Genomic DNA, 121,896 nt, shown 5'->3' with positions numbered 1-121,896 from the left:
TAAAATGTGCCATCATGCATCAGATGCTATTAAATCAAGTATGTTGCTGCAGCTTTGAAAATACAAAAAAAAAAAAAAAAAAAATCATTCAACAAGCAATTGTTACATAACTTGCTGACATTGTGGGTTCATCGAGATGCAACAGGATAGCATTTGCAGGTCCAAAGAAATGATAGTGGTGAAAATGGCCAAGACCCGTTGGGAACATGTTTTATTTTTATTTTTAAGCTATAAATGCAGAAGAAATCCCACTATTTATGTATGTATTTTTTGCATAGCATTTGGAGGCTATAAAAGATGAAAATTCTCAAAATTTTGAACTGGAACTCCATCCCCCCATGAAATTCCCACCCTGGACTCAGTCCCAACCCCATTTTTTCATACATACAAAATAGCATAATCAAGGGTGCATATGTTATAGTATCCTGAAAAAAAAAATTATTATGTCCATTAACCTGTATTCATAATGACAGGATAAAGATTGTCTTGTCATGTCACTTTTTAAGGCACCTTTTTGACACGAATGCCAAAAATGTTCAGACCATTAAGGCAACATTAAATGGTCGTTATCACACAACATTAAACACATAATAGACCGTTATCTTGCTCATCAGTGTGATTTCCTCACTGATGATGAGAGAATTACAAAGCTTGGCAAAGCTATTTACTGTACCAGTCATGTGCAACTAACAAAACAATGAAAATTGGAAAAAATAAGACACAATAGAAACATATGTGTGATTTTTGAACATAACAAGAATGTCTTTGGATGTAACAACCATTTTTTACAGCAAGATTTTCAGAGGTTCAGAATGGTTAAACGAGTTAGCCCAAAAGAAAGAAAGAGCAAAGAAAATCTCTCATATCTCAGTTATTTCTCCTAGACAGCATTAAGAAGACATGGAAAGCAAATGAAGACTACAGCTTCTCAGATGTTTCTTCTGAGAAAAAGATCAACCTCACACCAGAGTGTCATAAGATATCTCAAACTAAAGTAAAACGTCCAGGATACCAAAGTCAGCTCTCAAAATTGAGAAATACATATATGAACTCAAAAAACAAAATCTCACAACCTCTGATCAATTAAACTTTTGTCATGAGGAGTGTATTGGTGTGAGATGGGACAGTTTGATTGGACAAAAATCGTGTACACTACCGTTCAAAGGTTTGGGGGTCGGTATTTTGAAATAATATTACAATTTAAGCCCCCTTGTGGTGAAAATCAAGCTTTTCATGTTGTTTATTTGTCTATGTGGTGTTTTTAATATGCTTTAAGATAAACCATGTGCAAATTCATAAGTCAACACCATTGCTGAGTATTTTCTCTTTAAAACTGCAGTGAACCAAAGACAGTCTCAAAATCGCGGTTTGAAATCGCTGGTGTTTCTGACGTCACAAACTACCTTGTAACCGATCACGACAACGCGTGATCGTAAACAAGTGGATCTCTGAACTGGTGTGAGTGAGTGGAGGCGGGGCTAATTTGCATATAAATAGAACCGCATATAATAAATAAGGCAACCCAGCTAACAATTTTTGGTTCCCATAACGTTAGTTTTTGGTACCCAGAACATTCTCAGAATGTTAGTTTATGGTTCCCAGAACGTTATTTTTTATGGTAACCACCCAGCAACGTTCTGGGAACGTTATTTTATTGTTACATAAAAATAAAACCAAAAAAGAACGTTCCCCTAACGTAAGTATTTGGTTCCCAAAAAATTAACCAAAAAATAACATTAGGGTTGGAACGTTCTGTGTTAACTGGGAAGGGTGTAGAGTTACATTCAAGTTATTTTAAGGCATGAAGAAAATTCTTTTCAAGGTAAAAACGCTTAAATATGTAATTTTGGTTATCAAATATGAGTTTTAAGGGATACAATTATTGACTACAGGAGGACTTTAATACATATTAAAAATACATCAGCAAAGCTGAATTTTCAGGAGACATTTCCTTCAGAAATTATTTGTATATATGCTGATTTGCTGCTCAAGAAACATTTCTCATTATCATCTTATTTATTATCAGCTGCTTACTATTTTTGTGGAAAAATCCATTTCCACAATACTTTTTCTTTTTTTTTTTTTAAGATTCTTTGATTAACATAAACTTCAAAAGAAAGTAACTTTACTTTCTTTACTTTACCAGATCAATTTTAATGTATTAGGCATCCTTAATTAAAAAACACTTTTGAATGGTAGTGTACATTATCCAAGAGGCCATCTTAACTTAAAATGTACAAAAGTACATTCTAAAACACTAATAATATTGCACAGAATTGCAATAATACAATCTATCTGTATTTTTCTGTGTGTCAGTGGCTTTGACCTTAGCTGGGGATCAGATATGTTGACGTGGTGATTAACAGCACAACAGAACAAAGGTTTACCGCAAACAAAGTCTCACCACAATGAGAACTAAAGCCAAAAAACCTCCCCATGTAGGGAGGAAACAGCTGAGAGGCAGTGGCTTTGTGACCATCTGTAATAACCAATGGCTAAACTTTGACGTTCAACTAATGCCAAAGGAGCCACCAGGCTTAATCAGTCTATCGCAGTGTCAAAATCCCTACAGTGAAATATGGGCCGGGAGGTAGAAAGAGAGCCAAAACTGAGATGGAATTGGAAAGTGCTTTTTTAAGGCCACATCTGTAGTCCTCCCTGAGTAGCCTGGCGCTATAGTGGGATTTAAAGTTATAGTGACCTTTTCCTTGCTTGATAAATAGTACATAACTCAGTGCTGATGTGAATGGTAACTTAATAGAGTGGAACTCTTTTATGATGAAGACTCCTCATAGCTGATCAACTGCAGCAGCAGAATTGAGGTGACTGCATTTTTTTTTCACCAGTCCCATCAACTCCCATATAAAAACAGTCCAAATGTCAATTATTTGCGGGCAGACTGCTCTTCATCTTGGAGTGATGTGCAGGATAAACATGGACGATACAGTATATGACTGGTTGTGGTCATGTGGAGAATTAATCATTGCCATCTTTACAGGACATAGCAGACTATCAACCCAAGATGGCTCAAAAATTGTCCATCATTGGCTTTTTGTGTGGTTACGATGAACTGCAACTGGTTTCCCTCTGGACCATTACGCATTACCATTCTACTTTCTAAAGTCAAAAACTTTGGGTAAAAACAATATTGCATTTGCAAAATGCTGGCAGCAATAGTAAAGTGATCCTTTAGCAAAATGACTTTGCTGAAAAGGGGCTATCGATCTGTGATAATTAAACAGAACAAATCCATCTGTTTTTCTTGTTTGCAATGCAATCATACGTGATAAATCAGTTGTCCATTATATATTTATGGTATACCCTCATGCTGTTCCACTGATACAGTTAGGTAATTAAAGTTTGGTAATAAAATCATTCATCAGCAACTGGTTTTGACTCAAAGGGTCAGGTTTAAATATCTAACATTAATCTGCTGCTTAAAATATGGATTTTTGTGTGCAACTATGCAAGTAACAATCATTTAAGTGCTCTAAAATGAAAAAGGACCACAAATGGTTGACAAATGAGCTAGCAGTTTGAATTCAGTTTCTAGCAGATGCATTTGGCACATGCGTTTCCAAGCAATTTCATTGCACTAAGAGCATATTGGCTCTCACAAAAGCTAGCAAAAAGACAAATACTATAAAAATAACAAAGTGAAAGGTTGAAAGATTCATTTGTCAGGTTGTAGTGAATATGTAGACTGGATTAGTTAAATGTTTGTTTTTTAAAGTTTAAGAAGTTCAGCAGGTTCATTTAAGGCCTGTTCACTCTTCTTTGAACAGACTTGTTGTTTGGTAAGACGTGAAATAACTTGAAAAGAGAGAGAAAAAAACCTGAACTCTTATGAAAAATAGAATAAATATAAATATAAATATGCAGTGGGGTTTAAAAGACTGAGGCCAAAATGAAAATCTGGGATCCAAAATCAAAATTAAAGCTAGAAATATATATATATATATATACTAATACAATACAACTAATACAAAACAATAAAAAAATGTGCTCTATTTATAGGCCACTATTTATGACAAAAGGTCAGATTTATTTATTTAAAATTAACATTTTTCAATTGAACTTTTTACTTTAATTGTCATGCTATTATAAAGCATTTTTAATAAGTAATTAAAATGATAGATAAATATATGATTTAATATCATTGTGGCGAGCAGGACGAGGACGAGGGCCGGTGGCGTGATTACTGATGAGCGACACCTGCGTGACGCACTGGTCTCGTATCTCTCACGGAGGAGCGGAAGCATAAAGGAGGAGCGACGACAGTGAAGAGCGAGAGAGGCCAGGCCTGGACTTATGTTGTGGTTTTTATGTTTTATTATGTGACAGCAGTTGTCCGTGAGGGGCTGCTGTCTTTTACTTTCGTTTTGTTGTTGATTTATTTTATGTCATTAAAGGTGAACTAAGTAACTTTTTTTACCTTAACTGAACAGCTTCAGAGTCATTGGAATGGTTATATTACTTATTTCAGGTTGACTGGTGGTCGTTTCACACCCCCCTGTGCCCGTGAGCGGAAAATACGCACTTGCAACTTTGGGGCGGCGGGCCGCCGGCCGCCGCGTCAGGAAGTCTCGCGTGATATCAGGTCTCGCGATGTAAACAACTGCTTTACGGCCAAAAGAAATCTGCTCAAATACTGTCATTATTGCGCTCCCTCACACTGTTCGAACCCGAATGAAGAAGACATTTTAAAGAATATCCCATCTGCTTTGATGTCGTTGATCTACTAGCCTCTGGTGTCTGAGAATAGCCAACGACTTTTTACAACAGTGTTGTCAAATATCTATTCCGAAGCTGTGGGGGGAGCTCTAGAGAGAAACCTGCGAGCAAAAAGCGAGAATACAGCGAAGAAATCCCGAAATTACTGAATGCAGCTTTAAAGTCTTCATGAATGTTCGCCGGTTCCCGCCTCCTTCTTCCCATAACAACGAACTGCGTTACAATCATTATTAATTTAGTAAGTTATATTAAATAAAAAAACTACAGAATAGAAAGATTTTCATAGTACCGGTAGTCTCAGACTTTTGAACCCCACTGTGTATTTGTACAAAAGAAATACTGAAAAAGTAAGAGCGTGTAGTTTTGTAGGTATGCAGCATGTAGAGTGTTGATGACCATTGGTTATTGTAGACCATGAGTTCAGCCCAGTTTGATTCTCGTGTCCTGGCCGTAGAAGCCCACCTGGAGCAGAATGGCAATGTCAATTAAGATCTGTACCGCACCACAGACCAAGAACTGAGTGGGGCTTTCATTGATCACAAAATACGTGGTCTTAAAGATGTCACCAGCGGTCCACAGGATCACCATCTTTATGCTGAAAAAGAGGGAGAGAGACAAAGAAAGAGAACATTTTACTGAAGCATTCAGAAATATAAAAAGTCCCAGCAGCTGGAAAGATTCCCACTCAGCTATAAAGTTCTGATAAATTAACCTCATTCGAAACCTTTTAAAGGCGTCACCAATACATCAAACTAATGCATCGTACAATGTCCTGTCCTCCCACTTGATAAAGTCGTACATCTGTATATCTCACACATTTGCAAGTCTCTGAAGTCTTGTGCAATTGAGTCCAATGGGACTACAGTTAAAGGAGAACTCCGGTCAATTTTAACATTGAGCTCATTTTTTTGTACATTTGGAGTGCTGTCAATACAGAGAACAACGACAAAAATCGGTGTTGCCTATACCGAGTTATTCTATTTTTAAAATTTGCACTCTGTTGACTTCAATGGGGCAAGGTCGAAGGCCATAGTAATCGATTGTCGAGTTCACGCGCGTGATCATAGGTAACTAAACCTATGCGCGTGAACTCGACAATCGACTACTTTGGACTTCAACCGAAAACAGGATGAAAACACAGGTTTGTGCGCTGGCTGAATTAACTTCATTTTTATTAATATCTCTCACATCTACTGCAGTCAGATTCAACCGTGTTCACTCGGAAGGAATCACTCACATTGGCTGGGCACTTGTAATAACACATTAAGGATGTTAAGAGGCTAAAAGCAGGTTTAGTACTTGCCCCATTGAAGTCAACAGAGTGCAAATTTTAAAAATAGAATAACTCGGTATAGGCAACACCGATTTTTGTCGTTGTTCTCTGTATTGACAGCACTCCAAATGTACAAAAAAATGAGCTCAATGTTAAAATTGACCGGAGTTCTCCTTTAAGACTCTGAGGACGCAATTATTTCACATAAAATATAAAATTGTGAAGAGGCGATAACACGTAAAGTCCAATGGTCTAACTTCTGGTACATAACAGCTCATAAAATCTAAAAATAGATCCATTTGTGCAATTTATGCTGAAGAATTTACATTCTACAAATGTCAATTTGACTGTGTGAGGTTAATCGACAGGAGGAACAGTGCATCCTGGGACATAACCTGCTCTTTATTAGTCAGAGAAGGACCGAACCACCTGCAGGAAGCTTGGGGGACCGCAAAAGCACAATGTTTTGTAAATGCCTCCAAGTTAATCTTTGAAAACTTCCAGGAATCAGCTAAAGTGTTCTCGGGCAAAGAGGGATGCTGCGTTCTCAGCGGTATTTATGCTGAATGAGTTCATTCTTTTCATTCAAGCTTAAAGAGAGAAAAGTGGTCTAAAGATGAGCACAGACTATACATCAGCTGATGGAGAGGGATGAGAATTTGAACTTCTTGTGCTCCTTTCGGTCATCCCCACAATAGAAATGTGTCTTTTTCACAATGTGAGGCAGCAGAAGCAGACAACTAATGAAATGGAACATTCTTCCAACTTACTTGATGATACAAACCCACCCATCTAGACATGATATTAACTATGACTATGTTCTTCCTTATTTTTTGTGTGCACTGTTTTGGTATCACAGGAAGATTGTGAATGAGGATGAAGGAACATTTGCTAGCAGGAAGTGCAATGTTTGCTAACATAAGTGTGAAATCCAGTGCTAAAACGTTTATTTCATAGTTTATTTCAACTCATAGTTGGTGCGAACTAAAAAGTACTATGTGATGTGGTTGTGAAAATGATGATGAACTGGAAAAGGCTATGTATCCTGAAAGTTATACTAATACTTTACATGAAATGGAACTTTTCATCTCCATTAAAATGTCCTGTTTAAAGTGCTTTGAGAGAATCTTCTGTATCCGATCTCAAAGTTACACCTCCTTCATTTGTCTTCTACATTAGTTTACTCTAGAGACCATTCTCAAACATCATTAATGGGGATGAAACATTAATGAGGTAATTAAGTAAGGTTGGGTCATCTGTACAAGAGCACTGATGACAGTGGTGCCGCACAATAAAAACTAGAAAAAGCAATAGAAACTCATCTAATTGTTCCCAAACATTCATTCTAAGACAAACATGCTCTTTCTCGTTCACAAAAACAAACCGCTATCTGTCCCCCCGCTCTCCTTCCCCTCCGAGCACTTTGCAGATTGACAGCAGATGAAAGAAATGCTCTGCAAACAGCGAGCAGTGCTTCAGGGCCTGTGAGAGAGGTAGAAGTGATTATTGCATTGATTAGGAGAACTGAGGCCACGGTTACAGCACTCCCGTCCACACTGAACAGCCCTGCACTCAACCCTGACAAGCCTTCAATTGATCCTCTTCAACTTGACACTCTCATCCCTACGCCGAAAGGAAGGAAGGAAAGAAAGAAAGATCCAAATAGTAGACAATGTTAAATTCATAGATTGACAGATAGAATTAAAGAAGATCAGACAGACAGGGAAAGGGAAAGAATGTTAAATAGAACAACAGAATAGGATGATAGAATAAAATGACAGATAGAATGATATAATTTTTTTTAGCTAGAACAACAGATGGACAGAATGATAGAACAATGGAAAGAAAGACAGAATGATATAGAAACAGAATGATACAACTATAGAAATGATACATGGAATGATAGACATGCAGAATGACAATTATAGAACAATATTTAGAACAAAAGATAGAACTATATGACAGAACTACAGTATATATAGAATGATAGACAGATCGAGTGATAGAACAATACAATAGGGTTAGGGTTAGGATACAATACAATACAATTAGGGTTGTTGGTTTAGGGTTGGTTGCATGTAATTATGCATAATTCATAGTTAATTCATAAAAATTTAAATGATATGACATTAGAATGATAGATAAAACTATAGAAAAAAGAATGGTAAAACTATATAGATAGAACAATAGAAAAACAGAACAACAGCTAGAACGCCAGAATGATACATAGAACGATAGAAAGACAGAACAGCAGCAATAGAGACAAAATGATAGAATGATACATAGAATGAACGACATAGATATAGACAGACAGATAGATGAATAGATAGAATGGCAGAGAGAATGTTAGACAGACGATATACAGATAGATCCTTCCTCTTCCTTCTGCAGTCTCTCCGGTTTCTCTCTACTGAGTTTACATCGATGGAGGGATAAACCGTGACCAGCGAGGAGCCTCTGAAAGAGAGAAGGGCACCAAAGCTCCCACATAAAAACCCTCACTCAGTACAAATGTTCACAATTGGAGTGAAGAGAGCTGATTAAACCAGTCCTGCTCTTCACCTATGGAAAGAAAAAGACAAGCGAAAAACAAAACCTTGAGAATCCGTCAGAGAAAGGAAAAGCGGGCTCGTCAAAACTTTGGCCGGTGAATTCAAAAGGCTGCTGAGAGAGAAAAAAAAAAAGAAGAAGAAAGAAAATGAAATATGTATGTATCGATCCATCCGCCTCAAACACAGGAGGGTTTGCACATTTTCTAAAAGAGATCAGTCTCCACCACACAAAAGGAAAAAAAAAAAGACCTCCAAGAGAAAGATAAAGAGATGGGAGACATTAAAACCCTAGAATTGAATTATGTTTCTCTACCATATGGCTAACAAACAAACAAGCTCACACAGATCACTGTCTTACAAACAAAACAATCTAGAAATACATACAGCACAGCTGCGATGTGCTCTGGATGGTGTTCCAGCAGCCTTTAAATCAATTCAGTTGGACATTATAATGTCCCCTGTGATATATTTATATTTCTGTATACACAAACCCATTAAGAGCAATGCTAATGTCATAGAAAGATACATGTCAACTGGAAAAACTGATGGTTTCCTCTTTCCCTTGTTTGTCTTTCCCTCCAGAATGCCGGCACTCTGCTCTCTTTAATTTTGCTTTTTCTTCTCCTCCCTTACTCCGCTGTGCTTTGCCCTGGAGGGAATGTGAATTATTCTGTTGCGGTACTGGTCCTGGCAAGCCGTGGCTGCTAGCGGCTCATCTAATTCAATCACACGGCTCAGTCTGATCAATGGGGACTGTGCTGGAAGCCGGCGTACCTCCGCTCATCTTGGGTCGGGTGGGGATTCACTCCACTGGCTTTTTCTTCTCTAATTAACCCAGACATGACAGCCAACAACTGTGAGGGCAACAACTGTACTGACAGAGGTCTGTATGTTTGCGTGCCTCTAAGCGATGGCAACTCAAAGATCGAAGTGTGTCAAAACATACCTTGTTAATATGTGCTGAGGTGAAACATCACTTTCAGGTTTCAGAAAGTCAATCACGATTTATTTATTTAATTAAGATTTATTAAGATACATTCTGACATCATAAAGACATTCATAAATTTGGTAAATTTCTTTTCAAATAATTGCAGCTTCCTATTCATTAAAGAATCCTGATTTTTTTTTAAAGTTTCCACAAAAATATTGAGCAGCAAAAACTGTTTTCGACATTAATAATAAGAAGAAATGTTTCTCGAGCAGCAAATCAACATCAGAATGATTTCTGAAGGATCATGTGACACTGAAGATTGGATTAATGATACTGAAAATCCAGCTTTGCCATCACAGAAATAAATGACATTTTAAAATGTATAAAATAGAAAATAGCTATTTAAATTGTAATACTATTTCACAATTATGGGGTTTACTGTATTTTTAATCAAATAAATGCAGCCTTGGTGAACATAAGAGACCTCTTTGAAAAACCTTACTGACAAAAAATAAATAAAAAAATTATATGTAATTTAATTAATCACATTTTTTTTTTTGCAGTAAAATGCTCAAAATAAATTCTAAAACAATCCTAAATATACTTGCAAAGCGAAACTGTGTAAGATAATAATATTTTTTTTCAGAGATTATACATTGAATGCTTAAAATAATTGAAAAGATGGGTAAAGAAAAATACGCCAATGTGGGTAATTAAATTAAATTCAAATATGTACAAGAAAAAAAGCATTATTATACAGTGTTATACGCATTACCAGAACAACCATGATTTTATAACATCTCCATCTTGACTAATTTTATCGGATTACCAAAAATTATGACACTTTGCACCAAAAAGGATTAAAAGTCAATTAATTATTCAATAAATTATTAGAAAAATGATGCACACTCTGCTTCGTGGCTGCATTACCACCTCAGGTATGCATTATTTTTCTAATAATTCAATGGCCCGTCGTCAATTATTCCTTACATAATGCAAACTGTTTCACATATTTTTTAACAACAGTAAGTAGGCTACAAATATACAAATGTATACTTTGTAGCAGTACTCTCCATTCAAACAACAGTATAGGTCATGTTCTTGTTGGCAAATAAGAAAAAGAAACAGGTTCCCTCAGTATTGTTGACTTGTTTAAGGTTAATAAAGCATTTCTTCCACTCTGCTTGTGTCCATTTTCATGGATGTTGCTTCACTACCTTTGATAAATGAATTTTTGCCACCTGGGTGTTTTGCTGAGCACCATTTGAAGCATATAGATCACATGCACAAACAGACCACAGAAAGACAAATAGCTCCCACCAGTTGTCATAACAGTAGCCACAACAGAACTGCATCTATGCTAGCGAGGACAATTTCCATTCCCCAGATACCCAGTACAGCTAAGTTAAATCCATTGCTTCCTTATTTTTATAAACACGGGAAACGTTTCCTATGAGCTTGAAACTCCCAGGGGTAATCAGGGCCGATCAGGACTCTGTGTGAGCAGCGAGGCCCATGGCGAAGCTCGGTCTCATGGGAGAATCTGGCTGCGTGTCCCTGCTTGTTAGGGAGACAGATTACAGTGCACTTGGCTTCATCAACACAGCAGGGTCCTGATGCTAACTACGCTCTCGACTTAGCATGGAGCCCAAACCCCAGAAACTGGTTTCAGCCGACATTAGAGCTGAGTGGCTCAAACTTTTTTGGTTAACTTTTTAAAAAATGTTTTAGAGCTTGTTTGGAGGCGTCTGAACTGGGAGAAGTGAGAGACAGCAGGTGAAAGACAGTGGCAGCAGTGTGATTCTTGTTTGTGATCTGAGTATAGACAATGAAACTCTAAACAAGATATCTATGTTAGCGTCCATATGAAAGATGATAATGTTTTGTTTATTAGGTCATCTACTACTTTAAATGCTCAAGCTCTTTAAAGTCGGCATGGAATGAAAGTTTTGATAGTCTTTTCTTCCCTATTATGATGTATATGCGAGTGAAACGGCTTCTCAAACAAGAAAAAATGTAGGGCGGGACTTTATTCTTGTCTGGAATTGACTGGATTGTTGGATCATTGTTGTTTGCTATTGCTGTGATCTCGTGTGAGTGATAGCTCGCCCCATAAACACGTCATCGGAGAAAAGATGAGATGTAGTTGCAAGAGGGCGGGAATACAATTTTGATTAAAGATTACGAGGGCACATGCATTTAAAGAATGATGTGCACGGATAAATAATTTATAATAAACACTGCAAAATTCCATTAAAAAAACAACAACAATAAAAAACAGAACTGTGTTTGATTTCATTGTAAAGTTGTATGGATTCCGATTGGCTATCAATGTTTTTATCAGCATGAAACAATTGTTCTGAAAATGATTCCAGTGATATCATTCCTCTGTATTTGTTATAGTTGTGCACTTCCCCTTTCTCTTAAAATTAGAATGATTATTAAAACTTTATAGTTATCGTTCACATCCCTTTACAACCTGTATCTGAGGTCTTTGCTTGCATCAGACGAGATGTTTTAAAACAAGGATAATGAGTGTTAGTCTTTAAGAGATAAGAGGATTCGCAAGGTGAGAGTCAGTGTCCACTGGGTCATTATCTCAATAATTAAAACCATTATCAAACAGTCCATCCCAAAGCTAAAGAAGATATAATACAATTCACACTGAATATGGTTGTCAAACACACGAGGGATAACAATAGGATGAACTCTTTTTTCTCAAATAAACAGTTCCCTCAGGGTCCAAAATCTAAAATGAAAAAGATTAGTAATCAATTTCAGTAAACATACAAGTGTGAACTCAAAAAAAGCCACTGTCAAGATTTCTGAGGGCCTTTTAGTTGTAAAATGGGGCAAAGGCTCATGGGAGAGGGGAGTCAGCGTGCCGCTGTCACAATTCGGCAAGAGATAGGACCCAGACGCAAATGAGCAGACAAGGGTTTTTATTAACAAGACTGAAGAGAGCAGGGAGAGTGAAGCGTGAACCACAGTTCAAGCAGGGCAGATGACAACAGGCAGGATGGATGACCACTGAGACCGTCAGTAAGACGGTGATGACTTGAGTACAATAGAGGCAGCTCCAAAGCAAAGACCAGACAGGAACACAAGTAACTCGTAGCTCGATGTAGATCTTAGATGTTGCACCAGTCTTGCCGCCAAGTAGAGGCTCACAGACCCAGAGGCTTGAAACAGGAGCTAGATAGCTGCACCAGTCAGGCAGTTAAAAGTCAGTGGCCAGGGGACTCAGGATACAGGGCAGGACACACAAGACGACTATAGTAACAGTTAAGAGAACCAAAAAAACCTGATAAGATAATGACTAGAGAAACTAAAGTAGAGAAATAAATATAACAAAAGCAAACTAATGAGAAATGTAAAACAAAAGATCTAAGACCAAAACTGGAATTGCAAAAGAAAAGCAAGTCTTCCACAAACTAAAATTAAAGTTCTAAAACAAGAGAACTCAAACTAGATTATAAAGAACAAAAGCAAAAGCTAAGCAAACCAGAGACAGAGAAAAACAAAAAAGCAACAATTAACCCCCAATTTTCACCGGCTGCGTTACGGCTCCGGCACGGCGGCGGAGTCAATAGGTTTCCATTAAAGTCAATGAGTGTATTTCCACTGAATGCGGTACAGCTGCGTTCCGACTCCGGCGATCCGCAGCCCTCCGGAGCAGATACGCAGAGCTTCTATTTTTGCCGGATGCCAGAGAGCTCCGCAGCAATTCAGCACTTATATCGCGCGATCATATGTGAATTTGCGAGATCTCGTGGGTCCTTGTGACTTCAGCTGTCAGTCATGACCGCAGCCGTTCCGCAACAAATCCGGACCTGGTGGGTATTGACGGACGACGGAACACGGAGCTGTCACGCAGCGGAGCCGTTACGCAGCCGTTACGCATCTGGTGGAAATTGGGGGTAAGGATACTCTGATACCAGAAAGATTAAAGGTACAATATGCAACATTTTCTGCCGCTAGAGGGCGCTACATTCCAAACAACAACAACGGCGTAGCTTGATGACGATGTGAAGGAGCGTGGAATGATGGGAACTGTTGTTTTCAACTCCACCGTGGATGTAAATCAGTCAGACGGGAATTGAAAAATCATGTTCATGGATGAGGTTAAGTTCTATTTTTATAAATGTTGCGTTTAATGACATGCTTTTTGTGGCGAGGGGGGCGTGGTTCAGCGCGGTCTGTAACGGGAGATATAGAAACGAGACGAGAGGGACGTAAGTAGGTCAAGTGCAAATTATATTAGTATTAGTATTAGTATTAGTATTATTGGTCACTCCGACCCCTGTCTTCTTCCTTCCTGACTCTTGAACCTTATCACACTTTTATTTCATTCAAATGAATTAACAGCAAGAAAAGTAAGGTTTAATACTAAATTAGTTATCATAGATGTTACTGTATTTGTCGAATTCATTGTTGTGATAACGCTGCGCAGTTTTACGTGTTCTAAACAATTGTTGTAAAAGTAGATTCGAACATACCCACATCATTTGCCAAAATACTGAATCTTTATGTATAACACGTGCTATATTTATTTACATGGCCATAAACACCAGACGTGATAAACAATGTCAATAAACTAAACACAAACCTAAAGCAATAATACTTTCCTTACATAAACATAACTATTACCGAATGCTACATTTGGAAAATATATAATTAAGCATGCTTTGTCGACAGAACCAGCTGCAATCGGTAAAGAATAATTGTGTTCCATAACGACAGCACGAAACAAGCTAACGTTTGTTGCTTGATAGACGCTACAACTACAACTTCCGCATTTGTCCAGGACTCCACGCAGTACGGGCCGAAACTGAGGGTAACGCGGATATGACGCAATTGACTGGCGACTCCCAGCTCACCCCTGCTCTAACGCCCCGTTTCCTTGGTTAAAATCGCAATTGTCTCATGAATTAAAAATAGTTGGAAACATTTGGGATATTGTAAGTAATCAACTTAACAAAATATATAACACTGGCCTTGAGATTTTGGGATATTTTAATGCAAAATTCTTACATATTGTACCTTATCTTACATAATTTCCAGAACACAAACTAGAAAACACCACAAAGTACATACACAAAACAAACCAGCAAAAACATGATGGAAAGAGGCACAATATAAAGGGACACACAAAGGCACATGAGGATCAGGTGAGCACAATTAGTGAAACGAGGGCAAAACAAGGGGGCGTGGTAACAGGAAACAAGGAGGCGGGACATGAGGAGCACATCGTTAGCCTCATTGCATAATTGCCTAAGTAATATTTTTTTTAAAAATGACTTGGCCAATTATGCTATGAGGCTAACGACATGGCAAACACAGACCAAGACAGAGCCATGTGCTCAAACACAAGACAAACATTTTAGGGACGAACATTGAGAATTAGCTTCGGCTAAAATGTTGTAGTATGTAACATGAGTTTATGTAACATACTTGTCCCTATTCAAATAAACCTAAAATAAAATAAAACATAGAAACATGAAACCACAACACAGACAAGACTGCCTGGGCAGAACCCTGACAGCCGCTGGGTACCTGGTCCATTAATGTCAGTCACAGGCTGACACACACACTGCTACTTTCATCTGTGTTTCCACCAGAAATGAACACATGAATTTAAACAGCAGCAGAAGTGGACACAGGATTCAAACAAGGAGAAAAAAGGTCAACAAGAGAGATGGGCGCTTTCAAAAAATAGCAAGGGGAGATGGCCTATTTAAATCCTTCAGGTTCAATAAATGTCTGGCTCAAGGGCACAGTGTTGGACCCTCCTCGCTTTACTGGCCCATATTAAGGACTGTAGGGGGGTATGGGTGGTTGGTCTTGTTAAAGACAGTACTTCACGTGTCATTGGTGAAGGTACTGATGTGGAGACTGTCACAATACCTCATAAAACTCTCTCTACAAGGGCAAGGCAACACAAACACAAGCTCTGTTCCACAACCTAGAGTTGTATGCTGGCCACAGACATTGTGCTCATTGAAAACAAACTCCCAAAACTTACCTATACATACAATTCACACACTTTTCAGCAAAAATGAACACTAGTGGCAGTTAAACACCAACTATTTTCATCCCTTTTCACGTGTATTTCAGAGACAAAAAGGACTTATTTTTAGTGGTTACTTGTATAATCCTATGTCATGACATCAAAACACGTTTACCATATTGCATGATAGTAAACTAATATACAGTGCCCGGCCAAATTTTTTTTTTGAAAAATTGCTATTTGGATCTAAATAGGGAAATGTTTAAGTGTCGATGACTGGATCATTATTGCAGTGATTATTATGTGTCTAGCATGTTATATGTTTGGCAACAGTTCTTCTAACCCTAATTGATGGAGTGTGTATCTTTTAATTTCTTAAACAACCATGTAAGAAGACACATCATGACCATATTCCAGGACGACAATGCCAAGATTTATCAGGCTCAAATTATGAAAGAATGGATTAAAGAATGGATAAAGAATAATTTTCACACATGAATTGGCACCACTGAGTCCAGACCTTAAATTCATTGAAAGTCTTTCAGATGTGCTGAAGTAGACTTTACAGAGAGCTTGACTCTTGCATTGTCAATACATGAGCTTGACCAAAAATTGATGCACCTCCTGATGGATATAAATGTTTCCATCAAGAGGTGCACTCTGTAAAGAGATCACAAATGCGATTTAATCATTTTAGATAAAATCCCAAAATGTTTGGGTGCAGCCTTCTCGGGTTTAAAGGTTCATTACATATTTATACACTGATATAAATACACAATATACTGTATACACACACAAACACTGACATACTGTCTTGGTATCTTCCACGGATATATGTTGATGGGCAGCTTCAAAAATATACTCTGAACCATGATTCCAAAGGCTTCACCAACAATAAATTCACACATGCATTTGTACAAAAAACACAGATGTCAGTGCAGTGATCGGTCGAGGGCCCTCAACGCCTGCAGACACTGAAATCACATCAAGGGCAAAGGCATTACACACTACACGCGACGGTGGTGACACATTCATTGTGTTCACAAAAAGATGGATTTCCGGAGAAACACCATTTACATTGGCCTCCATTTTCCCTCTCTCAGCCTAAACTGTGCTCACAATGTTTAATTTGGCTCATAAAGAGGAGCCTGGAGCGTGTGTCACATCAGTTTCTGTGGAACAGACCATGAGATGAAGGGCTTTTTCCCTTTATTTAAAAAAAAAAAAAAAAGAAAGAGAGAGAAAGAAAAAAAGTGCTGGCTTCAGCTAAGGTGGAGCTGATATTGTGATTATTATGCTGACTGTAGCTGGAGGCTAAAGATATTAGCTTTACTCTAAATTCTCTCTTGCTCTCATTTTGAGCTTTTTTCAAAAAGTACCAGTAAGGTCAACTTTGTTTCACCAAGGAGTCTTTGGATTTGAGCAGTGTGGGCTGTAACATCAATTAACAAGCTCATTAGCTGTCTAATTTTAATAATCTTCATTATGTGCCTTTAATGAGGGATGTCTCGAGTGAGGCATATCCTGCAAATAATTACTGTGTGTGATTTTAACCTTCTCTCCTTCCACCTGCCATGGCACAGATGACATTAACACACATTATGGCAACCAATGGGCAAAAACATAATAAAAAAAAACAAACAAGGTTGTGTAGCATAGGCTGTAACATGTTTTGAATGCTACAATGTTTTAAATGCTACATAACATGGAACCATAACATACATGGACAGTAGTGTTGAAGTGATTGTTTTACATGGGCAAAAGGTCTATGCACACAGAAGATTGGATTTCATTATATTCACCAATACTGGGTAAATAGTCAATTTTCCAGTAGCTTGAAATAATTTCAGTAATGAATGAAATATAACTATATATTTATTAGGGATTCACCAATAAAAAAAAATCAGACAGATAAGCTGATAAGTGGCAATATATAAAAAAAAAAAACCTATATTATTTTGTCTAATTAACTCAAATATAAAACACTGAAAACTAAAATCAATTGTTTAAAATAGTACAAGTGAATTTAATCATCACAACATTATAATGTACAGTGTGAAAAATGTATAATCATTTTGAGATTTATTTAGGATAGAGTTGTTAATAAATGATTGGTGTTTTTAAAAATGTACTTTACCAGTGTCATCATCTACACCTACATGGACAATTAAGTATCAAATATCGACCAATACCTCTAATATCAGCTGATAAATTATATGATACTGGTATATTGTGCATCCCTAATATTTCGTCAATATTACTTTAAATGCATTTTTCTTACAATTCATTCTGGGTTTGCATTTTCCACAGGGTGTGTTCACATTTAGCAGGTTTGGTTTGATTAAAATTACCTTCAGTGCAATTTCTCTGTTAGTGCAGTTCATTGAAATACGTGTGAAAGCTGCCATCCAAACCCTAGTGTTCACCAAACAAGCAGACCGAGACCCACCTGCGGTGCGGTTCGACTGAAATATGAACACTACACATACTAAAGACATCTAAACAAACCAAAAACAGGATGTGATGTCAGAAGATGTGATCCTAAAAAGGACAGAATGCTCAAGAAAACCTGGTTCTTCTCATCGCAGGAGCGATGTTACCCATTACAGTTTGGTACAGGCGCCAAAACCGCCATCTCCTTGAAGCAGATCTTTATTTGTGTGCAACGGTGGAATTCCTGGCTCTGTTTTGACTCCTTTTGGCTCTTCGTGAGTTCTCAGCTGGTAAAAAAATACCATCATATGTGCGCACATAAAACAAGCACATACATGGTTTGGATGTTTGGTAAGATCCGTTAAAAAATATACATCATAAAAGTATTTTTTATTTTATCTTCATGTTCAGTGTTAAAAATGACAGTGTGAACCAGGACTAAATGTATCATTTTCTTTTTTGGTTCTAGAACAAAAGAACCAAGAGAACCAAACTACAAGTGTAAAGGTCTTCACAGGTCCACTTGGATCCGAAAACGGGTCCGACCCAAGGTCCTGAGCAGGTTTGGGTCCAAAACTTTTACCTTGGATACGGGTCAGGACTGATATTAGTAGCCTCGGGTCTTTGGTAATAAAAATAAAAAAAGTGCTTTTACCGAATGGACCCAAGAAGATCTGAATTATTTTAAAATATGCCAACTTTCCACTATTAGTTTTTAGGTGTTTTACAATATATTATTATTTAAACCAAATGCATATTAAATAATTGTATGACAATTTATTTTACCCCTTCTCTGTCAATACACACTTCCATGTATAAATGACCAAACCCTCCAGGATACTGGTCCATGTAGCAGCAGCGCTCACTTCGCATAAACCAAATACCCAAGCCATTCCCGAGAATGAGTTTGGGAATTTGCTTCTTAATATTAAAATACATATAAATTTCCTTGACATTTGAGGTGAAACATAATGCTTATGATTATGTTTTATATACTTGGAGGTGCTCGCCCAAGTGGAAAACCAATGTACTGTTGCTAGATAGTTTGCAGAAAACCATCTAAATGCAGTTAAGGCCAAACTTTCGGGTCCAATCGGGTTAGAAAAAAATTGCCGTCGGGTCGGAATCTGGTCTAATTTTACCGGGTTTGCCTCAGGTCGGGTTTTTATTTTTAAAAGACCTATAGAACACTAGCCTGACTACGTCAGACTTCGTGCTTCCGCTCAATTTCAGTTCGCTTCTGTACTCAGTCTGAGATAGCGACCGTTTTCCCCGTTTTCCTCCGGCCTCAAAACAGCCGGCCAATCAACGAACAGAGGGCGGGCTGAGAGCCGTGACGTAGACGCTGATTGTACCGTGGATGTGTAGATTTACTTCACATAATCTGCAAAAGTCGTTCACAGCCATGTTCACTCCGGTATTTCGCTCGATGGTTTTGTTTTCGCATCATACATGTGTTTACAGTGGAAGTTAGATGCGGCTGAGCATGCGCATAACACACGCCATAACCAAACGTTATGTGATTGGCTTACGGGTAACCAATGATTTTAAACTTCAGACAAGCGCCCCCCCGCGAGAAAGAAAACGCTTTTCAATTATGCCATGCCAGACTCTGTCTACGAAGCAAAGCGAAGTAGCAGAGTTTGGTATTACCAGGCTAATAGAACACACCCTTAATGCAACATTTTAAACACAACAATTAAGGGGCCCAAATGAAGCATCTTAAAGAGTGATCAATAATAGTTTGGCCTTTCTTTACCTCATGCCTCTGGTGGAGCGGTTGTTGTAGTTCTGCAGCAGCTGAGGCAGGCCCAACATGGCTTCAAACATCACCGCCAAAGAGCCCAGGGTCTCCACAAATAGGACCCAGTCCAAAAAGAGGAATGTTATGAAAGCACACAGCAACATGAAGGCAAAGCAGAACACCAGATAGTCCTCAAAAGAACTCCAGCTCCAGAAATACCGAAGGTCCAAATCTGGAAGAGAGACAAAGAAAGAAAAAGATATAAAGAATCATAAAAATGCATTAAAAATATTCTCCAAGTATTTCATTTACAGACAAAAAGATATCTCCAAAAATCTTCTCTATAACAACTACCCAAGAAAAAAGGGAAAGGGAAACTTTGAAGCATTTTATCATTAGTATGCATATCACAATGCTCTACACCTCACACAAACTCTCTCACGCTATGAAAAGTTAAATGAGCTTTGAAACCTGTATGCCTCTCTCTGCAATTCTGCATTATATAAAGAAACCCATTTACGACAACTCAACATTTCATGTACAATTTTCCTGAGAGCCATGAAATAAATGACCAGGCTCTACAGGGGAACACAGCCAAATATTCAGCAGTGAAGATTAAGCACTCACATAAAATAAAGACCATGAATGTAATTGAGTCCAAGGCAAAGAAAGCCATATGTATTACATATATACTACTGTTATATTTGCACATGGATATATATACAAAAGTTTAGGGGCAGTACATTTTGTTTAAAATTGTTTTGGAAAGAAACACTGAAGATTGAAGTGATGGCCACTGAAAATGTTGCATCGCCATTGCAATATAACATCTCCATGTACAGTACATAAAGTGAAAGTGACGTAGATGATATAATAGGACATCCGAACGCAAGTGGTCACATGAGACATATTTGAAATGTGTGATAATACCAGGTGAAAATGGTAATGTGTCTTGGCTGATCATCACCATCCAATACCAAGTGGAAACAGTGCTTCTCTCTCGCACGCTCGATTTTGGGGATATGTTTTATAATTTGCAGGCGTCAGGGACTATCAATATGCTGGAGACTCCCAGAACTTTCAGGAGAGGTGGGATGTCTGTGGATAGATACATATACAGAGACTGCAACCTAGACAGACAGACCCTATTTTAACAATCTAAGCACATGATCTAAACCGCACGGCACAAGTGCACTTAGGGCATGTCCGAATCCACTTTTGCTCATTTAATGACGGGAAAAATGGGCGTGTGTTTTGGGCGTAATGTGCAATAAACCTCCCATTCCCTTTAAAAGCCAGTTGCGTTCGCGCCATAGCGGAAAGACTGAACCCTTCTCCAGAGAGGAAACGGATCTGCTCGTGTTAAAGCGTGCAAGCAGAACGGATTCCACCATATTATGTACACAATAATATTTTTTTACATTGTAATCCTTTTATTTTTAATATTTGGTATGTTTGTGTGCTGCTGCCCTAAGCAGAGTGTACATGCATTGTGCACCCGCCTATAGGCTCATATTACCAATGAGCCCTTTAAATAACAAGAAAAATATTGCGCACAAATGTGGGCACACAAATGGGTGCAAATGCATTTGCTATTTGAACGAACGAACGATAGATGGATAGATGGATAGATAGATAGATAGATAGATAGATAGATAGATAGATAGATAGATAGATAGATAGATAGATAGATAGATAGATAGATAGATAGATAGATAGATAGATAGATAGATAGATGTCATTTTAAGAGTGTAGTGATCTTCTCTAATTATTATCAAAATGGAAATATTTTTAGAATGTATGGCAAATGTAGGACATGTTCTGTCCAGTCTCTCAAATACCAGTGAGGAGACAAAAAAGACACAGGATAGTGAAGACAGGCTTCTTCGTCACATTGGTCATCTCTACATTAGTGATCACACACCATGTAAGACATCCTGACATGATCAATGACTACCTGTCTCTCTCCCATACTGATAGCACAGGATCCTTAAATGAGCTGACATCAGCTCCAGAGAATTGATAGCTAAATAATAGCCCTATTTGTTACAGCTCTGACTGGAGTGTCACGTTGAGTGGTAGAGAGCCCACAGACCACACGCTGTCATTTAGTAGGTTTTATGCTCTGATTACTTGTATGCATCTACCTGACAGGCGCCGGTACTGTAGTGTGGTTGCCTAGCCATCCGCTGCTCTGAAATATTTGCATGATTGTGTTGTAAAGGACATTTCAATGTGTTTGCCTAATTAATGCATCATATTATCAGAAAACTCACAGCTTGAAATTAGAGTACAGATAAGATCAGGAATTAGAAAGCCTCGGAAATCACATAAAAGTTAAGTGCTAAGCTAGGAAGGAAAGTATAAGAAAAAGCAAACCCACAATCTTGCTCAAATGTACATAACTAGCAGATCACTGCTTGTTCCTTGAGGAGAGATCTGCTGTTATTTTTCTACACAAATGAACTGACAGACAATATAACAGACAAAAAAATAAATAAAAAATAAGACGAAACACACACACACACACCACAGAATTACACAGAACAGGTCATCCAAACCATAATTTTGGACCAGAATGTCATAGATTCTTGCCTCTTTTTTTTCTCTCTCGACCTGCAAACAACCAGAATACCCTAGAAACCGCTTATAAATGCCATCATCCTTCATCCTGGCTGATGTGCAAGCTATAACCTGTCATGCTCCAGAACGTCTTGTTATCCACTGGTGGCATTCAACGGAACGGTCACACTTCAAAACAGAATATAAAGGTGCAAAAAACAAGAGCAGAGCCTTTTCTTCTCAGATGTCGACAGATCAAACATATCAATTACTATAGCATCTATCATTGTCGGAAGTTTGGCTTAACCTTTGTATTTGCAGTGGCTCTATTCTCTAAAAAAAAAAATAAAAAAAAAAACTCACATCAGTGAAGCTTTCAGGCCACAACATCTGCAGATACAAGAGGTTTTACCGTCCCTACTGCTTTATGAGGCACTTCAATCTCAGCAACAACAATAAGCAACAAGGAACCTTTGGAGAAACCTCTGTTCCCAAGGTCTACAGCCTGATCAAGCCTTTCTTATATTCTGTCCATGCCTGGATGTAGAGGTTTAACCAAGGGCCCTATGTCAAATTTTGCTGGCTCTACCCATAAGCTGCACACTGCACACTAAGGCTATTTTGAAGAAGTAGTCCAGTTTGCAGAATTCCATGAGTGTTTATTTATACACAGATTCATTTTGCATGCATGCATGATCATGCATATTAATTTGCAGATGCACATATCTCTGGTATGCTATGAAAGCTTGATTATGTGCTACCACAAAACAGTAAATGCTAAAGCAATAAATATGTAAGACGTGAATACTGACTGAGAAAACAAAGGAAATTAACATTTAAACTCTCTCTTGTGAAGTTAGCATCACCATTTGAGACGCAAGTCTCACCTCAGAATCATCCTAATTTACATCTCTTTCCCTCTTCCCCCATTCATTCTCTCTCTCATGCTCAGATCACCAAAATTCACCCAAAGATCTATATGGTTTAATGTGAATAATTATCATACAGTATTATACATGTTTGGTATCATTTGAAATGTCTCAGTGCGACTGGTACAAAGGTCTCATTCCCAAAGTAGTAAACCAAAAGGTAATAAAGTTTTTAAGAGTTTAGAGATAATTTGCACACATAGGAGGGTGTGTCTTCCAGGCAAATGGCATCCTGCCCAAAAGGTGTAAACAACTCTGAATGCAAATTCCCATTGTTAGCAAATGTTTCCATGTAAAAGAAGTTTCTGTCTATATAAAGAAATGCAACGAGAGGCTCAGCCCGATTTGTAGCTCAAATTAGCCTGTGATGCGGAGTGTGGGCAATACACTCAGCATCATGCATCTTTTCTATTTATTCCAGAGCATTTGATGTTTTATATTTATTACATTTGAACTGATTATGAAATTGGCATGATACATTTACCTGACATAATAAACTGTAAACATTTGGTTTTATTCTGACTGACTCTGAAATTGTTTTCCCAAGTAGATTAAACAGATTCGTATGTTCGGCATCAGATTAGTGAAGAAAGAAGAAAGAAGTGAATTTCCGTTTAGAACAGCAAAAGTGCTGCTTGACCAATCTAAATTTGGGTGTGTCTTACCTCTGTTTTAATTTAATGTTACTTTAGATAAGTGTACGTGGGAAACCACGGCATGGCCAATCCAAAGCTAGTATAAGAGAAGTAATGTTGGTCTACTTATATCTGTAGTAGTGGCCATACCTCTGCCTGAAGTAAACGTTACTTTAAATTTAAGTGTGTGCAAAACCACGGGGGCTATACCAAAGTATCTTTGATTGTGTAAGCGTGAATACGACCATCTTAGATATATAGCCAATTACCTCTGTTTAATGACCAAAACTGACGAGCTTGTGATTGTGAGACCCGCGTTAAGCAGAAGGCGTGAGGACCTCAAAGCAACATAGCTTCCTAATATGAATGGGTAAAATATAAGTAAAGAGTTGAAAAGAATAATCAAATGTGCTGCTAAACTATTAAAGACCATTGACCAATTGGCATTCTAACCAAAATTCGAGGTTGTGATAAAATGGAGTCAGATAAGTTAAATTGGAACTAAATTACTTTGCCACGCGGAAAAGACAGTAACGCGCAGAGACCTTCACCCGTTCTATCAGATACTGCCATTGGACCAATTTAGACAGACTTACAAATATAAAAAATAATAAATAAATACATGCAGCCCTTGTAAAGATAAGATCATTCACATTATCTTTCATTCTCATATGGTAAATTGTAATAATATTTCACAATATTTCTGAAGGATTGTGACAATGAAGTCTGAGGTAAAGGCTGATTAAAAACGACTTTTCCATCACAGGAATAAATTACATTTTTAAAATGTATTAAATGTATTAAAATAGACAAGTTTTCTTTGAAAAACTGTAATAATATTTAAAAATTCCTGTTTTAAATCCTGGTGAGCATCTGATATAAATACAGTCAAAAGTATGTATGTATGTATGCATGTATGTATATGTGTGTAGTAGTATGTCTACTATATAGTATCGGTTCTGGCTAATCTGGCATCTGCTGGCGGTGTGAACAGGGCCATAAGCATGTCAAGTGATGCGACTCGTGCGACAAAAGTTCCAAAATTTTAATTAGTCACCGTCTCGAGTGCAGCCAAGACAGGACAGAATTCCAGAGTGATTTCACTGTTTTAATATGCATTTTAGAATGACATTTGTTGCAATAATACTTTAGGCCTAATAAAGCAACTTTTCAGAAAGTAAAATTTTTAGGCTTTTAAATGGCACTTGCATTCATGTCATACTAATGAAAAGAGCCTGATGAGATTTATAATGTGTTGGAAATGATTTTTCTATGTCCCTACCAATGTGTGGATGCCATCTATGGTGGTTGCACTAGGTTTCTGGGTTTTGAGAACACTAATTAAAGTAGGCATGCTTAAGAACAGATGCCCAGAACTGTTCAGAAATAGCATGTTTAGTACACACACACACGTCAGTCTATCAATAACCTACATGAGTCTTGACTCCACCTCCATAAACCATAAATATTCAGTACAGCTCTTATTTTCTTAGTGTTTTTGACCGACATAATCACAACTACTCAGAACTGATGCACTTTATGAATATTTATACAACGTGGTGATACTGCTTTGCATTGATGCTTAGTATGCATGTGTTCAACATACTTTCTGTCAAGTGTGACCATTCTATTTATATTAAGCAGTTCTTTCTCTCTCTCTCATGCACACAATTTATCCATGATAAGCAGTATGAGTCCTAATGAACCTTCTCATTCTGTCTTTTTGACTGACACAATCAAAACTACTCTGAGCTGATCCACTCAATGAATATTCATGCAACACAGTGATACATATACACTACTTTGCATAGGATTTCATGCATGTGTGCTCATAGCATGCACTTAATTCCTGCCAAGTGTGACCAGTCTATCTACATTAACATCCATGTGGAGCTCTCTGAATTTTAATTAGCAACCTTGTGGGTTAATTAGCGAAGCTGTTAATCAAGGAAAAGTGCTTTTCACATGCATGTGCCAAATTTGTTGTGAAACAGCTTGATGGGATTATGAGGAAACATCTGGAACAGGCAGAGGTCAAGCACAAAAGTCCCACATCGAACACCCCGACCCAAATGTTTCCACAACCTACAGGTGACCTCAGTGAGCTCTGACAGCCCTGATGCACTGATGCAACTTTACAGCAATATATCATTAAGAAAACTATGATAGTGTGATGGGTCGCCTCAAGGTTTGCCCTTGGCTGGATAACATTTAGTGTTGGAAATAGGTAATCGATCGAGATCCTACCTATAAGTGACTTTAAATTAGATGAAAAAGATAATTAGGTAGGGGATCAGGAGGGGTAATTAAGCATTTGACCCCAAGGGGAATGACTAAAACAGCTTGTGCTGAGAAAATACTTAAGCATCTAGAGGTTGAACATATGTGAAGACCCCAGAGAGATGTCACTAGGGGTTTGACTGCATGACAATACAAAGTCGAATGATTAATTTAACCTAAGTAATTCACAGCACTACAGTGTGACCTTTTGTGATCCATGAAGGTTGATGCTTTTCTCTCACAAAGCACCCTTGGGTTAAAGAGGGTGGCGACTCTTACGGATTAACTTCACTCGTAACATCGCATTGGAACTCTATCGCAACAACCAAAACTAGAACATACTGCAATCACAGCACAGCAAGATTACTCTAGGTAGCCAACAGTGATGCTTGAAATAGGAGAGCTGATAATTCGCTGATTGTGATGTCATGCAATGGCAGTACTGCAACTCATGAATATTAATTTAGGATAGAGGTACTGAAGCAATAAAAAAAGAGTAATTGTACACTATGTAACTGTTTTATGTTTAAAATGAAGTCAATACATCATCAGTCCTTCATCCAAAACATATTTTTGTCTTACTCTAATTCACTATGGTAATCCTATTATAAGTATTTATATTTTAGACCAGTCAAGGTTTTTTACGGGAAATTACGTACAAATGTCACTCGCCTGTGCGTGTCTCATATCTATAAATAGAGAAAAGTTGCTCCGGCTACTTTGGCGCATGTGGTTTAGGTAAGTTTTCACAATGACCAAGAAAGGTTGACATGGAATTTCGAACCTCCAGGGAATCACTTAGATCATCTTTGATAATTCACACTGCGTGATTGTCACTCAAGTGAATGAGCCTACTGTCAGCTAGGCTTAAAATATTTTTTTACACAGTGGGGTTAGTTGTAGAATAGTGTTACAACTAAGCCGCCAAGTGTACAACGATAATGAAATGAAAACGGCAAAATATATTTATTTTGCCACATTTAACTTTGTTGGACTTTCACAAACAATGTTGGAATTTAAATGTCAAAGTATGATTTTCTTTTTCTTCACATTTGTTTACTATGCAATGATCACTTGTTTATTTATTAAGAATATAGCCTGTTTTTCATACAATAAACCCTTTAAAATGTGCTTTTGAGCTCATTTTTATATTACTATTAATAATAATAATTTTGCATGCAGCTTACACACAAATATAATTCAATTGCAATTACAATATTTGATTTTATTTATTGCAAAACTGTGCAGCCCTTTCCTATATCTTTATCCATGATATTGATCCATAAAAGGATGATTGGATGAGGGATGGATGTATGGACATCTATCTATACAGATGTACAAACTATACAGATCAAATAGTACTGAATTATGTGTGTTACAAGTGTTACAACTAACCCCGCTGTCTGTTACAATTAACCCCGCATATGGGGTAAGTTGTAACATTTGCACTTCTGTCACTTTCAGTGCAACTGTATGAAAATGGTTAAATTGTTAAGTGTTCATTTGCAGCAGAGATGTGTATGCTGCTTGTCAAAAAAAAAAGAAAAAAAGAATCTAACTTAAATATGTTTTTAATAATTGAGCCAAAACCAAAATGTGTTAGGTTGTGCCCCGCTCTCCCCTACACCAGGTTTTTAGCTACGAGGTCAGTCATTGTTCATCGCAAACTAAACCTATGGAAGAAGGTCTCCCAACCACATCAGAGAGCACGTACACTAGGGATTATCAGTCATTTAAAGCTGCCTATCTTCCTCTCAGCTCTCTTGTTGATGGTGTATACTGGTCGATATTTGAAGCCATTATTGAACAGAGGCCTAATTTTCTTCAGACCATCTCTGCTTATCACACTTTCTCCCTGTCCAGCTGCTTTGCCACTGATGGTCATACAGATCACCTTCGCGCAATGTGTGTGCATGTGTCTGGATTATCCTACAAAATCTAAATCGTTCTGTGATAAATCTAAGTGGCCATAAAATGAGAGGGGAAAAGAGAGATTAGTAGTTTGAGTGTGAAAGCATTGTCTCAGACTGTAGCCTGCATGTCTATTCTGTTTGAGTTCACTAGTCATCCTTAACCAATCTCTAACCTCAGGAAATGACATCGAGATCGCTTTGCAAAGGCAATTATTTAGGTCCACCTGTGCCTTCAGTCATCTTCCAGCTAAATGCGGTAAGTGCAGGTGGCCATGGAGGGAGGGCTCATGCAGAAAGCTCTATCACTTTTCCCAGCTGTGCTGAGAAAACAGAAGTTTATATACAGTCATGCCCCCTGAGCCTGCAACAAACACACAAATGTTTATAAAGCAAAGAGGTTAACCATTCATAACCGTTAGGACTTCAGCTTTGAATTAAAGATGTACAATATTTGTACTGTAACACGGGTGCACTCAGAGATGAAGGAAAGCAGATAAAGGTATTTAATAGCCGCATTTCCACTGTCGGGCCAGTGCGAACCAGGGCTTTAAACGGGCCGTGCTGGGCTAAAAACCCCGGGCCTGTAGCACCGAGCCCAAAACCATGCTGTGTTTCCACCGTCGGGCTAAAAGCTCTGCAGCGCTTCACTAAAACCCGCCCGTAACACGCCTCTCTACAACGTCACACAAACCCATCATTTCACCAATAAATGGAAGTTTTATCAGAAGACGCATCCAAAAGAAATCTCTGGAAACTAGCGAGATCGCAAAACGAATTCCAGAATGCCAGAATTCTACCGTAAAAAATACGGTAGCAACATTTTAGGTTTTACAGACTTAACTTAAATTTACAGTAAACAACGCATTTCATTATTTGATACAATGTAAATTTACCAACCTATTGAAGTAATATCTGTTTTGTAACATTGTAATACACTGACAACCACCAATCACAGTGATGATGAGAGTCACATAATGAATCAAAGCTCATCACAAGCATCTTTTCCACAAGAAAGTTAATAGTGATAGATAGAAGCTGCACAGTGTCATTCACGCAAACACTAAACACCATCATGGTAACACACATGAAATTTTAAAAATACAATAAACATTAACAACATTAAAGGAGCTGTATGTAATAAATGTATTTCAATTAATCATAAAATGGCCCTGATATGTCACTAGACATTAAGAAATCATGTTCATTTCAAATACTTATATCACTGACAGCAGTAGTCCGGCCAGGATATTGTCATTTAAAAAGTGAAGTTGCAGCCCTCAACTGATGTTGATGTTGTCATCTTGTGTTTTGGCCTGAAGCGCCACCCTCCACCTATCTACCAATCACGAAGTCAGTAGTGTTTCAGCATCCGGGTTGCCAGCTCTGCTCTAGTTACCACAGCTACGTAGCACCATACGTTCCTGCTGGATCCTGCAGCCTATCTGGCAACCTCGAGTCAGGGGGGAGGGGGAGGGGATACACCGCTCTACAGTAATTTGAAAGTGATTGCAGTACCAGTTTGAGTTAATCTTTAAAAACACTTATTATTTATTAACATTTACGTAAATATAAAATATAGAAATTTACTTAATATTTAATATTAAATACTAATGATTGCATATCAGCTATTTAAAGGGCGTCCGCCATAAGGGAAATTTATGGTATGTAGAATTAAACTGGTCAAACCAATATAAGAGGCCACAGTCCACTTTCAAGGGATGTGTGAGGTCACTCAAAACCAATTAAGTAACTCTTAACTCTTGCGTCCACACTACCACATCAGTGTCAAGTGATGGATCCTCTGCTGTATGATGAAATCTTACCCTCATGTCAGCGATTACCCAGCCAAAAAACTCAACGGACAGCTTGTCAGCACTGACCAGTATTTCATCAGGGATTCTGGAGTTATGAGGAAGAATTAGGCATGCAGGAGAGGGAGAGAAAGGCTAGATGAGAGAGAGAGAGGAGAGCACTAAAAGCAACTCAGATACGGGTTACATAAGACTACGCAACACAATGACAGTGAGCCAAGGACACAGCATAGAGAACACACACACACACAGACGCTGCAGGAGGGATTCCCCAAACAACGAAGTTGAGCCAACGCAAGATTTACCTGCTATGACAATGCAGCCGTTTGTGCCGCACCATGACTGCGTAAAGACTGCAGAGATCCAGGATGTGCTGCACAATTCATTCAATTACATAATTCACAGTGAAAGGGAAGGGCGTGAAACTCATGTTAATGAGATAGGGGGAAAAAGTGCCACCAAGACAAAAACGGACAATGTACAGATGGAGGTGAGAGAGTGGGTGTAAAAAAAAAAAAAAAAAGAGAGATTAGAAACTAATTTCAAAGTCAGAGCAGAACAATTCATCAACAACTACAGCAGGATGTGGGGTTTTAATGCCGCAAGGTGAATCTGTCTCTTCATAAATGTGGGTTTCTTCAAATAAGGGAACTTTTGTGCTCCAGGAGGAGTTGATTTTAAGGTTTCAAGAACCCTTTTGGGTAACACTTTATTTTACAGTGTCCTTGTTACATATGTTACATGCACTTACCATAGTAATAACAGTAAATTATGCATAATTACATGCAACTAACCCTCAACCAAATCCTAATCCTACCCTACCCCTATAGTTGATTCATATTACTCAGTACTTAATAATTACACTGTAACAATGATACCTTAAAATAAAGTGTAACCCCTTTGTTACATGAAGGTCACACATTTCTCAACATGACTTTCAACATTTATTTTCATCATTTATATTTTATACTTTCATCATTAATGAAATCATGTAATCAATGCATTTAATTTTTAACTTCAAGCCTTAACTTCAATATTTAGTGTGTGAAAATTAATCAATTTGGTCAACAAATGTTTCTCGGTTGTAGCATCATTTCCACCATGACAACAATTCTGCAAAAAGAAACAAATTCTGCAAAAAGTGTGAAAATACTATTTAACAATGTATATATTTTGATAGATATTATTCCAGCGATGAAATTAGCCATTTTATTCCAAAAATGTTTAAAATGTAATTTCCACCACTGCCATTTCAACACAATAAGTTTAAAAAGTAAATGAATAAAAAAGGGGAAAAAAATGCTAAAAAGTGTGTAAATATTTATTTTTGACCAAATAAGTGTGTCTACAGACTTACCACTAAGTGCTCCAATTTCTGATATTTACGCCAATTAGTTATTCTTCCGCTGCTGTGAATGCCATGACTCAAATATTCAAGAGAGCTGTATAATAAAAAAGCAGGATGTACAGCCACAGGACTTGAATGAATTATTTAGTTTTACCGTCTCTTTTACTGCATCTCTCTCTGAATTAAGAAATGCCGCAGTGCAGCCTGTAGGAGCTAAGATCCCACCACTGTCAGCTATTTGCCCCCACTAGACACAGAAAGAAATGGACAGGACTACAGAGCCATGCAACACGCACACACACGCACACACATGCACGCACACGTTGTGTTTTCATGTTTTATGGGGACTTTCCATACAATGATTTTTATACTGTATATTCTATCCTTTTACACTAAACAGAAACATCACAGAAAACTTTCTGCATTTTAACATTTTCAAAAAATATCACTTAGTATGATTTATAAGCTGTTTTTCTCATGGGGACCAAAACAAATTTCCCAGAAGGACAATGATTTTTCGATATTGCCATCTTTGATTTGGGATATTGCCATCTAATGTAGGGTTTAGTAGGCCACACGCACACGCACTTTCAACAGCCCATCCCATTAACAGGCTGTGACTCTTTTTAGCAAATGCATTTCCGCAAACCTCCTCTTGCTTTCTGTCTGTCATTCATTTTTAATGTTGATGCTTTACTGTCGTCTTCATCTCACCATCTCACCACAAAGTCAAGAGGGTGAAAGGTCATACGTACACTTTCACTTGATGCTTAAGTGTATAAAGGAGGACACAGATGGCCTTGTGTCTTCAAGGATGCTACAATGATGTAGAAAATCAAGTGACACCCAATTATGGGCACTTTTATCCCTGTGGGCTTTAAAAAAAATCTAATATCTTAAAACTCCTTTTTTTTTTTTACACTAGTTTATGTCTCCTAACAATGTCCAATAGTGAATATACAAAACATAAAATATAAATATAAAGAATATATAATCGTTCTTTTTTTTTATAGGAAAGTCATGAAAATTCCTACCAAAAGTGTCACTTCCACCATAAATTTCTGTGGTGGAAACGACATTTTGAACATTTTTGGAATTAAATGGCTTGCTTTGTCTTGCTAAGACTAATTTCAAAGGTGACATTTTGTGCACAGCTCTCACAATTAAATAATATTTTCACCCTTCTTGCATAATTTCATAAAATTAAAGCTTGAGCGGAAACATATTCTGATCACAAGTGAGATTTACCTACCCTGGTAATCCAGAGTTCTCGCGAGAGCACAAGTTGAATTTGCTCAGCGAGTTACTCTGGTGTCGAGTAATGATGCTCATTAAATATGCCCCTCGATCTGAGCTGCACCAATCACATCGGGTTATCTGATATAGGCGGGCCAGAGGCGAGCTAAACAGATGACGACAGCGCTGTGACGTCAAAGTCATTAGTAAACATTGCAAGATGGCTATGGATGAAGACCAGTTGTTTGAAACGGCTTTGGCCACTACAATGAACGAGTTAGACTTGGCTTTTTATCTAAAACAGGAACAGAAGACGCCGCTCGAATTGTTCCTTTGCAAGAAGGACGTTTTTGCTGTTTTGCCGACCGGATACGGTAAGAGTATAATCTACCAGTTAGCTCCGCTGGTAGCTAAGCGTATGGGGTTTATTGTTGTGATTGGTCGTAGTGTTATCCTATTGCGTGCAGTGAGATTTTCAAATGCATGCTTGGTGCCGCCCCTCGAGCTGGCCGATTTTCATTGGTCGACGCCAGACCATTAATCTTTTAGATTTAGGTCTGGATTCCCAGGCTAAGATTTACCTTGACTTCTGTTCAAATAGACAACATTGTTCATTGTGTAATTTTCACGACAGATATATAAAAACACAAAATTGCTTAAAAAGAAGTACCCAGATACAGCTGATCTAGAACACACATTTCATGTGAAGTGGCTGTGACTAGTCAAGACAAGAAGTTGATCCACAGGACAAATGCAGCCTTCACACACGGATGCACAATTAAAACTTTGTTGGTAAACAAACAACTTCTGCTCATGTAGCTCTGTGTAGCACAGAGCAGTGGGCATCTTTTATCTCCTACCTGATGAAATAGGTGGAATCTGTCTGCACGCGTTTGATTGATGATACAGATCCGGTTTTAATGGGCCTTGAGAGAGAAAGCAAAGAAAAGGAGAAAGGGATAGAGCAAGTGAGGAAATGAGAGAAACAGCCGAGAGAGAGAGATAAAGATGGAGAGCTAGAGTCCGAGTGAGAACGAGAGAGTGCAATCAAAGGAAAGAATCTGGGCTCACTGGAGAAAGCAAAAGGAAGAAGTGAAGAATAGTGGGGATCCATTACAAGAAATATGCAGCGACGCTGACAGTAAGGCAGAACTCAACTCCGAGGTCCGAGTGGGCATTGGAGAGATGTATCTGATGCCGGTCATTTTTAATGAGGCAGCGAGGGAACTGAAGTCCAGAAAGCACAGCATGGTACGCATGGTCAGGGCAGAACAAAATCCAAATGAAACCTGGAAAGTGAATTAAGTTACCGTACCATATATGGTAAAACGTTGGGTGTAATTTTACTGTAAAATACTGTCAAATGTATGTTTTTAGGCAGTCCCTCCAGGATTTCACGATTTTTTTGTGTGATTTTGTCAAAATGACTGATTTTGTGGTGGTAATTTCCAGAAATTTGTGAAAATATTTGCGATTTGCGATTGCGATCACATTTACCATAATAGTATTATGTCAGATGCACAATAGTCATACATGACACAAATCACAAACAAAATACATAAAGCTTGTTTATTTTGGTCTAATCAAATTCTCATCAAATTAACTTTTGATGCAATTTTTCTACCTGACCTATGTAAATATTAACAGCAGGTGTAGTAATTTATACTGTAGAACTGTGTGTAAATCCTGAGTTGAGGGGTCCTGAGCTGCAGAAGGCAACCAGTTACTTATAGTGCGGCGTTTTGCATGGCAACGCAATACGAAGTGACCGTTCGAAAGGGAACTACTCGGTTACTATCGTAACCTCAGTTCCCTGAGAGTAGGGAACGAGTATTGCGTAGCCGGCCGCAATAGTAACCTGGCAAGTTGTCGTTTCAGTCGTTAAACCTGCTAAAATGGCGTTTTTTGGGGACTAATATCATAGACAGTAAAAGAATAACTAGAGATATTTCAATTGGGTGATTATAATTTAATGTTTTGTGAGGTCTTTTTCATTTTTGTGATTATTTTGCGGTTAAATTAGGAATTATGCAGGATCGCAAAAAAATGCGATATTTTGTTGATTTCGCGTATTCAGCGATCGCGGAATCGCGAAAAACTGGAGGGACTGAATAGGTAAAAACTATGAATTGCATTTTATTTACAGTTAAAAACAATATTGTATTTAAGTCACAATTAAATTAAAATCAATTCTTGTTTTTTATTGCAGTATTTATTATAAATGATTTATCCGTGCACATCATTATTTTTTTTTATTAATGTCTCTAATCAAAATAACTTCCCCATCCACTTGAAGCAACATCTCTTCTCTGCTCTGATGGGACGACCTGTCAGTCACTCACACAAGGTCACAGCAATAGCAAACAACAACGATCCAAAGATCCAATCAATTCCCGATTGACAAAATCAAGTCCCGCCCCACATTCGTATCTCATTCAAGAAGCTGTTTCACTTCACAATAGCGAAGAAAAGACTATTGCAACATGGTTACAATGAACTCGAATTCATGTGGCTCTTTTTTTTACAGTGAATTTCTGGCTACCACAGCTGCCAGCTTTTTACTGTAAATTGAACAGGATTTTTTTCTTACAGTGCTGGGTCTAAGTGAACTCTCATTAATAATAGAAATGAGGCAGGCAACATGTGGAATAGAGGCTTCTGGGGGTAAGCGGGGGCTAACCAGCACTCTCATCTTTCATCCATCTGGACTCTGTCACCAGAGCTCTCACATCTACAGTGTGAAAAAGAGGGAGAGTTTAGGAGCCATTGTGCCATCTACTGTACATCTGTCAGGGGTTGCGTGTAGCTTAATCCTGGCAAAGCGAGATGCGTGACGCAGAAAGACGATATAAACACTTTTAATGAACACTACACAGTAACATAACTTTACCACAAGACAATGAACAGAGGAGAACTGCGGGCTTAAATACAATGAAGGAAGGCAATCAACAAAACAGGGAACAGGTGAGAACTAATGAGAAACCATGACAACTAATGAATGACTAGAACTCAGACAAAAGGTGACAATGAACACTATGACTATAAACTAAAGACGATGAAGCAGAAATTGATCATGACAAGATCACATGTTGCATACTGAATGGTAGTATGCTCCCAAAAAGCATCTTTGAACTGTGAAACTTGATTGTGGGTGTGAGCTCATGAGTCGCCGTGCAATGTGGGCTGCAAGCCTTGAACAGTAATTTAAGTCAAATGTAAATAAAAAATAGTGGGATGACCCAGATTAGACTTTTATTAGGGATCTTGCATCAGGAATAACCAATGCAGCAGCCCCTATAAAAGCATTAATGAGTGTAAAAACTTACAACAAAGCGAAAGCTAGAGGGGTGAATCTCATTAAAACATGCCCAGGGTCACATTTCACCCCAAAATCAAAAGGAAAAAAATGCATAAAGAAAATGAGGTCTATTTTTTTTTCTTCTTCCATTTTCATGAAATTTAAGCATGGGTTTAGTGAGATTCATCCATCTCGAGATATAAATACAGTTAGAGAAGGATAGAGTAAAAGCCAAAGGTATTATGGGGATAAGGTTTGAGAAAGAGCAGCAAAAGGGCAGCAGGAAAATTAAAGTGCATAGAAGAAGAAAGAGATTTAGACTCACTGAAGAGCTAGAGATGCTGCTGCACTGTTTCAAGGTCTGTAAGACTGTTCACTTACTTAGCTTTCACCTTGTTACATGCCATTGACTGTTCTGTCAGAGCACAGAGTGATTGAGGGATGGGGAGGGGACTTGCCTGTCAGAATACACTGCTGATTCAGTGAGTGAGAATCCCCTGCTGAGACCAGACTCGACAACCGAGGGTCAAAGATGAACTCGTGAATTTATTAAAGGCGGCTCACACATAACCAGCAGATACAGCCACAGTCAGACAACAAAGAAATAAAAAGAGCTTTTTTCAGTAGTGTTATGTATTTGAGTAAATGTAATTAGTTACTTCTTTTTGGCTACTATCAAAGATATTAGCAACCTCTATACTTGATAACATTTTTGAATATGTGCACTCTTTACTCCAATACATTTGTAACGAGAAATGCTATTAATTGTTACATTTTGCATGGCACCTAACTTTTTCTGCAGTTTATTTCTGCTACAAAATAAGTCATATCACCATCTGCAGGGCATTAAAGGTACTACATCTTGTGAGTTTTGCCCTTCCTCATACAAACGTGTCAACAAGGCTATACTTTACACGAATGCGAATGAATTAGCATGTAGTTGTGAATCAGAGGTGTTTATATTTGAGATGAGGACTGGACTGCAGCCGGTGATGAGGCAGAAACCAGTGTCCAGTGCAAGTAGGCTTTGACTATTTCATTTTATTTAACATTGTTTTATTTATCCATTGTATTCAAGGGAACTTTTTGAAGGATATTGTTTTACTTGAACCCTTTTTGAGCTCTTGAGCTTAACTGAGACTTGGGTGTTTGTAGACGTTGTGTCGACCTTAATTTATTGCAATATTGAGATGTTCAGTTTTATTTTGATCTTAGAATTTAAACGTGACTGCTCTCCTCACAAATGAACTGTTTCTTGTTTTTCCCTGGCATGTCTCTTAGGTGTTGAGGAATAGCGTATCTTTGAGCCTACGTTCAGTATGAGTAAATTACTCAAGTACTTAAAAAACTAAAATCAGACACTGTGACTGTGAGTGGTGCAATGCATTCAAAAGTGTGAGGATGTTATATGTGGTTTGCAATGTGTTTCTATGGGGTTTCTGGTTGTAAGGGCAGGACTAATTGGATTATAAGATTTAAATCTTTTTGTTGTCTAAACAAAAAGTCACATAAAAAAGCATGAGTAAATGATTTTAAGTCTCACACGTGGTATACAGTACGTAGGTACTATGACAACCAATAGTTGGGCTATCCCTACATCAGTTACCCGTTTAACATACCCCTTATAGGGGGAAGGTTAAAAATTCTAAATATTTGGCCTGTACCTGTAACATACCTTGACCTAACCATGAAAAGAGAAGGGCTTGAATTCGGAGGGGTTGGGCTATCCCGGTACCTGCACTATAGCCATGGACATAGAGGGACCTGGGGTAAAGTCAGAATAGGGTAAGAGGAATAGAATTGGTGCGATGGAAAGAGTTTGTTCAAAAACAAGAAGACCACAGGGGTGGTGTGTTGAAAGGAAAAAAACAGCGAAAGGGGTGGAGCATCAAAAACATGCGCTGGCCAGTGCACTCCTGCGTCTTCCCTAATCCAAACTGGATAGTGGCGGTCTGGGGTCTATCTCAATAATTTATTTTTACTTTTGTTAGCACATTTATATATATTATTGGCCTGGATAATAGCATGAGTAATAGCACAACTGCATTACAATTTGCCTGACTTAGCAAGAGGATGGAAATGAGAGCAGATTAATTCCTGCCATCTGATATCATACATAGGTATATCACATAATCTGACATTTACACAGGAACCAATATAAAAACATCAAAACGCGTTCAGTGGGAGGGAAAAGAAGAGGCAGAGGTTCTTCCAAGGACCCATGATATATTCCATGTAGTCTTAATTATTCATAAGCGACTTTACAGCAGAAGTGTTAAGCTTTCACCTTAAAGTTATGTCAGGTATACCATATTTACAACACAGTGGGAGCTCCAGCTATGCTTTTCACATAAACATGAGTCAGTTCTCACTGCTGTAAAACTGAAAATGTGCACACAATGAATAAACAATGAAAATGTAATAAAATAAATCAACTGAATTCTGAAAATGTAAACCTTATCCAATTGCATAATTGGCCAAATGGTGTCACTTGGATACATGTACTTTTTAAATTTCAATTGGACACACACCAGGGCGTAATGAAATGAGTATCAGAGCTGACACCCCAGTAAGTGGCCACACTTGATTGGTCACAATTCAGCTCTGCGAGGCACAGATAACGGCACCTGCCACTCCTCTGCCCAGATAATCCAAGAAACTCAGTGAGCATGCTCAAACAACCACTTCTGGTTTAATTCACAGTGACCCAAAAAGTATTTCGACACCTGAGTCACACTTAAAAAAATTAGTTTCCCTGAAAAATATCAAACCAAGTGACATCTGCAAACAAATTACACAAGTGTGTTTCTTCATTTTAACTTCATATATTTCCCATTAAAATAAATACATAAACATTACTGAATACATTTGGGGGCACTGTCCATCAAACTAAAGTCATGTACAACGTGTCTCCACAAGAGGGCTCTGCTGTTCTGGTTTTTAATGTCATATGGTTTAAAAAAAAAAAAAAAGCTTAAAAGTGTTACCATTCACTCAAATAAATTGAAATTAAATGCTACTGAAAACTCAGCTTTGTCATCACAGGAATAAATTACATTTTAAAATATACCACAATAGAAAATATATTTAAATTAAAATTGTAAAATGTAAAATTAAAATATTTTACAATATTACTGTTTCAACTAGGCCTATTTTTATCAAATAAATGCACCCTTGATGAACAGCAAAACTATTAAAAAAAAAAAAATATATATATATATATATATATATGAAGAGTTCAGATGCAAAAGCCTCTAAGTGCCAAAGTGAAATTTTCTTCTAGAATGATCATTTTTATCAAGCTCATAAGCTCATATATTTAAGTTCAGTAATTTCGCTTAAATGGCAATGAAAATTACCTATTAATTGTCATTTAAGTGAAATTACTGAACTTAAATATACAAGTTTTATAAAAATGATCATATATAAATATTGTAATATTTGTAATATTGTACAAATACATACAGTAATATTGTAAAATATTTTAATTTTACATTTTACAATTTTAATTTAAATATATTTTCTATTGTGGTATATTTTAAAATGTAATTTATTCCTGTGATGACAAAGCTGAGTTTTCAGTAGCATTTAATTTCAATTTTAATGAAGATTAGGTATTTGAGTGAATGGTATATATATATATATATATATATATATATATTACAATCCTAAATTGTGTGTAATCGTTAGCTGCAGGGTAAATTTCCTTTTGTCATTATGACGATAATAAAACTGCTAATTATTGTGAAGCCATGACACAGTTGTGCTCAAATATGCAAATATACTCTGAAAAGGCCGCTAGACAGAAAAGTAGACTGTGTGAAATAGAACCGACACAAACTCCAGGGCAAAGCTCACTGGCATTTAAAGCATACTCCAAAACAACAGATGAAACAAATATGGGACATTGGCTTTCTTAATTCAGTCTCCTAAAGGTCATACCATAACACTTCTCTCAACATGAATTTATGTCAAAACAACAACAGTGGGAATCTAATGAACAGCCTGAGGGCAATCATTGTGAGTCAATGCAAAATAATTCATTTCCTGCAGTGTTAAACAGACCTGAGCTTTACACGTAACATAACCTTACGTTACCCATAACTGACAAATGAAACGTGTGAGGGCACGTCATGCAGTAAAGCGTATAGGTTAATTGGTCACTTTGAGCATACCTTCACAAGTGTACACGTGTGTGTGTGTGTGTGTGTGTGTGTGTGTTTTAAAGATCTGTTTTTGTAGCCTCACACTCACAGCTTGTGTGTGTGTGCGCGTGTATAGGTGTGAAGTTATGCAGGGACAGGTGGGCTGTAGGTCACGCATAGCCAGCGGGACAGCCAGTGATTAAAGAGGGTCTCATTTGACGTCTAACATTCAGAGGGAGGACCCGATGTCCGTACTATTCTGGGTCCAGCACACACCCTTCCCTTCTGTTCCTGCTGTAACCGGACACCTTAACTGCCTTTAAGGCAAACCTGCTGACACACACAGTTCTCTGTGAAACTGGATGTTCAGCACTGAACAGTCTGCTTTATTAAACAAAAAAATTATAATGTGAAAATTTCCAAATGTTATTTTTCAGCTAATTGACATAGTGTATCCTTTTCCACACATTATAAAAGTAAAGTTAATTAAATAAAATCACAAATGCATTGTTATACTGGGGTGATATTAGGGCTGTCAAAACATTAAAATCATTCTAGTGTCAATGACACTAATAACATTACTTTTTGGTAGCCTATCCCATCTGATTTTCATTTCTAAATAAATTCACCATTAGGAAAGTCTCTCTCTGAATTTCACCAAAACTTTCAAGAAAGTTTCACCATGGTTTCTCCCACAACTGTCAAAACTCAGGTGTCTCATTAAATAGAGAAGAGAGAAGCAGCTTTTTACAACCTCAGCATTAATGGTTTTATTTCACAAGTTAATCACTGACTCATTCAAAAAACAGTTTGCTGGTTAACCACATTAAAATGTTTTTTTTTTTTTTTTACAAAAGTCCAACAATGTGTGCTGGTCAGCATTCACACACGGCTTCGCACACTTTATAACAAAGTGAAAGAAAGAGCCATCGCCTCCAGCTTAATCAATCAACATGACAGGTAATTTAGGGCTCTGTCTGATTTCACATTCAATTTTCTGAATATTACAACATAGCAAAATGTTATCATATAATCTCCCTCCAAGACAGTGATCTCATAAACTCACTTGAGATTGAGTTTTAAAACCAGAGAAAGCCAATCAACTGAAGCCTAACTTTATCATAAATCAATTCTGCGGAAGAGCAAAAAGGAAATTACACACAGTTTGCACCCTGGTCCACGTGATGCCAATATTCTCAGACACTTAACATGTTCATTATAAATGAATGTGTGACTAGACTGGCGCCCCAGGCAATGAGTAACATTTATGCTCTTTTAATCCCATCTACATGACAGCAAGAGAAAGATCCGATATCTGTTTAGTTATGTTCTTGCATATATATTTCATATATACCATTCACATCACCTCAGGCGTAAATACAACACTTGAATACGGCAAGGCCTTGTAGCAATCAATATAACTGGCACTTAACAAATTTCTACTTTCATCCAAGAGATTATCACTATACTTTTCAATGAGTTACGTCTTAATATGATCCCCAAAAATATTGGACACTTTAACCACACTTAAAAATGTATGAATGGTTTTGCATTGAGATGAGCACAGCTTTCAAGAAAACTGTTTCGCACTACTGCTGGGTACGGGGTGTTGTTTAATGTGATTACCTGTGATGTGGTGCTGTTTGGTACTGACACGGTTGCTGCTCTGGATGGAACAGCACAAATGAAGCATAGCCAACATGGTGAGAATCATCACCACACTCTGCAGGAGCAAAGGCAGCTCAAACTGTTTGCCTATCCTGCAAAACAAAGCAATAAATACTTAATTTAAAGGTTAAGCTTGTAAAAGCCGTGCCTCTAGATAAACCAAACAGAACTGCGAAAATAACGACTGTTTGCAAACAGGTTTCCCAGACTGTGCTGCCATTTTGCATTTGTCAAACAAACTGAAAACCCTGCCCCAAAATCACACCATCGGTTGAGCCATTATGTTGTTAATGGCTGTGCTGTTATGTTGGGCTGGTTCGGATACACAAACAAAGCCATTTTTGAAGCCACAGAGCTGGAAATGTTTATGCTTTTCAGAGAATACAACATATGAATGGCTAACTTATGGCTCTCTTTATATACAGACCCTTTCCAAAAAAATTTGAATATCATGGAAAAGTTTATTTATTTCCATAATTCCATTCAAAACGTTAAACTTCCATAGATTATAGATTCAGGGCCCACAACTTAAACGATTTCAAGTATTTAGTTGTTTATTTGTACATAATTTGGGCTTCCAGCTCATAAAACCCACGAAAACAGGATTTCAAAAAATTTGAATATTACATGAAATCACACAGTAATTACACAGTGATACCATGGTCATTGAACCAGGTTTTGGTTCTTTTGGCAGTGTGGGCAGGTGCAAATCCTGCTGGAAAATGAAGGAAGCATGAAGTGCTCTGAAAATGTCCTGGTAGACGGCTGCGTTGACTCTGGATTTAATAAAGCACAGTGGACCAAAGTCCTCTTTTCTGATGAGAGCAAATTTTGCATCTCATTTGGAAACCAAGGTCCCAGAGTCTGGAGGAAGAATGGAGAGGCACACAATCCAAGATGCTTGAAGTCCAGTGTGAAGTTTCCACAGTCTGTGTTGGTCATCGGCTGGTGTTGGTCCACTGTGCTGTCCACTCAACGCAGCCGTCTACCAGGACATTTTCAGAGCACTTCATCCTTCCTTCAGCAGACAAGCTTTATGGAGATGCTGACTTCATTTTCCAGCAGGATTTGCACCTGCCCACACTGCCAAAAGAACCAAAACCTGGTTCAATGACCATGGTATCACTGTGTAATTACTGTGTGATTTCATGTAATATTCAAATTTTTTGAAATCCTGTTTTCGTGGGTTTTATGAGCTGGAAGCCCAAATTATGTACAAATGAACAACTAAATACTTGAAATCGTTTACTAAATAATCTATGGAAGTTTAACGTTTTGAATGGAATTATGGAAATAAATAAACTTTTCCATGATATTCAAATTTTTTGGAAAGGGTCTGTATTAAAGTCGCAATGTAATCAAAGCAGAGACTTTTCTCCCACATTTTGACGTACATTCGAGTGAAATGGTTTATCAAAAATAAAAATGAGCTTGTAGTCGATTGTACCCTGGTAATCCAGAGTTCTCGCGAGAGCACAAGTTGAATTTGCTCAGCGAGTTACTCTGGTGTCACGTAACGATGCTCATTAAATATGCCCCTCGATCTGAGCTGCACCAATCACATCGGGTTATCTGATATAGGCGGGCCAGAGGCGAGCTAAACAGATGACGACAGCGCTGTGACGTCGAAATCATTAGTAAACATTGCAAGATGGCTATGGATGAACACCAGTTGTTTGAATTCGGCTTTGGCCGCTACAATGAACGAGTTAGACTTGGCTTTTTATCTAAAACAGGAACAGAAGACGCCACTCGAATCGTTCCTTTGCAAGAAGGACGTTTTTGCTGTTTTGCCGACCGGATACGGTAAGAGTATAATCTACCAGTTAGCTCCGCTGGTAGCCAAGCGTATGGGGTTTATTGTTGTGATTGGTCGTAGTGTTATCCAATTGCGTGCAGTGAGATTTTTAAATGCATGCTTGGTACCGCCCCTCGAGCTGGCCGATTTTCATTAGTCGACGCCAGACCATTAATCTTTTAGATTTAGGTCTGGATTTCCAGGCTAAGTCGATTGTAAAAATGCAGATTTAAGTAGACTAAATGAGTGGAGGTGTCTGGCCAACATCATATGCCTTTTCGCCGAAAGATCAATAATGATTTTTTTCAATAAGAATTGTTTGCAATAAGATCAGCAAGATGCATTTGGAACATCCACTCTTAAAACTAAGGGTTCTTTATCGACATCTGTGAATCCATGAAGCTTTACCGGGTTCCATTGCACAAAAGGTTCTTTATAGTGGAACAATTTTATTTAGGTTATTAAAATGTTTTTTTTGATGAAGGTTTCTTTTGGAACTCCAATTCATACTGAGTGTGAACTTGTTCACTTGTGAACTTGTGAAGTGTTGACTTTAAAATAATTTTCATTTTAATGTTTTCTTTTTTATTTAAAAAAAGAAAGACAAAAGGAGCTTGAAACATACATAAAACGGCACAATAAAACTTATATTGAGAAGAAAGTCTATTCTCCAAACAAAAGGGGGAGCAAATAAATAAATAAATAAATAAAAGAACAGGCCTACAAAAAAAAAAAAAATCAACCTTTATTAGTTAAGCTTTGTTCCTGTTTATTTCGCATCGATTTCCACATTCCACATTTCGCCATCAATGAACTCTATCTGATGCTGCTGTAACATTAACTCTCCTCCACTCACCAGAAGAAAATGCGAAGTATATTAGCAACGAGCAGCACCAGACAGACTCTTGTGGAGAATCCCTCAGCATTATTGGTCCTCTGGATCTCCTGGTACTGGGGGACGTAGGGCACCGCACCCCCAAACACCAACACACCAGAAGCCAGCCAGGATAGCAGACTCCACGAGCTCTCCATGTTCTCTTCTGACCCCTGCTCCATCACTTAGTCCTTAACAAAACACTCTCTTTACACTCATATCCCCTGAAAGAAGAGGTTAGGACACTTTAACATTTGATCACATATATAGTAAAGTACAATGCAATGCAAAAAGAGGCATATAGTGCAGCAACATGCCATTACAGCACCAATAAAAGCAACAGTGCCACCTTCAGTATCATTAAAGCTCTCACAGGATCAACAATACTTACAATACACACATTATAAAGGATTAATGTGTGCCTTTCTAGAAATTAAATCCTATGAGGGGCCATTTTCATAGTAGTGAAACAGTTACAGTCGTCTATACACGCTGCCACCCAATCTGACGGTATCTCAGCTAAACAGGACGTTTGTGCACCAAAAGATAAGGCTTCTCTTTGTCTCTGACCTGACAAACATCTCCTCAAAATGATATAGGCTGAGTCACAAGATCTAGAATACACTGCTGAGAAGTTGCAAAATAGTTATGACTGAGCTTATGTTGCAGCATCATTTCCCCTATTCAGCACAAGCCTTGGTGAACATTCTTTAAAGGATGTAGAAAAAGGAAGGATGTGTAATCTATGCTAACACTAAGCCTGGAAGAAGCTCATTTTTAAACCAACACTGTGTTATTGACCCATACATTTCCCCCAGTTTATATTGCATTGGATTATATTTATTTTATTTTTCAACTGTAATTCAGATTTCTACTTGACCTGCCAACATTTTAAATATGAAACCCATAAACAACATTGCTGGAAAAATATGGCATACATGGCAAAACATTACTGATTTTACTAATGTTAGACTGTCAGTTTCATCATAACTTTATATTTGTTAGCCAGTTAGAAAATCTATTACCTTGCTGACAAGTGTTGATGGTTGAAAAGCAGCATTAGCAACTACATTTCACAGCAAACAAAAACCAAGATTAAAATCAAGCTGAAGGGCCCTGCGACATTTTAAAGTGGATTTTATGAGTTTAAGTAGTCAGATTAGTAAGGAATGTATAATCCATATAAATTCAACTGGAACCAAGAACTTTCGCATTGATTGTGTCCTATAGTGGAGGTCTATCAGTAAAGTATATTTTCTGAGAAGTGCTACTGTACATAGATGTGTTGCATAACTTCTGCATTCCGTTGGGGGGGTTGGGCTTTTCTGACATGTCTCCACCTCTCTCTTTTGTGTCTCCTGAATGAACAGATGTTTACATGCACACTTACAGTAAATAGATTTAGGATCAAAAAGAAGAAGAAGAGACAATCATTTTCTGGAATGGCAAACATTGCTATAAAACACGTTTGGTATGCTTGAGGCACTTCATGCAATGTGCACGTCTGTGTTATGGTATTTAGAAACCGGATAGCACATTGGGACAGCAGAGAAATTCCTCATGGGGTTCCAACCTGAAGAGTCGGTTCACACAGAACCCGTTTTTGCCTTCCACCACTGAGCAGCTTTTAAACTGTTTTCTTTTTCTCTGTATGGACATGCGATTTTTGAAAGTAGCTCCAAACTGCACGTTGCAAGTAGTTCCAATAGTCGAGACCTCAATTAAATTCCGTCACGCGCTATCTGTTTAAAGCGCAGCATACGTGATGGGTGGTCTGAATCATTTCCGCGAGTCGATTCTTTTGATAAATTTGTCAATCGATCGGTTCCAAAAACTGATTTAGTGGTTCTTTTACGTCATCGTTGCTGTTTATTACATTTTAAATTAAGTTTTAGTTGTTATTTACAACTTGTAAGAGTTCAATTGTAGCTACATGTCCCAGTCAAGTTCTTCACATAAAATGTAGCCTAAATTAGAAGAACCCAACTATAGGCTGATTTGAATTTACAATAGGCCTTTTAAAATTAATTAATCATCAGGTGTAAAGTTATGTAAAAGTTATTTAAAACAATATGATCCACATGCTGATAAAAAGCGGTCATACAATCGAGTTGTAAACAAACAGTCACTTTTATTTAAGCTATTTTATCTGCCAATTAAAGTAACTTTTCGCCTTACCAGTATATTCTATAATCTCACTCATTGGTTCTCGAGCCATTATGAATAGGGCAGGCTATCCGGATTACGAAAGAATTTCAAATCGAGAACCGCATTTACCGAATTAGTTCGAATCGTGAACAAAATCCGTTTAAACGATTCATCGAAAAAGATCCGACTCAAACGATCACGAAGGAGGATATGGACAAACCACTCAGGGATATGCTGCGTGTACAACTTATCTGCATGTTTTGTCTTGTTCGTGAACCTGATGAATCAGAGTGAACATTAATGCAGTATCGCGTTTTAATAACTCTCAGATCAGCAATTTCAGGCATGCACCGCACCGCGAAAGAAGCTTTAAGCACTACTCAAAACTCTCTGTATATTCTGCAGGTTTCGCTTTACTGTAACAGCTTGATTAACAGAAAGAAGTTGCAAAGAAAAACGTATTAAGTTCAAGCATACCTTATTTCGGGCGAAGACTTGTTTGACAACTTAGCCTTATAATAGCAGCAGCACACTCATGAGCATATGCTGTCTCATCTAGCCATCATCTAGTCTAAATCAGGCTGATGCAGTTTGGAGATGTGGGCTTGGCCGCGCGCAGCTTTCATCGGTTTAATGTTACAGAGCAAGAGGGAAAGTAAATAAACAGGGAGAACACCACTAGATCTTATCAAACCAAATATAGCTACCATTGTACTCATTTTGACAGTAAAGTTTAACGTCACAACAACAACAACAAAACAACGACCCTAAGAGGGTCCTCAACATCTTTTAAAAAATAAATTATCGTCCAATCTATATTTTGTTTTGGCCATTTGAACCTATAGTCTTCTTAAGTGTGACTTTAAAACTACTTAAAGCCCAAAATATCTCTATTAACTAACAAAGACTTTGGTAATCTCTGCCTCTCCTACATCTACAATAATGTAAAAATAAATAAATGAACAAAACAAAACAACCATTTTTGTCATTAAGCAACAAAATCAGCTGAATCATTTAACTATATTCTGGCATATCCTGCTGTAATTTGTCGCTGGTTTTAATAGATGAAATGGATGAGCATCTTTTGGATGAGCAGCACTGCCCTGCTGCTGCGCGTCTGTCTGTCTGATCACGCCTGAAGCAGATTTGCGTGCCTGCAGCTGAGGTAATCTCTCACCGAGAGGTCTCTAAAATCTCGCGATATTTGTCACGACTCCGTGATTTGACCAACAGCTGATTTTTAGAAAGCAAAGAGCTGGGAGGATACACAATTTTAAGAAGAATAAACATATTTTGCAGTTGTACAAATCTATTTATTAAAATAAAAAAATGGCCGAAACAGACCCGAAATCGGTTCAGGATCTCACAGCAGTGGTAGGTTTGAAAAATGAACGAAATTGTTGTGGTTTGCGAAGCTAGGCTAATGCTAGGCCATGTTTATCTGTTCTACTTAAGATGATTTTGATGCGATATAAACTTTGTTTAACGTTTCGAATTAGATATTTTTTTGATAATATTATTATTGTGTTTTAAAGAAGCAGATTTATTTGTTATAATGTTTTATTTGAACATATTTACATATCTTTGTGCATTTATAAACGCTAGATTAAATGCATGTTTTTCCTAACAGGTGCAGACATTGCTGCAGCAGATGCAGGACAAGTTCCAGACAATGTCAGACCAGATCATCGGGAGAAATATCCTTTCTTGTTTTTTTTATAGAGCTATAGATTTTTTCCAAGTAGGCACCAGTCTCCGATATACTGTACCTCAAATTTTAAGATCACAGCAAGCTATTTAGAGGTGTTTAAGTAAGGTTACTTCACATTTAGCTATGCTTTATTATTTAAATAGTATTGGAAGCCAATTTCCGCCACATAAGAAAAGAAAAAGCAAGCTTTTGTAAATCATAATGACAAAAGTCGAAATTTTACCATACTAAGTCATAATTGATATGCAGTTTAAATTACGTCATAATGAATCGAAATGGTGACTTACAAAGTTAGGATTAAAATTGACTTTAGGGTCCAAAGATTAGGGTCCAATTCTCATTATTTACTGACTATTAACTACGACTTTTTCCTCAATAAACTCCTAATTACTGCTTATTGATAGTCAGGTAGTTGCTAAGTTTAGGTATTGGGTAGGGTAAAGGGATGTAGAATATAATCATGCAGAATATGTGATTTATAAGTATTAATAAACAGCCAATATCCTAGTAATATGCATGCTAATAACTTAACTAGTTGATAGTAAGAATTGGACTTTTACTCCCTTAATGACTTGCGTAATTTTTTCGTCTTATAAATAACACTTACTTTGTCTTATGACTTTTAATGTCATAATGAAGATTTACCAAAGCATGATTCTATGTCATAGAATTGAGTCTCTGTCATTAATCATAGATATATTGTAGAATTCAAATAAAGGTTTTAAAATAAAAATGTTGCCATATTCAAATAAAGTGTCACTAATTATTAAACTAGTATGTTCAACTATTTGTCAGCCTCTTACATGTCTGCATCTCAAAGAGATTGCAGAATTCAAGCGACAAATGAGAATATGTTTTATAAACAAAGCTCACTCAGCAAGTTTTCTGCATCCCTCCGCTACCCCCGTTCCTCACTCTCGGCTGGGGATATACAGGGGAGACCAGAGTTTGGGCTAAATTTCAAGCTCAGAGCCCTCGATCCCCTTAGACAGCACGCCAAATACGCTTATTATATTTTATTGCATTTATAAAAAAAAGGTTCAGAACCCAAGGCTCTATCGCTGTTCCCTCAATTGTGTACAGTGTCTTTGGGCGGATTGCCAGCAACAGCCATTAGGATTGTTTGTGATTTTGTCTTAGTGACTTAGGAGTCCTCTTTGACTACTAACGTGTCGTAGATTTAGAGGCTACTTTTAACACTAAAATGCTTTGTGAAATACTCCAAAATTAGGACTGACAAGCACATTATTTTTAAGAGTTTCTCCTAAATCTGCAATTAAGGAGCTACTTTTAGCCTTACAATGTTTTGTGAATACTGCCTCAGGTGTATAAATGTGTCAAACTGTCAATATTGGAGAGATTAATCCAGGTCTTTAACCATTAAAATGCCACAACCACCAATATTGAACTGGACGGTCGGGGATCTTATGCTAATCTCTGCTGAAAGTACGACAAGACAACCACATCATCAAAATCCTATCGCCTAAACTCTACTAAAATACAAATGCATGATTGGTTTAATTCAGTACTATTAGATTGGAAGTTTAGAATGCACACTTTTGTTTACATATCAAAATCATAAGCAAATATTCTTTTAGCCTCTCACTTAATATGTGGGTTATCACCTGTACTAGTTCCCATCTTCCTTAACAAGATTCACTTGATGAAATGAGCACCCGCATCGATGATCTAGAGAAGAACATAGCAGACCTGATGACTCAGGCAGGAGTGGAAGAGAATGAAGGAGAGAACAAGGTCAAAGAGGAAGGAGAGGCCTCCTAGTAGAGGTAGTTTAATTTGATTTCTATTGTTTAAAAGTACTTTAGGTTTGATTCTAAATGGCATTTAATTCTGGCATACTGTAGTAAAACGCACTTATCTTTCACAGGATGCTGAGAAGACACTAGACACACTATTCAGGAGCAGCAAGATTTTCTCTATGGTGACTAACATATTTTGGTTTGATGTGATGCTTTTTTAAAAATATTTAGCAGGAATTCAAGTCAGTCTTAATGCTGTGACTATATGCTACCCTTTTTCCTTTATGGACTGCAAATCACTTTTTAAACATGACATCCAACTGTAGAAACGAACCCTGCATTACTGTAACAACAGCACTAGCCCAAGTGCCAACCTAACACCATTCCTGTTCAAATAAATTTGTTGTTGAATTAAAGTTGTTTCTTAAAACCTGTGCCCTCATCTCTCTATGTTTGTAGATTTATTAAACCATTCACTATTTTACCTCCATTTATTTGCTGGCAGGGGCAAGTTAAACATGTCAAAGAATCATATCTTGACATGCAAATGACAAAATGAAAGTGTATGCCTCAAATACACTAACAGGGTGAATTCTTGGAAATGTAGAATTACTATATGACTGTGTTATAATTGGTCAATATGTAAGCTGGGTAAGTTGATGATTAATGCCTTGACACCTTAGAAATTATAAAGTCAAGTCACACCATTATCAAAGACTGAAGTTTTTTTCTTTTTCTTTCATGAAATGTCTCATTTTAAATCAGAAAAAAAAAAGAGTTGTAGTTATGTATATTGGTGAATTACATTGGGTCTAAACAGATCAGTCTCAAAAAAAATCTGTCAAGAACATGTCTGCATTTTGCCCCAAGATAAATAAAAATATTTTCACAAAAAAAAAAAAAAAAAAACGAATTCAATAATAGTTTAGATTAAATTGAAAAAGTATTCATACATCATGCCAGTATATGTCACATAGAATTTAATTTATGGTGTTTTTAATAATAATAAAAGAAGAACATCTATTAAAATGAATTCTGGACCAGAGGGCTTTCATTACTGTGTTATGTTTCACATTATAATTAGAATAATTGTGATAATGTCACACTGCAACAACAACAAAAAATCCTTATGGTAAAAAAAATAAAAAAATAATTTCTTTCTGATTTTGAGGTGAAATGTAAAACATTTGTCTCCCAAAAAACTTTTGTGGTCATTTACACACACACACACACACACAAAAGGACTTAAAAGGTTTCCCTACAAGGAATGAACATTTATTGAACTCTTAAAATAATTTAGAACAGCTGAATTTGATTAAACAATATATATGTATATATATATAAAAAAACTATATAAAAATTGCCAACAATATCACCAAAGAACATGGCTGCACAATTCAGTTAACAGTTTCGATTACAATATATGTTTGCATAAAACATTGTGTTGAATTGAAAAATGACCAAATCCCACTCAGAACACAAAGTCATGTTCAGTCATGTCGACAGCCCAGGCAAACTTATCCCTTAGGGATTTGTTGTAAATTTTATCCAGTGTCACCTCCATGTTCTTACACCTAGAAGCAGAAAATAAAGTAAAACACTGAAATAATCGTTTTGATATAATATATAACAAAACTATCAGTATAGCATGTTTGTGTGTTTGAGTGTGACATCATCACCAGGCCACGGTGATGCGTGGATCCAGGTAGTTGAGTTTGGAGGTGCCCAGGGCGATCTGTTTGTTCTCCTCTCTGTCTGTAGCCTGAACCTCCATCTTCAGCAGCTGTTCCTCACACCTCTGCACAGCTTTCTTCTTCTTCTCCACCACACTGAACACAAACACAGTATACCATACTCATGTATATAAACGATTCCAAAGGCTGGAAGAGCAAATAAACGCCGTTTTTCTGGAATGAGATACTGACATGAGCAGCTTGTTGTCTGAGCTCCCCTTGGCTTCTTTCTTGGCCTGCTTTAGCTCTTTCTTAGCCAAGTCCAGCTGCTCTTTCCTGCTGTCAATCTAAAAGGAGCAAGAGAAGAGAGAAAAAACAAACCTAATAAAACCGCATCACATTTAAACATTTCTTTCATGTTTTTTAAATGTTTCTTCTTTTACTATTCAGTCTTATCTCCAGTACCTTTGCCTGCAGGTTAGCCATAGATTGATCGAAGGTCTTTGGCGGCGCCCGCTGATGGTTACATAGAATTGCAACCGCATTTGGCGGCGCCCGCTGATGGTTACATAGAATTGCAACCGCACGGTTTGCCCTGTTGTAAGAGAGCAACTTCTCCACCGCATTATCCTTCACTGTAAGAATGACACATTTAACACACACATACAGAACGAGAGAGAGTGAGAAGATATGTTGAGTTACAGATGCATTTAAATGTTAGATTCCTCCTTCAGCAATCATGTCACATCCATTTGAACAAAATAACTATTTAAAACAATTACTTATTAACATTACTAGTACTAAGTACAATGCAACTAAGTCACCTTAAAATAAAGTGTAACCCAAAATTATACAAAAAAGGAAGATATCATATTTCACCCCTGTATAAATAAAATGGTTATTTTTATTACTGTAATACTGTAATCATCCCATTCAAATCAGAGCTATTTTAGTTTTATTATAATATTCTTATAATAGTTATTATTAATTTTTATTAATTTTGTCATTTGCTTTTGTTAGTTGATTATTATTATTTTTTAAATATTGCTATTTAGGTATAATTAATTTTATTTCTATTTCAGTTTTAGTTATAGTTTTTATTAATTTTCATTTAATAAGTGCTTCAACTTTTACATTTCAGTTTATTGCCAAGGCAACATTTCTAATTTTAATTTATTTTTATTATTAGTTTTCAACTAATATTTATATTTTATTTTACATTTATTTCAATAAACAGTAATATTTTAATAGTTTTAGTTAATGATAATAACCCTGATTTGAATACAATGATTTTAAAATTAAAATTGAAATTGAACAAGGCAGTACATAGATAAAGTATTAATTTAAATAGAATAGCCTACATTTATTTTTCCCCCATTAAAATAAGAATGAGATATTCACATTACAGTAATAAATAATTGTAATAAAAATAAATAATTATAATTATAAATTCATTCTTAATAACTATAAAACAAGGTTTCATTCGCTATATTTCTGGGTTGAAATAATCACCTACACATTCATCAAAAAACATTTGAGGTTCATTATAATTAACATTTTCATTCTAATAGAATATTATTAAGTATCATAATGCTTCTAACGTGAAATAAATACAGAGCTGAAAATGTTTCAAATGGATGATTCAAGGACTTTAAACAAGCTTCTCTGTATAAATGTGTAAATTACAAGCCAACATGCGGACCACTTACACGCGCAGCACGTGGCACCTGATGGGCGAGACCCTGCCACACACTGAGCTGATTTAATTAGAGCTTGTAGCGGATGCAGAAAACAGATTCCCTCTCAGCGGCGCTCAGACACCTCAGCAATACACACACATCACACCAACCCCAGCATTGCACACACATCACATGCACAGACTGCAGCACTCACTCCAGAGATACTCAGATAGTTACACCTCAGTAATTAATGATGAGAATCCTATTTACACAGCTAGCGGCACAACAGACAAGAACATGTCCGTCATCCAGCGATCTCTTCCATGTTAATAAACAGTCTTTGTTCTAACTATTTATGACTATGGCAAACAAAGAGAAACAGGTAGTTTTGCCAGACAGTAATATAATAATATAGTAAAAAAAAGTAATATTTTTTACAGTTGTATATACTGTCACTTGTTTTATTAAAAAATATTAATTTGTTTATTAATTTATTAATTAATATATATATATATATATATATATATATATATATATATATATATATATATATATATATATATATATATATATATATATATATATATATATATATATATATATATATATAAACTCATCCATCCTTATTTAACAGTTAGTTTTACAGTTAGTAATCTGGACGAGTTGTTATATATTGTCCAAATCTGATTAGTGGTTCAAGTAATTTGCACTAAACACTTATATATAGTAAGTATTTTGCAATATAGGGTTTTCCTGAACAAACATAAAAGCATTTAAAAACTTTCTAATCTGACTAAGTCTAACTGAATCCAGATGTTTGAGCAGTTTATAGCTTATACTTTGAGGTTTGGGCTCCATACATCTTTATGGGCAGTACCATAGGAAAAACTTGAACAAAACTCAATGTAAAACATTTATTTTTAGTTAAGCTACTGAAACTAAACTAAAATGTAACTGGGATAACTGACATTAAACTATTTTCATGACTCCAAAACTAACTAAAATAAAATAATTCTAAAATAATTCAAATTGTTTTAAATTAAATTTTAAAACTTGAGACAAAGAACAAAAACTCTACACAGCAATAGCACTAGACTGTGCTGAGAAATGGTTAACATTAACTTAAAATATTAAAATTAAAACCTAATTAAAAACTAATCAAATTAAGCTAAACTTTGAAAATAAAAGAAATAAAACCAGTGCAATTAATTAATACAAATAGAAATGTAAAATTAAAAAGACTAAATGAAAAAAGCAGAAATAAAAACTGTATAATAATTAAGTTATACAAAAAATGAAATAATAACCCCGATGGACAATCAGTGACTCAACTCCAGACTCAAACACTGATGTGAAACTGCGGCCAGTCACGCTGCATGCTCGCAGACTAGAAACTTGGTTGATTATAATGTCACTTGCTTGAGTTTAGACACACTGTCATACTAACAATAACCATATGTTCCTGTGGACTCACAGTTGTCAAAATGTACGTTTTGTTTTTCAACACTCTGACAGCAATCCATACTGGCATCATATTTGAGTGATCTTAGCAAATGTTTCTAATTCACATCCATACTGACGGCATGGCTAAACATCTGGAAACTGTACAAGTTGTCTTGAAGCTGAATATATTCACTTGAAGTTTGACTGATAGAATGCTAGAGAGAGAAAGAGAGGCAGAAAAACAAGGCACTCACTGTTGCTGAGTTCTTTCAGCTGTTGCTGCAGGGTTATAGAGGCGTTGTATGTCCTAAAAACCTTTGCAGTCAATCCTGGCATGAGGGAACTCAGATGTTTATTCAGCACTTGAGTCTGTGTAGACAAAAACAAGATATTAAAAGGTAGTATTCACACACAAAAGCAGAACAATCTAAATATTTTACCATCCACCTTCACTGCAAACCCCTAGATGGCGCTTTTGCCTTGATTGTCTAGAAATAAATATACTACACACACACACACACAAAAAAGATGTCTCAAAGAGCAGTTCTCAACAGAGCAAGCTTCGTACCAACTTTAATGGATTTATGAGTGCAGGAGTATGGACTTTATGTTCCAGACATAAAGAAAACATATCCATTAAAATCTGCTACTACATCGCATGTACCGTCATCATCCGCGACCAACAAGTGCATGCACACTTACATCAGACTCAAACGTCTAAATTGAAAAATCCTTTTTCACTTTTCTTTTAAAACCGAAAGTACAAATATTCACTTCAGAAACCGTGGTTTTGTGTGACCCAGGGGAAGGTGTCACACGCATCTGTATTCTAAATGAAGCTAGATGTGATATCTTTAAAGATACTACCGGTAAATGCTAATGATACTGGTTGTGTGCTAGCATGTCAACCACTGCTAATGTTCAGCACTTGTGCTGCCGTCTGATGACGCGCATGGCAAGGTGCTTGAAGCATGTTGAATATGTTGGTCTGTTCAGCTCTGTTCACCAAGGAACACTGTGACATTTGGGTTAGGACACCCTATGGCAAGCCGTTTTGACTTTGAAGCATTAGCAGGATATGAATTTGTAATATCAAAAATGAAAATTTTCTAGGGATGCGCGATATATTGGCCACCATATCGGTATATCGGCCCAATAAGAAAATTTGGCTGATATATTATAGTTGTATGATTGGCTATCTGTGATAAATCTACTGGCATACTGACTGGTGATGAGATGGAATTAGATGCTTGAGCTACAGCAATGATGTTAGGTGAAATGGTGAGGCTTGGAGCTCTGGATAATGCATCAGGTACCACATTACACTGACCTTTTCTGTACTTAACAGTGAAGTGAAATCCTTGTAGTCTTATGGTCCATCTGATGAGACATGATGATGGTTTGGGGTGTTGAAATGCCCATGTCAAAATTAGCTGGTTATCAACAGTCTACACCCATTATTGAACCTGGCTACATGATGGGCATCGATCTCAAGGGGCCTTTTCCAAAAAGTGTCAAACAAAACGAGTATCTACTTGTTATCGTGGATTATTGTTCTAAGTGGGTGGAGATGTTTCCCCTGAGGTCTGCTAAAACCCCTTAGATAGCCCGAATTCTGGTAGAGGAGATATTTACCAGATGGGGAACGCCAGCCTACCTGGTCTCAGATCGTGGTGCACAATTCACCTCTCAACTCCTCGGTCAGGTGTGCAAGCAGTGGGGAGTCATTCAAAAACTGACCACAGCCTACCATCCCCAAACTAATCTTATGGAGAGAGTCAATCGAAACTTGAAGACCATGATTGCCTCTTACGTCGGAGACCACCATAAGCTTTGGGATAGATGGATTGCCAAATTCAGGTTTGCTATTCAGCCTACCACGAAACCACAGGTTTTACACCTGCTGAAGTAGCGCTTGGACGTAAATTAAAAGGTCCAATGGAGAGAGCTCTACATAAACCGCCTGACCCTAATAACCCTGCATATCCCATCCTTGACAGACAACAAGAACTCCTTACTATTGTGAAGGAGAATGTGAACCGAGCCCAAGCTAAGCAAAAGCGATACTGTGATCAGCATCGCAAGCCAGTGCATAATGTCCTTCAGCTGAAACACTTCAGATGCACACTGAATGCATGATGGTTTTGAATTACTTGAAATATGATTGGAATCATTTCAAAAAAGGAAAATATAGTTCAGTGCAATATGTGAAGCGCAAGTCTGTCATACAGGCTAAGGCTACATAAAATTATAATGAGAACATCATTATAATTGTGTGTTTGGGGCATGGATTTAATGGTGAGACTTGTGTTTGTTTAATCAGGCTTTCAAAAAGTATATAAAAATTTGGATTCCGATTTATTAGCGAATATATCGGTTGTCGGCTTTCAAATATAAAGAATTATCGGTTATCGGCATCGACCAAAATTTTCATATCAGTGCATCCCTACAATTTTCAGTGTTAAAATGCTAATTCCTGATATCAGAAATTGGATTTTTACTAGTAACAATGGTAATTTATGATATCAGGAATTACATTTCCACTTGTAAAAATGTGAATTTTTGATATCCGCAATTGTATTTTTACTAGTTAAATGTCACTATAGGCTGCCATTCAAATTCAATTGTTGATATCAAGAACTGATTTCTTACTAGTTGAAATTCCAATTTCACAATGAGAAACTCAGAAAATACAATTCTTACTAGTAAAAATCATATTTTTTTATTTCAATAATTACTTTGTAACTAGTAAAAATATAAATTCCTGATATCAAGAATTAGCATTTTAACACATTTGTTTTGTCACACTGAATTACATTAACTATTGAAAATGTAATTGCTGAGATCACACATTCATATCCTGCGAATGATTAAAAGTCTAAACGGCTTGCCATAGACACCCAGTGACTCAAAGGAATTCAGGCAAAGGTTTAGGTGTGTGTGTTAAGTGTTTACCCAAGCTATACTTCTAGGAACACAACTGCTGCACAATGTCCTCCAATGTTAGGTAAACCTGACAAAGTACTTTTTGGGACATTGGCAAAAAGGCCAAAAATATTGAAAAAAAAGGCACTGTATTGTTGATTTATTTGTATACAAACAGTGAGATACAAAACAATAATAGAAAGATACAGAAATTACAGACTCAAGCCTTTGGCCATGTCTCAAATGAAATGAAAAACAAAACAAAACGTCCCATGTTATGGTATATTTTCTTCCGTTTTATGGTACGCTGGGGGAAAAGATCTTAAGCGGCTCTCCTATGCAAGCCCCCCTCATTAAAAGTTACAATTTATGTAGCTAGAAAAATGAGTCTGAGTGTATGTAATATATAAAACTGGTGATGGTTCAGCCAAGTTCAAGACATTTTTTTAGCAGCATATATAAACACACACACACACACACACACACGTGAGCTTAAAAGCACAGCTGCATGTAATAAGATTTGCAGCACTTTGTGGAAGAGGGCCAGTATTAGAGTCTCTGCCGCATCCTCCCTCGTTCACCCCTTTGCCCGGCCTTTCGCCATATCAATCGGAAGAGCCCAAAGTACAGATTAACTTCCCCCCTCCATGATGGCCCACCATTACCAACCTGACCTCATCGAGGGGGCACATTTCTCTCTCTGTCACTGTATCTCTCTCACACACACACACAGTTTTTCCAATTTTCTCTCACAATCTGTCTCTCTCTCTGTCCTTCAGCGAGGGCAGAATCCTTTGTCTGCAAAAATTAAGACTGAAATATATATTTTTTAAACGAGCTGAAAAGAAAAACTACCATCCTTTAGTGTGAGCCCGTATGACGCAAGCCTCTCGAGAATCGTATCCCTCAGAATGAAAAATCTATGACTGTCTGCCGCTGTTTCAGAACATTACACTCACATTGAGTCGATCAAAGAGGTCGTCTCCTCCTTGCTTGTTTTCCATGAAAAGCTTGAGGTTTTTGAAAACCTAAAACAGAAAACACATGTTTGCTTGTTTATCATATGCATAGAACAGAGGTTGAGAAAGAAAAAGGAAAAGGAAAGAGGGAGAGGCACTCTCAATTATATTTGACATTTCGCAGAAGTCCTGTTTTTCTCCACTCCTACTAAATAAACCAGCTAAAATATGCATGGAACTAATTAACGGTAGCAGATGTGGTGCTTTTAAATCAGTCTCATTTGAATAACAATCCTTGAGCCAAATGCATGAAGAAGAAAGTAAACAGACCGCTCGCCAAGCAATGACAATTTAGATTTCTGGAATATTTTCCCCCAATTTAACACGGCCGTATGTTAGTAATGATTGATTCATATGCTGACCTTCCTGTCTAATAAGCACACAGAGGGGAGATCGACACTTAACATGATCACATATTCAACACACTCTAATATGACCAAATAATGCGGGTCCAGATCACTAGCGAAAATGCTTCTTTTTGCATTTTTCTAATATAGCTCAACATTTTTCATTACAAATTACATTATCGGCAAAATAGCTTGAGTGAAATTAAATTTATGTGAATTACAGAAAGTATCATTCGTACAAAGACCAAACATACAATGGTGATTAAGTGCAAATTCAGTGAATGGTGAGATTTTACTAAATAAAATGACCCTTCCAGAAAAATAACGTGAGAACGTGATTATGTCTGTTCCATCTGTATCATCTCAGTGAGCTTTAAAGAGTTTTTACATATGCGCACTAAGGTGAATTTAGCGTTTTCAGATGTTTCAGTGTTGGCAGAGAAACGAAAGCGCCGTTTTAATATGTATCCGGATTAATGTAAACATAACCTTAATTTTTAAAATGAGGTGTTGAATCATATATTTCATGTGATCTCAGACTTCAGGACATAGATAGATTCATACAAAAAGTTTGCTATTCAAACAAACTTGTTATTCTATAAAAAAGGAAAATGAACAGCAGCGTACTGATGGTAATGCAGCCACAGACGTGGAATCAAGTTCCAAAGGCTTTAATTGTTATTCATTATGTCGTAATGCGGTGATGAGAAAGTGGGGGTCGGTTTTCACAATACCTGCAATTATATCTGACATTTCCGCTAAGTCTGCCTGACGCCAAATAAACTTACAAGATATTCAGAAACTAATTAATTTTCACTTGATGAGCTTCTTTCAAATGTTCTCATTTACATTTTGACACCTATGCAAGCAAACAAGATCTAGCGGCTGAGTACAGCACACGTCTCACGGCCCCTCTAGCCTGACCTGCACGCTAGCGAACAGTGGAGAAACCGTACTTTCTACAGCTACGAGTTGTGTTAAAATAATAACCCACCTGTTATGACTAAAATGATCATACATGAGGTAATTGATAAATGCGATGAATCCAATTTGCACTAGATTTGCATTTCCATTTGGAAGTGTTTTAGTTAAGCTTGTGTCGTTCCATTGTTAATTCATGTAAGAAATGTAAATGTATGCCAGCACAATCTGTCTACTTTTAAAATGTTCTTACCCTTTTGGCCACAGGAACCTTGTTGTAGTAGCGGATGCAATCTTTACCCAGGAAATCGAACTCTACCACACACTTTTGCCCATCTAGTGTGTCGTGTAAAGTGATGTGCTCCACGCGTAGTGAGCAGCAACCCACGGTGTCTGCCGTCTCACCCTCTTCCTTTTCATTACCTGCTCTCAGAGCCAGCTGAAGAGTTTAACACACACAGACACATGCTTCATAAAGTCATGACACTGGATCTTCAGAACATCTTAGAGTCAATGCTCAGCTGCTTGTGAACATGTTTGGACATGACAGTGGACTGAAAGCTGCAGTATGGTATTGAGTGTAATAAGAAAAGACTCTGAACACCTTTGATACTGATGTAACCTTTGATCCAGTATCTCCACACAGAACTAGGATTTGTGTGAGTGTGTGTGTGCGCGCGTGTTTTTATAAACTGATGAAAAGGTGTTTGCCATCCAAAAATATATGTCACACTATAAGATCTAAAAAAAAACTTTTTTTTATTTAAAAAAAGAAATATTTTTTAATTTTGAGATATGAAGTTGAATTTGAATAGTCATATTGTGAAATATAGTTTCATTGTGACAAGTCGCAATTGTGAGATAAGAATTCACAATAATGAAAAAGTCCCATTTGAGACATTTGCTATTATGAAATTATGGAGGGGCGGGACATTTCCAGAACACGCGCTACGCGGTGCCAATCATGCCACACCGGGCCAGCTAACCAATCACAGCACATTTCGTATTTCGGAAGGGGTGGCTTCAATGAAATTGCTGTGTTCGAGACAGACTGGGGAGAGAGGAGATGTAATGATGTAAAATATGTGAACGATAATGCGTTTTTTTAACAATCAAGCATGAAAACATTCTAGTACACCCCAAAAGCCAAATCAAGACTTCGTAAAAAGGCATAATGGACTTTATGACTTAGTACACCTGCAGAAATAGCAAATGCACCATGCCGTCCTCTGTGATATCTCCTCACTCTCTGCTGTTTTTATTCTCACAGGCAGCTTAATTGACGTGAAGTGATTACCAGTACACTCAAACCCTTTGGTCTTTTCCAAAATAAAGCAGTCATGAATGAAAGCCCTCTAATGTGCACAAATTATGTCTGAGCAGCTTGTGTGGCCTGACCTTGTCTATAAAGTAGAGGGCAACGGCTCTCTGGCGTGTGCCCATCTGTTTGGACTTGAGGTCCTCCTGGTACTGGGTTCGGATGGCATCCACACACGACTTCAGTCTACGAGCCACCTCATACTTTTCCCAATCCTTCTCACCCTACGGGAAACAAAATAAATCAAAGTAAAGCAAGGAACTAAATTACATGACATGGGGCAGCTCAGCCTGACACTTCATGAGTGATCTGTCTTCAAGTACCATCTTATTCCAAAGGAACTGACTAAAATCATGAAATGGTGAAAAAATTAAAATCATTTCAAGAGATTTAGAAAAAGTAATCTTAACCCCTTCCCCATCACCCCCAATTTTGGCAAGTGCTGCATACATGAAATGCCCAAAATAAAAAGGTTACTGCTCATAAGTAATTCTGAATAGAAACATAACACACATACATTTAGAAAGCCAACACTTGAGAGTTTATAGTTCAAGACTCAAAATTAACCAGACTGTTATTAATATTGAGATATATAAGCTCAAACATATTTTGAACTAAAATAATCTGGGATCACCAGTGATCCCTGACAGGTAAGGGGTTTTAAAGACTCCACCAAAACAAATGCAAATTTCTTGCCAGCATTTTCAGTGCAATTTTTCTTTCTGCTGAAACAGGAAGTTGGGTCAGAACATCTAAGGGCTTATATTTCAGCTAAAAGTTTAACGTTTACAAGTACATTACTTTAATATAGATTAGGACTGGGTAAAAATAAATAAAAAAAATCTCGATTTGAATTGATTCTCGTTTTTATGAACCGATACCAATTCTTAAATTCCAAGAATCAATATTTTTCTATATGCTGTTTTCAGTTGATGATGAATGAACAGAACATTGTAGCGCCTCGCCACCTCCCATCTAATAAATCCTGAAAACAGGCATTTAAAAAACCTTATTGCATGTTACAGGCAGGTTGTCTGATTCCAGCTACAAGCACTTTAATTTGTACATACAAAAAGTTACTTTGTTGTCACAGCAACAGCATAGTGACCAACATAGTGTAGAATAACTTAACCTTCACACACTAATTCAGTACATAAAAAGCAACAGAAAGCAGACAGATGAATGGACTCGTTTAGGAAAGAAAAGGAAAGCAATGAGGTCGCTGGGAGACGGTGTAGTGAATTTGTTTTGATTTTTAGATTTCTTTAGGTGTCCATCACTAAGTTCTGATGAAATTGATCACTTTTCTTCCTAATTTAATTAGCGAGAGGAAGTGAGTGGAACGAGGGTGAAGATGAGGTGCTGAGCTGAAACTAAGTGAGCGTGATTCGGCAGAACGCGAGAATACACATCAGCTCTGTTTGATTGGCCCAGACTCAGTGCTAAAAGGCAACATCAAATCACATCTATTATTAACAAGGTGACAGAGGCAGACAATCAAGAGGTGAAAAGGACGTGAAGCTGAGTTGTAAATGAAGGGATTTACAGGCAGAGAGAGAAAGGAGAGGGCAATAAGTACATTTTAATCAAGTCAATAGTAAGGAAATATTACCATCACACCACCAGACTTTTTACCAACAGCATGAAGTTGCATCCAGATTGCGGCTTATTCTGACCAAGAATCGCCAATTAATAGAATAAAATAGTTGGGTTGTGGAAGTAAATCTCCATTCATTTTCTCCATAGGGAAATAGATTTTTAATGATAACTTTTAGGCCTTTAAAGACAGACCTACTGCGAGTTCCGAGGTTGTTATTCGATGGTATGCTTTTGTTAAAGCTATCCGTTCACATTATTTCAACTTTAAAAAATCATATTTAACTGCTGTGAATTTGCAGTGAAAACTACATTACCCATGACCCCGTACAGAAAAGTCAACAAGTCTCGGAGAGTAAATCACACCAAAAGAGCTGGCGGGAAATGCCCACTCCCATGAAGCTTCATTTTCAAATGTCATGATTTACCTCATAGCTGGTTGGATTGGTTCAAGGCTTGTAACGCTTTAACAAAGACTAAAAATCCCACCGGGAAAAATGAATTGAAATAAAAATACTTCTGCTAACCAATGCTGCTAAAAAGTGGGCAGGCACTAATGTACTCTATGAAGGAAAAGATTGTCCCATCGACATAAAGTGACGATCTCAGTTTTTGTTTTGTTTTTATGTGTTGTTTAGTGATGGGTTTATCTGAATTAGTTTATGTAGATAGATTATACTGAAGTACGTTTTTCTAGATCAGGGGTTTTCAAATTGGGGTCCAAGGACCTCCAGGGGCCAGAGTTAGTTAATATAATAATAACAACAATAATGGTAGTTACAATCTACCGAATTTGACATTCACACTACAGTCCCTCCAGTTTTTCGCGATTCCACGATCGCTGAATACAACACGAAAAAAACTAAATGTCGCATTTTTTTGCAATCCTGCATAATTCCTAATTTAACCGGAAAATAATCACAAAACTGAAAAAGACCTCACAAAACATTAAAACATAAAAACATTTTTGCGCCATGCAAAACGCCGCACTATGAGTAACTGGTTGCCTTCTGCAGCTCAGGACCCCTCAACTCAGGATTTACACACAGTTCTACAGTATAAATTACTACACCTGCTGTTAATATTTACATAGGTCAGGTAGAAAAATTGCATCAAAAGTTAATTTGATGAGAATTTGATTAGACCAAAATAAACAAGCTTTATGTATTTTGTTTGTGATTTGTGTCATGTATGACTATTGTGCATCTGACATAATACTATTATGGTAAATGTGATGTCCTAATTATGAAATATAAAAATTGCAAATATTTTCACAAATTTCTGGAAATTACCACCACAAAATCAGTCATTTTGATCGCAAAAATCACACAAAAAAATCGTGAAATCCTGGAGGGACTGATTATACTTAAATCATTTTCCATATTTCATGCACATTTATAATAATTTACGGGGTTCCCTGCAAAGTTTGAAAATCCCTGATTTAGATCGTTGGTGGGTTGCAACAAATCTGTTCTGATAGAGAGGCAAAAAGGTAAAAACAACCAAAAAATAAATAAAGATACAATAGTAATAATAGTAAATAGTAAAGTAAAAATATAAAGTAAAAAAGTAAAATGCAATTAGCCATATACATGCAGTAAAATTGTGCAGTTAAATAGCTAAATAAATATATAAAAATAATAAATACACAAGTGCTAAAGCTTTGAATCTGAAGTGGAGACTATATATACCTTAAGTTTGGAGTTGGCATTGAGCATCACATATTTGCAAGATCCTTGTACGTTCTCAGTCCAGCTGGCTAGCCACGTTACAGTGTTGTCATGACGAACTTCCTTCCAGCGGTGACCAGCAGGAGGTTCTGGGATACGAGAGTCTCTGTAGGGTTAAATTTATACCTTATACTTCCTCTGAAAACAAAATACTGATTGATGAAAGAAATATCACTTGAAACTGCATATATATGGTTTTTCAAAAGAGATCTTGAGTAAAAATTGCTTTTACCCATTTGCAAACAACTTTCTATCAAACATATCAGCAATGTGCTTTTGTTAGTCTTCACATTCATGCCACAGTGCTACAGCAACAATCCCACCTCTGAACAAATAATCCAGCTTGATAAAGCTATGCTGACTGAGGAGTGTTACAACATGAAAGTCTCACTTGCTGCAGTTGATAATGACGTCTTCAGGTCGAATCTTCTTCTTCAGCATTCCCTGTTTAGGATGGTCTCCTCTGCCTCGGAAAAGCCCAGGAGGTTCTATCTTAAAGTTCCCAATGCGCTCACGATGGTGGTCCAACACACAGAACCCATACTCCTCAACAATTTTTTGATTGACCTCTTTATTAACCTGGAGAACATTTATCAATTCAGAGGAACATTGGTTACCTAGTGTAAGGGATGAGGCAGTCCATTGAAAGATTGTAAATTTGATTTATATTTCAAACATTTAGATGTTTTGAAGGACACCCACCAACTTCTCCTCTTTACTCATGTTCTTTCTGGATTCCACCTTTTCTTTGTGCATAGTATGGAGATCCCCAAAATCACACTTGTTCAGATCCATGATTAGCTGTCTCTCCTCCAAAGTCATCTCCTGAACACAACATGCATAAACCATCAAAACCATCAAGAAGGAAGTGTCAAACCATCAAAACGAAGCCTAAATTCAATCTGTTCATCAAGTCTCTTCAGAAAGTTTTAACTAAACTGCTCAATTCATATGGATTTGATATGGATTCATAAAGAGATTTTACTATCTCTTTATTAACTTTTTGAGGCGTCAAAGTGTCATATCTGTCCATGGAGGGACAGAAAGCTCTCGGATTTCATCAAAAAGATTAGAAAAAGATACATTTGTTACGAAGATGAATGAAAGTCTAACGGGTTTGGAACGACATGAGGGTGAGTAATTAATGACAGAATTTGAATTTTTGGGTGAACTATCAAATCAGACCACACACTGCTCTACAGTGACCGTGTTCTCAGCTGTCTGTAACTTTCCTTGTTGATTTAAATCGGATGAGATGTCAGCTGTACTTGAACCACCAACTGTTATTTTAACCAAAAAGTTGGCAAAGTCCATATTAAAGGCTCACCAGGCAGTGAAACTTTATATATATATATATATATATATATATATATATATATATATATATATATATATATATATATATACACTTTAGGCCACATTTACAGTGCAGGTCTTGATGCCCACACCCAATTCCAATTTGTATTATATACAAATATACTATATCTGATTTTTTTTTGATGACCAGCTCACTACATCTTTTAAAAGTGACCCATATCCAATATCTGCATTTATACTATACACTTGGCGAAACAACCCAAGGTAGACATACTGACCTGGAAAAGCTTAGGCTGAAAAGGAAGTAAAAAACGACGCGATATGCAATACTGCCGTGCAAAGGCAAAAGACCGTAACTTCGTTTTTGGTCGAAAATTTGTTATTTATATTTTTGGCACATTCAAGACCTTCTTTATCATGTAGATGAGTATCTTGAATCAATTGTTGTTTTTTCGAGAAAATAATGAGTTGTCTTAACAGTAACTTCCAAAAGCCCATGAGAAACCAAGGCAGAACATCGTAACATCAGTTACCGCTCTTTGGCTTTGTTTTGGAACGCTCAAATTGAGTTACTGTGCCGGTGTTCTATCAAATAATGCTACCTACCAGATTGTACGGTTATCTGCCTTTGTTTTACTAAAATTACGGTGTAGCCTGTGAACTTCGTACAGCTGCCATCTGCCCCTCTAACTTCTGATGTCCTCAGAGCTTTGTCCTGCACAAATGCGGTCAAAACATTTAGTATGGTCTGAAACCGCTCCATCGACAAACGTGCGGTATCAATCGTGAAGGATTATGCAGAGTTGACAGAAAAATGTTACACATGCCGTAGCAGATGAATACAACAAAGAACTAAGGCCTCGCCTCACCCAGTTCGGGTAACGGACCTGGTTGAAACACTCATGCATCTAGCTGGCAGAGTGCCAAAACTTCGCCGGCGCCTTCAGCCCTGCCCTAAACGCGGTCGAGCCAATAACGCTGGACTAATTTGTCATGTCAAATGTATTAATAATGCCATCAGAATGCAACCAAAGCATAGGATAGCAATAAGTAGATGGCTATAAATAATTGTAAATCATACAAAATAAATGCCATGATCACTAGATTTTATACAGGTGTTACTATAATGATTTTGTTAATGGTGATCAGCAACCAAATATTGATAATGTGGAAGTTACTGCCTTTTGCCTTGGCATGACTTCTCACTTTTTGCTGACAATACAAAGGCAGAGTACAGTAACTTTAAAATAGTGGTCAAAGGTCAAGTTTGAGCTCAAGATTTTTTTATGTATATAATTTTCATTACTAAAACATCTATTTGCCAGATTTCCAGTGTCCTACCTATAATTAATTTGGCGGGACAACTAAAAATCTTTAAAGTCATTTTTCTCAGTTTCACACTCTAGCGAGTTAAGGTCTTTTGCCTTTGTAGGACAGAATGGACGCAAATGAATACAAGCTTTTGCTTTCCGTACCATCTTTAAAGGTCAGCAAAACATTGGGTTAAGCCTTCGTCCTCCATTGCGGCATTGAAAAGAGTTATGTGATCACGGTTGGTGTCCAACCAAGTCAACGTCATTTGCCACCATCGCTTTTTCAATAACGTAAGATTTGCTTTGACAGGGGAATAACTGATCTGTCAGCTAGCATGGCAGACGCAAATGCATGTATCCGATTCATATCTGATTTATTGCCACATATGAATGAGGCCTGAAACCGATCTGAGAATATCAGAATCAATGTGCTTTTTTCCTGCTTACACATTCATGTGTCATATCTGATCTGTGCCACATGGGAGGAAGAAAAAAAATCTGAATTGGGCCACTTGAAAAATGTGATTATAATGCGGCCTTAGTAGCAGTATACATTGGGAGAATCATTGTGCTAAAATAATACACAGCAAAATCATAGACATCCCTAGCCAGATGTCATTTACTGTTTCTCAGAGGAACCCAGGGTAGACAATAGGGCTAAAAAAAAAAAAAGATTCACCTAGCTATCCCGATTTTTTTTTTTTTACGATTCTAAAATCGATTTTTTTACAATTCCAGAATCGATATTAATTCAAATTCAATTGCTTTATTTTTGTCCTTGCTTGTAGATGAGGTTGACAGAAGTTAGCCACTTTCGTTCCAACAGATGAAATGTGCCGTTATCTATGAGTGTTGAGTGACGTAATATCCCAAGTGGACGTGTGGAAGAGATGTGTGACTGAAAGCACTGAAAAGCCCTTGCGCTACTCATATGCTGAGAGAGAGATAAGACAATAGAGCTGCACGATTCATCTTTAAAAGACTGTGATCTCGATTCAAACACCCATGCGATCTTTCAATTCGTCTGTCTATTAAACTTTGAAAAAAATCATATCGCAACATTCAGAGCTGTGTTGGCGCTGCCGCTGACCCGGAGAAAGTTGTCATGAATGCCGATAACCTGGAGAAAGTTGTCATGAAACAATCTTTTCAACCTCATAGTATCATTATTTCTGTGATGCAATAGTTAAAATTATCATAGAAGTACTTGGATAAAAGTTTAAAGTTCAAATATGAACACTGATGTCTACGATAGCGATCAGCTTTTGATAGAAACTTGGTGCTTAAAATAACGCATTTATCGATTACATTGTTTCGCCAATCAGTGGCGACAAGTGACTGTTAAAAAATTTATTTGTTATTGAATCATTTATTCAAGAGAATGTAGTATTGTATGATGCTTCTGAAATAAAAGTCAGAAAGATGTGATGATTTGTTTTTGTAAATATGACTCATCTTATACATCATGTACAGTCTGTATAAGTGCATGATTTAACTTTTCCCGATGGCCTAGTGTTAAATTTTTTTTGCAATATCGAAATCGCAATACTTGTAGAATAGAATAATAATTTATGTATAAAATAAATAAATAATTTGCAATACATATCGTATCGGCACCCAAGTATCGTGACAGTATGGAATCGGGAGATAGGTGTATCGTCCCAGCCCTTGTAGACAATTTGCACCAAAATTTGTCCCACAGTTAGGTGAAAAAAAAACTGTTTGGACAGGATTAAAATCAATATGAAAGGCTGTGAAACAAAAGTTTAACTTAACTCCTCAGGGAAAACAAGTCCCATCCATGCAGGGTTTTAAGATAGTTTCTGCTCGCTTCATACATTTGCCAGACATCTTATAAGAAAGAAGCTGAGGGCGCTGTTTTGTAACCACATAGGGTGATAGACCAAACACAAATTTCTTGAACTGAGTGAACTTTAGCTGACCTTGGGTAAGCGTATATGTGTGAAGATCAGAAAAGATTCACACCCTCGTGTTTTTTTAGCAACACATTCATTCTTGACTGCAAGATTTTCACATTTCAGAACTTTGCCTTTTGCTGTAACAGCAGCAAAAACGGCTACAGAGAATAATATGTGAAACTAAATTGATGTGAGAGAATCAATGAAACATTATCCAACTTGTCTTGTAATAAAAGGCTTTGAATCATCACACTCGGAGTAGAATGATGGACGAAAACAATTCATGACAACAATCAGTACATCTTCAGGTCAATACATATTCCATGAGACAGCTACTACTTTGGAGAAACTTTTAGCATGACCTCATCTTTCAAGGGTAGATGTTTTCTAATGTTTCTTGAGCACCAAATCAGAATATTAGAATAACTTAAGAAGGATCATGTGACACTGAAGACAGGAGTAATGATGCTGAAAATTCAGCTTTGCCATTATGGGAATACATTTTTAAATATATTAAAATAGAAAGCAGTTATTTTAAATTGTAACACTATTTCACAATATTGCTGTTTTTACTGCATTTTTGATCAAATAAATGCAGCCTTGGTGAGCATAAGAGACCTCTTTTTAAGAATGAATAAATAAATAAATACAATTTTACAGACCTCAAACTTTTAAATCTTTATTTACATTCCTCAAAATTTTGGGAAAAGGCTTAAATTTGACTTTGACCTTGCTTAGGAGTCAAGATCTTGAGCATTTACAGCAGGTTTTTGAGTTGACTTTGCATTCAGGTTGATTCCAATTGGCAGTCCTGTCATGAATTGCAACTTTGTAAGAGGAATATCATACATTTTACTTTTTTACTTCAGACTAGGCAAAAGATTCAGTTCAGTGGAAGTGCTTGAGACTTTTGTGACGCATAGTAGCTATTCTGAAGGGTAAATTGATCAGACATGCCTAGGCTGTCTTTTTTTTAGAACATTTCTCCTTTTGCTCGCAATATTTATGCCTAGTCAAAATTGGTTTTGTTGCCTTGTGCTGCTTTAAAAAAAAATAAAAAAAAAATACAAGAACACGTTGTGTTTAACATCAACCAAGTCTACATCAGACAGAATATTCAATGACATACAAAGCAAACAATAAATTGATTTCTAAAGCTCTAAGCGAATACTGAAATATGTCACTAATTAACTGATATATCATGTGAAACAGCCCTACTTCAAAGTTAAGTCCTTTTAAGTGAGCCACTTTTTTTTAGCAGTTTTCAATTACTAAAAAAAGGGTGCCTTCTGATCCTTTGGACTGATATTGCTTCGAGATATGGCCTGTTTCATGGCATTCGATAACAACAAAGACTTCCTACATCAGAAGACACTAAATATCATCAAAACAACACTAGAGGACCGAGATCCCCTCCACCTGTGATGATCACAGTTTCCCATGCGGCACAGGAAAGGAGATAGAGGACGAGGACAACCAAAAAATGAGAGGAGAGAAAAGTAAGTATCGAATGGAGGGGTCACAGAGGACTGACATATGCGTTTCCCTTTTGTCGGCTTATGATTTATTCTTGCACTTTTGCGGTGCTAAATGTCACACTAACACTGATTCACTCTAATCTCTCCTCCAGGGGGCTGGTGAAGAGAACCTGTGCCACGGGACCTCACACAAGCAATTTCATCTGACCTGCCCCCCTCCATCTCCCCATTCTGTCACACACACCCTCGGCCATAAATGGCACCCCTGGGCCATTAGCCAGGGACCAGAGCCCAGAGCACAGAGAAGGAAAAGAGTAAAATGAGATGGAAAGGGAAAGAATGCCCCCTCCAAAAAAATGGCACACAAACAGACACTCTCAAACCTCATAGACTCACAAATCAACTACACTGGTTAGGTCTAGAGCGCAGCACAATCCATGACTCTATATTGTTGAATAAATCAAATGTACTAAATGGCGATCACAAATAACTGGCACTTGAGAAATGCGTCACTGCATTTAAAGGAAAAGTTTCATTTCTGTGGCAGTGCAATGTTATCCATTTATTATAGCCCATGATTTGTTGTGAATAATCCGTTTCATGTTGCGGCAGTATTGCAAATAGTGCATTGCTATGTCTATTGTTTAGATTATATTTAATGCTAGTACAGTAATATTGTGAAATAATATTGTATTGTAATATATTGTAAAATATAGTTTATTCCTGTGATTCAAAGCTGATTTTTCAGAATCATTACTCCAGTCCTTCAGTCAGTGTCACATGATCCTTCAGAAATCATTCTAATTTGATAATTTTTAAAGGATTCTTTGATATATAGAGTTCAAAAGAACAGTATTCGTTTAAAATAGACAATTTTTGAATCACATTTGATCAACTGAAAAAAATATATAAAATTTGAGGGTCTATCAGACTCCCTATAAAATTGATAGATGGAGTAGATGGTAGAATACATAGTGCATAGTATATAGTGGACAGTTAGGACACAACTAAAGTGTTGTGTTATTATACCAAAGCTAGCATGTTCAGAGTGGTTACTAACTGACCTAAAGTCTCTATGACATTCAGATCTATAGTTGTGGTATAGGTTTTTACGGAACCTAGTACATTTTCTCCCTTGGTTTGGTTTGTTTAGGCATATGAACAATCGCCCTTGGATCCGCACCAAAACAATCGCTCTAAGACCGCCTGAACCGGGCGGTTCGTTTGAGGTCTGAAAGCAATCCAACCAAACAGACCAATGAGCCAAATGGTTTTATAACTCATAACGGGAAATGTGCTATATAAATAGCAGTAGTGTCTGATTCTGTGAGTGTGCACATTAGTTCTCAAGGTTGAAAACCAAAAGAGCACTTCTTCATCTTAAAATGTTGTGTAATTGCGCTTCTCTGTGTGAGAATACTGTCCCGATGAAGCCTTGATTCCTGCTCTAGCTGCATTATAACATTAGTATGTTTGCGTGTGTCTTGACACAGTTAACCTCTAGACAGCGCTGGGAGATCCAGAGAGAGCGTGTTTGAATTTGCTGAAGTATTAATACGAATGTAGTATATAATTTAACAGCGTGAATGACAGCTACATTCGTACAGTGTTTGTGTGTGCCTGGACAGTTACAAATAAAGCCACAATAAGCTTATGGAGCGAACTTGTCAATCATCTTGATGGATGACACAGATGAAACTCTGACCAATAAGAGGACAGTTGTACTCGCATGTGACTTGCATAAACACATTTTGGTATGCTTTGAAAGGTTGCCTTGTGAAAGCGAACCGAACCAAGAAGAAAATGCAACATTGTAACTAATTAAGTCCCTGTTTCAGAACAAAATCAATCTATAGGTGTGAAAACACCCTAAGATATGTTTTTTTTTTTTTTTTTCATTTTATCATCTGCCATGAAGAAAACCTAAGTCTGATTATTTAAAAAGTAATCACACAAATAGATTTGAGAGATAATTCAATGATAGCTTCCAAAAACAGATTTTACCAACAGTGGTGTGAAGCTAGTAGGGACCAACATATTGGCACCATAATGGTTATTGTGCTTTTTTAAAATTAAATATCAAATTGAACTGAAATGGCTTTTGCCATCATCTACCACTAAAAAAAAGTGACAAGGTTTTTCCAGGTACAATGTAACCAGCAGCTCAAAGGTCCAACCTCTATTATAATGATGACATTCATTTAAAGGCATAGTTCACCAAAAATGAAAATTCAATCATCATTTACTCTCATGTTTCCAAACAGTTTTTGGTGTCCATTGGCTGTCATTGTATGGATGTATGATAGTTTATTCACTACCACTACTAAATTCACTACCATACCGCTTTTAGTGTATTATAAAACATAATAAAGCATTTACTTTTTTTATTAAAGTATTATAGCTTACTAGGTTACCTGCCATAATGTTTGTATATATAATCAGTATCAGCTAGAATTTCAATATAACCAAGACAATCAAAGATGAATCCACTTATCCTGAACACAGTTTTGTAGCTAGACAGGAGTTAGGCTGCTCTCCGATTACATCCTGTGGCGCCCAGTTCTGGCGGGTCTCTAATGTGCAGTAATTGCCAAATGCTAAGAAGTACATAAACACGCCTCCTCCCTCTCAGCACACTTTTCATTGACCTTGTTTTTCTAATTGCTGTCTGCACTGCACAGTCAATGAATGTGGGCACAACTATGGGTGGCCATTTACTGAAACACAAGAAATTCATAATCCACTGAACCCTTAATTGTATTTGGAGGTTTAGTCTCCATTGAGGAGTACTAAATGGGTCAAAAGGTCATGAAACATCTATATGAACACTTTTTAACAACCGTTTGCTTTGCTTCATGCTGCTGATAACTCAGAAGAAAACAGCGAGCAACAATCAGGTAGAGACAAAAACACTCATACAACACTTTTCGAAAGCACTGTAATAATAGAGCCGATGTCTCATCACTTGAATTCCTCTCTCGCTCATTCTCGTGATTGACAGTCGGGGACGGGGCGGAGACTGTGCTCAGTGAAGCGAGCAGGGGCTTCCGTGTTATAATAAAACAGTTAAATTGGATTTGTTCATATGCGGGAAGCGAGTTGTCTGGATTAGCATATCAATGCCTTTACACAAATCGTATTTTCAAGAGCATTGAGCACTAAGCAGCACGAAATTAATTCTGCATGATACGCCCTGAGGCCTTCTGGGATGCTGCAAGCTTCATAACTGTTCCATACTCATAACCTGACACCCATCCCTCCTCACTGTAAAAGCTACTGGTTAAACATTGAGCTAGGTTTACATGTGAAGGAATGGTTTACCTTCCTCCAGTCCCTGAAGAAGTTATTGCGGAAGACCTCTTTTGTTGTGTATTCGTGATCCAGCATCTGAGCAAAGAAAAGTGCCACTTCCTCAGCTGGCAGGCTGAGTTTCACTGCCTTTCCTACAACAAAAAGAACATATTCACTTACCATAAGGACATCAGTGTAAAAAAAAGAAAAAAAAGAAGCAATTATGAACTAACAGCCAATTATGAGTATTTGGGGTTAAAGTATGTACTGAACAACATACTGTTAATCAAAAATTGAATATGCATATCATTTACCACCATCTAGTTTTGGCATGAAAAAATAAATAAATCTGTGATTTTATTTTAAACTAATCATCCATGCACATCTTTAATTTCATATAAAAAAAAATAAAAAATTGCCTTGCCTCAAAATGTCATAACTGGATCTTCCGATAAAAACGACAAGACTTCTCTCTGGTAACGTATGCAGGACATTTCCAATCCTTTAGTCTGTTTAATCTCTGCCCCTGCAAACTCACATTCATCTGCCTCCGTTTTTGAGTGCAATGCCCACATTTCTAAATCCAATCAACAACTGATTAACAGAACCAAGTACTCACCCTACATTTTTTTTTCCTTTTTCGATAATGTTACATTTAAATGAACATCAAAATATGTATGAGAAGATCTGTCGCTACTTCCATTTCATCGCAACTTTAATAATTTATTTATTAACATAAATTTAATAATGCTGTTAAATGTAATCTTCAGCATATCTCAAATAAAAATATGTTCATTTCGTACTTTTAATAATAACAGTGATATCTAAAATCACTTCTTAAACTTTTTTGGACACTACATAGAACAGAATATAAATTTAGCCATTTATCTAATCTGCCATAACATCAAAATTATTGGCCAAAATTTTCACTAAATCCATAGCAAATATAGTGATTCCTCTTCCATGGCCTCATGGGATAATACAGTGTCCATTGGATGCGCCAAAAGTCTCAGTCTGAACGATCTGATTGGATTTCACGTAATGTGACTTTGTCACGGCGCGTAAAACGTAAATGTCTGACTTTGTTATAGGAAACATGCTGAAAGTCGCGGCAGAAACAATGTTGTGTTGTTGCAAAGTGCCGGACGAGCAGAAAATCACAATATAACGGAGACATATTTTGAAACCGGAGGAGACGACAGCGCGGGAAAAAAGGCGTAACGTTACATACCAGCCTCCGGTTCTGCCGCCAGAGCACGGCTACACATTTCCATGTTGTAAAATTAAAATAAGACAACATCTCTATCGCAAACCCCTCCATGTTGCGGTTGTTGTTGTTATTGGCGCATGACTAACAACGCGACGTCATTGCCATAGAATTAAACCAATACCGACATTCCATAAAACGGAAGAGCTGCATGGACACAAATCGATCTGAACAGTTGCGATACACAGTGTGGACATCAATAATTTTAGATCAGATTCCAATCGGATACACAAATAATCGGATTTGGATTAACAGTCTGAACGAGGCCTAAAATACATCATTTGAAACTGTAAAGAGTTTCTGTGAATTTCTTTCTGAAACCCGTCACAAAAACCAAACCGAACCGAACCGTAACAAAACATGTCTATAGAAAGCTTGAAATGTCTACTTTGAAATGAAAATGAAAACAAATAGTCTCTGATTATGTAATCTGTATGAAACCAATGTGAGGTACAATCTGTTATAAGTAACTGAAATAAGCACAAATGTCAGGGCATGTCAAAACATCTCTAGGGCCCAAAAAACCCTCAAACCCCAAATATGTAAATAATCAACATCACTAATGACTAAGAGTTTGGAGTTTATCTGCAAATAAAAAGAAAGTAGATAAACATTATTATTAACTTAATTTCTCACAAGATAACTGGTGACAACAAAAGCACAGAGATAAACGAGATATAATTTCCACAGATCTCCAACAGAACGAGTGAGCAATGAAAAAAAGTTTTTAACCACAATAAAATGATTCATCAGACACACGTTCCCACAGGACTCGACAGCAAACCCTTCAATATAGGACTTTAAATGCATCACGGAGAATCATGGCCTAGGACAAATATAATCAAAACGGCATTTATATCTTACCGTTCAGGGAGTCTCAGGTACAAAATTCAAATACTTCCCCCTCAGGGCTATTGTACCAAGATTAATGGTCTGGGCCTTCCAAAACGCACTTATAGTTTAAGAAACGCCTCTCTACGGTAAATGGCAGAGTGGATATTAATAGAAGAAGCTGACCTTAAAGTTTAGCGAAGAGATTAAAGACTCTTCCTGTGCTCTCTGAAGTAGGCCTGACACCAACAGAGGAACAGGTCAACCTTGAGCTGGGCTGTGTGCCCAAACCAGAAAAATGAATGGGAACAGCACTGACCAGTGAACTGACCCCCTCTCTGAACGAAATCTCTCTTTTTTTTAACACATTTTGCTGTGAAACGCTTCCACTCAATCCATCAGTAAGACAGAAGCAACTAGATCTTCATAATGTCTGAACACATACAGTACCGTTATAGTAAAACTTCACATCATCAGGAAGGGGTTGATAATCAGGGGGGAAATACGGCCCTTTGTGTTCTAGAAACTTCCATTTAATTCCGTGCTCGTACTTCTCCTCTTCCCACCTGTGGAAAAAAAGTCAAGAAAAGTGTCAAACAAAACTTCTGGGCTAAAAGAGGTCTCAAGAAGTTGCATGCAGAGAGCCTACCATCTCCATCTTTGTTTCTCTTCCTCCTCTTTCTTCTTTATCTTGAGAGCCCTGGCTGCCTGGAGCTCCTCCTTGGTTTTTTTCTTCTTAGTGGAGACAGAACACCCTCCTTCTTCTTTTATCACCTTTGAAAGGGAAAAAGGGGTCATCACTGCAAACTTTGTGAACATTTTGTCTGCATTTTGCAGAAGTAGCGAATTTTCTAAAATATAGCCAGTTTAAATAAGCACTGCTGGACTCAAAGCCACCTGTGGACTCAGTGGAGAACTGAGACTTTCCATTTCTTCATAATTTAAGTTTCTCTTAATGTGGTACTTAAAATCCTGTTTCCTGAAAATCAGATTTAAAGTTGCTGCTTACTTTCAAATACAATTGTAACAGCTTTGATGCTCTGAAGAGGCTCTAGTTAAAAAAGAAAACTGTGAAACTGTGAAAATAGGATGTACGTACAAACATGATTAACTGCTGTTGACAATTTTGTCACGAGTTCTTGGTGTTTAGAGAGTTTTTTCTGATAAACTTTCAGGGCATCTCTAGACATGACTTTTTTTGTTATAATGGAGGAATACAATAGCGTCAATAGTGGCTATTCCGATAAAAAGCTTTCCTGGTTGAAATGTTGGTGGATCCACAGGAGACAAAAATCATTTACTTTTACAAAGATCAAAATACTTGGATAAATTTAAGCGCGCAGAAGTCAAGTCTGTGGGAACACCTGACCAAAATGAACTCCTGAGGGGCAGCGTGGACACGAACAGCCTCTTTTCACAGTAAGCTAAAAACAAAACTGTAAACGGTTTCTCCTGAGAATAAGATTTTGAGCTCTGCAAGAGAGAAATGTTCTTCAAAACTGCTCTCCGCAGCACTAAAATGACTATCAACAGAAAGCTGTTGAACAAAATGATGGCTTTTCAGCAGAGGGAATCGCTTTTGTGACATGGTCTTTTAAATCCATCAGATTGTAAGGTGACCTCAAAGGACAAGCTGCGTTGACCTACAGATGGCAGTTTAGTTGAATAGCAAAAGTAGAATGAAATGATTTGTGAGAAGACATGACTTTTCACCATGTGAACAGAAGTTTCAATTAAGACTACTTTCTTTTCTTTTCTTTCCTTTTTTTTTAAAAAATCATCGTTTTACGCAAAAAAATAACCTGGTGGAGGCATTAATATACAATCAATTTATAATAATGCAAAACTCACTAATGTACAGTACCTCAGACATTTCCGACTGTGCCTTTATGTAACTCATCTCAGCATGTGTCCTTTTTAAAGATTTTTGGTTTTCAATACCAAAATTACTAGAATTTCAGCACACAGTCACTAAGTTCTTCTCTCTATAATCAACGTACCACTAATGCACTCTGGGTAAAGCCCACCTTTTCTTTTTTGTCCTTATTTTTTTTCTTCTTTACTGTTGCAGAGTTTCCCTGTCCCTCTTCTGCAGCTTTCTTCTTCTTCTTTGGCCTTTCAGGGACATACAGTAAGCAGTCAATACTTTTTCGTCTCTTAAATTTCACACAACACTGACGACAAAAATGTTTCTTGTGCACCAAATCAGCATATTAGAATAATTTCTGAATAAGAACAATGTGACACTGAAAACTGGGGTAATGGCTGCTAAAATTTAGCTTTGCAATCACAGGAATAAACTGCATTTTAAAATAGGTAAAATAGGACAGTTATTTTAAACTGTAATACTTTACAATATTACTATTTTACTGGATTTTGAATAAAATAAATGCAGCCTGGGTGAGCATAAGAGACTTTAAAAAAAATAATACCAACACTATCATTTACAAGTGTCTGTGATTGATACAAATGATCTTTTTTTACGCTAAAAAGTTTCAGCATGTTTTTAAACGACTTTACACACAAAAAAAAAAAAAAAATCATCTATTTAAAGGGATAGTTCAACCAAAAATGAAAATTACCCCATGATTTACTCACCCTCAAGCTAACCCAGGTGTATATGACTTTTCTCTTTCAGACGAATAGAATCTGAGTTAAAGTAAAAAATGTCCTGCCTCTTCCAAGCTTTATAATGGCAGTGAATGGAGGATATGATTTTGAATGGCAAAAAAGTGAACCCATCCTTTCATAAAAGTACTCCACACAGATCTGGTCTTCTGAAGCAAAATAATGCGTTTTTGTGAGAAAAATATATAACTTCAACTAAATCAACTAAAATAACTAGCTTACGACAGATTTACAGCGAAAGAGTAAACCTTGACACAACACATGACGCATTGACGAACGCAGAAGTGCAGAGGATAGAGCAAAACAAAACACCAGTCACGAATTAGAAGTCTAAAACTAGAATTTTTAAAGAGAAATGTCGGAGGAGCTTGAGTTTGTTGCCCAGCCCTGTTTGTTTGAACCGCGAGAGGCGTCAAAGCTTACGCTACTCATACATCCTACGTCATACATCGCGTCAAGTGTTCCTCTTTTGGCGTAATTCGACTTGCGCAGGCCGTCTGGTGGAAACTAGTTATTTTAGTTGATAAAGTTATAAATATGGATATTTCTCTTACACAAACGCATCGCTTGCAAAGGCCTTTATTAACCGCATGGAGACGAATGGATTACTTTTATCATGGATGGATGCACTTTTTTTGGGCTTCAAAATATCATCCTCTATTCACTGCTATTATAAAGCTTGAAAAGAGCAGGACATTTTTTTATAACTCCGATTGTATTCGTCAGAAAAAAGAAAGTCATATACACCTAGGAAGGCTTGAGGGTGAGTAAATTATGGGGTAATTTTCATTTTTGGGTGAACTATCCATTTAAAGGGAGCAATTCAAAGGCAACTATGACAGTCAACAGAAATGCCATCCTCCGCTGGCAAGACACACATTACAATAAAAGTACACATGCCAAAATTTGTCTAGTTGCATAGTTTTTGTGTAAAAGTAGTCAAATGGTCATTAAATAAACTGAATAATTTAATAAGCTAGACAATGTTTAAAGGTCTTTGTTATTTAAATGCACATTTTTATTTAATTTTACATAAAATCATGCATAAATTCAGGTATAACATGTATATTGGTGATCCTCCAATTTACAAAACCATGTTAATTATTTGATTAAAGATTAGCCATAAATGATTAATTAAATGTACAAGCTGTTTGTTCTATGCCCATAAAATCATTTCATTTTATGTACTGTACTGTAAATTTCATTTCCATTAGATGAAAGTAAATGGTGACCATGGCTGCCCTTGGTACCCTCCACTTTCATGGTATGGACAACAAGCAGCTTTGACAATCTGCTAAACATCTCCTTTTGTAAAAGGAAGTCATACAGGTTTGGAATTTTTAAGTAAAATGTGGCACAGCTTACCCCACTTTACCTATAAAACAAGAAATATATGAAGAGGAAAAAGGGATTATATGTCATTGGCTTACTCATTGCTACCCCCCCCCCCCCCCCCCCCCCCCCAAAAAAAACCTTACAAAGATGCTTCAGAGGTAGAAGAGGGACCATCCGTTTTATCCGCTTTCCTTTTCCTCTTTTTCCCGTTCCCTTCTGTTACAAAGTCTGGATCTTTGTCTGGCTCTTCCTTCACAATCACTAGAGACCTAAACGACACAAACAGTCAATAACACATTAAAAGGCTGTGAGAACTTCAGTCTAAAAAAAAAACTAAAGGACAAAAACGCATTGACCAATGACAATGACTAAATTATGGTGATTACACAATAATGCTTAATGGCCACTGATGATAATTATATAATTACAGTAATTAAGTCCAAGGATAATTGCAAAGAGATGCAAGCTTCAATTTCCATAAAGCATGATTCAGATGTGGTGGGAGGTGAGCAGACCAAATCAATTAATTACAATCACAATAACAAATGGTTCAATTCAGCGAAGAACTTTCTAGGAAAGATTAAGTGTAAAAGAACACTCGGACACTTTCAGCAGTTTTAAAGTCTGACCTCTGTCGCGTAAATCAACCTCCCACCTGTAATCACCAGCAGGAATTGATTTACAAAGCGTCTGATTGTCAAAGTCCCTGATTAGAGACATACGGTGTTCTTATCGTGAGACAGAAACAGTCAACGAGAAATTTGAGATGGTCTAACTTTTATATCTGAAAATCGTACATATTAAATTATATCTGTGTATGAAATACAGCTTCATTTTAAACGTTTGCTTTCCCAGACTTGTGCCTCAGGCTCCAATCTATCCCCCCCCCCCCCTCTATTCTGATCTGAATGCTTTTCACTTATTACTTTTCTGACATGCCACATCTTTCTTTCTAATAAATAAATTAATTTCCTGAAAGACAGCCAATGTAGCGAGAAAATCGGAATGGATATTGTCCAGAACTGCGCACTTTCAAATCATCAGAATTAATTTTCATCAACTCTAAAGGAAAGAGAAAAAAAATATGATTGCATATTTGAATTGTAAATGGATTAAAACTCATTTCCAAGTGCAGCTGCTGGCTGCTGATGCCATTTCTCTAAATCAAAAGTCTGGATCTGCAATACTACATGTGCGGTGCTAGCTATTAAAAATACCCTCACATGTGACAGTGGACTCACTGTACCTTCTTTCTTCAAAGTCCATGCACTCCTCTTTAGGTGTTTTCATCTGAAAGATAAAAAACAAAACAAATCATGACAACTAGCTGATGGTAACTTTTGTTTTGCTTTTCCCAATTATGGCGGCACTATTGCCTTGATTGTCTGGATGGCTATCAATAACAATGGATGATGAGTTAAACAGCACAGGGTTTAATGCAACTATTGCTTTAAAATAATATAAATAAAATATTCATTACATTAATAATTCATTTAAATACACACACACAGTTTTTAATGTTGCTGCAAGGCAACAGTTAAAACAGTACAAGTATGAGTGAATGAATAATGTATCGTAAATAAACAAACGTTCTTCCTTAAAAATACAGGGTGCATAAGTCAGGACAACCCTATGTTAAATTCCCATAGAGGCAGGCAGATTTTTATTTTTAAAGGCCAGTTTTTTCATGGATCCAGGATGCTATGCATCCTGATAAAGTTCCCTTGGCCTTTGGAATTAAAATAGCCCCACATCACATAACCTTCACCATACCTAGAGGTTGGCATGGTTTTATTTCAGTTAGCCTAATAGCTGGTTTGATTTGCATTAAGAGATGATCTTATGGAAAGTACCCCATTATTTATTTATGATACATTATTCATTCACAAAGAAAATTGGTGTCCTTAAAGGTTGGAGTTTAGCCACTTTTGATCAAATTCAATGCATCCATGCAGAAAAAAGTATAAATTTCTTTAAAAAAAAATTACTAATATACACATATACACATATATATATACACGAAACGAGCGGTTTGTGTGAGAAAACGAACAGTATTTATATCATTTTTACCTTTTATACACAGCGACGTCCAAGTGATCTGAGGGCGCGGGCGCTTCCTAGTGTGTGACGTGTACGCAGACTGGTGCATAGATATATACACTAGATGTCGCCTTGGCGACGGCAGTTCATTGAATGAATGCCGTAGCCAAGGCGACATCTAGTGTATATATCTATGCACCAGTCTGCGTACACGTCAGATCAGATCACTTGGACGTCGCTGTGTACAAAAGGTAAAAACGATATAAATACTGTTCGGTTTCTCACACAAACCGCTCGTTTCGTGTCTCAGGCCATCAACGTGTACTTACGATGGGGAATTGTTTAATTTGGACGATTGGGGAATTGTTTTAATTTGGACTCTGTGCTTGTGTTTTGAGACAGTGACCATAGACCTGCATTATATGACTGACAGACAAGAACGGTTTGACCTAAAAATATCAAAATTGAATCTACTGCGGAAAAAAAGACACCTACATCTTGGATGCCCTTGAGGTAAGCTAAAACATACCAAAATTTAATTTCAAAGTGAACTATCCCTTTAAGTTCAGTAATTTCACTTAAATGACAATTAATAGGTAATTTTCATTGCCATTTAAGTGAAATTACTGACCTTAAATATACGAGCTTAATAAAAATGATCAATCTATAAGAAAATTTCAGATGGCACTTAGAGGCTTTTGCATCTGAACTCTTCATATATATATATATATATATATATATGTATGTGTGTGTGTGTGTGTGTGTGTTCGTTCATGTACATCCCAACAAATTGAATAATAAAAATCAAAAGTTCCAAGCAATCTACTTACTGACTTGACAAGGACATTTCTTTAAAATTCCATCTCATTCCACAGTGCAAGAACCAGTAAAACACTGTATTAAGGTGGCAGGTAATAAATAAAGAAGAGGCAATACATGGAAATATCAAAGAGATGAAGAAGCCGCATTATGCAAAAGTAAAGTCGCAGTGGGAAAGAAGGGCTATTTGTAGGTTTGACACACCACAGGGAAGCCCAGTCTAATCAAATGGCTTACAACCTGCTATCATGGAAAGCCATCTAGACCACTTGAGGCCAAACTGGTGCCCGAAGCTGTCAAGGAGAATCATATTCCACTACAAAAATATCTGCATGGCTTGAAGTAGGTTGCACTAGAGAACATAGTACTATTACTAGCGTTCACAGATAATGAGTGGTTTGGTGCAACCGCTCTGAAAAGGGAAGATTGCATTGTTTGCTCTGCGTAACATCCTATTCTGGTTTCCTCTCTGTTTTCGTAACCTATGAATCTGTCATCCCGATCACAGACTTGATTGCTCGCTGACTAAACGCTTTTAGGTTATGCTCCGTGTAGCAGTCCGTTCTTGTTATATTTGGGTCCTTGTAACCTACGAAACAGGTTGAAAGCTCTGAATGATATGACTGCATAAATATTCCTTTTCAGCAAAGCTAACAGGGCCTCTTAATTAAGCTGGACTTGAGAGAATCCCAGGGGCATGACGAAAGAAAATTAATGGTGACATTGAAGAACTACCTTCCTGTGCCTTTTCTCCTTCCCTTCATGCTGAGTCTTCACCTTTCCTTTGGCCCTTGATTTCTTTTTCTTTGGGTTTACTCTGTGGAGGAACACAAATGATGAGGAAAGGGATATGAGACAAAAGACAAACATATATGAGAAAAGAAAAAGGGGTGGGAATAGATGAGACGATGCTCATGAGATCTGAATCCATATAATCGCATTAAAAATAAACTTCTCCCTTCACTGGAGTGTTTGACAGTCTGCCAGCAGGCTTCATCACAACAGGCTGCTGTCAGCAACACTTACAGGTGTCCAAGTCTTTCATCAGATTAATTACAAATGCCAGAGACGGATGGATGTCCCCGGTGTTATCGCGCTCATATAATGCATTAGATATCAAAGTAAAATAATTTATTCATAAAGAAGATGGAGTACAACTCTCTGAATAATGAATGCAAGCTCTCTGGCACTCAGTTCACACTTGGTTAGATTTACGATTTCTGGTGCACATCATTTGTTTGGGAGGCTCAATTTGTCTCCATCTTTCGCAGTAACACGAAAGGCGTTTCATGCTGCAAAGTGCAGCGCTGTGTATAATAATGTGCAGCTGTTGTTTGTGTTGCCATTAAATAGCGCTTATTCTCAGTTGACTAACACATATTTAGCCTACTCGTACACTCATCTACAGACTTCATAGATGCATTAGAGGTGATGTGTGAATTTGAATGCATTGTGTGCCAGCAAGAGCACAATTACAGGATGTCAAGAAGTCAAGAACAAGAGCTTCTCTTGCCTACAGAACATTTGAACAAGTGTTTGGGGATGTGATGTGATTGGACATGCAGTGCAACATTTGTTGGTGATGTATAAAGGGCCTAGTGCGATGTACTTTCAATAACAGCTGTACTCACGCAAATGCATCTTCACTCGAGCATGGATTATCATTCAACTCTTTTTCCATGGCTTTCGCGGAGTCTTCGGTCATTCCTAAAAAGTTGATGCCAATCAGAAATGCAACAATTGTACAATATTGACACTGAAATCAGGTGTCTTAATTGGTTCACAAACTTCACAAAATGCTAAAACAGGAATGATGTGAATCAAATCAATAAACATTAATGCAATACCAGCAAATCCGTATATTCTTATGAATCCGCGTGGTTCCTAATCATACAGACGATCCACTGGTATGAGGTTTTGATGTCGTGGGTATTTTTTAATCCAGTTTATCCTATCTTTAAAATGTGATTGTAAAATTTCCTGGTTCAACAAATAATCATTTAAAATCGGTAATAAAGTCGCATGTGAGTTTGAAAGGTCTCGGAGGAGTAAGTGTACGTTACAGTCTAAAAGCTGCTGCACGCGTTTGCGCCCAAAAAAAAAAACTTTCCAAACAGGTTTCCCCAAATACGTCTGCCATTGGTCGGACAAAAAGGTATTCCCGCCTCAAGATCACGCCATTGGTTGATTTTGTTAGAGAGCCGTCTCTACGTTTTCTGATTGGCTAACACACCGCGGTTATTCTCCTGTCAAAAAAACAACATGATTCCAGATTCCACCAGTAAAGCACTCTTCTGAGAAAGATAAGAGTGATTTCTCCGGACAGTAACTATTAAAATAATATTTAATAATATAATTAATCATTATAGTATTATACATGTCTTAAAATATCATTTGTTATGGTCTGATTTTTTAAAGGTAAGACACCACGGTGAACTGGAGATTTTAACTAATAGCCTTCTTCACCAGTTGATTAATCACAGTACAAAAAGACAATTGTTTTGTATGACAAGTTTTATGAAACTTTATGTTTAAATACTCAAACAAGGCACATTCATTTGCATACATTTCTAGAACAGAAATCTTAACTTTTGATAAAGACTTTATAGAATAATTTAATTGTTTATTCATTTATTTATTTACTTATTTTTGCTTTACATAGCCTTCTTTTTACTTTTATGTTTTACTTTTACTAAAATAATTTAGCCGGGGAGTGGTGATGGGTTTCCTAGCCTTCAAAATCTCAATTTAATCCCCTGGGCCCAGTTGTTCAAACGTTATCGGATCAGATTGGATCAAATCTTGAAAATGGGTTGTAAAAAAAAAAAAAAAAAAAGGATTCTGAAATCAGTTTAGAACACAAAATCCAATCTTGGTTTTGATCTGGATCAAATCACCAGTTTCTGTTCGAAAGTTTCTAGTAATATTGGGATAACGGATTATCACAGCAGAAGGGTGGATTTCAGGAACAAAAATGTAATAAAACTAAGACTGGTCAAAAAATAACATTTGTATCAAGTAATACACACACAAATTTTTTTTACATTTTTTTTTTTTTTATCACTGTAAACTGCATTGGCACTATCATAAGAGATGAACCTGTCAGAAGTTATTTGCGAGCGAACACAAAGTTTCTCGGGTGAACGCTACACAAAATTGTCTGAGAGAAGGCAAAAACATTGAAATATGTGTATCTGAAAGTGTAAATAAAAAGTGTATCTGGATAAGGGTGATCCAATCCAATTTTGCTTTGAAAAATTCTGATCCAGATTAAACTTTTTGGAACAACTGGGCCCTGGTTACTAGTGTTATCATTTTTGATAGCGTTTTTTTTTTTTTTTTTTTTAGATTAGTTCAGAGTTTGTAGGATCTTTTTTTTTTTTTGGCAAACAGAACAATAACAACATACTTATACAGAGGATCACAATGTATTAAGTTGTTCTTTGTACTGTCATGCATTTGACATACAATTGTGCACGGTTCCTTTAAGAGATCCCGGAAGTAGATGTGCATTTCAGCATTGTATACAAGGTTTATTTCTGGTGCGAATTTGTCAGGCGCGCAATGACACCTTTCCACTTATCTACAGCCGCTCGTTCTTTGCTAAAGTATTATCGACACAGAGCTGTATTAAAAACGGTCCAGGGACTCAGAGTGTGGGAGTTCAGAAACATGTATCCATGCAGTTCCATCGCAGAGCACAATAGCATGGAGGAGATCCTGAAAAAGACATTGGTCCCATTGCCCACCTATGAGATGAGAGAAAAATCACCACCTCCACCTGAATCCAACAGTCTGGAGTTTATGCTCTTCTACAATAGTTTAGAGAAAGAGCAAAGACTGGAGTTTCTCGAGAAGTTATCTCATGATTTCGGGGTAGATCACAGATGGGCTTCGGATCTGGCTGCGAAGTTGCTGGACACTCAGGGGCGGGATGTGGCCACGATCCTGCAGGTGGAGGACAGGTTACGGTACAGTTTGACACCTCGGTACCGACAGCTCCTCACGCACATCAGCAAGGTTCAGGGAGGGGTGAAGTTTCTGGTGGACCTCAGGGCAGATCTCATCGAGTTCGCATCCTCAAAAATTAGTGACAGCCCACATATGAGGGTAAATACTCATCATTTCATCGTTTTATGTAGATATCAAATGTAATTGTTTTTGGGGTCATTCCAAGAAAAAAAGGTGGAGTTTGTGTCCTCCATACAGAGGTATGAAGGTACCTTTAAAAGTAATGTGTTGCAGTAGTCCGACTCCTTACCCTAAAAAAGTAACTACCTGTGTCACGTTTTATGGAAAGCAATAGGCTACGTCACCTTGGCTGGGCTTGCTTGTTTGTTTTTAATAGCAAAAAACAAAAGTTCTATTTTTGTCAAATATAAAGTCCATTCCACACCAAAAGTGAGATGATCCTTTTATGATCAATAAATGGGAAAGCAAAGTAACTTGCTTTACTTATTTGAAAAAGTAACTCAATTATTTTGTTGTAAATTTAAAAGTAATTCGTTACTTCTTGAAAAAGTAATCTAATTAAGTTACTCTCCTGATTTTAGTGAACTAAAAAGTTGAGTTGTGTCCACAGGCTATGAGTGTAAACCTTTTTTATTATTTTTATTTTTTCTAAGTTTTATTTTTTTATAGTTTCTTATTTCCTATAGCTTTTTTATTTATTTATTTATTTATTTATATGTATTTATTTATAACTCTGTTTACATGATTTTGTACAGTAAATAGCTGGCTATCGAAAACTTGATAATATGTAGAAAATTCATCATCTTTTTAATAAACACTGTGTAGGTAGGCACACGCGTCATGGAATGACCTTTTGGCTTTTCAGATGGTGTCAGCATTCCTAAAAAAAAAAGGCTTTGGTTATGACATGGCATGGAAACTATGGGATTTGCCCTTTCCCCTACTTTAGATCCTGGTGGTCTTTGATTTCACATGGCTGGTAGTGTTTGGTGCCAGATGACCTTTGTCCCACATTTGTGAACGTCACAGGCTTCAGCTGGGACATAGTTTGTTATGTTGTGGTGTCAAATATACGTTTGAATTCATGGAATCATGTTTTAATTTAAGTCACGACGTCACATGGACACATGTCTCTGTGTACAAGTCAGTCCAACATTTTGTTCCTGTTTTAGCTCCTCTAAATTAGGTCAAATTGATACAATTTCTCATCTGTTAAAGAAGAGAAATTATTTTTGAATTAATTGTTCAGATCAAGAATGTTTTTTTTAGTTCGAACTTTATGCTTTTAGAAATTTTAGATTTTTATCCATTTTTTTCCCCCTGCAGAATTCTGCAGTATCGTAACACTTGTCTTTCCCAAAATTCAACAAATCCCCTTGCATGTTTGTGTGTTAAATATTTTGTCAACTTTGATTATGCTTTCAGCTTCATTTTACACATTCACCATGTTTAAAATCCTTTCTACAGAATCCAGAGATCTTTTTCCTCAAAATCAGTGTAGAAAATATTTGGTCATACTGAGAATAAGCCATTCATTAGGATTCAAGTCTGGTTTGGTCATTTCTCTGTTGAAAAATAGTTTTTCATTCCATGAACTCAACAGATTGACACTGTTTCTCCTCAAAGATGTATCTGTAATTGGCCTCATCTATAATGCCCTTGATGGCAACAATCATAGAAAGAGAAAGATAATGCCATGCTTCACGCTGTGTGTGTTATACACTCTTAAAAAAATATCATCAATGAACCTTTAGCATCCATGGAATCTTTCCATTGCACAAAAGGTTATTTATAGTGGAAGAAGGTTCTAATAAAGAAGGTACAATTTAATGCGGCATCTACTTTGAATAAGATCTATGAGGAATTACTGCATATTGGGCTTCATTTGATTTGAGTGTTTTGAGGCCAATTAGGTCTTACCAGACCAAATATATATATATATATATTTCAGGTTCTCTCTCATGGTGCCTAGCAAACATCAGTATGACATTCTCAGCCTTTTTCAAAAGTGAGTTTTTCTGTGAAGTGCAAAGAAATCATTGAAGTCTGAAGACAGTTTCAGCCAAAGAGATGTGCAATGCTCTTAGTGTTGAAGACGGCCTCTGGGTCACTTGCACAGTATCTTGTCCTGATGCTTATTTTTTGAAGCAGTCCAAACTCCAATGTTTTTCCCCCATTTTGTTACAAAGGACTTCATAGTGATTTTTGGAAAGTTTGAAACTCAGTCAGTGTTTTTATATAGCCTTCTCAAGTGTTTTTTTTTTTTTTTTTGAACACAGGTGGATTGGAAAACATAGGAATTGAATACATGAGGTGAATTGTGAATAAGGGTCTGATTTACTAACAGCTTGCACCAGCGCAAACCCTCTTTTGGTGTTAAAACAAACTACTGTCAGGATTTATTAGGCTACACGCAGTGAAAAAATTTGTGCTGAACAGGCATGAGCACAGTTATTTTTGCGGTTCAATTTACTGGTATTTGCACCATTATTTACCGCCCAAAAAAAGCATGTTTTAAACCAGACGCTATTTGTGCTGCTCTTGTGTTGGTCATCTGTGTTCTTTAATGTGCACGTCATCAGTAGACCACTCGCAGTGCTTACCACTCCCATCGGCACTTTTATGGGATTGCACTCTCATGCTAATTTGGCCTGCTAAGTAGATCTGGCCCTTAATGTTAAAAAAAGAATATTAGTGTATTGCTTACTACACATTGGCTACTATTTCTTAAAAAAAATTGAAAAAGTACTAAAATACTCAAGTACTCAAAATATTGGAACCTATATATATATATATACCGTTCAAAAGTTTGGTGTCAGTAAGATTTTTTAATGTTTTTAAAAGAAGTATCTTCTGCTCACCAAGGCTGCATTTATTTGATAAAAAAATAAATAAAATAAAACTGTAATATTGTGAAATATTATGACAATTTAAAATGACTGTTTTCTATTTTAATATATTTTAAACTGTAATTTATTCCTGTGATCAAAGCTGAATTTTCATCATCATTACTCCAGTCTTCAGTGTCACATGATCCTTCAGAAATCATTCATGATGATTTGATGCTCAAAAAACATCAATGTTGAAAATTTATCCTTTTTTTTTTTCAAAATTCTTTGATGAATAGAAAGTTCAAAAGAACAGCATTTATTTAAAATAGAATATTTTCTAACATTATAAATGTCTTTACTGTAACTTTTGATCAGTTTAACTCATCCTTGATGAATAAAAGTATTGATTTATTTAATTTCTTTCCCCAAAAAATAAAATAAAAATTCTTACTGACCCCAAACTTTTGAACGGTAGTGTTTAATGTTACAAAAGCTTTAGATTTCAGATAAATGCTGTTCTTTTAAACTTTCTATTCATCATAGCATCATGAAATAAAAATGTAAATAACTGTTTTCAACATTAATAATAATCTTAAATGTTTCTTGCGCATCAAATCATCATATTATAATGATTTCTGAAGGATCATGTGACACTGAAGACTGGAGTAATGATGCTGAAAATTCAGCTTTGATCACAGGAATAAATGACACTTTACTGTATATTCACACAGAAAACAGCTGTTTTAAATTGGAATATTTCACAATATTACTGTTTTTGCTTGTATTTTTAATCAAATAACTGCAGCCTTGGTGAGCAGAAGATACTTCTTTTAAAAACATTAAAAATCTTACTGACCCCAAACTTTTGAACGGTAGTGTACATAGGTTCCAATATTTTGAGTACTTGAGTATTTTAGTATATATAAATTGTTGCAATGCCATAGAATAATCAATTTTTGGTTCCTCAAGAAACCTTCCAGTGAGCAGTTTTAAAAGAAACAAACAACTTAGCGTGTTTAAAGAACCTTTTCCATTATAAACAACCATTTGTATATATGATACAGAATTACTCAATAAAATTTCAGTTTAAATAGGTTGTAATTTGACATAAGAGTGGGAAACGATCAATGAAAGCTGAATACTTTCTGAAAGCACAATTGATGTCAAGCTGACATTCAGCCAAGCAATAATTTGGCCACATGACCATTCATTGTGTATTCTGCACTTCATTTAAAAGCCCTTTTACCTGTTAGTGAGTGTTAGCACAGCTCTCAGCATTGGCTTCCCTTGCTTCTCTCTATCTATAATAATATTGCATTACAGCATATCCCCAAAGGAATGCTTCAGAGAAACTGTCTGGCACACCTCCAGCCCACTAGGCCCTATCAGAAATCAGATTCTGTGCCATTAATATGTCTGAGTTAGTGACAGTGGGGTGAAATAGCAGCCTGATGCAGCGTAAGGAGGTGTCGTGTCACCCAAACTGTCCATCAGTTGAACCATTGCTAAGATTAGTTACTGTTGCAGGCTCCGCAAGCTTTACGAATTGAACAGCGCAGTTTTCAGTAAAATGTGTTCATAAAGTGATCAAAAAATACATTGGATATTATTAGTACATGGACTGGAATGAAGTGTGACATTGCAAACCATATTTTCTTCAACATTCTTACTGCTTCAAATTAATAATCAGGAATATATTAACATTAATTTACTTGTTAATTAGAAATCACTTCTCAAGATTGGTGTAAAAATAAACTGCTTTAATACTCTGTGTACCCTATGTTAGTATTATAAATGACAACAACAACTCTGATTCACAGACAAAGAGAGTGAATTCACCATAAACTGTGAACTAGCACCTGAACTGATTTAGCTTACCTCCAACCAGCCAGAGTGCTGAAGAGCAAAATGCATTAAAATGACAATAATCGGTCAAGACAGAGAACAGCTAAGATGCTGAGCTTTGCAGTAAACTTTAATCATTCTTCCCAAACTCTCTCGAGCAGAATTATCAGGATCCCAAAGAAATGTCAGTTCAAATCTCTGGGCAGGTGCACCTCTTGATATATAATCGATAAACAGATGTAGTCTGTCTGGACTCAAACAGGTGTCCTGCAGATTTCATCTGAGTCTGCATTGTATTGGACTCTCAGCAAGCTTTCCGCAGTTTTCCTCAGAGCAATTTAGGTTGACTGCACTGATTTGCCCTCTGCAATATTAGTGATTGAAAGTTACATTGGGTGCCTTGTCAGTAAGCCATTTACATTTCCTCAGTCCATTAGTTTTGAGATTTACATTAGGTTTATATTATAGCAGGAGTTGTCTACTCTCTGAAGCATTAAAAAAAAAGCATTTTGAAGCATTAGTGATGTACTGGGGAAACAAATATTTGGCTTGAATCCTAAACCAAAAACAGCAATAACTATATCAATTTGAGTAACACTCTAATATTTCTATATGCCATTTTAGTGGAGCGGCTAAGTGCTTATGTTTGGCAGAATCGTTCAGTTTATGATACAAGCGTGAAAATTGGCATGAGCAGTCTCCATGGGTCACTTGACAAGAAAATTGTCCGAGCCACTTGAAATTTCAAGATGGCGGCCATTTTTCAAGATGGCCGACACCTTAGTGGAGCAGTTAAGTGATATAGTGGTTTATTTGGTGATACAAGCATGAAAATTGGCATGAGCAGTCTCTGTGGGTCACTTGTTACCTTGTCGTGGTAAGGGAGCTTGTGTACCTCAATGAACCCTGAGAGCTATGCCGGTGGGAGGCAACTCCTGACAGGCTTTACCAAACTGGACAGGTCATGGGTGAGGAGTCAGACAAAACACAGTCAAACTACCTCTCTTGACAGAGTCTTTTGAGGAACCCAATACATTTCTATGAGAAAATGTATCATTTAAAGATCCACATGGCGGGTGGCAGTAATCCTGAAAAATTGCCGCCATCTTGAAATTTTATGTTGCTGTGGGTGGTTTCTTGTCAAATGACCCTTTGAGACAGCTCATGGCAATTTTCATGCTTGTATCACCAAGTAAATGATTTCTTAAGCCTAATTGCTCCACTGGTGGTGGCCATCTTGAAAAATGGCCGCCATCTTGAAATTTCAAGTAGCTGTGGGTGGCTTATTGTCTAGTGACCATCAGAGACTGCTCATGCCAATTTTCATGCTTGTATCACCAAATAAACCACTATATCACTTAACTGCTCCACTAAGGTGTCGGCCATCGGCCATCTTGAAAATTTTTGAAATTTCAAGTGGCTCGGACAATTTTCTTGTCAAGTGACCCATGGAGACTGCTCATGCCAATTTTCACGCTTGTATCATAAACTGAACGATTATATCACTTAGCTGCTCCACTATTTCAAGATATTTTACTAAGCTGCATTTATGAATTTAATATTTTGAAAGTGTTTACATTTATGTGTTGCTTTTGGTGTAAACCTACTTAGCCTACTTAACAGTTAGTTAAGTTTATAAGAAAATAATTAAAAATTTTCACCCAAAAAATATTGTTTGGACCCTACTGACATTTTAAATATATCTTCTTTTGTGTTTCATAGAGGAAAGAAAATCATACAGGTTTAAACCACTAGAGGGCGAGTAAATAATGACCGAATTTGGATGATCTATCCCTTTAAGCCATTTATATATTTTACAGCATATTTTACAAAGCTACATTTATGATTTTAAACGTATATAATGCATTATAAAGGTATTTATAATTCTTGTAAACAAAGTTAAAATCCATTATAACATTTGCAGAATTTTTGTTACATTTGAAATTGCTAGTTTGTCATGTGTTTTAATGCATCATACTTGCTAAAGGTGAGTTTAATGAATAGATAAGTATTATAATAATGTATGAAAGTATTATTATAAATATAACTGTGGTTACATTTATTCATGAGACCATTCAATACATTGCACGGTGCATTACAAGGCAAGTAATTAATGCATTCAGTACTTATAATACAATTATAAGGCATTACATAAAAAATATTACCAAGTATTTTTCTTAAATGCTCACGGTGTAAAACAGGCTTTCATTTTTAGCGTGAACAGGTATTGCTCTAATGCCATGATTCCCTCCATTTGCACCTGCCTTCTCCACTTTTCATTCATGTCGGTGAAATCTGAGAATGTCAAAAGCCCAATTTCAGGTGCAGGCATTGACACGTCCTTGACATTCTTGCTTTTGTGCAGTGCAGTTTCCACGCAGCGAATGTTCTCTGCCCTTTTAAGTTTCAGCGTGGCAAAGGTTTTTCTAGCACTTTGGTGGGATTAATAATTTGTGATCTCTGCATCTGCCTTGACGGTTATAGTTTAGTTTGAGTCAGATATCTTCCCTTCTCTTAGGCACACAAGAAAATATATCAAAACGGCCCAAACAGTGCGGTGCTTTTGAAAGTTGTGGCCTGCAGTGCGATGGTACATATCAAAGTTGGATTCCACTTATGCACGCTTGGCCCCAGAGTAAATTCAGCCGTGTAAGCAAATACAAAACTCTTTTTGGGCGAATACATTCAGCTGCCCTGAATTTGAAGGTAGAATATCGAATAAATGCTTAGAAGTAATTTCCCAGCCCAGAGAGGATTTGATGAGTTTAATGTTAAGTGGAACGGTGACTTCTGGGGCAGCCATAGGCTGTGGATTGCACTCTGAGTAAAGCTGAGATAGACAGAAAAGCAAAATGCTGTAGACTACTACTCCAGTTCAGTCCCCAATGGCCTGCTTTCCTTGAACAGCCATCCTGTTTTCAGGAAACACTACAATCCGAACTTTGTTTGTTTTGGTGCTATTGAGCTATTGGGAGCTTCAGACATCTTACCTTCACACCCCCTGGTTATTTTCTACATGCAAATGCATCACTTAGTGGCACATTTATGCATGCTGATCTAAGCAAGCGGGCTTTACAGGGAAAAGCGTGCTGAGAAATGATAATTCGAGATCTTTTGCTTGCAGGTACCGCTGAAAGTGCTACAATAAGGTCAGATTTGACGTGTACTACCTATAGATGAGGGCGAAGCACGCACAGACGGCCGGTGTTGATGTTTGATTGACAGGCCCACAATTATTTTAAGCGCATGCATCTGTGGGACAGGCTAGCCTAGATTTTTTAAAGCTGCTTTGTGTGAGTGCGCCAGCGACTAGATCTAGATATTTGTATGTGCGCTGTGTTGCTCATCACCATTATGAAAGAAATCTGACCCTTGAGGGAGAGTGCAGAACTATATCTCATGTTGAGAGCAACAGCTCTTTGATGAAATGGAACTGTGTTTACCACAGAAATCTTTCAGCGTCCTCGAATGGACGCTAACACCGTTCCCTGTGCTCTAATGAGAACACCACCAGAGCAAATAAGCAGACGCTAAGAGCTGCAGAGGGAAATGAGACTCCTCTGAAAGTGTTGTGTACGGGACAGATGAAATGGAAGCAACTGTGAGTTGGTGGGGTTGCTTCACAATATCTGTGAAAGCGCCTGTGAAATATTAATTCCACCAACGGAAGCCGCACACTTTATAATTAGGCACCATTATGAGCGCAGCTGTACTGAGAACGCTTCTTGAAAATCGTTGGGTATTGCACATGAATTATAATATTAAACCGGCAATGATCTACACTTTTGCTGCATATTATTTTTTTTCCCCCTGAAGTCCATTTATAATATTGGAGAAGAAGAAGTTTTTTGCACATGATTTAGTTTTGCATGACCATTTTCAACACTATCTTTGACCTTTACGATTAAACAGGCTGGTTTTGCAGCTATACTTTTTAATCCATATGTAAATAACCTATCCGCAAAACTGTGATGATTTCTGGATGACCCATTTTTAGGGCCTGAGCACTGATCGTGCGAGGAACCTCTTGGAATTGCTCCGTTTTTGCATTCCAAACCTTGCATTTCAAGGCGGTTCAATTCAATATTTCCATATGTAACTTTAGGTTTGTGTTGGATTTGTAGTGAAAAAATATAAAATAAACATTAATTTAACAGTTTTATAGTTTGTGCCTTTAGAAAAATGTGTTTGACTGGAATCACATTTAAAAAGTAAATGATTTCTTTTTGTTTGAGTCTGATTGATTTGGTTTAATTCGGGTCAGGTTCAATCCAAGGTTATTATGGTTAGGCTAACTAAAACGACTAAAAACTTATTTATGAATGAATTTATTATAACTTATTATTATTATTGTTAATTGAAACAAACAGGAATTTAAATAAAATGAAATGTAAGTATTATAATCAAAATAAGTTTGTTGAAGCACTAAAATTAAACCTAAATATTCATAAAATATGATAGTACATAAATAATAGTATACAAAAAAATAAGTTTCAAAACTTCACTTCTCACATTCTTCATCTGTTCTTCTGTGTTTGTGTATCTTGGTGTGTTAGGATCTGAACAGCACTCTGAAGAGTCTTCTGTCAGAATGGTTCTCTGTTGGGTTACTCCGACTCGAAAGAATCACTTGGCAGTCCCCTTGCGAAATCCTTCAGAAGATCAGCCAGTAAGATCTCTCTCGTACGTGTAAACATTTCCTTTTTATTTGACGTCCCAGCTGAGCCTTTTTCCTTTTCTATTCTTCTGTCTGATCCTACAGGTACGAGGCTGTCCACCCTGTGCGGAACTGGACGGATATCAAACGCAGAGTGGGGCCGTACCGTCGATGTTATGCCTTCACCCACTCTTCGATGCCCGGAGAACCACTGGTGGTGCTGCATGTTGCCTTAACTGAGGACATAGCAAATAATATCCAGGTAAATACAAATGGAAATCACAGTTGTTTTTCATCACAAAGAATAATTGATGGCTTGATGGTTACAATTTAAATAGAGTGTAAATGTGTTATTGGGTCCATGAATGGCAGAAAGTGTCATTGTGCAGGATCAGGCAAATGTATTCAGAGACAGTAGTGGAGTAATACAGAGAACAAAGACGATGTGCTCAGAATGTACAGAAATCTGCCAATGCCTCCAGTGAGTCCCCTGTGAGTCTGTTACTATGTGCCTCTTATTTTTCCCAGGGAATCGTGAGAGAGTTTGCCACTTTAGATGCAGACGAGGATGTGAACAAGATCAATGCTGCCATCTTCTACTCCATCTCCTCCACTCAGGCTGGGCTGCAGGGGGTGGAGCTTGGAAATTACCTCATCAAGAGGGTGGTCCGAGAACTGCAGGTGGGCAAATTAATGAGAACATAAATCATAAAAAAGATGTTAGCACTGGTTATGTTCATCACAGCTGTTTTAAGAATTATTGCATCGAAAACTCGGTAAATGAAAAATAAATGTTAGGAATCCCCCTATATATAATGCTATAATAAACTATTATAATAATGAATCTGTAATATATTACTAACAGAAACTAAAAGGGTTGATATAGTAATTAATAAATTATTTTAGACATTTCTTCAAATAAACAATAGTTATTAAGGGAAAAAAGAAATGAAATTTTATCATTTTTAGCAGTTTAATAAAGTTTGATTTTTAAAAATATATTATTATTAACATTTACATGAATTACATTGGGTTTAAAAATTACAATGTAAATCTTAAATTCTTAAATCTTAAATTGTGGCGCTCATGGCATGAGATGCTGAAAAAAGCAATATACAATGCTTAAAACAATATATAAATAATAAGGAATAAAACAATATATCGACTTATAAACAAGGTCTAAAGCCACTTAATCAATAGCCTCTTTTACACCTACAGTCTTTACTGGTAAATTACAATTTTTACTATATCTTCCTATGGCAGAAATAGTAAGGGTAATATGTGGTTTCTAAATTGAGCGAGAGTTTTATGGTACTGTATAATGGTACTGTAATTGTACAAATGGTGTGTTTACTAGAAATGTCTATATGGTAATTTTCCAGTAACTTACCAGGTTTAATGTGTGAAAAGGGCCTATGTTAATCTATAATTGTAATGTATTCAAATTATCTTTGTCTAGGGGATTTTGTCAACAAATACTAACTGCAACTTAATGCAAATAATTAATTGGCATTTTGTAATGAATTCAATAAAAAAATGTAATTGATTGACAACCTTAAATACTATAATATGTTTAATATATTTGTCCCACAGCATCACCTAGTGCCAGGCATTGTACATTTCTATCTACATACATTGTGTGTTTCTATCTGGAAGGGAGAAAAAAGCAGGAAAACTAATAACATTTCAGCTGTCACCCTCAATAACATGAGGAAGGAGGGACACATGGCATGTCACAGAGCTGCCTCTTTGCTAGATGAAGGCGGAATTAAATGGGAAAGAAACGAGAGGCACTCAGGTTTATAGATTTGGATGAGTTTTTCTTCAGCACGAGTGTTGGTGAAACAAAGTGCCGGGTGGCTGTTTGTGTAATAGAGGTAAACCCCAGTAAAGAGCTCTCTGCGAGCGGCTGCAGTTCTCTGAGTGCTGATTTACCCGAATGAGAGATTGAAGGCATCATTTGAGTGGAAATGACAGCTGATAGATATTATTTCATGCAAATTCTGCATGTTGATGCTCTGGATTTGTGTTTGAATTAGATTAGTTTTTGAAGTATGTGTGTGTAGATCGCTCGTTTATCTTTGAATTGAATTCTCTCCATCTCAGTCCATAAATATTCACATTAGCCTTACAACCATATGTGACCCTGGACCACAAAACCAGTCACATGGGTAATTTTTTTTACATTGAGATGTATACGTCGTCTGAAAGCTGAATGAATAGGCTTTCCATTGATGTATGGTTTGTTAGGATAGGACAATATTTGGCTGAGATACAACTATTTGAAAATCAAAAAATTCAAACATAGAGAAAATTGCCTTTAAAGTTGTCCATTTATGTTCGCGATTGTGCTGCATTCACTCACAAAAATAAATGTTTGATATATTTACAGTAGTAAATTTACTAAATATCTTCATGGAACATGATCTTTACTTAATATCCTAATGATTTTGGGCATAAAAGAAAAATTTATAATTTTGACCCATACAATTGCCAAAAATATACCCGTGCTACTTGTGACTGGTTTTGTGATCCAGGTTCACATATTTTCTAGCAAAATAAAAAAAATTCCACCAGTTATAGTTACTATTGTAAATTATAAATAGATTTTTTCCATTTTCTGAAGAACAGTGGCAAGTTTAACTGTTTAAACAAGTAAATGAGGATTTCTTTTGTCATTATTGTTGACAGTGATTAAACTTGAGGAAAAGTTAGTGTAATCATGTAACCTTTTAAGAATTGTTCACAAAAAGATTCTTCAGGGAGCCAAAAATGGTTCTTCTATGATATCACTGCGAATACCCCCTTTTGGAACCTTTTATTTTTAAGCATGCAGGTACTTTATACGTTCTTTCAAACTACAAAGACCTTTGTCAGGGTATCACCATTGTTGACAGGAATGAAAACGAGGCAGTGAGGGATAGAATACAGTGCATTCAATGGATTCAAAATGGCGTCTTACCCGACTAAGGTCTATAAACTTAAGACAAACATGTCTTCTCAAGTTTTAAGGGTTAAGCAATGAGAACAATTTGGCTTGACGGTGGAAAAGCATCTATATATGCCAATAAAGAACCTTCAAGAGTGTGAGTGTCTGAGCTCATCCTTCTGCTGAAGAAAGAGTAAAGGTGACTCACCATGCCACAAGGGGATGATTGGCGTGATGGATGGATGATAGACAGAAAAAAAAAGAGGTGGAGAAAGGTAACGGTGTGATTTAGGAGAAGAGGAGGAGGGTTTGCTTGTCTTTCAGCAGAATCCTCATGGGGCTCTTTTGCACTCACTTTCTGTCTTACATTCACTCTCTTCTTGTCCTTGATCTTCATTCTCTCTCTTTCTCGCTCCCTGTAGCTTTAAACCTGCTGACCAATGTTTTACAGTAAATTGAGTTGATGAATGAAAGGTGACCCTTGGACATGCTTAATCTTCCTTCTCTCCGGCCTGTCTGAAGGAGTGATACATGGCAAAGAATGAAAGCGAGAGAGAAGTGTGATGGTCTCGAGATGTGGAGGACTTAAAATCTCTGCTCCTCTGGGGCCAGTCTGACACATTTGGTTTGTTCAGTGCTTTCTTCTGGTTGAATGTGGGCGTAAGAGGGAGAGAAAATGAGTGTATCTATGCCCTTGTGGGCGAAGAGAAAGAGACACTGTGGACTTGTTCAACATGGTTTTTAAATCAGCGCAAATGGAATGTGTGGGATATGAAATAAGGAGAAAAAAGAAGATATACTACTGTCCAAAAGTTAATTTTTTGAAAGAAATGAATACTTGTATCCAGTAATGATGCATTCAATTGATCAAAAGAGACAGTAAGTACATTTATAAAGTTATAAAAGATTTCAAATAAATGCTGTTCTTACGAACTTTCTTTACACAAAAAAAGCAGCACTACTGCTTTTAACATTTATAATAATAGGAAATCAGCATATTAGAATGATTTCTGAAGGATTATGTTACACTGAAAAGTAATGCCTGCTTTTCTGTGAAAAATTTTCACACATACAGTGCTATGCATAAGTTTAGGCAACCATGCTAAAGTTGACTAAAAAGAGGAATAAAAAATCATATTTTGCACATTTAACTTTATGCCTTATTTTAAAAAATTAGGAAAAATCCAACCTTTAAGGACACCAATTTTCTTTGTGAATGAATAATGTATCGTAAATAAATAAATGTTCTTCCTTAAAAAACAGGGTGCATAAGTTTGGGCACCACTATGTTAAATTCCCATAGAGGCAGGCAGATTTTTATTTTTAAGTATTTTTTTTTTTTTTTTTTTAGGATACTATGCATCCTGATAAAGTTCCCTTGGCCTTTGGAATTAAAATAGCCCCACATCATCACATAGCCTTCACCATACCTAGAGATTGGCATGGAGTACTTTCCATAAGATCATCTCTCAATGCAAATCAAACTAGCTATTAGGCTAAATGAAATAAAATCATGCCAATCTCTAGGTATGGTGAAGGCTATGTGATGATGTGGGGCTATTTTAATTCCAAAGGCCAAGGGAACTTTATCAGGATGCATAGTATCCTAAAAAAAAAAAAAAAAAAATACTTAAAAATAAAAATCTGCCTGCCTCTATGGGAATTTAACATAGTGGTGCCCAAACTTATGCACCCTGCTTTTTAAGGAAGAACATTTATTTATTTACGATACATTATTCATTCACAAAGAAAATTGGTGTCCTTAAAGGTTGGATTTTTCCTAATTTTTTAAAATAAGGCATTAAGTTAAATTTGCAAAATATGATTTTTTATTCCTCTTTTTAGTCAACTTTAGCATGGTTGCCTAAACTTATGCATAGCACTGTACTTTAAAATATATTAAAATAGGAAAGTTATTTAAAATTGTAATAGTATTTTACAACGTTACTCTTTTTACTGTATTTTTGATCAAATAAATGCAGACATTGGATGGATGGATTGATAAAAAAAAGACACGATAGATAGATAGATAGATAGATAGATAGATAGATAGATAGATAGATAGATAGATAGATAGATAGATAGATAGATAGATATTTGAGAGTTAACTGTCTGTTTATCTTTCTGTGCAGAGTGAGTTCCCCCACATGGCCCAGTTCTCCAGTCTGTCTCCCATCCCTGGCTTCTCCACATGGCTACAAGGGGCTCTCGGACAACACAAGAAGGAGGGACGTGCCACGGAGCTCCTCTCTGAGCAGGAGTGGAGGGAGGTGGAGGATGTGACAGGAGCTGCCCCCGGTGCTACGGCTCTGGAGGCCCTGCGCAGGCTCATCGGCACCAGCGAGTGGATCCGCTCGGATCGCCTGATCCGCTCTCTGGAACCTGCGCTAATGCGGCTCTGTGCCTGGTACCTGTATGGAGAGAAACGACGGGGCTACGCCCTAAACCCTGTGGCCAACTTCCACCTTCAGAACGGTGCCACCATGTGGAGGCTGAACTGGCAAGCGGACACGAGCCCGCGGGGCATCGCCAACTCCTGTGGCATAATGGTTAATTATCGCTACTTTTTGCAAGAGACCAGCACTAACAGCGCTGCCTACATGCAGAATAAATTCATCAAGGCCTCGGAGCAGGTGCTGGGACTGGTGTCGCAATTCCAGAAGAGCAGCAAACTCTGAATCAAATCTGTGGCTCTGCATTGGGACAAGATGATCTGCACTTAAATTCAGGGTTATAATTTTTTATATCTGATCTGCACTGGGTGGATAAACGCAATGAGGGTTAAATGAGCCTTATACAGATCCATTGGGCTCTGTGACTGAAACCAGACTGTGTGACATTTCATTTTTAGTTGAGATGGGCAGTTGTACTCTGCCTTTCTGAAAGACAATAATCCAATAAATCTAATTTTAAAGGGACATTTTACTCACCCTGAATATCTGTATGAATTTCTTTCTTCTTAGAGATTCCTCCAATAGTTCACAATGACCACATACATAGTGTCCAAAAGGGATGATAAAGCATTAGTAGTCCATGTGATTTGTGCACTGTATTACATGAAGGTATTCAAACTGAACAGGAAAAACTGAAACGTGAATTGCCATACACCATTTTTTTTTAAGGTGTGCCAAACACCCATTAATTTCAAGGAAGAAAAATAATTGTCCGAACGATTCTATTTGCCTTGGCCCTTTTCAGCAGTGCTTGAGTTATGCCTCTGTTTGATTAGCTGGTTGCTGATTTTGATGTGGACTTATGCTACACTTTGAAAGACTGGGGGTAATGAAGCAGGACAAATCTATCAGCCCCTGTCATGTCTTTGCCTTCTCAGCGTGTGTATGTAAGAGAGCGTGCCAGCGCGACTGAGTGGAAGCTGCTGTAATAAATGATGTTTTGATTCCTTCATTAGTGTGATCTGATTCACTGTGAAATGGCTGTCTGTATGTTCAAATGTGACTCAATGTGACTACAAATATTTATTTATATATAAAACTTCTACTTCCAAAACTGATTTTCTTTCTTTTGTTTCTATTCTAAACATGATGTGCTATCTCGGATGTTTGATCGATATTGGGCAATGGAGGGTGTTCAAACGTTTTTAACAGGAGGACAGAACACTATCTCGTTGGGCCAGATCCTATCACATTTGGACAGATCCGTTCCATGGCGTTTTAACTGGCGGTGTTTAAAGAGATTTAGCACTCTCCAGCAAGCACTTTATTCCTCCGTGACTCTGGTGTCTGATAACAGACTGCAGTGTTCAAGTAGGCCTCCTGTCTTTTTCTCCCTCTATTGTTGTGTAAAGTATCTCAGTGTAAGTTGACTGTGAAATTGCATTTTTAACTCTCAAAGGAGGCACGCATCTCCCCCCTCCCTCCGTGCGGTGCCCTAAAATCTAATGAAGTGAGAAATAAAGCTAAAATGAATTGATGATAAATTTATGATATTCACTTAAACTGAGCACGAGGTGGAAACGGAACAAAGAGGACAATGTTTAAAGGATGCCCTTGAGGAACTCCTCCCACAGCGAGAGAAGAAGTGAAGAAAAGCACATCTGTAGTCACAGGCCCAAGGCTGGATGGCCTTACTTCACAACATCAAGTACTTTACTATGAGGCAAATACACGGTTACCATAGCAACAGCTGGGCAACTTAGTATAACTTCCACGACACGATTCAAACGCAGTAAATTTGTCCTCTTCAGATTATTTTTTTCCCCAAATCTGAAGCTTATTAAGTATAAAATATGTGTCTGTTTTGCATTATTTACATGGTTTTAGGACATTTGAAGTGAAACCGAAAGGCTATTCGTTTTTACCGTCTCACAAAAACATAATGGATCAGGAAATGAAGTGTAAAGAGTAGGCTAGTCATTCATGAAAAAATGACTTTTTCCATACAAGTAAAATATCCAGGATTGTTGTATGCCACAAAATTGAAGCAAGCAAGAATTCAGTTGGCGATTATGACCTAACAATTTTGTTTACTGTGCTAGTAGCGCTACTTGAAAAAGATGCATTTTGAGGACTAATGGGACGACTCTGGGGAGGACTAAAGGTGTTACTCATCATTTGTATTCAGACTTTACAAATAAGCCTCAGGTACTTGTTGGTATTCAAATCATGCTTCTGTGTCATACAGGCACTCACAGAGATGATGAATGGCACAATTTTTGAACCGTTAAATGAAATTATTTTGGTAGGATTTAGAAACTTATATGAATGGAAAAGTGGGATGTTTGATGGAAATGGAAATACGTGTGTATTTTTATAAACATTGATTCTATATATATATATATATTTGAATTACATGAAACCGTACTTTATGCAAATTTAGGAAATAACCATACACAAAAATAAATGGGCTCTTTAGGCATATTTATACAAAAAAAGCGGCAAACCAAATCTGATGCGGCATTAAAGGGGTGGTTCAGGATTTTCAACATCGGACCTCATTTTCAAGTGAGCCTGTTTGTCATTCATCAGTGGAGACAGTTTTCAAAAAAATTCATCCAGTCCTTACTTTTGGATAGTTCGCTGGTGCTAGGCTAGCGCGAGTCAACGGTAGATGCGTTAGCCTGCCATTAAAAACAGTTTTACCCACTCCACAGTACACCAAAAGCAAATAAATTATATAACGCCAGACTATCAATGTAAATGTCTGTTGAGAGAATAATGTTAGAATTCAAACTACACTTGCATCTCAATGATCGCATTACATTTACAGGAACTAGTTTCTCAGCAGTGGCGGAATTTTACTTTGCTCCGGTTAGTACTGCGCCGAAAAGTAAACACAGAAAAGAAGCGCACTACAGTCGGGACGTCTAGCTAGCTAGTAGGAGTCTCGGTTGCCTAGGTAACTTAATATCACTCCGCCGCTGCTGTAGACTGTGCTAATAAACACAGGGAACAAAGTATAACTATTGCAATGCGATGAAAGGGTAGTTTGATTTCTAACATTATTCTCTCAACAGACATTTATATCGGTAGTCTGGCGTTATAATTGATTTGCTTTTGATGTACTGTGGAGTGGGTAAAACTGTTTTTAATGGCAGGCTAACGCATCTACCGTTGACTCGCGCTAGCCTAGCACCAGCGAACTATCCAAAAGTAAGGACTGGATGAATTTTTTTGAAAACGGTCTCCACTGATGAATGACAAACAGGCTCACTTGAAAATGAGGTCCGATGTTGAAAATCCTGAACCACCCCTTTAAATAAAAAAAGATTTTTATTGCTTCTCTGAAGCGGCATAAATGCATTTACACAGGGATTAGAATCGCGGGAAACACTGCTTTGAACATTAGGCCTACTACAGTTTTATAAAATGGATTTAAAAATATTGAAATAATAGCCTAAACGATGAAATAAAAATGGAAATAAAATACGCAATTTTAAATTAATTTAGTTAATAAATAGTTTTATCTATTTCTTAATAAAAACCGGGTAGATCACTGCAGGATTAAAAGAGGTTGAAAGGTGGAGTTTGGAGAAGTTTGGAGTTTGGAGAAGGCACAACAAATGAACAAAGATGATATCGTTGGCGTTTCTGGAAGAACAGCAGATGTCACCAGACCGTTGTGAAATATCGTTCTCGGAGATGATTTTTGGAATATAATTTATAGCAATGCAAAATCCAAGTGACACCGCCGACTGGATTTAGCATTTACCGTATCTGAGAGAAATGTAGCAGCGCGTGGATATGTCTCTTCAAAGGAAGATTACAAACGGTGAGTCGGCGACTCTTTGCTGATATATTTATGGTTTGCTATACACGATGTGAGTACAGGATTCTTATATTTCACTGTCCCTTGCTTGCTGGTAGACAAGAATGAATTAGTGTTAAACACTGGAGGCAAATTGGTGTTGCGCGAATTATTCAATGATTCATAAAGATAAGTATCTTGTTTTGGTCCAGGGTCAATACTGTTGAACAAATTGTTTGAGTGATGATTCAAATGTCTAAAATATACTTGTTTCATATACTGAATGAATGTGTTGTTGAGAGACTCGACTAGGCGAATGATTTGACCCACTCGCTTCGTGTTGAATAAATCGTTTGAGTAAATGATTCAATGACTCGCTACAATGGAACCAAAGAGCCAATTAATGAAATCCGTCAACCACTGTCTTGAATGTGCAAACACAGAAAAGCGGAGTGATACAAACAGTGAAAAGTCTCAGTATTGCTGGACTCTTGGCTCGCAGTTCCAATGACTCGAACTGTTATGTAATAATGAAAGTTGCGTAATACGATACTGTGTTAATATCACCAGTGATCTGCCCGACCAGAATAGCAACACTATATATAAACACAAGGCCTTCAAGACCTCAAAGAGCATTTCACAGTGACCTGGAAGATTCAGCACAACACGTTCATCAACACACCCACAGCTACCGGCCAACCGCACATTAACATTTTAGTGCCCATTTGTTAATACGCAATTACAGGCAGGAGGCACTTTACACCCTTTTTAATGGCTGTGAGTTAGTCATTACAGTTAAGTAAAGCACATGCTGAACAATGTTCAATTGCCTTGTTGCAAATTTTCCAACAGCACATTAATCAATGTGCTGTTTGATTGCCATTCTTATAGATTCCACATGCAGAAAATATGAGAATTCTCATTTCTACATATTGATGTTCTACCTGAGGTCTTCTCGCAAACCATTTTTTTAATTGAGACACAGTAGCTTGTATTGTAATCATGGGTGCTCATAAAAATGCATGTGAAACGATGGATATGAGAATGGGCTGAAATGAGCAAATATGCGGTTTAATACCTCACTGAATTCACACAATAAGTCATTGAGGCGGAGGATTTCACAGAAAAGGTTACCTTGGAAAGACAGCTTAGTCCAAAAAAAAAGCGGGGCATCGAGAGGGGAAAAGTGATTTTACTGTCTTTTGATAAGACTATGGAATTGCTCAAGTGTATAGCCTAAGGGAAATGAAAGGAAAGAGTGAAATTGGCTCTCTTTTTTGTTCATTTAAACATACAGGAAAAAAGGTCTGAAATTGTACAATGTGGCATGTGAAATTTTCAAGTGTCACGTGACTTGGTTTTAAACATATTTCAGTAGCTCAGTGCAATATAATAGGACATTAACAAAGCCCTTTAAGAACAGGAATATAATTGGTTCAATCATATAGCATATTGACTTATATAAGCTCTTAACATGAATTGTTCACTAATGTCTGCAGGTGAACCATTCTAGAAAACTTTAAAGTATTAAAAAGTTGTCTCTTTCTTTCTCCCCGCCTCTCTCTCTCTCAGGGCTGGAACATTGGGGGCCTCAGCTGTAGTATAATTAAGAACGCTTGCCTCATTTCACTCTGTACGAGCAAACTGCAACAAAAGATTCAATTTTGAAAAGTGCTTCCATTTTTATCCATATCATGATGACTACTGGCAGATGTTGGCAAGTGGAGAGGATATAAGCAATGTACCTGGATAAAGATGGACGGGGTCGGATGGAGATATTCTACGCTCCACCGTGTGTCCTGAGTGTAGAAACTAATGAACTTAATCAGTCTTAAAGGATACCATTACTACCAGTCAACTGACCATAACACAGAAATGATATCCGAAATATTGCGTTTAAAGCTCTTTTGTGATTGGCTGAGTGGGAGAGGAATGATCCATGTTGAAGGTGATCATGGGTGTTATAGTTCCCAGGGTAATTTGAAGCTAAATGAGGCTGGATTGTCCTCCATCAATGGCAGCTGCTTCCCCAGTGCAGGTCAGGTGTCATTTCCCTCTCAGTCTCATCTGCATAGGCTAATGGAGGCAAATGGTTTGGTAATTTATTCATTCCTAAGGCTGATTAAGGTTATACCGTGCCAAAGCGCTTACCTGGTAGAAACTGTCATTGGACGATATGATTTCAGTCTATGTGAACTGTTCTGGGTTTATGATGACAAGATGTAGTATTAGTGCTTTACATAATTCAACATACTTAAATGTAGTAATTTTTGTAAATGGGTCAATGACAAATTCGAATATTCAAATCTAGATCATATTAAAAGTGGTGTAACAATCATGTTATACAATAAAGTAATACGGTTTTATTCCACATCTACACATTAATCATGTATATGTACTGTAGGCCTATACTCAAGTTTGCAGGTTTAGCTTCATGTTTATTTGAATACAAAAGTCTCTCTACTCTTGCATGTGGGAAGCTTACTGTCTTTCCAAATGTGGTGCTGTATCATTAGTTTGAATATTACTGTACGAGGTAGGTGAGAGTTGAGTGCATATCTCAGGGCACTTACAGTGCTACTGAATAAGTAATTGTGCACAAGCCTTGATCCCTGTGTCATCCACCCATGCTCTGCTAGATAATACAAGCCTGTATGCAGAAAGTGCTGGACCGCAGCCCTGTGGCAGTGGTGCGACCTCTGTCCAAAGATGCAACATTAATTCATGCCATCCAACCATTCCCTGAGGCCATTGCTGTCTCTGAACAAGATATGCTGCCTGCACACATTTAAACTTTATATAAAAATATATATAAAAAAAACTGACCTACCATACATTTCTCAATATTTTTCCCATGATTGTACTATAGCAAACTGTTTTGCCTCTTTCTTCTGATTTTAAGATACAGCGCAGTAAACAAGTCTGAGAGCACATTGAAAGTCTAGATTTTTTTATCTATACCAATTTTTTTTATAGAATATTATTTTTAATTATAACATTTAATATATATATATATTAATGTTATATTAATATATATTACTGAATAAGTCATTGAATATATATATATATATATATATATATATATATATATATATATATATATATATATATATTAATGTAATATATAAACAAAGAATGTTATGAACTAAACATAATATAAACAATACAAATAAATGTAATTCATTCATTCATTCATATATCAATAAATGTAATAATATCATAAATATAATACTGTGCACTATTTCTTGGTCTCCAATCAAATGTTTGGGACCAATTCTGAAATTAAAATGGACTTTTCACTACAACTTTGTAATTTAACTTGTAATTTAAAATTGATAAAATTAGTAAAAATTATAAAAAGAATAAAGTGAAGCTATATAAGCATTTTCATACAATTTTGGACCCTACTTTTTTATTTTCCGCATTTTGAAACAGTTTGGGTCAGTGTTATTTTAGGTTTTATTTTAGTTTTATTATAGTTCTAATCATATTTAGTTTCATGTTAATTTTAGTAAAAAATTTTACTAATGTGCTTTTGTCATTTTATTATAATTTTTTATTTATAAATAGCATGTTGATGTGCAGAACATGATTTCACCAAGTACAACATGTTCCTAGATCAACATGGTTGTTGATCCTGGAACAACATTCCAACCAATCAGATTTGAGGGACAAGTTTACAGTTTATGTCAAGTTTAGGCTTACAGTCAGGGATAGGCGCTTCTAACTTCCCTCTGATTTTAGGGATAACTAGACTTAGTGGTAGGCATATTACATTTTCAGACTGAAATGTTGTTCCAGGATCAACAAAATATGTTGATATACAGTATGGAAAGTATTCAGACCCCCTTAAATTTTTCACTCTTTGTTATATTGCAGCCATTTGCTAAAATCATTTAAGTTCATTTTTTCCCCTCATTATTGTACACACAGCACCCCATATTGACAGAAAAACACAGAATTGTTGACATTTTTGCACATTTATTAAAAAAGAAAAACTGAAATATCACATGGTCCTAAGTATTCAGACCCTTTGCTCAGTATTTAGTAGAAGCACCCTTTTGATCTAATACAGCCATGAGTCTTTTTGGGAAAGATGCAACAAGTTTTTCACACCTGGATTTGGGTATCCTCTGCCATTCCTCCTTGCAGATCCTCTCCAGTTCTATCAGGTTGGATGGTAAACATTGGTGGACAGCCATTTTCAGGTCTCTCCAGAGATGCTCAATTGGGTTTAAGTCAGGGCTCTGGCTGGGCCATTCCAGAACACTCACGGAGTTGTTGTGAAGCCACTCCTTCGTTATTTTAGCTGTGTACTTAGGGTCATTATCTTGTTGGAAGGTGAACCTTCGGCCCAGTCTGAGGTCCAGAGCACTCTGGAGAAGGTTTTTGTCCAGGATATCCCTGTACTTGGCCGCATTCATCTTTCCCTCGATTGCAACCAGTCGTCCTGTCCCTGCAGCTGAAAAACACCCCCACAGCATGATGCTGCCACCACCATGCTTCACTGTTGAGACTGTATTGGACAGGTGATGAGCAGTGCCTGGTTTTCTCCACACATACCGCTTAGAATTAAGGCCAAAAAGTTTTATCTTGGTCTCATCAGACCAGAGAATCTTATTTATCACCATCTTGGAGTCCTTCAGGTGTGCTTTCATGTGTCTTGCACTGAGGAGAGGCTTCCGTCGGGCCACTCTGCCATAAAGCCCCGACTGGTGGATGGCTGCAGTGATGGTTGACTTACTACAACTTTCTCCCATCTCCCGACTGCATCTCTGGAGCTCAGCCACAGTGACCTTTGGGTTCTTCTTTACCTCTCTCACCAAGGCTCTTCTCCCCCGATAGCTCAGTTTGGCCGGACGGCCAGCTCTAGGAAGGGTTCTGTCCCAAACGTCTTCCATTTAAGGATTATGGAGGCCACTGTGCTCTTAGGAACCTTAAGTGCAGCAGAATTTTTTTTGTAACCTAAGCCAGATCTGTGCCTTGCCACAATTCTGTCTCTGAGCTCTTCAGGCAGTTCCTTTGACCTCATGATTCTCATTTGCTCTGACATGCACTGTGAGCTGTAAGGTCTTATATAGACAGGTGTGTGGCTTTCCTAATCAAGTCCAATCAGTATAATCAAACACAGCTGGACTCAAATGAAGGTGTAGAACCATCTCAAGGATGATCAGAAGAAATGGACAGCACCTGAGTTAAATATATGAGTGTCACAGCAAAGGGTCTGAAAGGGACCATGTGATATTTCAGTTTTTCTTTTTTAATAAATGTGGAAAAATGTCAACAATTCTGTGTTTTTCTGTCAATGTGGGGTGCTGTGTGTACAATAATGAGGAAAAAAAATGACCTTAAATGATTTTAGCAAATGGCTGCAATATAACAAAGAGTGAAAAATTTAAGAGGGTCTGAATACTTTCCGTACCCACTGTATACCCAGGAACGCGGCTAACTCTGCAAAATCAGGACGTGCAACAATGTGCTTAAACTTAAACTTATTTATTGCCATGGCAACATTTCAAATTTTTGTTTAGTTTTTTAACCAATATTTCTATTTTATTTGATTTCAGCTATATTTCAATTACCATAAACTTTTAAAATATATTTAGTGTTAGTTTTAGTCAACAATAATAACCCTGGTTTGGGTGTTTTCAGTCTAGTCGGTGACAGTGAATGACTGTCCTGATCAGGTGTGTTGTGTGCCCGTGTTTGTTATCAGCGAGCGAATTTAATCCCTTTCTAAGCAGTAACTGTCAGAGTACAAATTTGACCAGAGGGCATGACTGATGTTTGCACACAATAATTTGGCATCATAAACTGATGGATGTGTGATGTTGCACTGTAATGATACAATCTGTAGCCCTGCAGAGAACAGAGTCTGTGTGTGTGTGAGCTGATTGCCATGTGTAAATATCACATCATGGAGGGCAGAACGGGCCCGTGGCTCTCTCCGACAGTCAGGATTAATGCCGGAGCTTATCATGCACGATTGAAATTGAGAAAAGAAAGAGAATAAGTGAAAGAAAAGGGGATTATGATGGCGGAGAAGAGAAGTGACAGAGTGTGTGTGCGATCATTAAATTACACATTCGAGATGGCATTAGTGGAGTGCTTTGGGGATGCATTAGTCGATATGTCACTCTAGTGAGAGAGAGGACTTGGATTGTGTGGGGGGCACACTGAGCCATCATTTATTTTTTGGGAAAACAAAAACATAAAACAACATTACAACATAAATTCACCTGAAAATGACAAATCTGTCAAAATGTGTTGAATTCACATTTGAATTTGCAATAATTTTAAATGTAATTTCAGTAAATGAAATTTACATAGAGTTTATGATGAGGTAGCAAAGATGCAGAACTGCAATTTGTATTTGTATTTACAGTTTTTCTCAGTCGATTGGTGCATTCTCAGATCAGAAATGAAATTCTCAAAACTACTTGTTCAACCTCCACATCATCTAGTCACTTGTGCACATCATAAAAGCAGTTTCTCATTCTTTTGAACAAGCTGCAATTGCTTTGGTACATTCATGCAATTGATTATGTACAATTGTCTGTGGTTTCCTACATTATCAGTTGCTATTAAATAGTTCTCTGTGCAATAGTCTTACCCCTCAAAACATCATTAGTCCATCGTATAAGTCATTAAATGCAAAATGGTTGATCTAGTTGTCATAAACTGTCAAGCATATTGTTTTTAAACATTTCTATTAGACTTTTTGTAAATGTGCCATGAATTGATGAATTGTGCAGCTGAATCTTGACTTTCACTAATGAAGAGAATGTAGATCAACCAATGAGAAACCAGTTCTCTGAAATAGCTCAGTTGCATCTCATGAACCTTCAATTGGCAAGCATACTGTATATACTCACCTTCTCAGAGACCCTCTACAGGACTCTCATCCCTGATGATGAGAGGGGTCCACTTCGAGATGATTTACCAAAGTATGTGGTAATTTGGAATAATGTGAGATTCCATCACTCAAACGCCATCAGGCAATGGTCTGTGACCTACTATAGGATGCTGATGGAATTCCTCCCACCTTATTCTCCATTCCTTAACCCAATTGAGGAGTTCTTCTCAGCATGGAGGTGGAAGGTCTATGATCACCAGCCACATACTCAGATGACCCTGCCGGCTGCCATGGATGTAGCCTGTGAGGACATCACAGTAGATGCCTGCAGAGGTTGGATAAGACATTCCAAAATATTTTTTTCCACGTTGTATTGCAAGGGAAGATATCCGTTGTGATGTAGATGAGAATCTGTGGCCCAGCATACTGGCACGTCAAAGCACAGCTTTGTACATTTTAATACAGTAACTGTCATCCAAACTGTTGCCATAGTTTACATCAGGTAATAGAGTGCAGTGTTTTATTGACAACATGACTACGCATTTTGACTATTTTGTTTGTGAACAATGACACAAGGACTTTTCATTCAGATGGCACTGATGTGTTTATTTACATAAATACTTACTTTTGAGAGATGAACTAAATATTTTGAGTAAGTTACAGGCTTTTGAAGGTAATCCAATGTGTGGTGCTGTTTGTATGAATTGTTTGCACAAACTTCTTTAAAATGCACCAAAGCGACAGAGAAAAACTGTAAATGAAAGAAATGAAAATTCATTAAAATGAATTGAGATTTCAATTAATTCATGAAACTTATTTGTAACTAGAAAAGCAAAGTTTGTCAAATAATCTTTAAATGTTGGCTTGACAAAGGCTAGTCTGAAACTTGGAAACAAAGTTTAAAAAGCCTTGACATTAGATTGATAGACAGGGAGACAGAGAGACGATAGATGGATAGACAGACAGACAGAGAGACAGACAGAGAGACAGACAGATAGATAGATGATAGATAGATAGATAGATAGATAGATAGATAGATAGATAGATAGATAGATAGATAGATAGATAGATAGATAGATAGATAGATAGATAGACAGACAGACAGACAGACAAACAGAGAGAAAGATAGATAGACAGACAGACAGACAGACAGACTGACTGACTGACTGACTGACTGACTGACTGACAGACAGACAGACAGACAGACAGACAGACAGACAGACAGACAGACAGACAGACAGACAGACAGACAGACAGACAGACAGACAGACAGATAGATAGATAGATAGATAGATAGATAGATAGATAGATAGATAGATAGACAGACAGACAGACAGACAGACAGACAGACAGACAGACAGACAGATAGATAGATAGATAGATAGATAGATAGATAGATAGATAGATAGATAGATAGATAGATAGATAGATAGATAGATAGATAGATGTTCAACACAATTGAGTATTAATTTCTTAATACCTGGTTTAAAATTGACAAGTGTTTGTAAGTAACCATTTGATCAGTGTTTACTGAACACTATCAAAGATGGACCTGTATGTCCACCCGGAGAGTATTCTTTTTAACTCTCATGGTGTCAAATCTCCCAACATTAAAGTGTGTAGATAAATGAGAGATTTATGGAAGAATTAAATTGTTTTGTGGTACAATAAAGGAAAAAGGAAATAAAAAGAAAGAAAGTTAAAGATAGATCTTTCTAGTTAACAAGTCGAAATGGGCAACAAAAAACAACAACATTAAGGTGGGTTGTTTTGACAGATGTGTTTGCATCAGATTCATGCCACACAGGATTTGGTGTCACAGATCTCTCTTAATTATAGTCTCTCTCTGAGCCGCCCTGTTTGTTTCTCTGTCTAATGAGTTAGATGGGGATTAAGCACTATGCTCAGGGCCAATTAGCTCACCCAGTCCCCAACGCCCACCACTCTCCGCCCCATGCAAACAGACAGTGTCTGAGAGAGAGAAGAAATGTATTAAGACGAGCACTTATCCTCATATTTACCTTCGCTCGGTAAAAACAAGATGCAGAAGAGCTCTTTTCATAAAGGGCAAGATGAGCGAGCACTCAAGTGTTCAGAGAGACAGCCAGAAGTGTTCCAGCTGTGATGCTGAGGTGCAGAGAGAAAGACTCTGAGACTTATACAAACAAATTTGCAGCATCAATGGAATGCATTTACAACAAAACACCCCCTGCAATAAAAGACAATCGCGTCTTCTTTAGACACGACAAAATACAACTTACATAAGTCACAATCAGAATGCTTGATGTTGTTTGTCATGTAATACATGATCCAGCTCAGAGTGATGACATCTCTGCCTTAGAATTAAAAGGTTCTGGCTTGATATAATGAGTTTAATTTAGTTGTTTTCAGAATATAGCTGCTAACAGATGGCATTGTAGATCTTTATATGTAAAGTGTGGCTCCATCACATGCATTTTCAGACATTTTTCATGCATTTTCAGCATCTAAAATGTCAGCATTTTGCATATAAACAAATTTAGAGATGTACAAATGTTTATGAATCCTTTAAGTTAATAGAATATTATATATTTATCAGAATACTTGACAAAACAACAAAACTGAATCAAGGAATATTAAGCAGAACAACTGTTTTCAACATTGATAATAATGATTTCTGGGGCACCAAATCAGCCTATTAAATTGATTTCTGAAGGATCATGCGCAAAATTCTGACAGTTATTTTTATAGATTAGGCAAAAAAAAAAAAAAAAAAAAAAAACATTACAACTTTACAGTGGTCAATTGCTTAACAGTGTCCGGTTCGAGCCAGAATAAGTAGCAAAAACTTATGTAAACTCAAAAATCTAGCTAGCAAGTGAGATGCTGTGTAAATATATTTTTAGTCTTTTCAACAATAGCAGCTTTTATTGAAATGCGTTGAAAAGGAGCCGTTTGCCCCCCGGCTGCCACGAGGTCAGCTAACTGCTCTTGAATTAAATAGAAGAGGATGTGCTGTAATACTATAACACTGCGTTTTAAAAAATCATCTCAAATCATTACAACATCTGCGAACCTCATCAACATGAGCGAACAATAAAAACAAAGCAATGCTACAAAAAGACATTCACTGTGAACATTTTTCACATAATTGTGCTGCAGGCCTCCGGGAGCAAAATGCAAAGCGAGTCTGTTCGGATTGTGTGGGAAAAAAAAGAACAAAGAAGCACAATTAAAACTACACATCTCATTGCTTTGAAATGAAAACGAATGAGAGGATAAATGGATGAATCGATTCATCAATAGACACCATTTGAGAGGTTGTGTACGGAGCTTATATGCCGTGCTGCGGTGCCTGTTAATGTCGAGAACGGGAAGCGTTCAGTTTAGCATTCCTCGTGCACCTCTCTTCACGCTGTAATCCCCTCAGTGCTCCTCTGTGGGTTCTGTTCTGGCCCTCTTGCTTGTCTAATTGGATCTGGTGATTGCCGGGTTTTGTCACACAAAGGGCTGATCTGTGCAAATTACAGGCCAGAGTGTCAGAGAGCGCAACAGTCAATGTCAGAGCTGAGTCGAGCCAAAGCAAACAAGAGTCTTCTCCCTCATCTCTTTCACCTCCACTTTTGCTTTGGACAAACACCACATATTTTCTTTAGAAAATTTGATTGGATTTCCATCTTAAATACTGACTAAAACATTCACTGGCAATTTGGTTGTTTTGAGCCATCAATGTTGCATTTTTTAAATCCCACATAGGGAAGATCTTCATCTGTTCTTTTTCAAACATGCACTGCTCAAAAATGCATTAGGTCACGACAACAAGAGGTCTTGAAGTGAATGTGTGATACTTGATTCAGAGATTGACATGTTTACCACCATAAACCAATTCACTGGGAAAACACTAGCAACACTGGAGCAAAAGCGTTTGTCTAGATTCAACAGAACAAGGGAAGCCTATAATTACAGCCAATGAACTATTTACAAATCAATTTAACTCCTTACTCATTAACTTTCATCAAGGGGACGATTTAAGGTAGACACTAGAACTGATCCTTTCTATGTCAACAGACAGTAAGGAGTTATACTGCACTTCACTTTGCCCATTACTTTTTGTTGTTGTTGTTGTTGTTGTTGTAAGAGCTAAATGTTCTATCTGAAAATATATTTTATTTTTTAAAAAATGTTCATATTTTATTAAAGGAGGATTTTCTTTTTCCGGGTGGATCATCAAGACTATTGGTCCTCCTAAGTGTCAATCATTCTGGTGATATGTTTACATAAGGCCGTCGTACGTGCTCGTGCACACGATTCACACGCTGGCGTGCGCTCAAAACACAGGTTGGGCTTCCCACTGATGCCTCAGTCGCGAAGTTTCTACTTGACGGGTAAAGTTTGGCATGCATGCTATTTGGAGAAATCCATTTAAAATCACTGCTAGTAAAAGTTAATGTAAGCTATGAATAGCTCGTGCATGCTCTCTCATGCACACGTTTAATAGGCGTTCCCTCTCGGGAGCAGGTAGAGTGTTGCGCATGTGCATTTTTTCAAAAAGTGGAGAGGGCGGTTCTTTTCTAAAATTCGGGAAAATCCTCCGCTATACCTTTAAGGCATGTTCCTGGGTCAATATTTTGCTGATCCTGGAACAACATTCCTGTCTGAAAATGTTGTCTTAACCCCATCCATACCCCTAAACCTAAAAGTTATCACTATAATCAGAGAGAAATGATAGGTGAATAACACTGACGCAGAAGCACCTGACCGTAAGCCTAAACTTGACATAAACTGTAAACTTGTCTCTCAAATCTGATTGGTTGATTGGAATGTTGTTCCAGGATCAACAGAGATGATGATCCAGGAACATGTTGTCATCATTTTGACAGGCAACTGAATTTATTTTGATATATTGATATTTTAATTTATTTTAATATGCAGTATTAAAAAATAAATATTACAAAAAATAAACTTTGTGACTATCATCATTGTGACCATCATTTAGAACTACTCTACAGCATGGTGGAATGACAAGTAAATGATCATTCTATGTTATAATAATTCTATGTATAATAATAATAATACATAATTCTACTTAAAATGCTAATGCTAACGGCAACTGCCGAGCTATTGAATGAAAAAAAAGGATGTTCTTTACTTTATGAACAACTACACATCTGACCCCAAAAAAGCTAACCCTTATTTATACAGAATGTATATATATAGCATATATGTTTATGTTTATTGTTATAAAAAATATATATATATATACATTTTGCAAAAATGTAAAAATATATATGTATATATACAGTGAGGAAAATAAGTATTTGAACACCCTGCTATTTTGCAAGTTCTCCCACTTAGAAATCATGGAGGGGTCTGAAATTGTCATCGTAGGTGCATGTCCACTGTGAGAGACATAATCAAAAAAAAAAAATCCAGAAATCACAATGTATGATTTTTTAACTATTTATTTGTATGATACAGCTGCAAATAAGTATTTGAATACCTGAGAAAATCAATGTTAATATTTGGTACAGTAGCCTTTGTTTGCAATTACAGAGGTCAAACGTTTCCTGTAGTTTTTCACCAGGTTTGCACACACTGCAGGAGGGATTTTGGCCCACTCCTCCACACAGATCTTCTCTAGATCAGTCAGGTTTCTGGGCTGTCGCTGAGAAACACGGAGTTTGAGCTCCCTCCAAAGATTCTCTATTGGGTTTAGGTCTGGAGACTGGCTAGGCCACGCCAGAACCTTGATATGCTTCTTACAGAGCCACTCCTTGGTTATCCTGGCTGTGTGCTTCGGGTCATTGTCATGTTGGAAGACCCAGCCTCGATCTTCAATGCTCTAACTGAGGGAAGGAGGTTGTTCCCCAAAATCTCGCAATACATGGCCCCGGTCATCCTCTCCTTAATACAGTGCAGTCGCCCTGTCCCATGTGCAGAAAAACACCCCCAAAACATGATGCTACCACCCCCATGCTTCACAGTAGGGATGGTGTTCTTGGGATGGTACTCATCATTCTTCTTCCTCCAAACACGTTTAGTGGAATTATGACCAAAAAGTTCTATTTTGGTCTCATCTGACCACATGACTTTCTCCCATGACTCCTCTGGATCATCCAAATGGTCATTGGCAAACTTAAGAAGGGCCTTGACATGTGCTGGTTTAAGCAGGGGAACCTTCCGTGCCATGCATGATTTCAAACCATGACGTCTTAGTGTATTACCAACAGTAACCTTGGAAACGGTGGTCCCTGCTCTTTTCAGGTCATTGACCAGCTCCTCCCGTGTAGTTCTGGGCTGATTTCTCACCTTTCTTAGGATCATTGAGACCCCACGAGGTGAGATCTTGCATGGAGCCCCAGTCCGAGGGAGATTGACAGTCATGTTTAGCTTCTTCCATTTTCTAATGATTGCTCCAACAGTGGACCTTTTTTCACCAAGCTGCTTGGCAATTTCCCCGTAGCCCTTTCCAGCCTTGTGGAGGTGTACAATTTTGTCTCTAGTGTCTTTGGACAGCTCTTTGGTCTTGGCCATGTTAGTAGTTGGATTCTTACTGATTGTATGGGGTGGACAGGTGTCTTTATGCAGCTAACGACCTCAAACAGGTGCATCTAATTTAGGATAATAAATGGAGTGGAGGTGGACATTTTAAAGGCAGACTAACAGGTCTTTGAGGGTCAGAATTCTAGCTGATAGACAGGTGTTCAAATACTTATTTGCAGCTGTATCATACAAATAAATAGTTAAAAAATCATATATTGTGATTTCTGATTTTTTTTTTTTTTAGATTATGTCTCTCACAGTGGACATGCAGCTACGATGACAATTTCAGACCCCTCCATGATTTCCAAGTGGGAGAACTTGCAAAATAGCAGGGTGTTCAAATACTTATTTTCCCCACTGTATATAAAAAGGTAAAAATCACCTTCTACTACTTCTTTTTTATTTTTTATTTTTATTAAACAACAAAAATAATTGTGTTACTATTTTGTACTATTTCCATATTTCTGAAAAGTTCCATATGAACAGAACAAAAATTTATTCTGTGGAATTCTGTAAACGGCAGTTTCACGCTCTCATTCTTTTAACTTTGTTGTTGCTTTGACCTGCTGGATAAATTAAAGGTATTTAAAGATGTCTAATGTCCCTGTCTGGGTCGTCCTCTTTCCACTCAGGGGAAAGCGGGGCGCTCCTAAAGGCGTGACCAACTGCTCCTCTTTTAAATTACATATCTTCTTCTTCACACACACGGTGGGCAGCAAAGATTTAATTAGTCATTTCCCGAGTGCTCAAGGTTAGTGTGCCTGAGAAAGAGCCCTATTGATCTCAGTAATTAACACAGAGAGACGGAGAGTGATGGACATTAGACTGAAATTTCGGAGAGCGACTATGAGCCAATTTGCATACTTATACTACACTAAAAGTAAGTATACTTTGCTGATGATGGAAAAGTACATACATTTGAGTGTGCAGTAAGAATATACCAATATTTAGACATTACTATGTCATAAAAAAATGCATATTGATAACACAGGCTCTCTTGTCTTACATGTATTAGTACTTTTTTTAGGGTATTTACAAAGGGGTCAAGGTTTGGCTGGTTAGCTATCCAATTAGCACCTGCTGGTCAATTTTGTAACTGCACCTCATGTAAAGAAAAAGTATATTTTTCTATTTTAATACATTTAAAAAAAAAGGAGTTTATTCCTGAGATGGCAAAGTTGAATTCTTTAGCCAAGTCAAGTCAACTTTATTTATATAGTGCTTTTATAGCCTACAATACAGATTCTTTCAAAGCAGCTTTACAGTGATAACAGGAAAATTCTGCATTTCAGCTGTTGTTAAGCTGAAGTTCAGTGGTGATTCAGTCCCATTGTAAAGATCATCAATTATTAAAATTATTTCATTTCATCTATAAAGCAGTTTGGCAAAAAATTATGTCATCCTCCAGCTCCGTTCAGTTCTCATACTCTCAAACTTGAATATTAAGTGAGTTTTAGCATCATTCAGTCTTCAGTGTCACGTGATCTTTCAGAAATCATTCTGATTTGGTGCTTAAGAAACTTTTCTCATTATTTCTCATTTCTCAACATATCTCGTTCTTTTTGAATTTGGTGAATAGAAAGTTCAATAGAATAGCATTTAAAAATCTAAATCTTTTGTAATAATTTACATATCTTAACTGTCACTTTTGATCAATTTAATGTGCCCTTCCTGTATAAATAAACAAATTTATTTTAAGTAAAACACAAATCTTTTCAATGGTAAATGCTCATTGGTCAATGGCACCACTTTTTTTTTTTTTTTTTTTTTTACTATTGTTGCTTTATTTTTGTCACTTTTGCAAATGTCCACTTGACACACCATCCCCAACTCGCTCACATATTGTAAACTCACGTGTGTAGGTGCCCTAAAAACTGTGGCAGCTTTGCCCTTGCATTCCTCAACATTTTTCTGTTTGAGAAAAAAATCACTACAAATTCCTTTGTCTTTGTAAAATGTCCTTCAGATGCAGCCATTACAGTAAACTGTCTTCCACAGCTGGTTTTCTCTTCAGTCAATTAGTGTTTTTTCCCCTTGCTGAGCAAATTAAAGTTAAAAAATGTATAGCCGTCTCTGAATAATGTCACATTTAATAGCACAGATATTTGAAGACAACTCTATCAAACTTAACAACTGACAAAGTGTTGGCCAATTACTTGCATAGAGAATGTTTCTGGACAGATTTCTTTCTTTTCTTTTCTTTTGGCCGCTGTCTCAGTTATTTCAGGCTTGTTGACGTTTAAAATAGGTTAAAACACCTCGATACCCTTGTGTTCTATTCCAGTGTCTGTTTTCGAAAGCATGTTTGCCCCCTTAGTGAGAGTGAAATATTGTTACGTGTTAGCTGCGAAACATTTTCAGACCTAGCAGAGAACAAGTTAAAACTGTGCAGCGGATGCTGAGATGATGCAGGAACACTGAGAAACGCAGTAGGCATTCAGTGAAGTGACCTTTGCCTGTTCCTCCCTCTGGTCTCCTGCTGCAAAAATTGAGGTGAAAGTTCTATGGAAAAGGAGTGTGAAAGGAGGTTGCGTCCTGCATCCTGACCATTTCCCTCCGGCTAAAACCACTCTTTTCTACCGCCATATGTAACCATAGAAACACACATTCCAGACTCCTCCACACCTATTCGGTTTCTCTAGGGGCCAAAAGGGACAGCAATGTTATGTGAACGGGATGGGGGTGGGGGTATATAACAGGCGAGAAATCTCTCTGCTGGATGGCGATTAAATTCATTTTCAGTCATTTTCAGTCCTCTTTCGGAGAGGCCCGCCGCTCTAAGTTGTTTTTCACCCAGGATACCAGTCGTATCCATTATGTTGTGTTACAAGCTGAGACTAAGAGACTTACATAATGATTTATGAGTCCACAAAATCATGTGCTTTTAGCCTGGAGCTTTGTGTGTGTGTGTGTGTGTGTGTGTGTGTATGTGTTTTTTTTTTTTTTTGATTACACTTCGTGAACTAATTTAATTTTCTGCTAAGTGCACACACAGACAAGGCAGGTCATAAACACGCGCACACAGATTCGTTTTAGCTTAATATATTCTCTGTCACCTTGCTTAGTCAAGGACATGAAAACCAGAGGAACAGAAATTCTCTGATCATCAGACGCTAAAAACTTCCTGACCTCTTTTAACAAGAACGATGAAAGGTGTATCTAATGCGAGGGGAAAGCTGTCTGTCTGTAAAAAAAATACCTTCTCCTATCCCAGCTTAAAACAGAGGCAAACATGGCCAAATGGGGGCCTTAAGCAGAATCCTTCTTATGGGTCCCGACCCACAGTGCACCTTCAAAGACTATTATAAAAATATATATAGAGGAAAAAGCAGGTAAATGGGCACATGAGTGGTATTACACTGTACCTGCATCAAGCATTTAAAGAGATGAACAGCAAA

At 37.1% G+C, this 121,896-nt stretch overlaps 4 protein-coding genes across 9 annotated transcripts; 2 read left to right on the top strand and 2 right to left on the bottom strand.

Annotated features, from left to right (window-relative positions):
- Window positions 1-4,408: 4,408 nt before the first annotated feature.
- Window positions 4,409-47,459, bottom strand: LOC311290741 (solute carrier family 66 member 2). Of its 3 annotated transcripts, none has more exons than XM_084409429.1 (5): window positions 46,800-47,459; window positions 44,157-44,398; window positions 41,461-41,594; window positions 19,693-19,909; window positions 4,409-5,329 (listed from the first exon to the last, which is right to left on the bottom strand). In XM_084409429.1, exons 2-5 carry the CDS (start codon window positions 44,354-44,356, stop codon window positions 5,155-5,157), a joined length of 726 nt encoding a protein of 241 aa, XP_084265555.1. In that variant the 5' UTR covers window positions 44,357-44,398; window positions 46,800-47,459; the 3' UTR covers window positions 4,409-5,154. The 3 variants fall into 3 exon arrangements, with proteins under 3 accessions (XP_084265555.1, XP_084265554.1, XP_084265556.1); XM_084409428.1 differs by lacking the exon at window positions 46,800-47,459 and adding an exon at window positions 45,200-45,472; XM_084409430.1 differs by lacking the exon at window positions 46,800-47,459 and adding an exon at window positions 44,566-44,693.
- A 60-nt stretch (window positions 47,460-47,519) lies between these two features.
- On the top strand, window positions 47,520-50,227 carry hsbp1b (heat shock factor binding protein 1b). The gene is made up of 4 exons (XM_084409431.1): window positions 47,520-47,696; window positions 47,953-48,019; window positions 49,694-49,820; window positions 49,922-50,227. Exons 1-3 carry the CDS (start codon window positions 47,652-47,654, stop codon window positions 49,813-49,815), a joined length of 234 nt encoding a protein of 77 aa, XP_084265557.1. The 5' UTR covers window positions 47,520-47,651; the 3' UTR covers window positions 49,816-49,820; window positions 49,922-50,227.
- Window positions 50,228-51,035: 808 nt separating this feature from the next.
- Window positions 51,036-95,982, bottom strand: LOC311290737 (DNA topoisomerase I, mitochondrial). 4 transcript variants are annotated; one of them, XR_014627448.1, is made up of 21 exons: window positions 84,530-84,807; window positions 84,314-84,389; window positions 83,418-83,499; window positions 81,070-81,113; window positions 79,967-80,092; window positions 77,888-77,975; window positions 76,510-76,634; window positions 76,311-76,426; window positions 73,793-73,914; window positions 65,147-65,269; window positions 64,836-65,023; window positions 64,406-64,550; window positions 61,199-61,342; window positions 60,054-60,239; window positions 58,473-58,541; window positions 54,843-54,957; window positions 52,026-52,101; window positions 51,932-51,982; window positions 51,719-51,813; window positions 51,473-51,622; window positions 51,036-51,367 (listed from the first exon to the last, which is right to left on the bottom strand). XR_014627448.1 is itself a non-coding variant. In XM_084409423.1 (20 exons), the coding sequence occupies exons 2-20, from the start codon at window positions 84,385-84,387 to the stop codon at window positions 51,265-51,267; spliced, it is 2,265 nt and encodes a 754-aa protein (XP_084265549.1). In that variant the 5' UTR covers window positions 84,388-84,389; window positions 95,843-95,982; the 3' UTR covers window positions 51,054-51,264. The 4 variants fall into 4 exon arrangements, 3 of the variants coding, with proteins under 3 accessions (XP_084265549.1, XP_084265548.1, XP_084265550.1); XM_084409423.1 differs by lacking the exon at window positions 84,530-84,807 and adding an exon at window positions 95,843-95,982 and having other exon boundaries at window positions 51,054-51,367; window positions 51,932-52,101; XM_084409422.1 differs by having other exon boundaries at window positions 51,054-51,367; window positions 51,932-52,101.
- Window positions 86,150-102,321, top strand: mlycd (malonyl-CoA decarboxylase). Its single transcript, XM_084409427.1, has 5 exons — window positions 86,150-86,792; window positions 95,887-95,999; window positions 96,093-96,249; window positions 96,516-96,668; window positions 101,049-102,321. Exons 1-5 carry the CDS (start codon window positions 86,247-86,249, stop codon window positions 101,592-101,594), a joined length of 1,515 nt encoding a protein of 504 aa, XP_084265553.1. The 5' UTR covers window positions 86,150-86,246; the 3' UTR covers window positions 101,595-102,321.
- Window positions 102,322-121,896: the final 19,575 nt, after the last annotated feature.

Source organism: Rutilus rutilus (assembly GCF_951802725.1).
Source record: "Rutilus rutilus genome assembly, chromosome: 5".
Classification (NCBI taxonomy): domain Eukaryota; kingdom Metazoa; phylum Chordata; class Actinopteri; order Cypriniformes; family Leuciscidae; genus Rutilus; species Rutilus rutilus.
This window is presented reverse-complemented; position numbering and strand designations above follow the sequence as displayed.

Coding starts and splice junctions, on each gene's coding strand:
- mlycd (XM_084409427.1), top strand. CDS start 86,247: ATGACACCTTTCCACTTATCTACAGCCGCTCGTTCTTTGCTAAAGTAT. Junction 96,250..96,515: donor ACATAGCAAATAATATCCAG/GTAAATACAAAT, acceptor TATTTTTCCCAG/GGAATCGTGAGAGAGTTTGC. Junction 96,669..101,048: donor GGGTGGTCCGAGAACTGCAG/GTGGGCAAATTA, acceptor CTTTCTGTGCAG/AGTGAGTTCCCCCACATGGC.
- hsbp1b (XM_084409431.1), top strand. CDS start 47,652: ATGGCCGAAACAGACCCGAAATCGGTTCAGGATCTCACAGCAGTG. Junction 47,697..47,952: donor TTCAGGATCTCACAGCAGTG/GTAGGTTTGAAA, acceptor TTTTCCTAACAG/GTGCAGACATTGCTGCAGCA. Junction 48,020..49,693: donor AGACCAGATCATCGGGAGAA/ATATCCTTTCTT, acceptor AACAAGATTCAC/TTGATGAAATGAGCACCCGC.
- LOC311290737 (XM_084409423.1), bottom strand. CDS start 84,387: ATGACCGAAGACTCCGCGAAAGCCATGGAAAAAGAGTTGAATGATAAT. Junction 64,551..64,835: donor GTCATTATCAACTGCAGCAA/GTGAGACTTTCA, acceptor TTAACCCTACAG/AGACTCTCGTATCCCAGAAC. Junction 52,102..54,842: donor GCTGAAAGAACTCAGCAACA/GTGAGTGCCTTG, acceptor TCATTCTTACAG/TGAAGGATAATGCGGTGGAG.
- LOC311290741 (XM_084409429.1), bottom strand. CDS start 44,356: ATGGAGCAGGGGTCAGAAGAGAACATGGAGAGCTCGTGGAGTCTGCTA. Junction 41,595..44,156: donor ATACTTCGCATTTTCTTCTG/GTGAGTGGAGGA, acceptor TTTGTTTTGCAG/GATAGGCAAACAGTTTGAGC. Junction 19,910..41,460: donor CAAACAGCACCACATCACAG/GTAATCACATTA, acceptor TCTCTCTTCCAG/ATTTGGACCTTCGGTATTTC.